At 34.3% G+C, this 144,179-nt stretch overlaps 1 protein-coding gene, 1 long non-coding RNA gene and 1 pseudogene across 2 annotated transcripts in view; 1 reads left to right on the top strand and 2 right to left on the bottom strand.

The window, feature by feature from the left end:
- LOC115416537 (uncharacterized) overlaps nt 1–10,897 on the bottom strand; it is a 64,779-nt gene extending 53,882 nt beyond the window's left edge. The window contains exon 1 of the long non-coding RNA XR_003934994.1: nt 10,437–10,897. This is a non-coding gene — a long non-coding RNA (uncharacterized LOC115416537). The remainder of the gene's footprint in view (nt 1–10,436) is intronic.
- A 30,438-nt stretch (nt 10,898–41,335) lies between these two features.
- Nucleotides 41,336–52,200, bottom strand: LOC115416539 (dynactin subunit 6). Its single transcript, XM_030130340.1, has 7 exons — nt 52,105–52,200; nt 51,842–51,906; nt 51,640–51,745; nt 47,734–47,822; nt 47,413–47,460; nt 44,593–44,735; nt 41,336–41,604 (listed from the first exon to the last, which is right to left on the bottom strand). The coding sequence occupies exons 1-7, from the start codon at nt 52,140–52,142 to the stop codon at nt 41,506–41,508; spliced, it is 588 nt and encodes a 195-aa protein (XP_029986200.1). The 5' UTR covers nt 52,143–52,200; the 3' UTR covers nt 41,336–41,505.
- A 9,884-nt stretch (nt 52,201–62,084) lies between these two features.
- Nucleotides 62,085–144,105, top strand: LOC115416538 (zeta-sarcoglycan-like; annotated as a pseudogene).
- The last annotated feature ends 74 nt before the right edge of the window (nt 144,106–144,179 follow it).

Here is a 144,179-nt window from a genome sequence, read left to right as displayed (position 1 = left end):
TCCCACAATACACACAAAAATACACTTCATTATGCTCAAAAATCCTACAATACACTCAAAAATACACTTAATTATGCTCAAAAATGCTTCAGTACACAAAAATACACTTAAATATGCTTAAATATCCTACAATACACACAAAAATACACTTAATTATGCTCAAAAATCCTACAACACACACAAAAATACACTTAAATACACTTAAATAGCCCACATTACATGCAAAAATACACTTAAATATGCTTAAATATCCTACATTACACGCAAAAATGCACTTAAATATGCTTAAATATCCTACAATACACACAAAAATACACTTAGATATGCTTAAATATCCAACAATTCACACAATAATACACTTAATTATGCTCAAAAATCCTACAATACACAGAAAAATACACTTAAATATGCTTAAATATCCTACATTACACGCAAAAATACACTTAGATATGCTTAAATATCCTACAATTCACACAAAAATACACTTAATTATGCTCAAAAATCCTACAATACACACAAAAATATACTTAAATATGCTTAAATATCCTACATTACACGCAAAAATACACTTAGATATGCTTAAATATCCTACAATTCACACAAAAATACACTTAATCATACTCAAAAATCCTACAATACACACAAAAATACACTTAAATATGCTTAAATATCCTACAATACACACAAAATAACACTTAAATATGCTTAAATATCCTACAATTCACACAAAAATTCACTTAATCATGCTCAAAAATCCTACAATACACACAAAAATACACTTAAATATACTTAAATATCCTACAATACACACAAAATAACACTTAAATATGCTTAAATATCCTACAATACACACAAAAATACACTTCATTATGCTCCAAAATCCTACTATACACTCAAAAATACACTTAATTATGCTCAAAAACGCTACAATACACAAAAATACACTTAAATATGCTTAAATATCCTACAATACACACAAAAATTCACTTAACTATGCTCAAAAATCCTACAATACACACAAAAATACACTTAAATATGTTCAAAAATCCTACAATACACACAAAAATACACTTAAATACGCTTAAATATCCTACATTACACGCAAAAATACACTTAAATATGCTCAAAAATCCTACAATACACTCAAAAATACAATTAAATACGCTTAAATATCTTACAATACACGCAAAAACACACTTAAAATTCCTTAATTAAAATGTTTACATCTACGAATTGTACTTGACCATAACATGAACAAATATGAACAACCTGAAAATTCTTTAGTAAAATAAGTGCAATGTTAACAATATTACGCCTTAGTTTATCATTTATTCATGTAAATCACAACTTAGACATCACAGTGGATCTACAAATACACCAAACATTAAATAACATGGAGAATATTATTAAAATTCCACATACTTCTCTTAAGACATTTCAGATATTCACTTTTTTGTTAAAGACTAGTCTGTAAATGTAAACATTTTTGTGTAATTTTACATTTTTTACACTAAAACAAAGAGACAAATTTGCAGTTTTCATTATTTATAGTTTTTTTTTATGATAGTATTTTACTGGTCTGATCCACTTTAGAATTAATTGACCCAAAATTATTTTAACATCCTTGATTGTTAATATTTTCAGTGTAATTTTTGTATTTCACAAATTCATCTCACGGGCCGGATTGAACCCTTTGGTGGGCTGGATTTGGCCCCCGGGTCGCATGTTTGACACCCCTGAGTTAGGTGATGAGGTCCAGCCTGCTTGGATACGGCGCTTTACTGGTGCAAATCAGTGATCCATTGAGTCTAAGAGTGCACTGTGGAAGTGGGGGGTGGTGTAGTTTAGCATGTGAGAGTCATACTAGTGGAGCTGTTAAACTTTGGCTTCATAGTTTATGGTTATTTAGGCGTGTTGAGAACAAAGCTGGGAGGCATTTTACAGTTCTGATGATAGGAATTCTGTGATTACGCATAAAACTTATATACAACCAGATATAACTGCAGAGGGAGCGCACAAAAACTGCAAGTCATGCCTTCGTATTGAGAAATTAAACACATTAACCCTTTAACAACTGCAATCTCACCGGCGCTACATTTTGCACTTCACAGTATTCAGACTACTATAACTCCTGAATAGGGCTGAGTATTGGCAAGAATCTAGCGATACGATACAAATCACAATACTAGGATCACGATACGATTAGGGGTGTAAGAAAATATCGGTTCTGCAATATATTGCGATATTTAATTTCACAATACTGTATCAATACTAAAAAGTACTGTATCGATATTTTTAGGTATTTATTCAAATGCCAATATTGTGGAGGTTCATTTTTGTTTTTTTGCTTTTCTTTTTTGTTTATATTTTATTTATTATTATTTAACTCTCTTTTATTAAATAATGTTAGTTCCTTTGTTGGGATTGAACTAAAATAATGTTCTGATGTTAGTTCTAAACTAATAGAATATGAACATTTGAACAGGACCTTAAACTGTAATGTCTGTAAAACATAATTTAAGTTTGAACACAGGAACATTTTGTGATATAGCATTAGATCCTGTTCTGATCAAATAAAAATGTGTTTAGTATTTGTGCATATTTCTGGTGTAATTCAATTATTCAAGGATATAATCATTTTTTAAAAAGAAACAAACAAAAAATTGCCTTTTTTAACAGTATCATGATATATTGTGACATATCGTATCGTGATCCTAGTATTGTGATTTGTATTGTATCGCCAGATTCTTGCCAATACACCACCCCTTAACAGTATTGCGATATACCATTATATATCACTTTTTTTTTTATGATTATTTCCTTGAAGAATTGAATTACAGCAGAAATATGCACAAATACTAAAGACATTTTTATTTGATCCCAACAGGATCTAATGCTATATCACAAAATGTTCCTGTGTTCAAACTGAAATGATGTTTTACAGACATTACAGTTTAAGATCCTGTTCAAATGTTCATATTCTATTAGCTCAGAACAAACATCAGAACATTATTTGAGTTCAATCCCAGCAAAGGAACTAACATTATTTAATAAGAGTGTTAAATAAGAATAAATAAAAAACAAAAACAAAAAAAACAAAACAAAAATGAACCTCCACAATACCTGCATTCGAATAAATACCTAAAAATATCGATAGAGTTCTTTTTAATATCGATACAGTATTGTGAAATGAAATATCGCAATATATTGCAGAACCGATATTTTCTTAAACCCCTACTCCTGAAATGTTTGCGCTCTTCATTAAATCTAAATGTCAACGGAAAGCTGAGATCGTGACCTTTCCGACACTATATAGCCCTAATCCAAACCCTAATCCTAACCACATTAACCCTTTAACAACTGCAATCTCACCACCACTACATTTTGCACTTCACAGCATTCAAATTACCATAACTCCAGAACCGTTTGCGCTAGCCACACAATTCAAATGTCATTGGAAACCTGAGATCCTGACCTTTCCAACACTACATAACACTTTACAGCAACAATGTGGGACTCTATTACAAGTAGAAAGTTTCTGAGATTTCTACAGTCGCCACAAAACTATTAGACCACCCTTGTTTTCTTCAGTTTCTTGTTCATTTTAATGTCTGGTACAACTAACGGTACATTTGTTTGGACAAATATAATGATAACAACAAAAATAGCTCATAAGAGTTTAATTCCAGAGCTGATATCTCGCCATTTTCCATGGTTTTCTTGATAATAACCAAAATTACTTAAGTTCTTATGTCAAAATCTATGGCATTGTACTGAAAAAAAACAAACAGTGCTTTTAGGCATTCCATGTTTTCTTTTGTCTGTTTTAGTTACATGATACACACAGGAGTTAGTACTTGATTGCATAACCATTGTTTTTGATGACTTTCGATGGTCTAATAATTTTTTCCACGACTGTACAGAGGCTAAAAAACGCCTGGACATGACAAAAATTACGTAGCCATAATATGGATACTTGACAGAAATTGACCTGTGATTGGCAATTGCTGCTGTCAGTCAAGCATTTAACCCTCCTATTTGTGTTAAAACACCTCTGATTTGACAAAATCTGGATGTCACAGGATAGATTTTCTACGGCTTCAAAACATAGATGAAGAGTAGATGCAGCAAGTCTTAATAATATGGATACTTAATGTTCAAGCATGTTTGAGCAGATGTAAAAGAGTTGAAAGTTTATTCCTGCAATCTCAGAAAGTCTTGTCATGAACATTTACAGTTGTTTCTGATAATAAATATGCTAAACACTCTTTTCATTCATAATAATGATAATTAATGGCCAAACATTGAAAGTTAAGTTCTTTCTGAAAACAAAGGTGCAAAAGAATTGGCAAAAAAAAGACATTTTCTGACACTTCTACTGCAAAGACAACATGAAGACACCAAGGCGGCCTGTCTTAAAGGGGTTAATCCCAGTCTAGTGTGCGTCTTCCTGTGATCAGACCCACACCTGCCTATAAACTGTGTCATTGAACGTATCCTTCCCCATGTCTGTGTGAAGAACAGCCTCCCCCTGCACATGTCACCCATTATTGCATAAAGAGATAAGTGGTGCTGTCTAACCTTAGTTACATTAATTCAGCCAAGTACATTTTAGTTCCTGCCAGTCTGGATGGCTTCCAAACTTCTGCAGAACCATTAGATTCCTCTGGCCATTACTCTCTCTCTCTGTCTGTCTGTCTCAACGTCTGCCTCGTAGACCATGCGAGAGACCACTCAGGTCTAGTCCTCGTTATGGACGCAGATTCAGGAAAAAGATTAATACTGGAAATACTAATGACAGAGAAATGTCCTCCTAAGACCCTGCAATGCGTCTATGTCCTCTGTAGGGGACAAGAGTTTACGATTTAATTCAAAAACACTGTCCATTGCAAAGGACACTTGAGAAAAAAATAGAAAATGTATCTGAAAAAATGCTGTGTCATGCTGTTTCCAATCAAGACAATTATTTAATGTAAAAAAAAACAAACATTTTTTTCCTTTCCTGAGTCTAAGGAGGGTATGTTATGATATATACATGCACGTCGGAATGTTTAAAATGAAAGAATATGTTGACTGTGTGTTTTGGGCCATGGGTCAGCTTTTAATCAGCAACATTAACAGGTCAAAGTAGTGCTCAAACAATGAATCGATTAAATCGATCCAAATCAATTCTTAAAAGAGTTCGCAACGAATTCGGCAGTCGATTCGTTGGGTCTTGAGTGTGTTAGTATTGAGGCATGTTGTATAGTGTAAGAGGAAAACACAGAGCAGCATGGCTGAGGCTTTGGACGCCAGGACAGATTTTTAAAGCTGGGTTTACATTATGTTCGTGGTGGCCATGGCAACACCGTTTATGTAACAAAACTTGAATATGGAGAAAAAAATGCACAAAATCCCACAGCACACTATGTTATGGGCAAACAGGGCTGCCATGTCCATTGTGAACATAATGTAAACCTAGCTTAAGATAGCCTACGTGTCATGATTACTTTAGCCTGCTAGCTAGTTAGACATTATAGTTGTAATTATAACGTTTTCATCCAATCTCTGTTTATCAGGCCAGCAGACTAACGTTACCTATCATTGACTGGAACTAATACATATAATGCTAGTTTGATAGCCTATAACTGGGGCTGGTTGAAGACTATAGCTAGCTAGTCTCTAGCCATAACAAGTCTAGGTAGTGTGCTAGTGCTTGCTAACTATACCCGAAGCCATTGCGAGAATGTAATCATTAGTAACTTGTCTGCAGCCTGTATTGCTTTGGGTTAAAACCGATTTTTGAGAATTGAGTCTTTTGTGTTTATCCAATGAATCGATTAGTTATCAAGATAATCTACAGATTAATCGATTGTTAAAATTATCGTTACTTGCAGCCCTAGGTGAAAGGGTTTAACAGATAATCACACATTTCACAGTTCATCAGCTCAGGCATTTATATAATCATGAAAGACTGTAATTTCGAGGTTTATGATTTAAGATGTTTGACTTTTTTAAAGGGATGTGCACATATAATTAGAGCTACAACCGATTAATCGACTAGTTGCTTGAAGCCAATACAAAAATTCCTGATTCGATTAATCGACTCGAATTGATTTAAGGGAGATATTCTATTGCAGTTTTCCTGAATTGAAGCTTTTTGTGCGTCACAATAAGCATCCGTGTGAAACACAACAGTGGAACCAATGTTTAACTGCAGAGAAATGAAGGAAACAAAGCTTTGATTCAGGAGAATTATGGTTGAGTGATTTTTTTTGGATCACTTTGAGTCGATTATTCGGTTGCAGCTCTACATATAATGTAGAAGTCATTTAGTCAAAGCATAGTTTACACATTTTTTTTCCAACTAACTAACATTTAAGGCACCATTTCTGCATCTTGAGAACATGTCGTCATGCTCTTTTGTTTGACTTTATCAGATTTAATGGAACTGGGTGCTAGATATTATATTTTCAGCCTTATCTGAAGTACTCAACTCCCTTTGGTTTTGTACATGAGGAAGTCAATACACTAAACATTTCCTTATTGTTCCTTTAAAAAACATATGGCATTGCTTTCCAAACCTTTTTTGCAGTGTGTGTAGAAATACAACATAGATCTTTGGACTTATTTGGTTTTTATTGAGACACTTTCCTTTACAGTCATTTGAAGTAAAGCCCGTATTACTAGTCATTATGTTGAATTCATTTTATTCATTATTTCTTTGCATGAAAAATGCCAAAAATGGAAAATTGAGATCATTCCTGTGAACCAGTTTTTCTCCATAAGCAAAAATTCCAAATGCAACCTTTTTTTTTGTTATGTAATAATGCTGAATGGGTTTCTCCAATTATATATTACATATAGTTTTAGTCAAGAATGAGTCTTGTTTTGTCTTCATGTCACAGTTACAGTTTTTAGTGTTTTATTAAAGAAAAATGTTAAACTGCTGGTCAACATTTATTATTATTATTGTTATTTTGGTTGTGATGGAGGACACGTGTTAACAATGACGTCATTAAACTGGTCTGATTAGTCGACTCATTAAATGCCCCAGTTTGTATGTTTGAGTTGGAGAGAAAACAAAGAGATCAGTTATGTATTTATTTTTCCTTAATAAACAAGCAAAAAGACTCATAGTATCGTCCACGGTTACAGATGCACATTTTATATCGGCTGAAATCAGTATCAGTAAATATATATCTGTCATGTTATATTAGTTTTTTTTTTTTTTTATAAATTTCTATGTTAGATTCTGTGTTCATTCATAGAGGAGCTGAAATAGTTTAAAATATGAACTATTTTTATATTTCTAATGATGATTTCTTTGTTAATGTTATTAAATAACGTTAAAAACAACATAAAGAAAGAGAAAGTAACAAATAAATCAGTATTAGCTATGAAATTTGCAGTCAGGGCATCCATATAATTACATATAATATCACTTTTTTATTATATACAGCCCTAAAAATCATTGAAACATAGAATTTGAGTTCAGCTATAATGACTCCAATTTATTGTTTATTTTCCCAATTAATTAGCTGTAAAATATCAATCATGTTTCCCATTTGTCCAAACATATTCAGCTAACGTCACAGAGGAAAAAGGGAAAAAAACAAAACAAATCAAAACAAAACAGAATATATTCAACTTTAAGTCAGAATCAGACGCTTATGACTCAAACCAATGAAGTGATTGTAAAAACAGTGAACGACTGTGCAGCTCTACTCCTACAGGTCAAAAGGTGAGCGTTTCTTCTCTTGACATCATCTATGTGGTGGTACATCAACCCCCCCCCCGTATCCATAGTAACCAGGACCACAGACCAAATATGGTCTTACATCAAGGCAGAGCATGTTTGACTGCTCAGTTCCAAAGCGACGGCCGGTGCACGGAGCCTTAATCAAATTGCTCCAAGAGAAATATCTGATATAATCTGATCTACCTTTCTTACATCACTTTGGCTGCGGACGGTGAAGCTCTGAAATAACAAGTCTGTCGCTTGGCTGGAGCTGCTTCCGCGCCAAAAAAAATCACCCCATGCGAAGAACTACACATGTATTTAGCAAGAAAGGAGATATTATGGAAGTGGATCCAGATTGAGCAATTTATCCTGATGTTTGAGGAAGAAACTGGGCTGTTTTCCATCAACACAGAGTACACAAACTTCCACCAGAAACTCAACCTCACACAAACATTATCATTCCAGGATGTTAAGGTGTAATTTAGTCACGGCGGTGCACACACACGGGCTTTACTCTCCTTCCACTGATCTGGCCAACAAAGACTTATTACCTACATGTTGCAGCAGCAGTTGTTAGAACTTCAATTGCTCCCTCAGCTTCAGTAGAAACTCATTGACTCTGGCTTAGATATTCCCTTTACTATTGCTTTCTAGTGTTGTGTGAAGTCTGGCTTTATGGTACAGTAAGTCTGAGCCGCTCTCAAACTAAATTATCAGCTACAGCACAGGTGTCAAACATACGGCCCGAGGACCAAAACCAGCCCGTGGGATGAATTTATGAGATTTTAGTTCAGGTTCCACATAATCTAAAGTGGATTAGACAAGTAAAATCCTATCATTATAAACTATGAATAATGACAATTCCAAATTTTGTCTTTGTTTCAGTATAAAAAAGTAAGATTATATGAAAATGTTTACATTTAGAATCTATCCTTTCACAAAAATGGCACTAATCTGAACAAATATATAGAGCTGCAACCGATTAATCGACTAGGTGCTTGAAGTCAATGCAAAAATTCTCGATTCGATTAATCGACTCGAATTGATTGAAGGGAAATATTCTATTGCAGTTTTCCTGAATTGAAGCTTCTTTGTGCGTCACAATAAGCATCCATGTGAAACACAACAGTGGAACCAATGTTTAACAGCAGAGAAATGAAGGAAACAAAGCTTTGATTCAGGAGAATTATGGTTGAATGATTTTTTTGGATCACTTTGAGTTGATTAATCAGTTGCGGCTCTACAAATATAAACAATATGAAATGTCTTAAGAAAAGTAAGAGCAATTTTATCAATATTCTGCCTGTTATTAAGTGTTTTGTGTATTTGTAAATCCACTTTGACCTGTAAGTTGTAATGTGCATAAACAGATGCATAGTATTGTTAAAATTGCACAGATATTTGAGGTTGTTCATGTTATTCACGTTTAATGAAACTTTGCAGATGAAAAAATTATTGTGTATTTATTTATTTAATAACTAAAATGACTTTGACACCCCTGCAGTGATCCAGAACCTTCTGATTAATCCTTCATCCATATTAACCCCTTTCATTATTAACTATCACCCTTGAAGTTTTACCCTGACTTCAGCAAGTTTTTCATTTACGCATACATCAGGTGCTGAATTCAGTGAAAAGACAGTATAAATCATGACAATTCCAAATTTCCTCTTTGTTTCAGTATAAAAAAGTAAGGTTACATGAAAATGTTTAGATTTTGAAACTATCCCTTCACAAAAATGGGAATAATTTGAACAAATATAAACAATATGAAATGTCTTAAGAGAAGTGTGAGCAATTTTATCAACATTCTGCCTGTTATTAAGAGTTTTGTGTATTAGATCCACTGTGATCTGTAAGTTGTAATGCACATAAACAGATGCATAATATTGTTAAAATTCCACTTACGATATGTGAGGTTATTCATGTTATTCACATGTTTAATGAAACTTTGCAGATGTAAAAATTATTATTACCTCCGCCAAGGAGGTTATGTTTTTGCCAGGGTGTGTTTGTTTGGGGGTTGGTTGGTTGGTTGGTTAGTTAGTAAGATAACTCAAAAAGTTATGGATGGATTTTCATGAAATTTTCAGGAAATGTTGATACTGGCACAAGGAACAAATGATTAAATTTTGGTGGTGATGGGGGGGACAGATCTGCCTTGGCGGAGGTGAGTGCTTTTGTAGTTATTATTATTATAATATATATATATATATATTTTTTTTTAAACTAAAATGACTTTGACGCCCCTGCAGTGACCCAGAACCATCTTATTAATCCTTCATCTATATTAACCCCTTTCATTATTAACTATGGCCCTTGAAGTTTTACCCTGACTTTAACATAAGTTTTTCATTTACGCACACATCAGGTGCAGAATTCAGTGATAAAACAGTTTCCTACTTATTGTACAGTACATTTGGTCTAATAATATCCCAGCTGGCGAAGCAAGTTTGACCAAATAAAACTAGGTTACAGCGTAAAAAAAAAAAAGAAATTAAAAAAAAAAAATGAGTGGGACACAGCGGCTCGCGCATTAAATCGATGACTCCAACAGGGGCTGGAAGGGTGAAACTGTGCGCGTGAAAGTAGGAAATGTTCGTCATGAGTCAGCTGTTAGCACTAGCCTGCTGTTTTATACGAACATGTCGTTATGGGGTCACACATCGTCTGAAAACAAGTGGGAACCAGGTGCGTATGTGCGGGTACGTACCTCTTCTTCGTGGTTGGTGAATTCACTCTGCTCGTTCTCCTTCTCGATTTTGTTGTTATTCATTCTGACTCTTGATCACTTTCACGCGGGGCTGTCTTCTGCTTTTTTTTTTTTTTTTTCCTTTTTCCTCCTGATGTGGTCTGTTCTTCTCCAGGACCGATTTAGATATTAAAATAAATAAATAATAATAATAATATAAAAATAAAAAGACGCTCCCACCGACAAGACACCAGTCCGCGCACGAGCCGCTGTCCTACTGACCCGAGCGCGCGCTAGTTTGTCCACATCAACCCGTTAAAAAACCGGCTTTATTTGGAAAAGGAAGGAAAAATACAGGTTGTGTGTGTATGTGTGTGCTGTCAGATATTCCCCGGTATTCCCCGTCAAGCTTCTCCGGAGGCTCTTGTTGCTGTTCCCCGCGTGAAATACAGTAAATGTTGAGTGGACTGCGCCGCAGGCAAACTTCACTCCACATCTCCGCGTGAAGGAGGAGGGAGGAGGGAGGGGGAGGGGTTTAGGGTGGGGTTGAGGGTGGGATGCACCCACCAGGTCTGCAGGATTTATCAAGTTTTATCAAGTGGCATGAGAGTGGCAGTGGAAAAACAGTGTCCATCACCATCACCTCCTGAAGCAGCTGAAGTTATTTTAATCACTGCAGCATTCCTCTAATATTCAGTCTGAGGAGGTTCAGGATGAACAATGTGCTCTGTACACTTATGGGCACGTTGAGTCCAGGTGTTTCTTTTCTAACAGGGGTCTGAGATACAAAATAATAATATCAAATGTTTATGTCTATGTTTATGCATTTGGCAGATGCTTTTTTTCCGAAGCGTCTTACAGGGGAAAACCAATTAAATCACTCAATCAATCAAATTTTATTTATATAGCGCCAGATCACAACAAAAAAGTTATCTCATGACACTTTATATATAGAGTTGGTCAAAACCAGACTCTAAGCCAGTGGTTCTCAATCTTTTTCTGTCGGGCCCCCCTTTGGAGCACAAAAAATCTCCAAGCCCCCCTCAACCCCAATAACATTGTACCTATGGTGCAATTATTACTGTTATTGAAAGAAACATCAATATCCAAAAAATACTTTTTGCTTTTCCTTGAATAATTTGTTGTGCAAATTAAAAATAACATAGATTTTTTATTGAACAATACAAATGAACTCAACAAGACTGCTCCCTGAGACATTATTTTTCAAAATAAAAATAGGAAATGTGTAATTATCTTAAAACTATGACAGTAAGGTAAATTTTTTTTTTTTAGAACGACAAACACATTTTGGTAACAAAGATGAACATTTTAACAATATCAGTGGCTGCAATGAGCCCGTTTACGCTGCACATCTCAGAATATCAAAGTGCAAACTGTACAAACTGTGCAAAAACAGAAACATTGCACATTTTTCTTTTCCAGTCCAATCCTTGTCCACTCTCCAAACCTAAACTCTTTGTCTAGTCTAGTGACAGATCACCATGGCAGTAGATTTGTTTGTTGTACGTCTCTAAAATGAGTCCAGAATGCTCCAACGCTAAAACATTAGTTCCACCTGCTACATGTTCTAACCTGAAGAAATGATAAACACCTAGGAATGATTCCATGCCCCCCTGGCAAGTCTTTGCACCCCCCTGGGGGGGTGCAAAGGGCCCACCCCACTTTTTGAGAAACACTGCTCTAAGCCAAGAGCAGAATCAAACAAATGTCATAATGTGATAAATATCATTGAACTTTAACCCTTTCATGTATGAACAGCGAGAACCTTAATCAAGATGTTTTTCTTGAATGATTTCATTCCTCTTCAGGCAAAAAAAAAAAACAATGCGATATACATACATATATATTTATATATATACATATATATATATATATATATATATATATATATATATATATATATATATATATATATAATTTATGTATTTATTTATTTATTTATTTAAATTAAGCTATTTTTACCTCCGCCAAGGAGGTTATGTTTTTGCCAGGGTTTGTTTGTTTGTTTGTCTGTTAGTGTGCAACATAACTCAAAAAGTTATGAACAGATTTTGATGAAATTTTCAGGGTTTGTTGGAAATGGGATAAGGAAGAAATGATTAAATTTTGGTGGTGATCAGGGGTGGGGGGGCCCACAGGGGGGGCGCAGACCAGAAAATTTCATCAAAATCTGTCCATAACTTTTTGAGTTATGTTGCACACTAACAGACAGACAAACAAACAAACAGACAGACAAACAAACCCTGGCAAAAACATAACCTCCTTGGCGTGGGGGGGCCCACGGGGGGGACCACTGATCAGCCTTGGCGGAGGTCTGCGCTCTCCGAGTGCTTCTAGTTTCATGAAGTTGCAAAAATGTCCACTTAGCTGGACACTATTCTTTTAATTTTTGGAACAAAGAAACATGTATTTACTGATATACTGTGTGAAAAGTATGAAATAAAAACATTTTAATGCTGCTAATCGGATGTTTTCTCACATTTTAACATACTCTAATACTAGTCATTATTCACTTCATGGAGATAAGAAGCAAAAAAAAAAAAAACTTTTCTGTTAATAACAGCCTAATAAAAACAACAAGGAATTGATTTATACTCAAACATGTTAGATCAGGTTTATCAAGAACAGCAAAGTTACAGTAATGTTATCAATTGTAATGTATGGGATGATGCATAAGCGTCCAATATGTTGGCTGATATGAAACGAAAACAACAAAATCCATGAAAATACAAGAGAACAGCTGGAGAATAGCTGTCCACTGTAGTGACCAGTATGCATGAAAGGATTAAAGAAATGTTGATGTTTACAAACTATATCAACCTGAGACCTAGTAATGCTTTTTTTGTCATCTGTAGGGGACAAAAGTTTGACAGTTTTACTTAAAAAATTTTTGTCCATTGCAAAAGACATTCCATTAAAAAATAAACAATTAAAAAAATTTAATCTGAAAAAAAAAAAAAAAAAAACTGCATTGTGCAGTTTCCAATCAAGACAACTGTTTAATGTAAAAAAGCTGAAAAAAAAAAACAAAAAAAACAAAGCCCCGTTCTTTGACTGTAAATAATAATTTTCTACCACAACTAACCATCTACTTTCTTCACATCTCATTTAGGAAGACAAACCTCCCATTAAACTTTAAGGAAGTATTGATGTTTTTATCTCAAATCAGCATGAACAGGGCATCTTACAGCTGTAGACGTGATGTGTCCCAATATTTCTGTCCATATACTTAATAAACATCAATATTTCTGTAAAGTTTAATGATATTTATCACAATATAAAAGTACATTATGACATTTGATATTACTGTTTTGTATCCCAGACCCCTGTTAGAAAAGCAAAACCTGAATTCAATGTGTCCCAATACTTTTGTCCATATAGTGTATGACTTAGAACTTTATACCTACATGCACCTGTTCCACATCTACAACACTATAAATATACTAATAAACCTTTATTTAACATAAATATTACAACTGAAGTGATATATACACACACACACACACACACACACACACACACACACACACACACACTGTATATATGTATTTATATATGTCTTTTTTTCTATTTTACTATTGGCTGCAGGCACAAAAATACATTTCACTGTACACTGTACCATGCATTTATTTATTTTGTACTATGCATTTATTCATTTTTCTTCATTAAAAATCTCTTTTGCATAGGAGACATGGCCAAGGTCAAAATGAACTCAAAGAAGGATCACAAATGAACAATAAAACTGAATAACAGCTATTCAAGCACAATGGCCACTCAGAAAAAAACAATGACACTCACGTCATTCGTTACCATTCTCTTGAAATCATTAACAGTTCTGAATGCTTTCAGGTCATAACTATAAACTCTAGAACTCTGTATATCATACCTTATTTTAATAGGTTTAGTCTCAGCTCATGTTTCAATACTTTCTTCATGTTCAGATTTTCATTAATTTAGCAAAAAAATAACTTAAATCACAGACTTTGGGTGTGTTATGTGCTATTTTTTTTTTTTTTTTTTTTTTAAATAATGTCTTTTGTACCTCAGCTCCAATATGAAGCCAATACACAATTATCTTAAAGTTGTAATACTGCTTTCAGCCACTAGAGGCTGTGTATGTTAATAGAGTAAAAACAAACATCAGTTTTCAAAATGAAGTCATTTATTAAGGACAATGACAGATATATCATAGTTCTGGGCCAAAGCTCAGCTGTATCTTAAAATTAGAATACCACAGATGACCACTAGATGCTGCTACAAAAAGCCCTGGTGCCTTATAGACTTACATTAAAATGGTTTCTAAAAATACTAATATATTTTTTCCCCCCTCAGGAATATGGTGTTCCATCTTTAAATTAACTTCTCTGTTGATGAGATCTGAGGGTAAATAGAAGCTTTTTATGTTATTAATAAAATGCACTTTTCCTGTATTAGATTCTATTGACAAAAAGTTCATTTTTTACTCAATGCTTAAAGAAGTTGGCTATTTTACTGCATCATTGAGTTAGCATTTAGCATTAGCTCATCTTTGAGTGCTTAGGTTAGACCCCTTTGTCCAGATGTGGTCACTTTTTTTTTTCTTTTCAATGTTCTTTTTGTTGGAATCGAGGTAAAAAAAAAAAAAAGTGACAGGCATACAAGAAAAAAAAACTATGATTTTGGTCAAGAGGCACATTGTTTTGTTTTTTGTTTTGTTTTGTTTTGTTTTTTAATACTTTTCAGTGATTCAGAGAGGTTTTATAGAAAATTTTGAAGCTGTAAATAGTGAATATGAGTGATTTTTGTCGGTTTATGACTGTAATTCCCAACCTTTATAGGCTTGTGACTAGGGCTGAAAGATATATCGTTATCGTATCGATATCTAGATATGAACATTCAAGATATTAATATCGGAAAAGCAACGATATAAACTATATGGATTTCACCCGCGCTTGCCCTGCATGTAAATCTCTGGAAGTCACAACAAATTTAATTTATTCGTACTTTATCTTAATGTTGATGACTGGCAGTGAGTTCTTATAAATAAAACTGCACTTTCCACATTTTTTGTATTATGATGTTTGTATTTTTCTGAAAAATGCTTGGTTTTCACCGAACCCATAGTCATATTGTATCGTATCGATATCGAGATATCTGGCATGAATATCGAGATATGAAATTTTGTCCATATCGTTCAGCCCTACTTGTGACCCCATTTTAACATCACATTTCTAGTGACCCCAGACATTCAAAACAGAGACTTTTTTTTTTTTGCTAAAATGTATTTGTTTTTGATCATGTAATAGTTTGCTATACTATGTTGCAAATAAACGTTAATTTTAGATGACATTTAGTCTATATAATGTATATTATTATGGACGGAGGCAGAAAAGCCAGGTGTAGATTACTGCACAAAGTGAGAATTTTATTTTCCTTGGTCAGGATATGTACAGTCAGTCCAGCTTGGATTTACAAGGCTGACAATTAATACTGAACAAACAAGAACTCAAACTATGAATTATGAAAGAGCTGCAGCATCTGAAACTGACCACAATGAACATTTGACAGATAAACAGAACCACAGTGCTTCAGTTTCAGCTTCAGAGTTTGTCATGTCTTTTATGGACTGTGATTGTCTCCCTCAACGCTATACATTTTTTATTAGTAATTTTTTAAAATTAGTATTATTATTTTTATCAATTACTAGAAATTTCAGGCAACCCCACGTGAGGTCCTGACCCTAAGGTTGAAAAACACTGGCTTATGACCTTATAACAGTTGTTTTATTGCATGTGTTTACTTTTTAACAAGTGCTACTCAGATGTTTTAAGGCAAGAGGAAGTAGATGACGATGTCCAATAGCACACTAAGGTTGAAATTTTGAATATACATAGTATTTCAGTGAGTGCCATATAAAGGGCTAAAAGAGGTAACCTGTCTTCAGACTTAGTGTGAAAAAAACTCACTTTGTTTTTTAGGATAGATAGATAGATAGATAGATAGATAGATAGATAGATAGATAGATAGATAGATAGATAGATAGATAGATAGATAGATAGATAGATAGATAGATAGATAGATAGATAGATAGATAGATAGATAGATAGATAGATAGATAGATAGATATTTTAACATCTGTAAATGTACATTGTCATTTTATGCAACCTTAAGTGTTCTTTCTTTCTTTCTTTCTTTCTTTCTTTCTTTCTTTCTTTCTTTCTTTCTTACTTCCTTTCTTTCTTTCTTTCTTTCTTTCTTTCTGTCTGTCTGTCTGTCTTTCTTTCTGCTAAAAGCCTGTCCAGGGACTGGAGGTGGACAGTACCAGTTGCTATAATCTCTTTATGTGAATCATCAGTTACTACAGCTTGTTTTTAACAGGTAGAAGTTATACTATGCCATTTGCATTGTCCCTATCACATAAACTTTATAAATTAATAAATTAGAGACCATGCTGATGATTAAACTGTTTTTTTCTTCTTGTATGGAGGGAAGAATAAATGGCAGATAGCCAGACAAGTGAGTAACCTGTCATCAGCTTTGCCAACCTAAAGTGGTTTCTGTATGGACGTATTTAAAGTGTTACTCATTTCTCAATACGTTAACTTGGTCTCTGTTTAAACTTTAACTAAGCTGCATGTCACACTCAGTTTCTGTCATCACTCTGGCATCTCAAGGTGTCTTGTTACCCAATGCTGCATGTACACTCAGGCACATTTTCTGTTTTTTTTTTTTTTTCTCTCTGCCTGAAAGCCTTAAAATGTAGCACTTAACATAATCCATCATCTGTAAAGATGTTCATGGAAGGAGGCACAGATAATTATCAACCCGACTGTTAATAAATTTCACGTGGTTCTGTTGGCGGCTTTTGAAGGGTTTGTGTTTTCAGGCGAATCGTCGTCCTCAGACATCACATGCACAGACTAATTCTACAGATTTACAATGACTACAGCAGCTTGTGCATGTAAACACCTGTATGTTACTCAAGGTTGGACCATGGTAAATAAACAAAAAAAAAAAAAAAACACAAATGCAGTGTGGGCTCACTCTGGATGTTGTAATTTACAGTGTTGTGCAAGTTACTTCCAAACTGTAATTCATTACAGATTACTTGTTACTGTTATTTAAAAGTAATCCCTTACCTTACAATATTACCATCTCAGAATTGTAATGCGTCACATGACTCCTATATTAGTTTGTAGTTACATACAGACTCTTTTCATAAATATTGCGTGTGCAGTAGATCCCCCCCCCATATCAGAAATAGTAGAGCCTTGGGACGAATACATTTGCGCCCTGAAGTACATGTGGACGGATAGCTCAGTAAGTAATGCTATAGTCTATGATATTCGAATCCCAACAGGAACGCTTGCATTTTTTTCAATATTTTACATGTTCAAATAGGGGGCGGGGCCGAGGATGCCAGTAAATAAATCCGCAGTTGATAAAGAATTCTAACTAGTCATAGAAACGTTAGCTTACCTTGTCATTGCTGATCACAGGGATCATGCTAACTAGCTTCTGTAAAGCAGGATTAGGGTTAGTAATGAGCAGGGCAGCATGTTCAAATAGCGGGTGTGGTGCCGAGGACACCGGTAGATAAATCCACAATTGATTAAGAATTCTCACTAGTCATAGGGCGCTTTCCCACTGCATACCTGAGTCTGTATCCGAGTACGTTTTACCCCAAAGTCCGCTTAATTTTATCAGTGTGAATGCAAACGTTCTGTGCTCAAGTACTGTATCCAAGTCCAGCTGAGAAGGTAGTCCTGGGTACGGACCGCATAGACTCCAGTACAGTACGTTGCAGTGTAAAAGCGATTCGTGCCCTAGAACAGATGTGACCTAATCACCATTCCGACAATGGAAGTGACTTAATCACCACGAGACCATAGATGGCGCACCTGTTGTCTCCCAAAAAAGCCTCAGATCCATGCGGCATGTGCTCGTTTTATCGTCCGAACCACTCAGTGATATATCAGGGACAACGAAGGTTGCTCTTCACTTTGCCTCAAACAGGCTAACAGATAGAAAAGCATTGCCACCGTTGTAGACAAATGAAGAGAACAGTCGCTCAGTTGATGACGTAAGGGTTTGTCTTCGTCTGACTTCCGTGTTTGTTAGATAGCGACAGATTTCCTTCCACATCGCCACCTACTGTTTCAGCCATGTAACACCCACTCGTACTCGGGCACGGGCTGTGGTATGAGCTTGTGAACGCAACATCTGCGGGAAAGGTGTGAACATACTCAGGTATGGTACGGACTTGGGTATGCAGTGTGAAGACTCCCATAGGAACGTTAGCTAACACCAACAGGAAATAGAACTTTCCTGATGCATTTCTGATTCTTTAAAGTCTCACAGTCTTGCTGTTTTTTTGGTTTTTTTTTGTTTTTTTTGTTTCATTTGAGCAACTAAATTATGGACGAAAAGTGTCTTCTAACGCAAGCGCTATTGAACATGTACCAAGTAAAATATTACTGAAAATTGATTTGTAATGCCTTACACTAATGCGTTACAGCAAAAAGTAATCTGTTACTGTTATGCATTACTTTTGTAACGCGTTACTCCCAACCACGGGCGCTGCCTCCAATTGTGGGCCTCATGAAAGCTAAACGTTGTGGGCCCTTTCGTAAAATTCAGTGTCTTGTAGATCTGTCGGACCGGGGGTGGTGTGGGGGGTGCGGGCCACACGTAAATTTACTTGTGCTAGTGTGAAAACGAAACTGAAACTTAACATGCTTTCAACGTCCGATTCCCGACTTCTACGTCTCTCTTATGCTGCATTTCCACTATGTGGTAACAGCTTGACCCGGCCTTTTTGCGTTTCCATTATGAAAAAGGACCTTGAATCTGGTATCCAGAACTAGTGTTTTGGTATCACCTCCACTGAGGTTCCACAACTGGAGAACAGATACTAAAACGTGATGTTTAAGCACTACAGACCTCTGATTGGTTAGAGAGTCGTCTCTGTGACCCGCCGTTTTACAAAAAACAGATGCGGAAGTTTACAGTAAATATAGCAGTAGGTTAATTCACATGATGACAGCCCGCAAAACTACACCATTCAGTCAGGAGATTCAGTCTTTGGTGGCTGATGTAAAAATTCAGCACGAGTTTGACGAGACAACACGCAACGAGTGAGTTTATGAGTGACTCTCTGAGCTTCGCAATGACGTCCAGGTCCTGTAAAGTCTGTAGTATCCTGTAATGGAAACGGTCTCCAGGAATAGGACCTGGTGCCCGAGTCAAGTCGAGGTGGTTCCACGTAGTATGATCCTACAGGACATTTTCACAACTTCTAGCCTGAATCCACTGGACCCCCTCCTCTGCTCTATGGGCCCCCCCACAAATGCTGGGCCCATTAATTTGTCATGTTTCCCCCCCGGTAAACACCTGTAAATTACTCAAGGCTGGATGATGGTAAAAAGAAAAAAGAAAACACACAAATGCAGTTTGGACTCACTCTGGATGTTGTGATTTATGCCCTTTGAGTGGTGAAACAGCCAAGCCCTTAAGCTATGGAAGTGATGTCTCAACAACAAAACGACATGTGCAAACACTAAAAAGTTTACTGGCACACCTATTATTGTCTACAGAACAGGGTGGAAAACAGCCTTAAAAGCTGCAATCAGGTGACAAGCCAGCCTTGAACGCTTCCCCCATTTCAAAACATTTATTTTGAGCCCGGCGCGGCGCTTTACTTTGTATTTGACGATGAAAAGTTTAAGAGCTGACAGCAGACTCACGACTGGAGACTTTGACTATATGTTACGTGACATTTATTGCGCGGGACAGAAGCTTGCATTTTATGACAGCTGGTGAAAACAGAGGGAGTCAGTTTTGCTGAACTTGCACCTCAAACGCAACTAAAGACGGAAAAAACAGTCATCGTGGATCGGTCATGGAGATTTGTGCTCTTTCCCCTCTGTGATCATGTCTATATCAATTAGAGTGCGTTTGAAGGGAAGACGACGGAGAAGGGACATGGCAGACTCTTTTATGCTGATGAGAAGCAGTTGGGGATGAGCAGGGAAGGAGGAGGAGCGTCTCGGAGCCTTCGAAGCAGATAAAAATGGAAATGTTCCCCTCGCTGCTCAACACCCCTGTATCAAAGCTTCCCGCTGGAGTCTGGGGAGAACGGACGGGGGGAGGAGAGGATAGAACAAGGAGGTGGGGGAGGAGGAGGAGGAGGTAGAGGAGGAGGAGGATAGGGGGGGAGATGTCCCAGCTGTGTTTGACAGGTCTCAGGGCTGAGCTGTGTGGTCTGATGCTCCGTCAAGGAAGGCCCCCACCCACCCACACACCCATACACCCATACTACGCCCCCCCCCCATCCCTCCACCCCACCACCCACCCCATAAAAACACACACACCGAGACACACAAGACGGACCGAAGAGCAGCGAGGAGCCTGGAGTCTGGTCACGGTGTCCTGGGTAACATGTCAGGAAGCTTTGACATGGTCCAGCCTTACATGAAGATATCTGTGCGTTATCACAGAGTGGACTAGTTTTGGGAAAACGTCTGTTAAACTCACAGAGGAGACACTGTATTTTTAGTCAGAGCTGCCAGAGATATTAATAAGAGCGTACATGATTGGAAAAACATGATATTTAAGCAGATCGGCAGAATAAAAGGTGCCTTTTTACAAATCACTGAATTGTAATCTCAGTGTTTTTAGAAGCAGAACCATGATTTATATGGACATTTGTACATAGTAACTTAACCCTTTATCTGGCAAGTGACTATTTTGGTCATTTCCACATACATTACAAGACAGTGACAGCAATAGTTATAGTGAAGACAGTGAGTATTTTTTTTTAATTTACACTTTATTTTTATATATACTTCTTGGATTTTTGTTTTGGGTTTTTTTGTCACTTACAGACAAGGAACCAAATATAGTAACTTCTCTGACCTTGATTTTCTAATGACGATAAAAAAAATTAGATCAGTGATTTTCAACCTTGGGGTCGGGACCCCACATGGGGTTGCCTGGAATTCAAATGTAGTTGCCTGAAATTTCTAGTAATTGATAAAAAACTAAAACTTGCTCATAAAAATGTTGGATTCTGTTGGGTTTCTGTAAATTGACTTAGAGTCTGGTTTTGACCAACTCTATATATAAAATGTCAAGAGATAACTTTCTTGTGATCTGGCGCTATATAAATAAAATTTGATTGATTGAGTGATTTAATTGGTTTTCCCCTGTAAGTCGCTTTGGAAAAAAGCGTCTGCCAAATGCGTAAACATAACATAAACATAAACATAAACATAAACAAAATGTACATTATATAGCTTAAATGTTGCCTAAAATTAACGTTTATTTGCAACATATGATAGCAAACTATTACACGATCAAAAACAAATTAATTTTAGCAAGTAAAATGTCTCCATTTTGAATGTCTGGGGTTGCCTGAAATTTCTAATAATTTATAAAAAGAAATTTAAAAAATTAAAACTTACTAATAAAAATATATATTATATAGTCTAACTGTTGTCTAAAATTAATGTTTATGTGCAACATAGTATAGCAAACTATTACATGATCAAAAACAAATTAATTTTAGCCAAAAAAAAAAAAAAAGTCTCTTTTGAATGTCTGGGGTCACCAGAAATTTGTGATGTTAAAATGGGGTCACAAGCCAAAAAAGGTTGGGAACCACTGAATTAGATATTCCTTTCACTTTACATGTTTTTCTTGTATTTTTTCTTTTTTAAATATATGTCTTGGACTTTTTTTTTGCCACTAATGGGCAAGGAACCAAATATGGTAACTTCATTGACCTTGATTTTTCTACATGACAATAAAAAATTTAGAAAAATTTTACATAAGCACTAAAGTCTTGTTAGGTCCTCCATTAACAGACCAAGTTTTAAATGTTGAATTTCACAATATTTCTATGAGTGAACTATAAAGGGTTAATGTTTTAATACAGGGGTGGCAAACATGCAGCTCGTGGGCCAAGACTAGTCCGCCAAAGGTTCTGATCTGGCCCACTGGATGAGTTTTTAGTTCAGGCGCCACATACAGACCAGTATGATCTCAAGTAAAACAATATGTTAATAACCCATAAATAATGACTCCAGATTTTTTCCTTGGTTTAATGTGAAATAAAAAAATACATTATGCCTATAAATAATTACAACTCCAAATTTATCTCTTGATTTTAGAGGAAAAAAAACATAAATTTATTAAAATATTTACATTAACAAGCTATCCTTTAATAATACAATGTGAATAACCTGAACAAATATGAACAACCTGAAATGTCTAAAGAAAATTAAGTGCAATTTTAACAATATTCCACCTGTTACTAGATATTTTGTGCCTTTGTTGATAATGCACATGTATAAAGGATAAGTTGAGGCATAATATTGTTCAATGGCACTTAATTTTTTTGTAAGAAATTTCTTTTTTTTTCAGGTTATTCACATCTTTTTTGTTTGGATTATTTGTAAATGTAAATATGTCCGTAATTTTATGTTATTTTTTGCACTAACACAAACAAAAAACTTTGCAGTTATTATTTATGGGCTATTGCGCTGTTATTTTACTGGTCCATCCCCCTTGAGCTCAAATTGGGCTGTCGATAAAGGATTCTAACTTGTCATAGAAACGTTAGCTTACCTTGTTGCTGATCACAGGGATCATGCTAATGCTAACTAGCTTCTGTAAAGTAGAGTTAGGGTTAGTAATGAACATACGTCCATGTGGACAATGGACTGTCTTCTGCTGTCTTCACCCATTGGCTGAACACCAACAGGAAATAGAACTGTACTGACGCATTTTTGATTCCTTAAGGTCTCACAGTCTTGCTTTTTTTTTTTTTTTTTTCCATTTGAAGAATTAAATTATGAGCAAAAAGTGTCTTCTAACGCAAGCACTATTGAACGTGTATCGAGTAAAATATTATTGAAAATTGATTAGTAATGCCTTACACTATTGTGTTATAGCAAATAGTAATCAGTTACTGTAATGCATTACTTTTGACTCCCAGCACTGTTTAGGACAGATGCTTCAAAAATGAGAAAACTTTAAATATCTGAATATTACAAATCCCAATCATAGTTCGGTGCGATACCAGTCATCCTTGTGGCAACACTGGTACAGTTGTCTTTTATAATATTGGTGATCTGTGTTTTTAATGTATTTTATTTGTTTCTTGCTTGTTTGTTTGTTTTTAAATGGACTCTGGAGTCTTGAAATCAAGATGATGATGATTACATTGATAACCAAGACAACCAACCAACCAAGGACATCTGAATACTGAGCCAATCCAAATGCAGTGTTTGATCAATAGAATACAACACCAAGCTATTCTACTATCCCCGCACTAAAGGCAAAAAATGAGCAAATCCTTCAGTAATAAATGACTTTGTGACCATCCGTGTCCAAGGCTGACACTTTTGCTGGTAACTCCTTGGTTTCACATCACCTCTCAAACATACAGTATGAACAGCTGCAAAGACAAAGGGAGGCCTGAAGATTGAGACACAAATCAGATTATCCGATATCGTCCTCTGGATCACTGACTCATAGCTAAAAGGCCAGCTTGATATGAGCTCTAAAACACAAATCTATGATGACACAATGCCGATGTATTGACCGGTGGTGGATCCCTGAGGGACGCCCCCTGCGGTTCCTGGCCCCAGTCTACTGTCTATTCACTCGTCCATTGCATTCCTAAAACTCAGTAGCAAAGCAAACTCCTCATCGCTACATGTCACGGTTGCTAACCTCCACCAAAACAGTACAAGGAAGAAAAAAAAAAAAAAAGAGAAGTCAGAACAATGTTGTAATGTGGAGGTCGTCTGTAAAAACAAGCAGACCTGCATGTAGACCTGACAGCTGCTCTGGTTTTGGCGAGGAAACACACTTCAGGCTTTTGAGTGATGTGGAGTAAGTGGTTCGTCATTGGGCCGAGGGCCAGGCCATTCCATTCCTTTGACTTACTGATACACAGCCTTCCTCCCCTCTGCTTAGTGCCCTTTGATCGTCGTCTAACATCACTAATGAGCAATTTGTGGTCAGATTGACCCGCTCTAATTGGCCATGAGAGGCCAGGCCCTTTGTTTTTTAGTTTACTCAGTCTTTTTCAGTGGGCTCTCCTCCACCAAACCTGTGTTTATTCAATCTCCAAGTGACTCTGGGATCACAGTAAATGACACTAACAGAGCTTTTACACTTTTGGCTTTAATTGTCCAAGTTGTTCTTTTTGCTTTCAAGTGGTGTCTCAACAATCTGGAGCATTTTCAGGCCTTTTGAGATGTCATTTGCAGCAATAAATTCTTCATTGTAAAACATCCTGAACTAAACAAACCATCTCCACAAGGCCTTAGTTTAGTTTAGCTAAAGTTTCCCTGTTCATCACCAGCTTAGTGGAGCTGAGTTTAGTGTTTTCATTGTGTCTACAGCATGAAAGGAAAGAGCCACCGAGAAAAAAACATGTCGCATTACCAGTGTTGGGAGTAACACGTTAAAAAAGTAATACATTGCAGTAACAAATTACTTTTTGCTGTAATGCAGTAGTGTAAGGCATTACTAATCAGTTTTCAGTGATATTTTACTCGGTACATGTTTAATAGTGCTTGCGTTACACAGTTTTCACCCAAAATCTAATTGTTCAAATGAACAAAAATAAAATAGCAAGACTGTGAGACCTTAAGAATCAAAAATGTGTCAGTAAAGTTCTATTTCCTGTTGGTGTTCAGCTAATGGGTGAAGACGGCAGAAGACAGTCCATTGTCCACATGGATGTATGTTCATTACTAACCCTAACCCTACTTTACAGAAGCTAGTTAGCATTAGTATGATCCCTGTGATCAGCAACAACAAGCTAACGTTTCTATGACTAGTCAGAATTCTTTATCAATTGCGGATTTATCTACTGCCATCCTCGGCACAGAGCAGAGCATGAACATGTAAAATGTTGAAAAAAATGTAAGCGTTTCTGCTGGGATTCAAACATCGTAGACCGTAGCGTTACTGACTGAGCTATCCGTCCACATGTACCTTGCGGCACAAATGTATGTGTCCCAAGGCTCTCCTATCTCTTGTATTTGGGGGGACATTTATGACGAGAGTCTGTATGTAACTCAAAAGTAATACAGGGGTTATGTAACACATTACAATTTTGAGACAGTAATATTGTAAGGTAAGGAATTACTTTTAAATAACAGTAACAAGTAATCTGTAACGTATTATAGTTTGGAAGTAACTTACACAACACTACGTCTTACAAACCAAAGCCTATTTGATCAAGGTGAATGTATTAGCTTGTACAGCTAATTTTAGCTTCACCAAAAAGGAGACAAATGAACACATTATCCAGCACATTTAGAAAAAAGACCAGAGAGTAGAACTCTTTGATATATTCCTGTAGTCTGCATGTATCTAATTGTATACATCAGGTTTTTCAAGAAAAAAAATACCACTGATCATATAGAGGGCTTCAAAACTTATGTATTAAATATGATATGTTGGGCATTATAGGGTTAAACACATGTGCATTACAACTAACAGACCACAGTGGATCTATAAATATGCAAAACATGTAGTAACAGGCTGAATATTAATAAATTACACAAAATTACATTAATAAATTGTTCATATTTGTTTAGGTTTTTCACATTTTTTCATGCAGTTTTACTTTTCTTTTTTTACACAAAAACAAGGAGAAAAATCTGTAGTTGTCATTATATATAGATTATTATGACAGTATTTACTGGTCGAGTCCACTTTAGATCATATTCTTCTGTATGTGGAACCTAAACTAAAATGATTTTAACATCCCTGATTGTTAATATCTTCAGTGTCAATTTTATCTCAGCATTTGACCTTTTTATTAAGTTTTTATTGCATGTATTTTACAGTACAACACTTTGGAAACCTTTTTGTTTGTTTAAATTTGGGCTTTATAAATAAAAATGGATTGGATTGGAATTTTGCACTTCACAGATTCATCCCCTGAAGTGCAAGTTCGTCCTCGGATTGTCCTCAGTTTTAGCCCAAAGGCCATATGTTTGACGCCCCTGGGTTAACTGAATGTTACCACAGTAACAAAGGCCTTGGTTGTAATTTTTCAGTCGGTACGTAAGGTGACGTACCGATCATACAACCTGTTCTGACATAAAAATCAATACGGAGGGCTTTTGACAATCAATACAGTGTCACCCAATGTAATATGGTGATGCTTCTGTTGGGGGGGGGGGGGGGGGGTCCAGGTAAATCTACAAGACACGAGGGGAGGCAGGTGTCCTAAAACTGTGGAATTGAATATGTCAGCTTGATCATGAGTTCTTCGTTGTATTTGTTCTGCAGGCCTGGCTCATAGAATGAAACCTCTACAGCGCTAAGTAGGTTGCATTACTGAGTAGTGAGGTAGAACGTACATTTATCCTCAAGGGCACAGATGGGGTCATCATGGGTTGAATCTGACAAAGCTACAGTGAACAAAAACAACAGCTCAAACCACCTCTGTGTCTTTACATATATCAGAATCAGAATTTATATTTGATATAATATAATGTTTTTATCTCAAATTAGTATGAACAGGACATGTTACAAACTGTAACCATGATGTGTCCCAATATTTTTGTCATCTTAGTTTATAAACATCAATATTTCCTTAAAGTTTAATGGAGGATGTGAAGAAAGTAGATGGTTAGTTGAGGTAGAAAATCAATGAAAAATATTTTAGAAATTTAGAGGTAGAACATTTAAAATAATAGTCATGGATAAAAAAAAAAAGAAAAGAAAAAACAAACAAACTAATATAAAAATAAAATCATTCTTGAGAGAAATTAAGTAAAAATCATATCTGAGGCATTTTGGAAGCAAAGATAATAATTTAAACCAAACTAACCAACGTCATGATATTTATCATAATATAAAATTATATCATGACATGACATCTCACTTAGGAAGAAAAATCTCCCATTAAACTTTAAGGGAATATTGATGTTTATATCTTAAATCAACATGAAAAGTATGTTACAAACTGTAACCATGGTGTGTCCCAATACTTTTGTCCATATAGTTTAGAAACATCAATATTTCCTAAATGTTTAATGGGAGATGTGAAGAAAGTTAGTTGTGGGAGAAAATTATAATTTACAGCCAGAGAATGAAAAATATTTTAGTGGTAGAACGTTTAAAATCATAGTCATAGATAAAAAAAAAAAAAAAAAAAGAAAAAAGCAAACAAAAACAAAATCAATGTTGAGAAAAATTAAGTAATAACCATCTCAGGCATTTTAGAAGCAAAGATAATTTAAACAAAACTAACCAATGCAAATTTATCACAATGTAAAACTACATCATAACATCTCACCTAGGAAGAAAAATCTCCCATTAAACTTTAAGGAAATATTGATGTTTATATCTTAAATCAACATGAACAGGACATGTTATGAACTGTAGACAGGATGTTGTCCCAATTTTTTGTCCATATAGTTTAGAAACATCAGTATTTCCTTAAAGTTTAATGGGAGATTTTTCTTCCTAAGTGAGAAGAAAGTAGATGGTTAGTTGTGGTAGAAAATTATTATTCACAGTCAAAGAATGAAAAATATATATTTTTTAAATTTAGTGGTAGAACATTTAAAATCATAATCATGGATTAAAAAAAAAAAAAAAAAAAAATCAATGTTGAGAGAAATCAAGTAAAAACCATTTCTGAGGCATTTATGGAAGCAAAGATAACAATTTAAACAAAACTAACCAATGTAATGATATTTATCACAATGTATAACTATATCGTGACATGACATCTCAGGAAGAAAAATCTCCCATTAAACTTTAAGGAAATATTGATGTTTATATCTCAAACGAACATGAACAGGACAATGTGTCCCAATATTTTTGTCCATATACTTTATAAAAATTAATATTTCCTTAAAGTTCAATGATATTTACTACAATATAAAACTATATTATGACATTTGTCATTATTGTTGTGTATTCCAGACCCGTTAGAAAAGAAACACCTGAATTCAACATGTCCCAATACTTTTGTCCATATAGTGTCACTCTCAATATATATGCACTAAATATACATATTAAAACTCTCAATTACATTAGAACTGCAATTTGTTGAATATGTACTAGACTGTTTATTATCAATATGATAATTCAAATAAATGTACATATATGGACAGAGCTGCAGTGGTATAGAAGAATAAAAACAGAGGAGGCACACGTCTGTCGTTAAGTGAACACTAATCCTTCACGGTTCACTGGACAGACGAGGCTTTAACGGAGACCACAGACCACGCTAAGTTTGTCTCCGAGGCATGAATTCCCAAACGTTGACACGAGTCTACGTAACGGACGATAACGTTCCCTCGACAGGTCCTAAAATGCCCCAGAGCAGGTCAGAGGGAAGGACGTGAACTTACATCATCTCTGTTGTTGGCGGTGGAACCAATAAAAGGTTAAACTTCAACCATTTTAAGTCTTTGTGTCGTCAATATTAAGCCTTTCATCTGCAGTTCTAAACCACTAGTCCTCTGTCATTTCTGCTGGATATGGTATTTACTCATTTCCAGTGTAAAATAGTGATTCAACTACTATTATCAAGATCCACAAAAAATATAAACAAGAAATCCATTGGACCAGGGGTAATTGTTTTAAATGGTGGAACTGCTAGAGGTTTGTTTTTTTACCTATGTATTTTACTTGGATTTTAATTTTATTGTAAAGCACATTGTGAAATCTTTCTGCAAAAAGCGCTATATAAAAAAACTGTATTATTATTATTATTATTATTATTATTATTATTATTATTATTATTATTATTATTATTATTATTATAACTGGATTAAAAAGGTGTAATGTATTCATTTGCTTGTAATTGAACCCAAAATCTCCAGTTTTTAATTGCTGATTTGTATTTCTGTGTAAATATGTCTTGCGGTAGCCCAGAGGTGCAACATCCCAAAAAATTATCCACTATAAGAAAAAAAAGAGAACAGCCCCAAAAATTATCCACTATAAGAAAAAGAGAACAGCCCAAAAAATTATCCACTACAAGAAAAAAAAAAGAACAACCAAAAAATGATCCACTATGAGAAAAAAAAGAGAACAGCCCAAAAAATGATCCACTATAAGAAAAAAAAGAGAACAGCCCAAAAAATTATCCACTACAAGAAAAAAAAAAAAACAACCAAAAAATTATCCACTATAAGAAAAAAAGAACCAAAAAATTATCCACTATAAGAAAAAAAAGAGAACAGCCCAAAAAATAATCCACTATAAGAAAAAAAAGAGAACAGCCCAAAAAATTATCCACTATAAGAAAAAAAAAAAACAACCAAAAAATAATCCACTATAAGAAAAAAAAGAGAACAACCAAAAAATTATCCACTATAACAAAAAAAAAAAAAAAAACCCACATCATCCACCTTTTCATTTAAGGGAGTGCTGTTTATCTGAAAGGTTAATTGATAATTTTTTGGGCTGTTTTCTGTTTTTTCTAACAGTGGATAATTTTTTAGGCTGTTGCACCTCTGGGCCACTGTAATGTCTCTACTTTTATATTTAATCACATTGTTTGTCTGGAACCGAAGATAATTCTTTAGTTTGTTTATGATAAAATTCAAATCAACTCAATAAGTCATTGCTTGTTTCTTGAAAACACAATATTAATAAACATCTGAATAGGTTAAAAACTACATTCAAAATGTTACAAGAATGAAGTTGTAATATTTCAAGAAAAAAGTGATAGTATTACAAGAATGAAGTTGTAAGTTTTTTCTGGAGTGGAATCATAAAATTAACTGAATAAAGCTGAAATTTTTCTGGAATAGATAAAAAAAAAAAAGAGAATATAATTCAAGAATGTAATTACAGTATATTGGGAATACAGACAGAATTTTTGTAAAATGAAGTCAATATATGTAAATAAACTTTTCAAAGTTTATATTACATGAACAAAGTTGGAATTTCTTGAAGAAAAATAAAAACATAATTTCTTGAAGAAAAATTTAAAAAATATTGCAAGAATTGCATTTTTTCAAGAAAAAAAGCCAGAATATTATAACAGTAAAGTTGCAATTCTATGGGTAAAAGAGTTGTATTAAAAAAAAAAAAAAAAAGACAAATAAAATCATCAGCGTAAATATCTTTACATAAATGTTTATGTTTAAATACATTTATTTTATTAATTCACATTTATGAAGTCCATAGAGATCTCAATTTTACCGAAATTCAACTGAATTCTATTCAATACTGTAGACAGACAATAAAAATAGGTGAAAAAATATGTGTTGGTAAAAATATATTTGATTTACTTTAGATATCTAACCTGTTTATTCATTTCTCAAAACAAAAAGAAGAAAAAAACAACTAAAATCAAACGTTTAATGTCAACGTATAATCTCTGTCAATTAATATAGAGCAATTGTTTTTTTTTTGTTTTTTTTTAAGTTAAACTAATGCATCATCACGTGCAAAATCCCTGACACCGCGGACTTAATATGATTAAAAATAAATCTATTTTCCTATGTTTTAATTTCTCATCTTATTTTTCTAACTTAGATTTGTCACAATTTCATCAGTTCATGACCAGTTGAATATTTGTTAAAACTCCCTTTATCCCTTTTCATTAAGAAAATGTTTTTGTCGAACACAACACGTGAGTTCACCCCAGTCTCTGTTTTTTTAGTGTTTTTTTTTTCTGTTTGTGCATATACTGAATTATTCCCGTTAACACTGTATATTCTGATGTGATAAAGAGCATTAAAGCGTCTATTCCACAGAGGGTAAATCTATCATCATGGACCACAGTGTTGTTGTTATTATTATTGTTTTTTTGTAACTTACATGACATTCAGTACTTGCGGAACCCGTTGTGATGAGATTAATTATTTCTGTGGGAATGCAACAGAAATCACTGTGTCCTATAGGTCACCTTGCACTTTTCAAAGGTGGACTGGACCTGGATGCAAAGGTCAGCTGTCACAAAGCCTTTATCCTCCTGGTCGGACTCCGGTCCCATGAATCCCAGACTGTATCTGCCGCTGAAAACACCACGAAACACCCATATAATATTATAGTATGGTGAGAAACAGTGGGTTTGCATCAGGGGTGTCAAACTCATTTTAGTTTGGGGACCACATTCAGCCCAATTTGATCTCAAGTGGGCCGGACCAGTAAAATAATAACAGTAAAAAAAAGCAAAATTCTATTATGATCAGGTTTACATCTACAAAGTTTCCTTAAAAATCTGAATAACATGAACAACTTGAATTGTCTTAAGAAAAACGCGTGCAATTTTAACAATATTCTTCCTCGGTTTATCAGTTTATCATTTACACATGTGCGTTACAATCGCGCAAAACATTTAGTAAGTATTGGTGAAATTGCATTTACTTTTTTAAAGACATTTCTGTTTGTTCATATTTGTTCAGGTTATTCACATTTTTTTGTCAAAGTATAGTTTGGAAATGAACATTTTCATGTAATTTTACTTTTTTACACCAAAAAAACAAAGAGAAAATTTGGGGTTGTCATTATTTATAGGTTATGATAATATTTAACAGGTCTGAGACCCACTTGAAATCCAACTAGACTGTATATGTGTGCATGTGGAACCTGAATTAAAAGGATTTTGACACCACTGATTGTTAATATCTTCAGTATAATTTTTGCATTTCGCAAATTCATCCCGCGGGCCAGATTGGATCCTTTGGCGGGCTGGATTTGGCCCCCGGGCCGCGTGTTTGACACCTGTGGTTTGAATACTTCACTGTTTTCTAAAAGTGGATGGAGTTGGTGTTACACTGTACAAAATGAGATTTAAATACCTTGTAATCAGACGGTTACGGTAATAATATTAATACATTAGTTAAAATGACTTAAAATGTTACTATTATTTAATGTGACATATACAAGGATTCACATATTTCCCGTAAAGATCTTATTTAACCTTAATTTAATATCTATCTATCTATCTATCTATCTATCTATCTATCTATCTATCTATCTATCTATCTATCTATCTATCTATCTATCTATCTATCTATCTATCTATCTATCTATTTTGTTTTATTTATTTATTTATTTATTTATTTTTATTTTTATTTGGTAAATATTTTGACTGTGATGCAATTTTCTGCATTAAATTTGACAAGAACTTTTCTTTTTTTTTTGCTATATTTTTTAAATCCAGTGTCTTTCACATGCACTTTATATTCCCATGATGCATTTTGCACCCTCAGGTTACCTTTGTGGAAAAAATGTATATGCACACTAAAAAAAAGTGCTATAAAATCGTAATTCATATTTTTTTTGTTTTTTTTTTTTTGTTTTCTAAATAAAAGAAAAGACAACCCTTAAACAACTTAAACTGTGCTCAAAACTAACAAATATTCAACAATTTTCAGGATTTTAACCCTTTAAATACCATTTTAATGAGATGAAATCTGACTGATTTATTAAAAAAACAAAACAAAAACAAAAAAAAAAAACCAAGTAATTCAATGTTTTCCATAAAATAAATCATAAGGGGATGGAAAGTGGTGGTGATTAGAGCCTTGGATATGTCAAAGATCAGCAACAAAACTGATGTGATTGCATTAGTAGCTTAGCCAGGGGGAAATTTATGAAAAAAAACCCAAAACATATGTATGATGATTTTTATATAAAATTTTTGTGCGTGTACATTTTTATCCTAAAGGTAACCAGAGGGCAGTAAATTTCAGGAGGGAATAAGGTTTAAAAGAAAGAAAGAAACAAGTATTTGCATCATGACAGACTATACTGTTGCAGAAAAAATTATTAGACCATCCAAAGTCATCCACAAAACGGTTATACAATCCAGTCCTAACTCCTGTGTGTATCATGTGACTAAAACAGACAGAAAAGAAAACATGGAATGCCTAAAAGCACTGTTTTTGTCAGTACAATGCCATAGATACTGATGTAAGAACTGAAGTGATTTTGGTTATTAATCATCTGAAAGGAAAAGTAAATACCACAGTGATGTCCAAAAGTCTGAGTGGAAGCTGAATAATACTGTTTCACTGCAGTACAGTAAGGCAGAGGCATAAAAATAACTGCCTCTAAATATAGAACCAACCATTGAACTTCCTTTTCAGACCTGATATCATCCAGTCCATTCAGTTTGTCTAATAAACCTCGGCCCCCCATGAGGTCCACATCACTCTTCACATTCGTGCAACTGTGCCCGACATATGTCTTCCTTGTCAGATTAAAGTAAACTCAGACACAGGCAACACCCCCCCCCCAAAATAATAATACAAAAAAAAAAAAAAAGTGAGAATGGAAAGGAGCCTAGACGTGGGCCCTGCTGCACCCCACTGTTGGAATAATTAGCCCCCGGTTGACGTGGACACCTGATGGGACGCCACCGTGACATGTTCAAATGAGTATTGGCAGTGTGTGACACCAGCTGTGGGCCTCCGACAGGGAGGGGGCAAAACACGACACGACACAAACTGAACCTCGAGTTTGTTTTTCAGCCGCAGACGACGATGAAAGGTGACGTCTTAACTTTTGATTTCAGGTGTTTTTTTTGGGGGGGTAATTATAAGCTCTTGATTCTCCAGTATCACTTATTCACCAAACATATACATGTGTGTCTGGGGTGCAGATGGGGGCACCACCCATGGGGGTTTAGTGGAGCAGACGGGTGGCGGCGGCGGTGGGATGGGGGGGCATTATTCAGACCCATCCTGCACTAGCGATGCAACCACACCCATGTCATGTTGCAGTAAAACCATACTCTGTGGAATTCCCTCTGTACCCATGACACCAATTTGGCAACCCCTGGTGGAAGAGAGAGAGGGGGGGGGTTATGCACAGGACTGGCAACCCAAAGTGAGGAACACCGCACCCACAGACGCCTTTCGGTTCAGTAAATACACCTTTTAAATCAGCGTACAGTCAACTCAAGGTCACACTAATAGGGAATAATATTCCAGTGGATTTAAGGCTCTATTTTTAGCTTTAAATCTATTTTTTTCCAGGTTAAAACACCACAATGTGACAATCTGCACAAGTGTTATTATTATCAGATACTGCTATAATTGGATCTATTCTACAACTTGGTGAAACAAAGGCATCAAAAGCAGCTGCTTCAGAGACAAACAGCTGCTCAATAGCCCCTCCTAGTGGTGATACTGAGCCAAACACATGAGTTAGACTGAATCTGTGCAGAATTCTATCAAATAAAGTGATCAGAGAACAATACATAATAATAATAATGATACACTGTAAAAAAAAAAAAAAAAAAAAAAAAAAAAAAAATATATATATATATATATATATATATATATATATATATATATATATCTGTAATTTAACAGAATTTTCACTTTTTTTTTTTTTTACAGATTTTTCCTGTATTTTTAAGATACAGGAAAATATCAATGAAATGACAAAAACAGACTGTGACTTTTACACGTCAAATGTAAAATAACATGAAAAAACTGTAACTGTGAATAACCATCAAATTTCAGTTTTTTAAAAGATTTTTTTTCTTTTTTTCACTTAAAAATACAGTTAAAATACATTTGCAAATGTATCATAATTTCACAAATATTTATTTTCTATTTATGAGATTAAACTGTTAATTTAAAGTTTAATACTGTAAAAATAAAAAACAATAAATAAAATTTAAAAAAAAATTAAAATAATAATAATAATAAAACGAGATAAAATTACTGACAATTAACTGTTAAAGAAGTATTGGTTCTGTGAGTTTAACAAGACTTGTTTGTTAATTGACAAATATCTTGTGTAATTACGGGAGGTTTCGCAACAAAAATGTTGAATAAATGTATTTTTGTGAATGTATAACATGTATAAGCACTGATAAACTGTCCAAATACAGTTTTTATCAGTGGATTGAACAACTGAGTCTCATTGAAAATTTTATATATACATATAAAATTATATATACATATATATATATATATATATATATATATATATATATATATATATATATATATATATATATATATATATATATATATATATATATAAGTAGGTAATTTGATTGTTTTGATACATGAAAATATTCTTTATTAAACATTAAAAAGTCCAAAAAAATATGCAAAATCTCATGTAAAGTTAGGGCAAAAAACTGTATTTTAATTAAGGAAAATTACCATATTTTTATGAGATGGTTATTTTCCGTTATTTTACAGTTTTTTTTTCTGCACCCCTGCTGCTGGAATAATACTGTTTTTGTTTTGTTTTTTTTGTTTTTTTTTACAGTTTTTTTTTTGTGTGTATGACAGTGTATGACATGTAATTTTTTTTTTGTACATTCTCAATTCCAAATAAACTCAGGTTTTATTTATAACAGAAGATGTTTGGGGTGTGAAAATGAACTGTTTTTAACCCATAAAGACCCACAGCTGCTTCAGTGTCAGTTCCCAAATTTATCACCATTTATTATAAAATTATCTGCTGTATTTTGCATTTTTCCAGTGAAAATCCTGTATTTTCCTATATTTAATTCACTGAACATGTACTGATCATCACTGACAGGTCCCATTGGAATAAAATAATCAACATTAACTATTTTTAATTTCTATTTTTAACCTTTAAACTTGTTTTTGTATGTTTGGATATTATATGTGCTGTCTCTGTATGATTGTACTGATGCTTCACTGTTCTTTTATCTTTATTGATTTGTCTCTTATCTGTCTTAACTCTCTCTTTTTAATTCCTGTGCTGTAATATATTGTTTTTTTAGGGTGTCTGTTGTCATCAGGCTGGGACTACAGCAGGATACTAGCCATGTTGGCTAAAGCTGCAACTTTTTACTGTTATTAATACAGTTAATTAATTGAGATTGCCCACGATACAATAAACTAATAAACTAAACTAACTGATTTATCAAGGTTTATTATAATATTATCCATTGTATTTTGCATTTTTTTCAGTAAAAATCCTGTATTTTCCTATATTTAATTCACTGATCATGTACTGATCATCACTGACAGGTCCCATTGGAATAAAATAATCAACATTAACCCATAAAGACCCAGTGCTTCTTTTATGTCAGTTCCCAAATGGATTTTTCTCTTTTTAACCTTGTTTTTGTTTGGATTATATGTGCTGTCTCTGTATGATTGTACTGATGCTTCACTGTTCTCTTATCTTTTTATCTTTATTGATTTATCTTGTCTGTTAGCTGTCTTAATTCTCTTTTTAATTCCTGTGCTGTAATATATTGGGTTTTTTTTTGGTTTTTTTTTTTATGGTGCCTATTGTCATCAGTCCCGCCCTTTTTTACTGTTATTGATACAGTTAATTAACTGGGATTGTCCAAGATACAATAAACTAATAAACTAAACTAAACTGATTTATCACCATTTATTATCATATTATCCGCTGTATTTTGCATTTTTTTCAGTGAAAATCCTGTATTTTCCTATATTTAATTCATTGATCACGTACTGATCATCACTGACAGGTCCCATTGGAATAAAATAAAACAATAATAAAATAATAAATAATAAAATAATCAACATTACACTTGTATCACATAATTCTAGGCCTGCTTTTCATAAATAAAGTTTATATATTACAAAAAAAACCCCAACAACAATAGAATAATAAAATAATAGAAACAATGAGGTTAAACTGAGTAAAATGAGCTTTTACTTATGTGCAGGATTGGGCAGATGCACATGAATGTTAATCCAACCATTTGTTTGTGACTTTTATGTTTATGTTCTATGTCTTGTTCTGCCTCGTCATTGTCATTTTGCACTTACAAACAAATAAAATGAGCTTCAACAGTCTTTATTCCGTTGTTTCTTTTCGCTTTACATCGGAATCAGCTATAAATATAGATAAATATTTTAAATAATCATAATAATGGAACATTTACTTCTTCAGGTCAAAGATACATCATGAGTAGTCACAGAAATGGGTGTGCAAACCCATATATGGTCACATACTGTGGCTTCCTTATATGGTATCAATTGCCTAAGTCATATTTTTGTCCAAATTGTGATATCTGCATAATACTATATCGCTTCATTTTATGCAGAAATCACAATTTGGACAAAAATATGACATACAGTCGTGGAAAAAAATTATTAGACCACCTTTGTTTTCTTCAATTTCTTGTTCATTTTAATGCCTGGTACAACTAAAGGTACATTTGTTTGGACAAATATAACAATAATAATAATAAAAATAGCTCATAGTAGTTTAATTTTAGAGCTGATATCTATCCATTTTCCATGTTTTCTTGATAAAAACCAAAACCACTTCAGTTCTTACATCAGTATCTATGGCACTGTACTGACAAAAACAGTGCTTTTAGGCATTCCATGTTTTCTTTTCTGTCTGTTTTAGTCACAGGATACACACAGGAGTTAGGACTGGATTGCATAACCATTGTTTTGGATGACTTTTGATGGTCTAATAACACTGGTCTACAATGAAAATGCTTCCAGAATAAAAGTAATGAAATTTTACCACATGAGAGTCACTGATAAAGAAAAATCAAGTCAAAAATGCTGGTTGGCTGAACTTTCCAAGATACAGCCTTGGGTCAAAATGTGAAATTCAAGAATTAACGAGAGAATGGGTTTGACTCAAAAGGAATATTTGTCTCAGAGCTACAAGATCTACTTCGAAACACTGTCTGCACATTAGAATACATTCACTTTACAGGTTCTATTTAGTGGAGGATTTATAAAACTATTATATAAATGTACATAAACCAATATATATGTGTAATAACACTTAATCATATACCTTGAAAACATCAGCAAACCGGCACTTTTGTCATTTATTTTCCAATTAATCTTATTCAAATACGTAACATTTAGCACATTTAATCTCTGAAGCAAATCATTTCTAAAAAATTGTAGACCAGTGTAATTAATAAAAAGACTATACTGCGACAGTATAGTCTGTCATGATGCAAATACTTGTTTCTTTCTTTCTTTTAACCCTTATTCCCTCCTGAAATTTACTACCCTCTGGCTACCTTTATGGTAAAAATGTACACGCACAAAAAATTTATATCAAAATCATCATACATATGTTTTTTTTTTTTCCATAAATTTCCCCCTGGCTAAACTACTAATGCAATCACATCAATTTTGTTGCTAATCTTTGACATATCCAAGGCTCTAATCACCACCAGTTTCCCCTTATGATTTATTTTATGGAAAATATTGAATTACTTGGTTTTTTTTTTTGTTTTTTTTGTTTTTTTTAATAAATCAGTCAGATTTCATCTAATTAAAATAGTATTTAAAGGGTTAAAATCCTGAAAATTGTTCAATATTTGTTAGTTTTGAGCACAGCTGAAGTTGTTTAAGAGTTGTTTTTTCTTTAAAAAAAAACAAACAAACAAACAAAAAATTATGAATTATGATTTTATAGCCCTTTTTTTTTTTTTTTTAGTGTGCATATACATTTTTTCCACAAAGGTAACCTGAGGGTGCAAAATGCATCATGGGAATATAAAATGCATGTAAAAGACACTGGTTTTTAAAAAATATAGCAAAAAACAAAAGTTCTTGCCAAATTTCATGCTGAAAATTGCATCACAGTCAAAATAATCACTAAATTTAAGTAAATAAATAAATAAATTAAATTAAATTACATTAAATTAAATTAAGGTTAAATAAGATCTTTATGTGAAATGTGTGAATACTTGTGTATATCACATTAAATAATAGTAACATTTTAACTAATGTATTGATTTTAAGACTGTAACTGCCTGATTACAAGGTATTTAAATCTCATTTTGTGTAGAATCCATTCATTTCAGTGTAACACCAACTCCATCCACTTTTAGAAAAACATGACTTTTGATGATCTAATAATGTTTTCCACGACTGTAGGCAATTATGCTGAGGTTAACGAAATGCAGGAAGAAGAAGTGCTGTTATTTTCAACCTTAGAGGTGACTAGAAAACAACTGTAACAGGAATCGACCAATTATCAGGTCAGATATTCAGCATTTTTACACTTACTGGGTGTATTTTAACACAATATGTGATAAATGCAAGTACTGTTTTGTGGTTGTTTACACATTAGGAGTAAGAACAGAAAAACTAGCTGACTACTTGAAATCAAACGCTGCCTTCACGTGCTATCGAGACGATCATCTTTACCATTTGTAAACTTGAATTTACAAGCGTGTTGTGTTCAAGTGCTTTGTTATTGTAGTGAAAAAAAATGGCTGACCTTATTTATCATGACCTGCTACTTGGGTAATACAGTTGTTAACCCCACAAACAAAATTAAAGTGCAAATGTAATAAAAAAAATTGCGGCTTTTAATGTAATAATCCCACAGATGTAATAACTTTTCCACAAACATAAAAAATATTATGTTTGTGGGACGGTAAAAATCTTCACTAGTACATCACATACATTTAAATAATGCATGCATGGATGTTCATTCATCTTTCTTTTTCTTCCCATTTATTCTTGTCTTTTGGATACTCTCCTTTTTAGAATGATCAAATGTTTCAGATACACCACATGGTACAAATTCCAGATTAATAGGTGATTAATTACAAGTACAAGTGGAGGAACAAAACAGAATGGGCAAAAATATTGTAAAGGGCTTATAATAAAAGCTTCAGTGTGAACTGGATATTATTTATTTCCATTAAGTACAATAGAAGCTTATGTTTGAACCATGTAAATAAAATGTCTGGATATGATTCTGATAACAATGGAGAGGGTAGGAGCACACTGTAGGAGAATGAGGTATGACATTTGTGGGATTATTACGTTAAAAGCTGCAAATTTTTATTACGTTTGTGGGGTTAACAAGGGTTATTATATCCAAAAAAGAGAAAAATTAAGAAAAATATGGAAGTAAACCTGTGTCATCAGATTTCAAATCATCCAAGACATTGAATTTGTAGCACTGAATTTTTTTTGCACTGAAATTAAATATCTGAATTTTTTTTTTGCACCGAAATTACGTATCTGAATTTTTTTTGCACGGAAATTAAGTATCTGAATTTTTTTTTTTCACCGAAATTACGTATCTCAACTTTTTTGCACTGAAATTAAGTATCTGAATTTTTTTTGCACTGAAATTAAGTCTATGTTAAATGTTCAAATTATATATGGACGTTTTCGTCTTAATTTTGGTCGCAATTTTAGAGTCCCCCCTACCTACTTCAAATGGTCATAACTTTGGAACTATTTACAACTAAGCCTTGGAATTTCGGATTTTCCCATCATATATAATGCTCTATGTGTATGTAAAAATTTTGAAAAATCTGAAAGGGTCAGGTGGGAAATTTTCTTAAAATCTGTTGATTTCATATGGAATGACCCCAAAAACTTTTTCTAGTTCTCCAAAAAAAAAATGTGCAAATTCCAAGTTCGTAACTAGTACAGGGTGACCCAAAAAAACGGGAATTTTTGAAGTGCGTATTGGCAGACATGAGCAAGTGGCAACACTGCGAGACAGTGACCTTGAGCAAGTAAACACATCTCCATTTTAGTAACCATTGGCGGCTGTGCGAGAATTGTTCGGTAACCGTGTGATCTCAAGATTCGGTAACGTTCCCTGGCCCCCTAGATCGCCAGATTTGTCCGTTTGTGATTTTTTTCTCGTGGGGCTATCTCAAGAGTAAAGTGTACACGACTCGACCAAGAATTCTGGATGAGTTAAAACAGAGAATTCAGGATGAAATTCACAGTATCCCAGCTGAGATGTCGCAGCGGTCAATGAGGAATCTCAACAGCAGATTTCAAGAATGCATTCGTACAGGAGGACGCCATCTACAGGAAGTCATTTTTAAAAAATGAAAATTCCATTATTATTTCTTAAATGGCATGTTTTAAGGTTTCAATTACTATAAATAAAATATTTTTCTTCCATCACTCTTGGTTTTATTGGATTGTTAAAAAGTTCCCATTTTTTTGTGTCACCCTGTATTTACCATAATTCCCATAGCATATGAAGGCAGGATAATAAACAGCATCTGACCTGGTAAAAAAAAAACAAAAAACAAACACATAAAAGTGACTATAATGTGTAACACACTGCATTTAGGGAAACATTAGTGTCTGTGTGCAGAAGGCCTCGTCCCTCTGGATCCAGATCCAGGTTAACTTCGGATCGGGGTGCCGCTTCCTTTAACCGTCTTCTTCAGGTGGTGATAGTTGGGCAGGATTTTCATGAGGAAGTCGAGCTGCAGAGTCTGAGGCTGCGAGAGAAAAAAAACAAAACAAAAATCACACACATTTGTCCACAGATTAACCCTTTATATTGGGGGTGTTAAACTCATTTTAGTTCCGGGGCCACATTCAACAAAATTTGATGTAAAGTGGGTAAAATCAGTGAAATAATAACATAATAATATATAAATAATGTCAACTCCAAACTTTTCTCTATGTTTTAGAGCGAAAAAGTAAATTTACATTATGAAAAGGTTTACATCTACAAACTATCCTTTCAAAAGATGTGAATAACATGAAAAAACTGAAAAACTAAGTGTAATTTTACCAATATTCTGCCTCAGTTTGTCATTTACACATGTACATTATAACTTACAGATCACAATGGATCTACAAACACACAAAACATTTAGTAACAAGCAGAATCTTGTTAAAATTGAACTTAGTTAAGACAGGGGTGTCAAACTCATTTTAGTTCAGTTCCACATACAGCCTAATATGATATAAAGTGGGCCGGACCAGTAAAATAATATAAATAATTGGTTAAGAATTGATAAATAATGTAAAACTCCAAAGAATTTTTCTCTGTTTTTGAGTGAAAAAAGTCAAATTCTGTAATGCAAATGTTTACATCTATGAATCATACTTGAACATAACATGAACAAATATGAACAACCTGAAAATTCTCAAGAAAAACAAGTGCCATTTTATCAATATTATGCTTTAATTTATCATTTATACATATGCATTACAACTTACAGATCACAGTGGATCGACAAATACACAAAACATTTAGTAACAGGCAGAATATTGGTACAATTCTGCATACTTGTCTTAAGAAATTTGAGGTTTTTCACATTTTTTTGTAAAAGGCTAGTCTGTAAATGTAAATATTTTTGTATAATTTTAGTTTTTTCACACTTCAACAACGAGAAAATTTTGTAGTTTTCATTATTTATAGGTTATTATGATAACACTGGTCAACAACAAATTTACTGTTTAAGTTTTTTGAGCTGATTTAGGATAATTTTGGTGTGCTGAATCCAAAAATCACATTCATTTTGCTCAATCAGGTCAACTTTCTGAACTATGCTACATATTGGCTTTTTAACATTTTTGCTTACATTTATGGGCATTTTCACATCATATGATACAAAATTCTCTCAAATTTCTTGCAATAAACGAGTTCTGAAGATTTTACTTTTGCCAATTTATGATTAATGTTTTTTTTTTAATATTACAGGTGAATGAAATGGCTTCGACTAGAAGATCTTGCAAAAATAGGCCTGACGTATTCTGCTACATCTGCGGTGAATACATAATAAATAATAAAAACATCCTGTTAGAAAATGATTTTTTTTCTCTTAAAACTTATTTTGGGTGAGAACTATATAAAAAATCAACTGATAAAGTCACAAAAATGTAATCAATTTTGTGAGACGATCAGATTTTTCAAAATCAATTAGCAAAAAAACCTGACCTGATTGAGAAAAACAGATGTCATTTTTGGATTTAGCGGTGCAAAATGGTCCTAATTCAGTTGAAAAAACCTAGACAACTTGCAAAAAATATTTTTTTGTAACCCAATGTAATATTTTACTGGTTCTGACCCACTTGAAATCGAATTGGACTGTATGTGTCTGTATGTGGAACCTGAATTAAAATGATTTTGACACCATTGATTGTTAATTTCTTCAGTGTAATTTTTGCATTTCACAAATTCATCCCAAGGGCCGGACTGGACCCTTTGGCGGGCCGGATTTGGCCCCCGGGCCGCATGTTTGACACCTGTGTCTTAAGACATTTCCGGTTGTTCATATTTATTCAGGTTATTCCCATTTTTTTTTGCAAAATTATAATTTGTTTTCATGTAAATACATAAAAATATTTACAATTACAAAGAGAAACATTTGGAGTTGTCATTATTTATCTGTTATTATGATCGTATTTGACTGAATCCTGCCCACTTGAGATTGAATTAGCCTGAATGTGGAACCTGAACTAAAAGGATTGTTAATATCTTGTTTTTGCATTTCATAAATTCATCCCAAGTGCCGGACTGGACCGTTTGGCGGGCTGGATTTGGCCCCCGGGCCGCATGTTTGACACCTGTGCTTTATAATAACCTCTATTAACCCTTTCATGCACGAAATATTAGAACCTTATTCAAAATTTTTTCCAGAATGTTTTTATTCCTCTTTAGGCACGAAAAACAACGCGACTGGAAAATTTTCTTCTGAAAAATAAATAAAAACTAGAAGCACTCGGAGAGCGCAGACCTCCGCCAAGGCTGATCAGTGGCCCCCCCGTGGGCCCCCCCACCCCCGATCACCACCAAAATTTAAGCATTTCTTCCTTATCCCATTTCCAACAAACCCTGAAAATTTCATCCAAATCTGTCCATAACTTTTTGAGTTATGTTGCACACTAACGGACAGACAAACAAACAAACAAACAAACAAACCCTGGCAAAAACATAACCTCCTTGGCGGAGGTAATAAATAAATCAAATAAAAATAATTTAAAAATTTTTTTAAAAATACATTAAAAAAAATAATAATGACAAAAAAAAATTCTTATGAACCTGTTTTTCATGAAGTTGCAAAAATGTCCACTCAGCTGGACACCATTAATTTTTGACGCACAGAAACATGTATTTACAGATAAATTGTGTGAAAACTATGGGGTGGGCTTGTGATTCTGGGGGTTTATGCTCAGGAGAAATCTACATAATGTTACCAATTCATGTCAGAAAGATATGTAGTGTCTTAAAACTTCAATAAAGATATGTGCAAAAAAAAAAAAACAACAACAAAAAGAACAACAAAACCTATGAATATACAAGAGAACCGCTGTAGAATAGCTGTCCACTGTAGTGACCAGTATGTACGAAAGGGTTAACAACACCTCATCTGTTTTAGTTCACTCATTGCACCTTCATTGTCTATTTAAACGTCTGAATTTTGGGCCAAATTTGACCAAAACACAACAGCCATGGTGGAAACCCAGCGACTGACCTGTGGTTTTTCATTCTGCACACGCCTGATGCAGTTGGACCCGTACACGACCGTGTTCTCCGGTACGACTTCACACGTGTTGATCTGACAACAGGCGCCGACGATGCAGCCGCTGGTTAGCATCACGTTCCTCCCCAGATCAGCTGTGATTTGACATAAACAAAGAGACGCTTTCAAAGTGCAAATCAAGTGATAGGAAAACCAAAAGAAGCCTCAGAGAACGTCTGAGTTCACCAGTGAGGGGGGAACTGAAACAGACATGTGCAAACTTATGAGCAGCTCAACTTCGCTTTCATTTCCTGTCGCTTTTATTTTTCATTCACTGTCTTTCTTAGGTTAGGTTTTATGGATTTAGTGTTTTATATGAGGATATTACCCACACTGACAACAAAAATGAACTGAAACCCTAATGTGGAACAAGTTAGGATTAACTCTGAAAGACCCAAACAGCCACCGCTGACCTAAACCATCTACTGGTCATCATGTTCATGCACTGATACTAGAAATACATGGAAACCAGTGGTGCCAGGCACAAGCCCCGCCCCTCGCACGTATTGTTGCTTATTTTGGCGTCGATCCAGCTGATGTCATCATGTCTATGTATGTGCTGATGTCAGAATATCAGTCGCCTCTGTATATGTGACAAGTTTGAAGTACATTGAAACAAAATAGATGTTTTTATAGACTGTGAAATTTCGCCCATTACGCTGGAAAAAAAAAAAAAAAAATCTTACCAAGTATATTTCTCTCATTTCTAGTCCAAATATCTCATCCCACTTAAAATAAGACAGAATCACCTAAAGAGGAACTTTTCAGTGAGATATAAGAACTGATTTTTAGACAATAGATCTGGAAAATCATACTTCAAGAAATCTTACCAAGATAATTTTCACTCGTTCCATTGGAATATTTTTTTTTTGCTTAATGAAAGATTTTTTTTTTGCTTAAATTAAGATTTTTTTTTTTTGCCTTAATTCAAGATTTTTTTTGTCTTGCTTAATTCAAGTCTTTTTTTTGCTTGAATTAAGCAATTTCATTTGTTCCATTGTTCTTTTTGTTTTGTTTTGTTTTTTGCTTAATTCAAGATTTTTTTTTTTTTTTTTTTTTTTTTTTTTTTTTTGCTTGAATTAAGCAGCTTTCACTTGCTCCATTGGTAGATTTTTTTTTTTTTTTTGACTTGAATTAAGCAGTTTTCATTTGTTGCATTGGTAGATTGTTTTTACTTAATTCAAGATTATTATTTTTTGCTTAATTCAAGAATTTTTTTTTTTTTTTTTTTTTTGCTTAATTCAACTTTTTTTTTTTTTTTGCTTAATTCAAGATTATAATTTTTTTGCTTGATTCAAGATTTTTTTTTTTTACTTGAATTAAGCAGTTTTCACTTGTTCCATTAGTAGATTTTATTTTTTGCTTAATTAAAAAAAATATTTTTTTTTTTTACTTGAATTAAGCAGTTTTCACATTGGTAGATTTTTTTTTTTCTTTGCTTAATTCAAGTTTTACTTATTTATTTTTTTTCTTAATTCAAGATTTTTTTTTTTTTTTTTTTTGCTTAATTCAAGCAAAAAATAAAAAATAAAAATAAAATAAAAAAATTTGCCAATGGAAAAGGTGAAAATTTTCTTGGTAAAATTTCTTGAAATAAGATTTCCCAGATCTATCGTCTAAAAAATAAGTTCCTATATCTCACTGAAAAGTTCCTCTTTAGGTGATTATGTCTTATTTTAAGTGTGATGAGATATTTTGACTAGAAATGAGAAAAATACATTTGGTAAGATTTGGATTTTTTCCAGTGTATAAATAAATGGGAGAAGAAAAAAAAATTATTGAAAAATTCATAAAAAATTACAACTATCAGAACTAGATCTATTCTGGGTCACTGGTAATCTATAAACCCAGTTTGGTATGAATTCCACCAATAGTTTTGCTGCAAAAGATGTTTAAAATTTCACCCACTGTAAGTAAATGGGAAAAAAAGATTTTAAAAATTCATTAAAAATTGAAACTTTGACCTACTTTTCCCAAAATGTAATGACATTTATTTGGGGTCACTAACAATCTATAAACCCAATTTGGTCTGAATTCAACCGATAATTTTGCTGCTAGAGTGTTAACAAACAAACTGAGTCAAAAACATACCCCTTGCGTCCTCCTTGAAATAATTGGTGTAAAATACAGTTTGTCATCTTTTCATGGTCATCAGATATGACCCATCTGGACGTTCAGAGGCTCTGTAGTTACCGTGGAAACACCGTCATCTTCTACAATGTTGATTCAAATGCTTTTATTAAGGTTTTACTGCTGTTATTAATGCTGTTGCACATTTATAGTATGCACAATTAGTGAAAAAAATGATAAGTGCTGTAGCAGATGAATAAACACATCCAAAACTGCTGTTAAGCTCACAAACGTAATAAAAATTTGCAGCTTTTAACATAATAATCCCACAAATGTAATAACAGTCGCCTACCACAAACTTAATACTTCTACCAAATCCCTCAACAAAAAATCATTCACTGATCGAAAATGTTTAATACCTGTTCATCCACTAATTCTATCAAAACGTTTAAATAATTGGTGTAAAATACAGTTTGTCATCTTTTCATGGTCATCAGATATGACCCATTTGGATGTTCAGAGGCTCCGTAGTTACCATGGAAACACCGTCATCTTCTACAACATTGATTCACCAGTAAAACCCATGGAGTTGGATCAATGACAGTGGACGGACATGGAGACGCTAGATTTTACCAAAAAAAAGTCACTTTTTCTTCAGTTTTCTCTGTTTTCAAAGGTTAAATGAGTTTTCCTTTTACGTACCTTTAGACTCGATCACATTGTTGTCTCCGATCTTCAAAGCTTGAGAGACTGTGGACGAATTATTAAGGATTTTATCACAGGTATTAGAGATTCAAAGCCAAACAATGGCTGCAAAATGAGATATTTCTGACAGTGACCCATTTTTTTCCCCATAGTCACATGTTCTGAGTTGGTATTTTAAGATACTAGTGCACTCTGGTGGACAAACGAAGCAACTGCACAGTTTATCAGAGACAAAATCCCAGTATGTCAGCCCAACTGTAGATCTGATTTGACAATCCAGTACTGGTGTATGTTTCTGTATGAGACTGTGAAGGATACCACATCCCACTTCGAACACATTGTTAGCACCGATGCTCATGGTCTTTGGTTCCACGTCCTCAGCGTCAGGCATGATGTTCTCTGGATAACTACAGAAAAAAAACAACAACAATGAGGTAGACACAGGGCTGACATGAGTGGATGGAACAGAACAAGCAAAAGTGAACATTAGTAATTATGGGAACCTTATATGAACATTATGGGATCTGGAAAATAGAAACATGTCAAACAAATTATCATTGTTCAATTTTATTTAATTTTTTTATTATGACTGCTGTATTTTAATATTTGTATAATTTATTATTATTATTTTTTGTTCATATATGTACACATGTTCATAAGAATATATGTATGTTATTTACTAGTGATAACCCTGTGTTATCACTAGTTTTATTTACTTATTTAATCCCTTGTTTTATGTTTGGTGTACGGCACTTTGGCCAGCTGTAAAGTTCTTAAAGTGCTTTATAAATAAAGTTGGTATGGTATGGTATTTATATATATTTATATATCATTTGGTGCAAGTCTACATGGTGTGAATGGGTGTGTGTACGAGGGCCGTTCAATAAGTTCATGGCCTCACCCAGAACAGAACAACACAGACTGATAATTTATATTTTATTTTTCAACATAATCTCCATTTACAGCAATGCACTTGGTCCATCGATGTTCAAGCATCACTATCCCATCACGAAAGAATGTAACATCCTGTATTATAACAACCGGTATTTCTGGGTGAAGCCATAAACTTATTGAACAGCCCTCGTATGAGTGTTTATGTTGTTTTGATTTATGTTTCTTATGTATATCATTTACTTTGTGTACCTTTCAATCTAAAACTTAAATACCAATAAAAATATAGTGAAAAAAAAAAAGTTAACATTAGTGTCAAAAATTAAAGTTTCACCTATTGTTTCTCAAATAGGCTCATTTTTTTTTCAATCAATCACACAAAGTTAATTTATATAGCACTTTACAACAACATAAAGAAGACCAAAGTGCTTTACATATAGAAGCATGATTAAATTATACGATAGCAACAGTTGTTTTTTATCTTAAGAACTCTATTTTACGGAACTGTTTATAATAATAATAATAATAATAATAATAATAATAATAATAATAATAATAATAATAATAACAATAATAATAATAATAATAATAATAATAATAATAATAATAACAACCTTCCGGTATCCCATCCAGAGAGGCCCTTACTAAGCACCAAGTGTGCCTTTTTTGCACACTTGTGGAATAATGTCAAAAACATTTCATACAGTTTGTTTTTAATTCTTTTACACTTTTTTCTATTTCATCAACTTGAGCTGTAAATAAAAATACCAAATACTCAATAATTGTCACATTTTTTAACCCTTTAAATGCTATGTTTGTAATGTAAACAAACCATTTTTTTTGGATTGAAAAAACAGAAAAAAAATATTTTTTTCAATATACTACATAAAAAGTGGATCAGACATTATTTGAATTTTTCATCCTGGCATATGTCAGTGATTAACTCCAACACTGGTTAATTTGCATTATTATTTTTGGCGTTAGGTCAAATGTTCAAAAATACTAGCATCTGTCACCAAGTGTGCGTAAAATGCACACCTACAAATCAAACTATTAAATATTATATATTGATTTATTTTTCTGCTCTAATTTGATTTTTATTTTTGTAAATCTAGTCATACATATCAAATGGAAGAAATAGTGCATTTTAGGCACACTTGTAATTTTCTTTTGTTGACAATGTGCACATTTTAGTTGGTGTCCAGAATTTTAAAGATCATGCTCAAATGAACAACTTTTGAATTCTAACCTTATTTAAATTGTGAAAAATAATATGAAGTTTTTCAACACAAAGTGCAAAGTGTGCCTAAAAGGCGCACCCGCATACCTGAGGGATAATAATACGTCACACTTATACAGAACTTTTTTGGACACTCAAAGACACTTCACAAACAAAAACAAAAAGAACAGGGTGAAAAAAAAAAGTTTACAAAATTTCAGTATCACCTGTACAAAAATAAAAAAAGATATAAAGAAATCAATATAAAATGAAACCTAAACAGGACTAAAATATGTAAATGCGTTATTAACTTTAATAATAACATTCTTTCTGGCTTGTATCAGTGATATTTGAAATCTGTGAATCTGTAGGAACTAATTATCCAACAGTATGTGAGTATAAAAAAGTTATGGACAATCCAATTATGTGTCAAATATGCTCCACTGTTAACAGTATATATCACTTCAGTTTGTTATATGTATGTTAAATAAAGGTTTATTAACATATTTGTAGTGTTTCAGCTCCAAAGTCTTTTATTCTGACTACTGTTCCTGTTTCACAACAGATCTGTGTTCATAAAAACCTACCATTTCAACATTTTTATCCAGTTTTGTTCACAGTTGTAGTTAAACACCAGAGCTAAAACCCTGTTTCATTCAGTATCAGTTTCTTCTGAGAACAGCATGTTGTGTACATTTGTGTAAAGTGAAAAGTCCCCGTGTCACACAGCACTCATTTAAGTATTTTTACCCTCAAATTGTATTTCTATAAATTGTAACATGTCATGTGAAAGTACTTACACAGACCTGTTCATAGACGCATTAAACATGGAGAGAAGTTATTTAGTTTAAACACAGAGACTACTGAACATGAAAAGTGTTCCCACTGTCCCAGTTTGATCTGTGAGGAATATATGATCCACACTGGAAAACATCTGAATCTGACCAAGTGTGTTTTTCTCATTTCTAGTCCAAATATGTCATCACACTTAAAATAAGACAGAATCACCTAAAGAGGAACGTTTCAGTGAAACATAAGAACTGATTTTTAGACAATAGATCTGGAAAATCTACCTCAAGGAATCTGACCAAGATCATTTTTACTTGTTCCATTGGTAGATTTTGTTGTTGTTGTTGTTGCTTAATTCAAGATTTTTTTTTCTTAATTCAAGATATATATATTTTTTTTGCTTAATGCAAGAAACTTTTTTGCTTAATTCAAGATTTATTTTGCTTGAATTAAGAAATTTTTACTTGTTCTATTGGAAGATTTTTTTTTGCTTAATTCAAGATTTATTTTGCATAATTCAAGTTTTTTTTTTTTTTCTCCCTTAATTCAAGGGTTTTTGTTGTTGTTGTTGTTTTTGCTTAATTCAGTATTTATTTTTTTTTTGCTTGTAGTACAATTTTTTTTACTTGTTCCATTAGTAGATTTGTTTTTTGCTTGATTCAAGATTTTTTTTTTCTTTTTTGCTTAATTCAATTCAAATTTTTTTTTTTTTTTTTGGCTTGAATTAAGAAATTTTTACACATTCCATTGGAAGATTTTTATTTTTTTTTTTTGCTTAATTCAAGATTTATTTTGCATAATTCAAGTTTTGTTTTTTTTTTTGCTGAAAGGGTTTTTGTTGTTGTTGTTGTTTTTGCTTAATTCAATTTTTTTTTTTTTTTTTTGCTGAAAGGGTTTTTGTTGTTGTTGTTGTTTTTGCTTAATTCAATTTTTTTTTTTTTTTTTGCTTGTATTAAGACATTTTTACTTGTTCCATTGGTAGATTTTTTTTTGTTTTTTTGCTTAATTCAAGATATATATATATATTTATTTATTTATTTATTTATTTATTTATTTATTTATTTTTGCTAATTCCAGTTTATTTATTTATACTTAAATCAAGCAAAAAAAATCTACCAGTGGAACAAGTGAAAATTATCTTGGTAAGATTTCTTGAAATATAAATAATTTCAAGATGTATTCATCAAAAAATAACTTGTTATATCTCACTAAAAACTTACCCTTTAGTTAATTAAAAGTCTTATTTTAAGTGTGATGACATATTTGGACTGGAAATGAGACAAACACACTTGGTAATATTTGTATTTTCCCAGTACAGCCTGTACCTGTTAATGATGAGGGCCTGTTCTTCTATCAGGTTTCCTTCTCCGATCACTATAGGTCCTGCTTCTGCGATGATCCTGGCTTTAGGATGGACCACTGTTCTAGCCCCTGCACATACACACATAAAAGCACACACATGATCAGACTGGAGCATGATGCTAGAATTTGTTGCTACATTAATGGTTATAGAAATAAAACCCTCACCAATTGTGACATCTCCTCTTATTTCACTCTCAACACAAACCACAGCTCCAGCAGCAATTTTAGCACTAGAGGAAAAGCACAGATAAAGTAAATAATAATAAAAAATAATAATGAATAACATCATAATCCAACATCAACACGTCCGTCATCAGGAATCCATCTGTATTTTATTAATGCAGATTAAAATACAGGTTTTATTTCCTAAAAAGATCAAATATGAGACTGGATTACAAATAAAATAGTCTGTATTTAGCTGTTTTTACCTTTTCTGTGCCATCATTTGCTTACTTGCGTCCGTCATCCTCAGATGTTGACTTCTATCTGCGGGTGATTCTTATTCCTGGTTCAGATCTGGATTCCATTGGATTTGTCTGATCACACACAGGCTCTGCTGCCCCCTGCTGGAAGCCAAGGGGAATTTACAGGACGGAACAGGAATGAATGTGTGTTTTTGTTCTGTTTTTTTTTTCAGCCTAATTCTATATAGAATTACCATTTAGTTATAGATTCTTCTTTTGCTTTAATTATGCTGATTTATTAGGTTATTCATGTAATTTTTCACTGTTTTTTTTTTTTTTTAAGCCTAATTCTATATAGAATTACCATTTAGTTATATATTCTTCTTTTGATTTAATTAAGTTGATTTATTAGGTTATTCGTGTAATTTTTCACTGTTTTTTTTTTTTTAAGCCTAATTCTATATAGAATTACCATTTAGTTATATATTCTTCTTTTGATTTAATTAAGTTGATTTATTAGGTTATTCGTGTAATTTTTCACTGTTTTTTTTTTTTTAAGCCTAATTCTATATAGAATTACCATTTAGTTATATATTCTTCTTTTGATTTAATTAAGTTGATTTATTAGGTTATTCGTGTAATTTTTCATTGTTTTTTTTTTAAGCCTAATTCTATATAGAATTACCATTTACTTATATATTCTTCTTTTGCTTTAATTATGTTGATTTATAAGGTTATTTACATAATTTTTTATTGTTTTTTTTTGTTTTGTTTTGTTTTATCCCTAATTCTATATAGAATTACCATTTAGTTATATATTCTTCTTTTGCTTTAACTATGTTGATTTATAAGGTTATTTACATAATTTTTTATTTTTTTTTTTATTTTTTTATTTTTTTTTAGCCCCAATTCTATATAGAATTACCATTTAGTTATATATTCTTCTTTTGCTTTAATTATGTTGATTTATTAGGTTTTTCACGTAAATTTTCATTGTTTTTTTTCTTTTTCTTTTTTTTTTTTTTTTTATCTTCAACTGTGTTTTATCTATTTTTATGCTGAGCTCTTGCAACTCGTTTTCCAATGCAATTTTTCTGCAAATGGCAAATAAACTGATTCTGATTTTAACCCTTTCATACACAGTGGTCACTATAGTGGACAGTTATTCTACAGCTGTTCTCTTGTATATTCATGGGTTTGGTTGTTTTAGCTCCATATCAGCCAACACACGCTTATGCATCATCCCACACACTGACATTCAGACCATTACTGTAACTTTGCTGTTCTTGATAAACTTTATCTGCAGTAACATGTTTGAGTGCAAATCACTTGCTTGTTATTGTTAGTAGACTGTAGTTAACATATTGTGTATTATCTTTATAAAGTGAGTAATGACTAGTATTAGAGTATGTTAAAATGTGAGAAAACATCAGATGAGCTGCATTAAAGATGTTTTTATTTCATAGTTTTCACACAATATATCATTAAATACATGTTTCTTTGCTTCAAAAATTAAATGCATGGTGTCCAGCTGAGTGGACATTTTTGGAACTCCATGAAAAATAGGTTAATACAAAAAATTTCAATCACATTGATTTTTAATGCCTAAAGAGGAATAAAAACACTTTGGGAAAAAAAAAAAAAAAAAAATCTTGATAAAGGCTCTTATAATTCATGCATGAAAGGATTAAATTTCACTCTCACGTTTTTTTTTTTTGTTTGTTTGTTTTTTCTTGCACTGGTGTGTTGTATGTTGTTGCTGTCAACTGTGAAATATCCCCACAGTGGGATCAATAAAATCTTATCTTATCACTTATTTTGATGTTAAATTTCCTCTTCCAGTTCTTCTTATGATCACTGTTTTCTGTTTTTTTCTGGGTAGAGAAATAGGCAGATTAACCCATAAAAAACAGTGCTACTTTTGTGTCAGTTTCCAAATTAAATTTTCTCTCTATTTAACCTTTCCTGAAGTGCTTTATCACCATTATTTATTTATTTATTTATGCAAAAATAAAAACAGCAATGGAAAAAAAACAACAACATTCAAACAAGTAACAAAATTGTGCAGGAGAGGTTAGAAGCCAAAAAAAGAAGGCTTATATGAATACCTTCCCCGAAATGAACAATACACAAAAAAAGGATTAAAAAAATACAATATAACCGAAATAATAAACTAAAGTAAAAACAATAAAAATGTAATCCACATTACAAATCATCAAATACAAATCAAGTGATATACAGCCTTACATTTTTTCATGAATTAAAGTCCTTTTCAGATGCTTTTTAAACAATGATAAAGTAGATGTTGATTAAAGTTCAGGTCTTCGATTATTCCACAGATTTGGTCCACCATATTTCAGAGAATACTGACAGACTGAAGTTCGGCAGTACGGAAGATAAAAATTTGCTTGAAAATCGTGTCGGAAAGTTGTGAATAACAGAAGACAACACAAAGAAATTGTGAAAAACTTTAGGAAGAATATGAGTGAAGTGAACATATTTGTACGTGAAGACACAGGTCTGGTAAACGTCCACATCAAAAACTGAGAGAAGATTGAATTTTTGGAAAAGAGGAGCAGATTATAATATTACCTTCCGTATTTTGCATTTTTTCAGTGAAAATCAGCTGTTTTCCTATATTTAATTCACTGAACATTTTGATGTTCGTTAAAACTCAGATTAAACTTGAGGGTTATTACATTAGAAACAGAGAAAACTCAAGAAAAAGCGACTTTTTCCAACAAATTTAACATTAACTAAACATAAACCCAGTGTTTCCATCCACTGTCATTGATCCAACTCCATGGGTTTTACTGGTGAATCAATGTTGTAGAAGATGACAGTGTTTCCATGGTAACTATGGAGCCTCTGAAGGTCCAAATGGGACCATAATAAAATGACAAACTGCATTTTACACCAATTAATATCATGGATTGATTGGATTAGTGGATTATTGAATAGTTTAGATCAGCAGATGGTCTTGGATGGTGGATGTTTGGGTCTTTATGGGTTAATAATATTTCACTGTCAGCATCAGAATATTATGTTTCGTCGTGTATAATCTAATTTTTGTGGTTTTAAATGACTGAAAATATAATTATTTACCCCTATTCCATTCAATTTTTGCAATTAAATCCTTTCAAAACTCTTAAATATCACAACTTGGAGCTTCAATTTTAATTTTAATTTTAATTTTCTGACCGTTCTTATTTTCCTGCAGTGTCATCATGTCTCCTCCAGAGTGCACACATTACCAAAGAAACACAGACAATGATTTAGACAGAAACCGTATTATAATGAATGTTCTTCTATAGTCTGTGTATGAATATGTATCAGTTTGTACTTAATCTTTTTAGCTGTTTTTCTTTTTTTCTTTTTTTTAAAATGGCATAATGATAATCAACACGAGCTGAACATCCACCATCTAATGTCAAATGTAGAGGGCGATATGAAGATTTTCCTTTAATGTGTTTAGAACTGCACCTACCCTGGGTTATGTGTCTGCATACATAAGGATTTAAAAGCTTCCTACTTTATATTCCACATAAATTATGACCTGATTGTGTCAAGTCTGCAAGAGTCTGAGGATAAAACAGGAAGTTGCACACTTTTAATGTCATAAAATAATGGCATTTCATCCCAAATTCTAATTCAGGGTCAAATTTTGAAGGTATTTTTATTAAATATTTAGACATGATTTTCTCAAATTTAAGGCCAACAACAAAAATAGTCCACAGAGGCTTTTTTTTGTTTGTTTGTTTTATTGGATTATGAAAGTAAAATACAGAAGAAAGCCATAATATCTAAGTTCATTTTTCCACATTCGAGTCGTGATGATAGAAATCTACAATCTGATACTGTTGTCATGGTAACAAATGATGTAAAGCTGACTCTACATTGAGTAACTACGACAATGTTTTGCTCATACGTGTGTTTATTTGTTAAAAGTAAAAGCTTTCATATGAATTTCTACATAAAATAATGCTTTGAAAAGATCTTAATCCTTTCAAGAGTGAAATAAATGAACTCTGTGGCCTCTGTTTTTTCATCTTTTTCTCTCAAATTTCATCTTATGTCTTGCACTTCAAAAATTCTATGAATAATCAAATATTTTAATGTGCGCTGTTTTTATTTTTATTTTTATTTTATTGTATTTCTCTCAAATTTCATTTTATTTCTTGATGTATAATCAAATCTTAATGTATTTTAATATTGTATTTTTTCAATCAGTGTGAAGCACTTTGGGCTACAATTTCTATATGAAAGGTGCTATACAAATAAAGTTTTATTATTATTATTATTATTATTATTATTATTATTATTATTATTATTATTATTATTATTATTATTATTATTATCTTTTATCACAAAAATACAATTTATTCTAACATGTGTTGCAACCTACGCTTGTATTTGGGGTGTTTGGATCAGAACGTCTATGCATACATGGGTGGAAGTTGTAGAAACATGTTTGTTTTTAGCTTCAAATGAAAATCGAGGTCTGATTCTGAAATAAAAACCCAATAATTGTTGTTGAATTGGCTGAATAAGAAATAAAACAGCCAGACATCTATACTGAGACTCAACCTGAAAGCTGTGAAAATTAGAAACTGATCATTTTATTGTGCATTTTAAAGTAATATAATCTTTGTCCTATCAGGTTTTACTGGACAGAATAAACCCTTAAAGACCTATAAGTATGTTTGTGGTTTTCGCTACATTTAACATGTCATTAGTAATTTCTTAATATTTCTTATGATATTATCCTTTAAAATTAGGTATTTTCATATATTTGATTCAGTGATCATATAAATGTTCATTAAAGTTCAGAGTAAATTCAAAAAGTAGTACATCAAATCAGGCATCTCTCAATTTTAATAAAACTTTAATTTATTGAACTGTTAAATATATAGAAAAAAAATAATAATTTGAAAGTTGCCACAAAAAAAGTAGGTCTTTAAGGTTTAACCATAATTATTAAAAGTCCTAAAATATGCGTTAGTTGAAATTAGTTTAGTTTAGTTTATTTCAGACACAATACAAAACATGTGGAAGATAATAATAATAATAATAATAATAATAATAATAATAATAATAATAATAATAATAATAATAAACACAAATAAAAAATCAAATAATAGGGAAAAAAATCCATAATAGAAAAAACAAAAAAGAACAACTGTTGTGCCTGAAAGGAAATTATGGAAGTGATCGTTTTGAGTAAAAACTGTTTCAGTCATATTTTGTCTGTTCCAAGTTTTTAGAATGTATCACATGCATCAGTGACTAAATGTATTAATACTGACGAAACACAATGAAATACAAAAATGCAAAGCATAATATTATAATGAATGGTAATCATTAACACAAAATAAATAATTGTAAATAACATTCAATTTTAATTCTATATTTATATAAATACCCAAGTTCTTATTTTACTCATATTTCATTTTTCACTCATTTGTGGTTATTCTCAACATCTTATCTTATCTTATCTTATCTTATCTTATCTTATCTTATCTTATCTTATCTTATCTTATCTTATCTTATCCACTAAAGAAAAGTGAAATGTAAATAAAAAATCAAATGGAAGCCACCACATACATAGCTCTAGGTTTCAGGAGGATTCACAGAGGTTTAATGTGACTTAAATAATAGTTAAACATCAAAACATAAGCTGCGTCATACTGGATTTTCACTTAACCCATAAAGACCCAAACCTAAACCAGCGACCAAAACCATCTACTGCTGTAAACTGTTTAATAACTTCTGATCCATTAATCCTATTAATACATGTAAATAATTGGTGTAAAATACAGTTTGTCGTCTTTTCATGGTCATCAGATATGACCCATTTGGATGTTCAGAGGCTCTGTAGTTACCATGGAAACACTGTTTTCTTGGATCAATTGTTCGATCAATGACAGTGGATGGACACACTTTGTTTTATGTTCAGTTATTGGGGTGGTTTTTGCTGAAAAAGTTACTTTTTTTAAAATTTTTTGTCTGTTTTTAAAGGGTTAAATTAGTTTTTCTTTCATGTACCTTTAGACTCGATCACATTGTTGTCTCCGATCTTCAAAGCCCGAGAGACTGTGGATGAATTATTGAGGATTTTATCACAGGAATTAGAGATTCAGTTTATCATCTTTTCATGGTCATCAGATATGACCCATTTGGACGTTCAGAGGCTCTGTAGTTAGCATGGAAACAGTCATCTTCTACAACACTGGTTCACCAGTAAAACCCATGGCGTTGGATCAGTGACAGTGGATGGACACACTTGTTATGTTCAGTTATTGGGGTTGTTTTTGCTGAAAAAGTTACTTTTTCCTATGTTTTCTCTGTTTTTAAAGGGTTAAATTAGTTTTTCTTTCATGTACCTTTAGACAAGATCACATTGTTGTCGCCGATCTTCAAAGCTTGAGAGACTGTGGATGAATTATTGAGGATTTTATCACAGGAATTAGAGATTCAAAGCAAAACAATGGCTGCAAAATGAGATATTTCTAACAGTGACCAGTTTTTTCCCCCATCATCACATGTTCTGAGTTGGATATTTTAAGATGCTAGTGCAGTAAAACCTATGGAGTTGGATCAGTGACAGTGGATGGACACACCTGATTTTATATTCAGTCTTTACCTCCGCCAGGAGGTATTCTGATCACCTTGCTTTGTGTGTTTGTTTGTTTGGTAGCAGCTTTACAGGAAAACTATTCCAACCATCTTTACCAGATTGTCCCCACAGATAGGCCTAGGCCCTGGGACCAACCCATTACATTCTGGGCCAAGTAGGCCAAAGTTCAAGGTCACAGCAAGGTCACAAAATCTACAATTTTCCTATCATCATTGAGCAATTTTCGGAAATTCATTAAAAATTCAAAATGACTCCAATTAGTGGGGATGGGAATTGATAAGACCTTAACGATTCCGATTCCATTATCGATATTGCTTATCGATCCGATTCTTTATCGATTCTCTTATTGATTGTCATTGGGTGAGGGAATTAAAGAGTACAAACAGGTGTGTTTGCATTAACTGTCTTTTATATTTCCATCTGCACAGAAAATAGAACATATACAGTATGTACAAATAATAAGAACAGATGACACATGGCCTGGTTTGGGGGGGGGGGGGGGGGGGGCAGCAGCAGTGTGCAGTGAAAGTGAAACTAAAGATGCTTTACTAGTCCCTCTATCGCCACATTTCCACTACATGGAACCAGTTCTACTCTGCCCATCTCCCGTTGTTGTGCACCTCATTTCCTTTCCCCTACCTTTGGAAACTTGTATTTGAGGGGGTGTGATGTTTGTTGCCCACACTGGAACCAGAACTGGGCCTGGATGACGGCTTGGCGTTCACTCTGCCGCTAGATTCACAAGCGTCGCTATGTAGCGTATCAAATACGTGACATTCCTGTAAATGAATCCCATGCTGTGGACAAATGTTTGAACATACTGGAGGGATTCCACCCTTTTGAAAACATGGAAGCTTTGACAGTGTTCCAGTGGACCTGGTGTCGTCTTTTTGGACCATTTCTGCCTCAACACCATGTTGGCTACGTTCTGACCAAAACAATGCAGCGTATGTGTGACGTCATCGCACATGCACAACGAAGGCGAAATCGATAAGCAGAATCGTTAAGCAGGCAGGCAAACGATTCCAAGGAATTGAGCTACTGGGATCTGGTCGGTTCCTGATTCCCATCCCTACTGATTAGCCTCCAGTTTGATCCACCTGTAGCTTATAACAATATCTTGTATCTGGCACAAAATTGTCCACATCCACTGTGGAATGTGGACTCTGTGGACATTTCAGTATAACACTGAAAATTCCTTTTCCCACACATTTTTCATCAGAACTCAACAAATATTGATTGGAATTGAATATAATTTGACATACACATGACTGGGACCAAGCTTCAACTTTTTCTGCTGTATGGAACAACCTGGAAACTGTTGACTTTAAAAAGAAACAGTCGATCCACACATGCACACCGTTCGGGGTGCTTGGAGGAGGTTTGTGTTCTCTGCGAGGTAATTATCGTTAACGAAAACTAACGAAATGACAAAAACTACAGCTGTAAAAACATTTTCGTTAACTGAAATAAATAAAAACTAGAATTTGAAGAAAAAAACGATAACTAACTGAAACTGTATTGTGTGTTTACAAAACTAACTAAAACAAATAAAAATTCTGGATAAAATTCCCTTCGTTTTCGTCTTTGTCAATGTCGGATTGATATAAAATGGATTTATTTCCCCCAAGCAATTTTAGCTAGCAACACCATACGACACTTAATGGTCCGTCACTTCTCGTCACTTGTGGTTTCCAGTCGTCTTCTGGTCCCCACTCTGCCTGGAAACATGAAGACTAAAGTTGGGAGAAAGCAGCAGAGTCCTGTCTGGGATTTATTTGAATACAACGGAGAAGAAGAGAAAAGAGACGACAAAACTAAAATTAATATTAAAACTAAACTAAAACTAAGCATTTAGAAAATAACAAAAACTAATCAAAACTATCAAACCTGCTCTAAAAACTAATTAAAACTAACTGACTTCGAGACAAAAAAAAAGTTAAAAATCAATAAAACTAAACTATAATGAAAAATCCAAAACTATTATAATCTTGGTTCTCTGAACACTTCTTGGATTTTTTTTTTTTTTTTTTTTAAGTTACTTTTCGTCAGTTTTCTCTATTTCTGAAATAATTACCTTCAGCTTTAATCTGAGGTTAATGGACATCTACCTGATCAGAAAATTCCCTATTAGAAAATACATGATTTACACTGAAAATATGCAAAATAAGGAAGATAATATAACAATCAGTGGTGATAAATAGGGGTGTAAGAAAATATTGGTTCTGGAATATATCGCGATATTTCATTTCACAATACTGTATCGATATTAAAAAGTACTGTATTGATATTTTTAGGTATTTATTCAAATGCAAATATTGTGGAAGTTCATTTTAGTTTTTTTGTTTTTCTTTTCTTTTTTATATTTTATTTATAATTATTTAACACTATTTTATGAAATAATCTTAGTTTCTTTGTTGGGATTTAACTAAAATAATGTTCCGATGATAATTATAAACTAATAGAATACGAACATTTGAGAAGGATCTTAAACTGTAATGTCTGTGAAATTATTTAAGTTTGAACACAGGAACATTTTTTGATAGAGCATTAGATCCTGTTGTGATCAAATAAAAATGTGTTTAGTATTTGTGCATATTTCTGGTGGAATTCAATTCTTCAAGGAAATCACCATTTTAAAAAAAGAAATAAAGGAAAAATTGCCTTTTTAACAGTATCGTGATATATCATATCATGATCTTAGTGTTGTGATTAGTATTGTATCGCCAGATTCTTGCCAATACACACTCAAAAAAATAATTAAGCCAAAAATGTTGACTTTATGTATTTTAATTACATGTAAATTTTCCATGTAATTTTATTACATAAGTTTAATGTAAAGAGTTGCATTTAATACAATGTTTTTTCTATCATATTGAGTCAGTATGAATAAATTAAATACCTTCAGTCAGATTTGATTTAGTGAATGCAAACTTTTACATAAACTGTGTTTGACTGTGACGCTCAGCCTTTTTATGTGATCTAGTAAATTAAGTTTACTTTATTTGTTTAGATTCACTTCATACTAAGCATATTCACATTATGTTTGACTTTTTCGGATAAATAAACTTTAAATTTCATATATTTCAGTTACATTTTACTTTAAAATATTACTTCATGTTTATTAGAGCCAAGAATCCTTTTTTTGAGTGCACAGTCCTGGTGATAAATCACTTAAGAAAGGTTAAATATAGAGAAAAATTCATTTAGGAACTGACACAGAAGTAGTACTGGGTCTTTATGGGTTAAGATTCTCCGGAGAAAAATTGCGTAAAACTCGTTCATATCCACGACTTTTATTTTGAAACCGGATGTACCCGTTCCTAATCTTTCCCCCTTGACAGCCGCTGACTTCTGCGGTGGATCGGTGCGTTTCATCGGCGTCTTGAAGCCAAAGTGATCCGCAGGAGGAGCACCTGATCCCGCACAGTCTGTCCGCGTCTGACGCACCACCAAACACAACCATGACCAAAATGAAGCTCTGACCGCAGTGAACACGCATGGTTTGGTCTTTTATTTATTTATTTATTTTTTATTCCTGAATGAGTGAAAAGAAAAAGAGGAGGAAGAAAAAAAAGAAGAAGCGTCTGTGTCGGAGCGGAGCTGAATTTGGTGCGTTCCATCTGTGGGAACTTTGTGGAAATATGTAACACAGTGACAGATGAGACTGAAACATGGAACAGTCTGCTACTCTGGACATAGAGACACTTAAGGTAAGAAAATAGTCCGAAAAACTGTGCGTAAAGCATGGGAAGTTTAGTTTAAAGCGCATTTTCTTATGGAAAGTGAGTTTTGATTTTTACGCACGAACTGCGTAAAGGAAGATTTGGAGTGAGGTGGATTTTTCTGGTGCCAATGTTGGCTTCAAAGACCATTTAACCTGCAGAAATCACATTTGTACTTCTAGAAACTGAGAATAAACGCGTTTCAATGCTTATGTGAACCATGTTATATGTATGGACTAAAAATGGAAATTAGTTTTGGCTATTATCTTGCGTATTGGCACATATTGCGTTTATTATTACGCACTGTCCCTTTGAAAACAACAACAACAACAAAAAACAAAAAACAAACTTAAAACTACAGCAGAAACATATATTTAACAAATATACTGGGTTTTGTGGAATTTCAGTTGTATGGGGGGGTTGTAGATGATTTGTTTTTTTTATGGATATATTTATTATTTATTTAACACAAAATATCTAAAAATGATAAGTAAAATCCATATGATGTCCTCAAAAGTTAAAAAAAAAAAAAAACAAAAAAAAAATTAAATAAAAAATCAGTTTATAATGAGAAAACAAAGCATTCTCAATTAAGAAGCTGGAACTGATTTTGACTCTGATCATAAAAATAGTTATTGATTAATTTATAGCTTCATTATTGCAGGTCTGGTTGTTTTATTAAACAGCAACAGGTGGGTCCACTGCTCATATAATTAAATTCAAATTACCATTTAAATTGTTTGTGAAATGTTGAAGATTAATTTTTTGATTGATATATTAAGTATTTAATGCATAAAATATTTAAAAATGGTGGAAAAAACCAAAATGATGTCCTCAAAAGTAAAGAAATAAAATTTAAAAAATCTGGTTACTATGTTACAACAAAATATTCCTCTTTAAGAAGCTGGAATTGTTCATGACTTTGATCATAAAAATAGTTCTTGCATCGTTATCGCAGGTCTGGTTGTTTTATTAAACAGCAACAGGTGGATCCACTGCTCATATTGTTCAGTTCAAATTCCCATTTAAGTCATTTGTGAAGCGTTGGAGATGATTTTTTTGATTGATATATTAAGTATTTTATGCATAAAATATCTAAAAATGGTGGGAAAAACCAAGATGATGTCCTCAAAAGTACAAAAATAAAATAAAAAAAAAAGTTTACAATGAGAAAACAAAATATTCCCATTTAAGAAACTGGAATTGATCATGACTGATCATAAAAATAGTTGGTGATTAATTTATAGCTTCGTTATTGCAGGTCTGGTTGTTTTAATAAACAGCAACAGGTGGATCCACTGCTCATATTGTTCAATTCAAATTCCCATTTAAATCATTTGTGAAGTGTTGGAGATGATTTTTTTGATTGATATATTAAGTATTTTACACAGAAAATATCTAAAAATGGTGGAAAAAAACAAGATGATGTCCTTAAAAGTAAAAAAAATAAAATAAAAAAAACAGTTTACTCTGAGAAAACAAAATATTTCCATTTACGAAGCTGGAATTGATTATGACTTCGATCATGAAAATAGTTTGCGATGAATTTATTGCTCTGTTATTGCAGGTTTGGTGGTTTTATTAAACAGCAACAGGAGGATCCACTGCTCATGTTGTTCAGTTCAAATTCCTGTTTAAATTGTTTGTGAAGTGTTGGAGATGATTTTTTAAAACTGATATATTAAGTATTTTACGCAGAAAATATCTAAAATGGTAGGAAAAATCAAGATGATGTCCTCAAAAGTAAAAAAAATAAAATAAAAAAATCAGTTTACTCTGAGAAAACAAAATATTTCCATTTACGAAGCTGGAATTGAACATGACTGATCATAAAAATAGTTGGTGATTAATTTATCGCAGGTCTGGTTGTTTTACTGAAGCGTTGGAGATGATTTTTTTTTTTTAAATATTGATATATTAAATATTTTACGCATAAAATATCTAAAAATGGTAGGAAAAACCAAGATGATGTCCTCAAAGGTACAAAAACAAAATAAAAAAAAAAACAATTTACAATGAGAAAACAAAATATTCCCATTTAAGAAGCTGGAATTGATTATGACTTTGATCATAAAAATAGTTTGCGATTAATTTATTGCTCCGTTATTGCAGGTCTGGTTGTTTTATTAAACAGCAACAGGACAATCCACTGCTCATGTTGTTCAGTTCAAATTCCCGTTTAAATTGTTTGTGAAGTGTTGGAGATGATTTTTAAAAATTGTTATATTAAGTATTTTACGCAGAAAATATCTAAAATGGTAGGAAAAATCAAGGTGATGTCCTCAAAAGTAAAAAAAAAAATAAAATAAAAAAATCAGTTTACTCTGAGAAAACAAAATATTTCCATTTACGAAGCTGGAATTGAACATGACTGATCATAAAAATAGTTGGTGATTAATTTATCGCAGGTCTGGTTGTTTTATTGAAGCGTTGGAGATGATTTTTTTAAAAAAAATATTGATATATTAAATATTTTACGCATAAAATATCTAAAAATGGTAGGAAAAACCAAGATGATGTCCTCAAAGGTACAAAAACAAAATAAAAAAAAAACAATTTACAATGAGAAATCAAAATATTCCCATTTAAGAAGCTGGAATTGATTATGACTTTGATCATAAAAATAGTTTGCGATTAATTTATTGCTCCGTTATTGCAGGTCTGGTTGTTTTATTAAACAGCAACAGGACAATCCACTGCTCATGTTGTTCAGTTCAAATTCCTGTTTAAATTGTTTGTGAAGTGTTGGAGATGATTTTTTAAAACTGATATATTAAGTATTTTACGCAGAAAATATCTAAAATGGTAGGAAAAATCAAGATGATGTCCTCAAAAGTAAAAAAAATAAAATAAAAAAATCAGTTTACTCTGAGAAAACAAAATATTTCCATTTACGAAGCTGGAATTGATCATGACTGATCATAAAAATAGTTGGTGATTAATTTATCGCAGGTCTGGTTGTTTTATTGAAGCGTTGGAGATGATTTTTTAAAAAAAAATATTGATATATTAAATATTTTACGCATAAAATATCTAAAAATGGTAGGAAAAACCAAGATGATGTCCTCAAAGGTACAAAAACAAAATTAAAAAAAAAACAATTTACAATGAGAAAACAAAATATTCCCATTTAAGAAGCTGGAATTGATTATGACTTTGATCATAAAAATAGTTTGCGATGAATTTATTGCTCTGTTATTGCAGGTCTGGTTGTTTTATTAAACAGCAACAGGACAATCCACTGCTCATGTTGTTCAGTTCAAATTCCTGTTTAAATTGTTTGTGAAGTGTTGGAGATGATTTTTTAAAACTGATATATTAAGTATTTTACGCAGAAAATATCTAAAATGGTAGGAAAAATCAAGATGATGTCCTCAAAAGTAAAAAAAATAAAATAAAAAAATCAGTTTACTCTGAGAAAACAAAATATTTCCATTTACGAAGCTGGAATTGATCATGACTGATCATAAAAATAGTTGGTGATTAATTTATCGCAGGTCTGGTTGTTTTACTGAAGCGTTGGAGATGATTTTTTTTTTTTTAAATATTGATATATTAAATATTTTACGCATAAAATATCTAAAAATGGTAGGAAAAACCAAGATGATGTCCTCAAAGGTACAAAAACAAAATTAAAAAAAAAACAATTTACAATGAGAAAACAAAATATTCCCATTTAAGAAGCTGGAATTGATTATGACTTTGATCATAAAAATAGTTTGCGATTAATTTATTGCTCCGTTATTGCAGGTCTGGTTGTTTTATTAAACAGCAACAGGACAATCCACTGCTCATGTTGTTCAGTTCAAATTCCTGTTTAAATTGTTTGTGAAGTGTTGGAGATGATTTTTTAAAACTGATATATTAAGTATTTTACGCAGAAAATATCTAAAATGGTAGGAAAAATCAAGATGATGTCCTCAAAAGTAAAAAAAATAAAATAAAAAAATCAGTTTACTCTAAGAAAACAAAATATTTCCATTTACGAAGCTGGAATTGATCATGACTGATCATAAAAATAGTTGGTGATTAATTTATCGCAGGTCTGGTTGTTTTATTGAAGCGTTGGAGATGATTTTTTTTTTTTAAATATTGATATATTAAATATTTTACGCATAAAATATCTAAAAATGGTAGGAAAAATCAAGATGATGTCCTCAAAGGTACAAAAACAAAATAAAAAAAAAAAACAATTTACAATGAGAAAACAAAATATTCCCATTTAAGAAGCTGGAATTGATTATGACTTTGATCATAAAAATAGTTTGCGATTAATTTATTGCTCCGTTATTGCAGGTCTGGTTGTTTTATTAAACAGCAACAGGACAATCCACTGCTCATGTTGTTCAGTTCAAATTCCTGTTTAAATTGTTTGTGAAGTGTTGGAGATGATTTTTTAAAACTGATATATTAAGTATTTTACGCAGAAAATATCTAAAATGGTAGGAAAAATCAAGATGATGTCCTCAAAAGTAAAAAAAATAAAATAAAAAAATCAGTTTACTCTAAGAAAACAAAATATTTCCATTTACGAAGCTGGAATTGATCATGACTGATCATAAAAATAGTTGGTGATTAATTTATCGCAGGTCTGGTTGTTTTATTGAAGCGTTGGAGATGATTTTTTTTTTTAAATATTGATATATTAAATATTTTACGCATAAAATATCTAAAAATGGTAGGAAAAATCAAGATGATGTCCTCAAAAGTAAAAAAAAATAAAATAAAAAAATCAGTTTACTCTAAGAAAACAAAATATTTCCATTTACGAAGCTGGAATTGATCATGACTGATCATAAAAATAGTTGGTGATTAATTTATCGCAGGTCTGGTTGTTTTACTGAAGCGTTGGAGATGATTTTTTTTTTTTTAAATATTGATATATTAAATATTTTACGCATAAAATATCTAAAAATGGTAGGAAAAACCAAGATGATGTCCTCAAAGGTACAAAAACAAAATAAAAAAAAAAACAATTTACAATGAGAAAACAAAATATTCCCATTTAAGAAGCTGGAATTGATTATGACTTTGATCATAAAAATAGTTTGCGATTAATTTATTGCTCCGTTATTGCAGGTCTGGTTGTTTTATTAAACAGCAACAGGACAATCCACTGCTCATGTTGTTCAGTTCAAATTCCTGTTTAAATTGTTTGTGAAGTGTTGGAGATGATTTTTTAAAACTGATATATTAAGTATTTTACGCAGAAAATATCTAAAATGGTAGGAAAAATCAAGATGATGTCCTCAAAAGTAAAAAAAATAAAATAAAAAAATCAGTTTACTCTGAGAAAACAAAATATTTCCATTTACGAAGCTGGAATTGATCATGACTGATCATAAAAATAGTTGGTGATTAATTTATCGCAGGTCTGGTTGTTTTACTGAAGCGTTGGAGATGATTTTTTTTTTTAAAATATTGATATATTAAATATTTTACGCATAAAATATCTAAAAATGGTAGGAAAAACCAAGATGATGTCCTCAAAGGTACAAAAACAAAATTAAAAAAAAAAACAATTTACAATGAGAAAACAAAATATTCCCATTTAAGAAGCTGGAATTGATTATGACTTTGATCATAAAAATAGTTTGCGATTAATTTATTGCTCTGTTATTGCAGGTCTGGTTGTTTTATTAAACAGCAACAGGACAATCCACTGCTCATGTTGTTCAGTTCAAATTTCCATGTAAGTCGTTTGTGAAGCGTTAACTGTCAGTTGACTTCGTGGAGGCGTGTCGGAATGGCATCATTAATAACGGCTGACCAGTACGTGAATGCCTCAGGGAGCCGTCCTGGAGCCCTTTGCATATCTCCCTCTTGCACTATATCTCATCCTCTATGCATCCTCCTCTTCAAGAATCCCAGTAAAGTGACAGCTTATGAATATTCTGCCTGCATGGGTTCTCATTATCATTCCGGTCTAGCACGGGGGAGCCGGTAACCTCTGGGTACAGTATGTGCATCTCAGCTCTCTGTGCTGCAGTAAAAAAAAAAGAAAAAAAAAAAAAAGAAAATGAACAGAAAATCAGCTGGTGTCAGGAAAGCACACAGTTACAGAGTGGGTCACTTCTTATCGGTCAAGAAATCACTAGTGCTCACCAGCTCGGAGCTGATCCTGCACTTCCTACTGAGTGACAAGTCTGCAAGTTTGTCTCCAGCTAATGTGTCCCATTTAACCCATAAAGACCCAAACATCCACCACCGAACTAAAACATACAGATATAAACTAGAGCTGAAACAATTAATCGATTAGGTGCTTGAAGCCAACGCAAAAACTCCATTAATCGACTCGAATTGATTGAAGGGAAATATTCTATTGCAGTTTTCCTGATTTTGAAGCTTCTTTGTGCGTCACAATAAGCGTCCGTGTGAAACGCAACAGTGGAACCAATGTTTAACAGCAGAGAAATGAAGGAAATAAAGCTTTGATTCAGGAGAATTGTGGTTGAATGATGTTTTTTTTTTTTTGGATCACTTTGAGTCGATTAACCCTTTCATGCATGAATTATAAGAACCTTAATCAAGATTTTTTTTACCTGAGTATTTTTATTCCTCTTTAGGCATGAAAAAAAAACAATGTGACTGACCATTTTTTATGAACCTATTTTTCATGGAGTTTCAAAAATATCCACTCAGCTGGATATCACGCATTTAATTTTTGAAGTTAAAAAAACATGCATTTACTGGCATACGGTGTGAAAACTATGACATAAAAATAGGGATGCCCGATATTGGCATAAAAATTTAATATCGGTGAATATCGTTATCAGTTTTTTTGCCTATCATTAAAACCGATAAAATAATGCCTTGATTTCGCCAGCATTTACCGACGCGTAAATGAAGCATTGTTTGTAGCTGAAAGAAATGTGCAGTTTTCAAAATTGTACAGTAGAGTTGCCACAGTGTAATAGACTCATGGAGGGAGGGAGAGAAAATAAATAAATATGGCATTTTTTCCACAACTTAAGCTGAAGTATGTATTCTTTGCACAGACAGTGTTTACATTTTGAAAGCTTTGTTGCATTTGAGAATGCATCCAATGGGGCGTCACAATAAAATTAGGCATGATGTGTTAATTCCATGACAGGAGATATGCGATGTTACCTAAAATTAGTTTAATATCCCACATATATCGGCAGCGGTATCGGTAGATATCGGAATCGGAAATTAAGTGTTGGACAATATCGGCATGTCGGTTTTTGGCAAAAAACCCAATATCGGACATCCCTACAGGGTGGGGAAGCAAAATTTACAATATTTTGAGGCAGGTATTGAAAGACAGTGTATGACCAATTAGTTTATTGAAAGTCATGAGAATTTAAATCTTCAAATCATATTTTACTGCATTTCTAACGCTCTTGTTGTCTACCTCAAGTTCAATTGCCATTTTTCTCATGGATTTGGTTGGATCCTTTAGGATTTTGGATTTGAGAGCTTTAATAAAAGCTTTGGTACGTTTTTTGTTGCTTCCTCCACTTCCAGACTTTCTTGTAATAGTTTTGCTCATAGTCATTCTCTTCTTTCCATTATAAACAGTCTTTATGGACACTCCAACTATTTTTGAAATCTCCTTTGGTGTGACGAGTGCATTCAGCAAATCACACACTCTTTGACGTTTGCTTTCCTGATTACTCATATGGGCAAAAGTTTCTGAAAAGGTATGGATAATAGTGTTAGGTATGATTATGACATCAATATATGTTTGGTTTCAAAACAATGGACGTAGTGCCTGCTGAGAAAAAACAACTAAATGTTCATTGTAAATTTTGCTTCCCCACCCTGTACATAAAAACATTTTTAATGTGTTTTCTCACATTTTAACATACTATAACACTAGTTATTAGTCAGATAGTATGAAAAAAATGTTCTTGTAAAAAAAAAAAAAAAAACCTTGTTAATTACAGTCTAATAACAATTAGCATTTGATTTACACTCAGACATGTTAGTGCAGATCAGATTTATCAAGAACAGCAAAGTTACAGTAATGGTATGAATGTCAGTGTAGGAATGATGCACCTCATTGCAAAAATCTAAATCTTACCAAGTGTGTTTTTTCTCATTTCTAGTCTAAATATCTCATCACACTTAAAATAAGACATAATTACCTAAAGAGGAACTTTTCAGCGAGATATAAAAACTGATTTTTAGACAGTAGATCTGGAAAATGTTATTTCAAGAAATCTTACCAAGATCATTTTCACTTGTTCCACTGGCAGATTTTTTTTGTTTGAATTAAGCAAAAAAATCTTGAATTAAGTTAAAAAAAAAAAAAAATCTGCCAATGGAACAAGTGAAACAGATTTGAATAGCTGTCCACTGTAGTGACCACTGTGCATGAAAGGGTTAATTGTTTCAGCTCTAATATAAACTGTTCAATACCTGCTGGTCCATCAATCCATGTAAATAATTGGTGTAAAATGCAGTTTGTCGTCTTTTCATGGTCATCAGGTATGACGTCAAGGGGAAAATAACAAAAAGTAATGCAGTTTGTTCAGGGTCAAACCAAGGTTATTATCGTTGAGGAAAACTAACGAAATGACGAAAACTAGAATTGAAAAAAACATTTTCAATAAAAACTCTAATTAAAAGAAAAAAACGATAACTAACTGAAACTGTATTGTGTGCTTACAAAACTAACTACAACATATAAAAATTATGGATAAAATTCCCTTCGTTTTCATCTTTGTCAATGTCGGATTGATACAAAATCGATTTATTTCGCTCGAGCAATTTTAGCTAGCGGCACCATATGACACTTCACGGTCCGTCACTTCTCGTCACTTGTCGTTTAGTCGTCTTTTTGTCCCCACTCTACCTGGAAACATGGAGACTAAAGTTGGGAGAAAGCAGCAGAGTCCTGTCTGGGATTTATTGGAATACGACAGCGAAGAAGATAAAAGATACGGCAAAACTAAAATTAATACTAAAACTAAACTAAAACTAAACATTTAGAAAACACGAAAACTAATAAAAACTAGCAAACCTGCTCTAAAAACTGATTAAAACTAACTGAATTAGAGAAAAAAAAAGTCAAAACTAAATAAAACTAAACTAGAATGAAAAATCAAAACTATTATAACCTTGGATCAAACCCACAATTGTTTAATACTGAAGTAGTCCTCAGGGTTAACTAACGTAATGACCTTGAACGTCCTCGTCTACACTATTTTGTAATTTATAAACTTTATTTATGAAAAACAGGCTAGAATTATGTAATACAAGTGTGCAGGTTCTTTTATTTTTACATTTGAACATAGAACATACAAGTTTAAAGGTTTTTCAGAGTTAAAGAAGTCCAGTTTTCTTATATAAAACTGAAATAATCATCTTTAAGTTGATTCAACGTCCACATAAAGTCTGTCTTTTTTTAGATACTGTTGTTACAGACTGATTTTATGTGTTTTTGTTTTGTTTTTTTTATTATTGTTATATAAGATTTGACTCCGATCGCCTCCAAAAACCTTCAGATTCTTCTTAAAAAATATCAAATTGTCAAGTCAGCGGTTGCAATGACAGCAGCAAATTTAATATCTGATCAGAGAAAAAACGTAAACAAATACATCAGTTCAGATGCGGTTTACTGATATTCCTATTGCTGTAAAATACCAAATCCTCTTTTTCTAGGATTGAGATAAAATCCATGTAACTGTATGTAAGTGGGTGAGAGGACTAGAGCACAGGTATGATGTCAAAGGGAAAAATCAGATAAAGTAATGCAGTTTGTTCAGGATCAAACCCACAATTGTTTCATACTGAAATAATCCTCAGGGTTAACTAACGTAATGACCTTGAACGTTCTCATCTACACTCTTTTGTAGATGATTATTTTATTATTCTGTTGGTTTTTTTTTGTCATTTATAAACTTTATTTATGAAAACCAGGCTAGAATTATGTAATACAAGTGTGCAGGTTCTTTTATTTTTACATTTGAACATAAAACATACAAGTTTACAGGTTTTTCAGAGTTAAAGAAGTCCATTTGTCTTATATAAAACTGAAATAATCATCTTTAAGTTGATTCAACGTCCACATAAAGTCTGTCTTTTTTTAGATACTGTTGTTACAGATTGATTTTATGTGTTTTTTTATTGTTATATAAGATTTGACTCCGATCGCCTCCAAAAACCTTCAGATTCTTCTTAAAAAATATCAAATTGTCAAGTTATGGGTTGCAAAGAAAGCAGCAAATTTCACATGTGATCAGAGAAAGGACATAAATAAATACAGAATTTCCAGTGCAGTTTAGTGATATTCCTGCAGCTGTAAAATACCAAATCCTTTTTTTCTGAGAACGAGATAAAATCCAAGTAATTGTAAGTGATTGAGAGGACTAGAGCACAGGTATGATGTCAAAGGGAAAAATGCACAGAAAAATAAAATAAAGTAATGCAGTTTGTTCAGGATCAAAACCACAATTGTTAAAGCAGAGTAATGTAATGACCTTGAACGTCCTCATCTACACAGTTCCAACTTCGTAGAGGCATTTTGCTTCCATCAAATCCAAAATTCCCTCATTTTTTATCTTAACCCTTAAAGACCCAAACCACCACCAGCGACCAAAAGCATCCACTGATCTAAACTGAACCACTAATCCTATCAATTTTTGCTGATTTGAGAGTCTAATTGCAGAAATGGAATGTAATGGGATAAATAATTATGTTTTCAGTCATTTAAAATCACATAAATTAGATTATATGTGATCAAACATAATATTCTGACACCTACAGTGAAATGTTATTGACCCATAAAGACCCAAACATCTACTGATCTAAACTGTTTAACACCTGTTGATCCATTTATCCTGTCAATTCATGTAAATAATTGGTGTAAAATACAGTTTTTCATCTCTTCATGGTCATCAGATATGACCCATTTGGACGTTCAGAGGCTCCGTAGTCACCATGGAAACACCGTCATCTTCTACAACACTGATTCACCAGTAAAACCCATGGAGTTGGATCAATGACAGTGGATGGACACACTGGGTTTATGTTCAATTAATGATAGATTTTACTGAAAAAGTTGCTTTTTCTGCAGTTTTCTCTATTTTTGATAAAATAACCCTCAACTTTAATCTGAGCTTTTATGAACATCTTTATGATCAGTAAATTAAACACAGGAAAACACATGATTCATAGTGATAACGTGCAAAATACAGAGGATAATATTCTAATAAATGGTGATAAATCACTTAAGAAAGGTTAAATACAGAGAAAATGTCATATGGGAACTGACATAAAAGTAGAGCTGAGTCTTTATGGGTTAAGATAATGTTAGTATTGTGGTAATGAAGCCAAAATGCAAAGATTTGAGTTGGATAATGAAATGTGAAAAGCCACAGATCTTGATGACAGAGGATGGAAAAACTGAGTTTATGTTCAGTTAATGATAGATTTTACTGAAAAAGTAACTTTTTCTTCGGTGTTCTCCGTTTTGATATAACTTTTGAATTTACTGTGGGATTTTACAAATAATCTACAGGATCAGTGGATTAAATACAGGAAAATACCTGATTTTCACTGAAAAATGTAGAGGATAATATTATAATAAATGATGATGCTGAAGTAATCCTTAAAGCAGACTAATGTAATGACCTTGAACGTCCTCATCTACACAGTTCCAACTTCGTAGAGGCATTTTGCTTCCATCAAATCCAAAATTCCCTCATTTTTTATCTTAACCCTTAAAGACCCAAACCACCACCAGCGACCAAAAGCATCCACTGATCTAAACTGAACCACTAATCCTATCAATTTTTGCTGATTTGAGAGTCTAATTGCAGAAATGGAATGTAATGGGATAAATAATTATGTTTTCAGTCATTTAAAATCACATAAATTAGATTATATGTGATCAAACATAATATTCTGACACCTACAGTGAAATGTTATTGACCCATAAAGACCCAAACATCTACTGATCTAAACTGTTTAACACCTGTTGATCCATTTATCCTGTCAATTCATGTAAATAATTGGTGTAAAATACAGTTTTTCATCTTTTCATGGTAATCAGATATGACCCATTTGGACGTTCAGAGGCTCCGTAGTCACCATGGAAACACCGTCATCTTCTACAACACTGATTCACCAGTAAAACCCATGGAGTTGGATCAATGACAGTGGATGGACACACTGGGTTTATGTTCAATTAATGATAGATTTTACTGAAAAAGTTGCTTTTTCTGCAGTTTTCTCTATTTTTGATAAAATAACCCTCAACTTTAATCTGAGCTTTTATGAACATCTTTATGATCAGTAAATTAAACACAGGAAAACACATGATTCATAGTGATAACGTGCAAAATACAGAGGATAATATTCTAATAAATGGTGATAAATCACTTAAGAAAGGTTAAATACAGAGAAAATGTCATATGGGAACTGACATAAAAGTAGAGCTGAGTCTTTATGGGTTAAGATAATGTTAGTATTGTGGTAATGAAGCCAAAATGCAAAGATTTGAGTTGGATAATGAAATGTGAAAAGCCACAGATCTTGATGACAGAGGATGGAAAAACTGAGTTTATGTTCAATTAATGATAGATTTTACTGAAAAAGTAACTTTTTCTTCGGTGTTCTCCGTTTTGATATAACTTTTGAATTTACTGTGGGATTTTACAAATAATCTACAGGATCAGTGGATTAAATACAGGAAAATACCTGATTTTCACTGAAAAATGTAGAGGATAATATTATAATAAATGGAAATATTCTATTGCAGTTTTCCTGAATTGAAGCTTCTTTGTGCGTCACAATAAGCGTCCGTGTGAAACACAACAGTGGAACCGATGTTTAACAGCAGAGAAATGAAAGAAACAAAGCTTCTATTCAGGAGAATTGTGGTTGAATTATTATTTTTTTTGATCACTTTGAGTTGATTAACCCTTTCATGCATGAATTATAAGAACCTTAATCAAGATTTTCTACTTGAGTATTTTTTATTCCTCTTTAGGCATGAAAAAAACATGAGAAAATGTGATTGACAATTTTTTATTAACCTATTTTTCATGGAGTTTCAAAAATATCCACTCAGCCGGATATCACGCATTTAATTTTTGAAGCAAAAAAAACATGCATTTACTGGCATACGGTGTGAAAACTATGACATAAAAACATTTTGAATGTGTTTTCTCACATTTTAACATACTATAATACTAGTTATTAGTCAGAGAGTATGAAAAAAATGTTCTTGTAAAAAAAGAAAACACCCTGTTAATTACAGTCTAATAACAATTAGTATTTGATTTACACTCAAATATGTTAGTGCAGATCAGATTTAACAAGAACAGCAAAGTTACAGTAATGGTATGAGTTGGATAATGAAATGCGAAAAACCACAGATCTCAATGACAGAGAATGGAAAAACTGGGTTTATGTTCAATTAATGATAGATTTTACTGAAAAAGTAACTTTTTCTTCGGTGTTCTCCGTTTTGATATAACTTTTGAATTTGCTGTGGGATTTTACAAATAATCTACAGGATCAGTAGATTAAATACAGGAAAATACCTGATTTTCACTGAAAAATGTAGAGGATAATATTATAATAAATGATGATACTGAAGTAATCCTTAAAGCAGAGTAATGTAATGACCTTGAACGTCCTCATCTACACAGTTCCAACTTCGTAGAGACATTTTGCTTCCATCAAATCCAAAATTCCCTCTTTTTTTTTTTTTTTTATCTTAACCCTTAAAGATCCAAACAACCACCAGCGACCAAAAGCATCCACTGATCTAAACTGAACCACTAATCCTATCGATACATGTCAGTAATTGGTGTAAAATCCAGTTTGTCGTCTTTTCATGGTCATCAGATATGACAGTCAAGAAATCACTAGTGCTCACCAGGAGCTGATCCTGCACTTCCCACTGAGTGACAAGTCTGCAAGTTTGTCTCCAGCTAATTTTCCCATTTAACCCATAAAGACCCAAACATCCACCATCGAACTAAAACATATAAACTGCTTAATGCAGTGGTTTCCAACCTTTTTTGCCTCGTGACCCCATTTTAACATCAGAAATTTCTGCCGACCCCAGACATTTAAAACGGAGACATTTTTGTTTTTGCTAAAATTCATTTGTTTTTGATCATGTAATATAACTTTAGAGGATATTTAGTCTATATAATGTATATTATTATGGACGGAGGCAGAAAATTCTGGTGTAGATGACTGCACAAAGTGAGAATTTGATTTTCCTTGGTTAGGATATGTACAGTCAGTCCAGCTTGGATTTACAAGGCTGACAATTAATACTGAACAAACAAGAACTCAAACTATGAATTATGAAAGAGCTGCCGCATCTGAATCCGACCACAATGAACATTTGACAGATAAACAGAACCACCATGTAGTTTTTATTAGTAAGTTTTTAATTTTATCAGTTACTAGAAATTTCAGGCAACCCCATTAGAATTCCAGGCGACTCCAAGGTTGAAAAACAGTGTTTTAGAGTTAAAAAAGTAAAATTACATTATGAAAATGTTCACATCTCCAAGCTATCCAGTAAAAAATGTGAACCTGAAATTTATTAAGAAGTAAGTGTTCATTTTAAGTGTCTCAGCTTCTCATTTGCATTAAAACTTACAGGTTACAGTGGATCTATAAATGCAAAAAACGTTTATTAACAGGCAGAATATTACAACAATTGCTGTTAGATTTCCCCCAAAACAAAAGCCAACAAAACATGGACCGGGGTCACAAGTTGGGAAACTGACAAACTGCACAAAAAACAAGAAAAAAGGGGTAAAACCAAAGTAGGGTCCTTTTTAAGGGGTTCTACGGGGGGTTTAAGGGGTTTACAAGGCTGACAATTAATACTGAACAAACAAGAACTCAAACTATGAATTATGAAAGAGCTGCAGCATCTGAAACTGACCACAATGAACATTTGACAGATAAACAGAACCACAGTGCTTCAGTTTCAGACTCACAGTTTGTCTGTTATGGATTGAAATTGTCTCTGTCAGCTCAACAGAGATTTTTATTTGTAGGTTTTGTTTTGTTTTGGTTTTTTTTTTATCAGTTTTTTTTTTTATCAACAGTGCTTCAGTTTCAGCTTCAGAGTATGTTGTGTTTTTTATGTATTGTGATTGTCTCTCTCAACTCACCATATATATATTTTTTATTAGTAAGTTTTATTTTTATTCTTATCAATTACTAGAAATTTCAGGCGACCTCATTTGAATTCCAGGTGACCCCATGTGGGGTCCCGCCCCCCAGGTTGAAAAACACTGGTTTAATACCTGCTGATCCACTAATTCTGTCAATCCATGTAAATAATTCGTGTAAATAATGCAGTGTTTCATTAAAAACTTACTTTTTCTTCAGTTTTCTCTGTTTCTGATATAATAACCATCAACTTTAATCTGAGCTTTGAAGAACATCTACATCAGGGGTGTCAAACTCATTTTAGTTCAGGGGCCGCATTAAGCCAAATTTGAACTGCAGTGGGCCAAGCCAGTAAAATAATAACATAATAATATATAAATAATGTCATCTCCAAACTTTCCTCTATGTTTTAGAGCGAAAAAAGTAAAATTATGCGATGAAAATGTTTACATCTACCAACTATCCTTTAAAACAATGTGAATAACATGAACAAACTGAAATTTCTTTAAAAAACTAAGTGCAATTTTAACAATATTATGTCTCACATTATCATTTAAACATGTAAATTACAATTTACAGATCACAGTGGATCAACAAATACACAAAAGATTCAATAACAGGCAGAATAGTTAAAATTACACTTCAGACATTTTAAAATGTTCATATTTGTTCAGGTTATTCGTGTTTTTGTGAAATGTTAGTTTGTTTTAGTGTAAATACAGTAAAATGACATGAAAATGTTTACATTTACAAGGACAAAAATTTGGAGTTGTGATCATTTATAGGTTATTATGTTTTTACTTATTTTACTGATCCCACCCACTTGAGATTAAATTGGTCTGTATGTGGAACCTGAACTAAAATGATTAATGTTTTCAGTGTAATTTTTGCATTTCACAAATTCATTCCAGGGGCCAGATTGGACCCTTTGGCGGGCTGGATTTGACCCCCGGGCCGCATGTTTGACACCTGTGATCTACATGATCAATAAATTCAATACTAGAAAATACATGATTTTCACTTAAAAATGCAAAATATAGAGGATAATATTAGAATAAATGGTGATAAATCCCTTAAGGAAGGTTTAAAAATAGAGGAATAATTAATTTGGGAACTGCCACAAAAGTAACACTAGGTCTTTATGAGTTAATGCGGTAAATCCTAAAGTTTACCCGAGTATTAATCCACTTCACTTTGAATAGAGGCTTTGTTTAGGGCGCTGTAGTTATTTATTTATTTATTTTTTTTAGTGCTAACGCAGTGTGTAGTCTGGTGCTTCCTGTGTGCTTTCGACTGATGAATGCAAATGACGCCGTTGGGGTTCTGTCCAAAATGGCCCCTTCGGCTCTCTTAGGATTTGCGAGGGGATTAGCAAGGAAAACTAGTGTACTGTGAAGTGTCTGTCTGTTTACATCAGCACTTTGTCTTCGCCTCTCCTGCCGCGGTCTTCGTCGTCACTGAGGAAGGGAATGATCGAACTGCAAACACGAACCAAACTCTGCTGTAGGAGAACAGATGCACTGGAGAAGACTGATTTAATCTGTTTTTGATACCGTCAAATTGTCTCCCATTTCATGCAGGGATGTGAGGCAGACTGGGATATATTTTGTCTTGCAGGAACCGTGATAAATACAAGTGAAGATCATAATATTCTGCATTACATAAGTATGTTTTTCTGATGTTTATGCCAATAATGGTGTGTTCTTAACACTTATTTTTCCTAAAATACATCATGTCTTTCAATGAGCCTGTTTACATGCTCATACACAATACTGCGATCATTATCCGATTTCTGGAGTTATCAGATTATTCAAGTGACCTTTGGATTAACACACCTAGATTTCTCCCTAATACTCCAATGTCTTCTCGCATGTATACAGGTTAATCTGATTTCTTGAGTTTTGTTTTGTTTTTTTTTTAAATCTGACCGTGTAAAAAAAAAAAAAAGGCTATATAAATCAGTGTCGTCTGCTCGTCTTTAGGCAGGGGAAGCTCATTGTCGGCTTACATAAAAAAAAATGGTCAAGTTATTTAAACATAAAGACGGTCCTCCGTTCTTTTTAAGAAAATGGTCAGTGACCTTATCGTACCAACTAAACAAGAAAACGTTGAAATTATGTTAAATTGAAACAAGGAAGTTCAATGAGTGTGTTTTATTTACAGTGCAAGACATGAACAAGTAATTTCATAGTGGTTTCTCTGATTTCACAGCAGAATGTGCGATGGTATTAAACTGAACTGTGTCAGTGAAGGAGGAGATCTGAAAATAACTGTCAGTCAAACAGGATTCAGCCTTTCAACTGATCCTCCAATCAGCATGTGGAAGCCCGGCGTCCAGCCCAGTTGAGCTCCGCCCACAGCTCCATTCACCCCCAGAGACGCCGAGTGTCTGGGGGCGGGACAACATGGTGGCATTTATCCAATTACCGTCCAGTTTTGAGGCAATGAAAAAAACTGTTCCACTCAGTCCCATTGAAGTGCATGGACGCTGAGCGTCTACGGACAAATGCACTGAGCAGAGATCGAATGAGAAAACAGCGACACGGGAATGTATGAGAAGTGAACAACATCGAGTCTGTGGATTTGTGATAAAACTGATTCTGAACGAACTCGTCTGTGAGATGAACGTGTTCTAACACATTTGTAGTCAATGAAATGTCAACACAGCTGTACATATTTAACCATTTAATTTGAGTAATTTTAGGGAAAGCTGAGCTTCCCTTGCAGTCTGTGAGAAATCACCTCTGCTTCATGTATGTATACAGGTTAATCTGATTTCTTTCTTTTCTTTTCTTTTTTTTTTTTTTTTTTTTACATCTGCACGTGTAAAAAAAAAAAAAGAAAACAAATCTCCATAAACAGAAGTTACGCACTGACATCGTGAGCCTAAAGAAAAAGGTAAACAAACAATGAAATAAAGAATAGCGGCAACATATGACTTATTTTGTAGTCTTTTCAGCTCCTCCCACATTAGGACAGCTAACGCTGACACCATAGGCGTTGCCACGGTCACCAAGACAACACCAGATGTTTTGAAAATGACAGGAAGTGTACGTCTTACTTCATAACATATGTGCGTACTCTGAAAGAAATCAAGTAGTGGACTGAATCATGTAAACCAGGGTTTTTTGATGATCACATTTCTGTAGTGCATAGAAACATGTTGCATCTGATTATCGGGTTACTCCCAGTTATCGGATTTTTAAGGTCATGTAAACGGGGTCAGTGTTGTAGCTACAGGATGTGAAGTTTGGACGATCTGGACAAAAGATCATACAACAATCTATCGGTAGAATCAGTCATCATTTTCTTACTTCTTTTAGTCAGTTTCAACCAAACTCCACATTTTCTGGTTTTCTCTCTTTTTTCAGAGATTTGTGGCTTTTTGCGTTTCATTATCCAACTCAAATCTTTGAGTTTTTGCTTCATTATCACAATACTAACATTATCTTAACCCATAAAGACTCAGCGCTACTTTTATGTCCGTTCCCAAATGAAATTTTCTCTATATCTAACCTTTCTTTAGTGATTCATCACCATTTATTATAATATTATCCTCTGTATTTTGCACTTCTCACTGTAAATCAGGTATTTTCCCATATTTAATTTACGGATCATAAAGATGTTCATAAAACCTCAGATTAAAGTTAAGGGTTATTTTATCAAAAATAGAGAAAACTGCAGAAAAAGCAATTTTTTTTGTAAAATCTATCATTAATTGAGCATAAACCAAGCATTTCCATCATCTGTCATGAATCAAACTCCATGGGTTTTACTGATGAATCAATGTTGCAGAAGATGATGGTGTTTCCATGGTAACTATAGACCCTCTGAACATCCAAATGGGTCATATCTAATGACCATGAAACAATGATAAACTGTATTTTACACCAATTATTTACATGTATGGATAGGATTAGTGGATCAACAGGTATTAAACAGTTTAGATCAGTAGATGGTTTTGGTCAGTGGTGGATGTTTGGGTTTTTAAGGGTTAATAAAGTAAACACCAGTCCACATTTTCCTGTATGTACAACTGCAGTGTTTCCATTAACACCTACCCTCAGACTAATTCGTCCCACTGGAGTTTTATAATGAGTTAAACATGTTTCTACATTCTAAAGTATCTAAAACATAAATCACACTCAGTGGAGGTCAGAGGTCAGACCAACTGTAATTCTTACAGTAATTCTTCCTCATTATTTCTTCCTCAGCAGTTCAATAACGTGTTCTGTTAAAGTTGAACACTTTAGTTCAGACAGATGATAAAGAACTGAGTGGAATAAACTCACTAGCCTAGCATCCTCTGCTAGTGATGCTAACGCTAAAAGGCCATAGGTTTGTCTGAAGTCCCACTGATAAACTGATGGAAGCTAACACAAGATGAAAAAGAACATTTTAACAGCACCGTTCTTGTTTTTTTAATGAGATGATCTATATGAAATTAGATCATAGAAGAAATTAAGCTCAACCGCCATTTATGATCGATGTCAACAATAACTACACATGTCTGAATCTTTAACATCAACTCAATTTCCTGCTTTTTTTTAGCTTCTGTCATCACATGTAAAGTGATAGAACCAAAACTAAACGTGTTTTATGGACTCAGGGACAGGATTCTATTCATTCTAATGAACAGAAGTGGATCCAGAAACAGGAAATGACATCACGGCTTAACAATTGTATAGTTCATATTCACATGTATAGTTCATGAGGGGGGGCGGGTCTGCAGGGGATGTTAATGGGTCGGCTGGGACTGGGAACTGGGACCGGGCCACAGCGAACTTGTTAATGTGTGTGATGTCCGGATTTGGATCTGCTGAAGTCAGGTCTGATCGGAGTCGCTGCAGAAAGGTCTGTCACCATGTTACAGTGGGGTCCGGAGGGGGACAGTAATGGCCCGGGTCTGACCGGTAAAGTGGAACCGGGCCAAAGTTAGAACCAGACCGACCTTGTTAGTGAGTGATCAGCCGATTTCCTGTTTGACCCGGTGTTTTCGTTGATATGTGTCCAAATACAACAGGACTCTTTTCTTTTGGAGTCTGTACATGAAATTGCAAAGGCTGTCAACACGGTGCAGATTTTTGCTTTATTACCTCTGCCAAGTGTAACGGCAGAGGTAATGTTTTCATCCGGGTTTGTCGGTCTGTTTGTTAGTAAGATAACTCAAAAAATGGATTGGATGGATTTGGATGAAATTTTCAGGAAATGTTGATACTGGCACAAGGAACAAATGATTCGATTTTGGTGGTGGTGGTGGTGGTGGTGGTGGTGGTGGTGGCGGTGGCGGTGGTGGTGGCGGTGGTGGGGGCTGATCTGCCTTGGCGGAGGTCTGCGCTCTCCGAGTGCTTTTCTAGTCTTCTTATGGTTCCCAGTTTCCAAGGACCAGGATGAAATAGTGTCCAAATGCGGCTGCTGACTGTTGGCTGTTGTGTACGTTCACTTGTACACAGTGTTGGGAATAACGGCGTTAAAAATAGCGGCATTAGTTACTAACTAATGCCGTTATTGTTTTCCAGTAATGGGTAATCTAATGAATTACTTTTGAAATGATACAACACTGTTACTGGCAGTGAAATGTGGCACGTTACTATGCACTGATATCAGCTGTTATCTGTCCTGGCTCAGTCAGGTACGAGAGGTATGACGTTCGCAGACGAGTCGAGTCTTTTGAACGGCTCTTTTCAGTGAACGATAAGAACTGATTCGCTGCGAGCGGTTCGTTTATGAGCCGCTCTTATATTCAAATCACCCACACTGCCTTCATGCTTCACCTGTGTGCCCCATGAGTCTGAGTTGTCCACGCTGCCTTCACCTGAACAACTGATGACATCTCCGAGTTTGAGTTGTCCCAGCACACCACATTCACTTGAACGCAGCTACATGCGAAGCTAATTTAGGGGAGGAGTTATCAGTGAGTCTGACTGACTGGACTGAAGACATTTACCGCTGGATCAGGAGGAGCGACTGAAAAAAGTGGAGATGTGGGATTAACTGGAGGAGCATCTTCTTCCTATAAATGCAGAACCTCTTATGTGGTGGATCCCAGCCAGGCCCTGGTGGACCCCAGCCTCACCACAGTCCTGGTCTTCAGTACCTGTCTGCTGTTCTACTCTGTACAACTGGCCTGTGAAACATGCTCAAAAATCAGTTTCCTTTTACAGATTTGAAGGTTTTTCAAAAAAGTAACGCAATAATTACTTTCCCTGGTAACTAATTACATATATGAGGGAGTAATTCCGTTACTAATTCAATTACATTTTTTGGGAAAGTAACTAGTAACTATAACTAATTACTTTTTTAAAGTAATTTGCCCAACACTGCTTGTACAATGTGTGCAGTGAAGTCGCACAGGATCATAGACCTCACAGTGTATGCACCTCTGCTGGGGCGCTGTAAAGGGGGGGTAAACATGACAAATTCATGGGGCCCAGCATTTGTGGGGGGCCCATAGAGGGGGTCCAGTGGTCATGCCAGCGTAAGTTACATTAGTTATAGACCATACCCCCACGTATATACCCCCCACCACCACCACCACCCAATCCGACACACTGACAAGACACTGAACTTTATGAAGGGTCCCCAACGTTTATCCTTTCATGGGGCCCATAATTGGTCACAGCGCCCCTGCACCTCACCCACAAGTTTTGGCTCGTGTCGTGTGCGAGTCAGTCACACAGCGTGGGCAGGGGTTAAATTAGAAACAACCTAAAATCTCACAGTGTGTGCGTGGCTTTACTTTCGGAGTTCTGGCTGGTAAAAAGTCTAAAATCCAACCATCCAAGTTTGGTCTTAGGTTAAAATGCTCCATAAGTCTGATAGAGAAAATGTGAGGTTGGATTGAATTAAAAGCAGAAGAAAAGTCAATAAAAGAAAGTCTTGCTCTCCTCTAAATGTTTAAACAGAAGATTTCAAAAGGGTAATAATATCATCCTCAACTCCTCTGTGTGACCTGGGTCTAGAAGGTGCTCTGTTTCTGTCAAAACCTCAGACTTAAACAACTTCTCAAACGATTTCATAATAAAGGAAGTGAGTGCAACTGTCTATTTCCTTTAGAGACAGGAACAATCAGTGCTTGCTTCTACACCCTAGGTACCCCCTGTAGGGTCAAGGACATATTAAAAATGTAGTCCTGATAGTTGTCTATGTTGCTACTTCTGTCATGTGTGATATTCACTGGGTAGGGCATGCAATATCATCTTTTAACACTAAAGCCAGGGGAGTGGCCATCTTGATAAATAAGAACACTCCTGTACACTGTAAGTCCGGATAAGTAGAGTTTACGCAAAAAATTTGACTCAAGTGATTGCACTTAAATGATTTGAGTAATGATCGACGAATCAATTGGTTTAAGTAGGTTCAACTTTAATGCTAAAAGTATTGAACTTAAACTATTAAGTAGAAAACACTAAAAGACAATTCATTTGTACTTTAAATCTGTTGTAAAATCAACCCCACTGTCCAACCATTCAACTCAGCATTTTAGGTTACACTGACTAATTTTCTCAATTGCAGCCAGATTAATTTATCATTGATTAAACAACTTTTTTTAAGATAATCAAACTCAAAATCCTATTCCTGACCAACATAGTTATGACATAATTCAACTTAATATATTGTAGCATGAATGGAAGTTAGCTCAATATCATTTGCCAGTACAGGAAGTGCCTTTGCTTTGATAAGATGTTAAGAATCCATTGTACATTAACAGTCTTAGATGAACAGTAAAGCCATTGTTCTTCCTCTGGCTCTGACTCATGGTGCAGCTCTACAAAAATACAAAAACAAACACAAAAAGGCCAATAAACACTGCCATACACACATTAAATCCAAATTAACACTAACACCACAACCCCGCTGAACCCCTGCACAGAAAAAGAACACATTTTCAACAACATGCCCAATACCCACAATGCAATGCGAAGATAAAAAGGTGTGGTCATGACTAAAACTTAGTGATTTAATTCCATTCAACTTAAACTTTTTTGTACTTTCAGCTATGTCTACAAATTAGTAGAATATACTGAACATTTTATAGTAACGTCATAAAACTTCAATCATTTAAGTTCATTGTAATTAAAGCATTTTAGTAAATACAAATTCCGGGCTTACAGTGTAACAACTGGAGAAACCATTGTTGATACATTGGGAAGGTATGTTTTACGGCTAAAATTTACTTAGGGGGTCAAATGAGTGGCCATTTTTGTCAGAAAAAAAAAGTTATAAGAAATGCATAGAACTGTGTTGAAATAATGCTAATCCATTTGTGCACAGACTACTGATATTATTTGACAGTGGAAGCTCTATTTTCAGAAATATTGGATTTGGAATAGCACGTGTATGTGAAAACTTTTGCTGGTGGACGGACGTGACATTACCCATGATGCTCTGGTCAGTACCAGTACTTTATTAGTAATAAACTTATATACTTACTATTGCTAATTCTCCTCTTATTCATAAATGTTAGTATTGTGGATCTAAAACAATAACAGCTGACACAAAAACACAAAATGTGGCAGTGGACGGATGTGACATGGTTGTTCCAGATCCCATCATACTGATGCTCGGCAGCCATGTCACCGTTTACACTAATGATCCCTGTGCAAAAACTAGGATCAGAATTATTTATTGTATAGTTTATCATCATACTAGAGAGTAAATAACAATATAGAATTGTTGTTTCTTTATAAAAATGCTTCTTATTAGAAAACTGTTGATTTAAAAAGTGACGTGTGACATTCTTAATGTATGTATTGGCGTAACACAGGGGTGTCAAACTCATTTTAGTTCAGTTCCACATTCAGCCCAATATGATCTGCAGTGGGCCGGACCAGTAAAATAATAACAGTGAAAAAAGTAAAATTAAATTATGATAATGTTAACATCTCCAAAAATCGGAACAACATGAACATCTACTGGAAACGTCTTAAGAAAAACAACTGCAATTTTAACAATATTCTGCCTCAGATTATCAGTTTATCATTTACACATGTGCATTACAACTTACATTACAATTACAAATGCACAAAACATTTAATAATGGGCAGAATATTGGTAAAATTGCATTTACTTATCTTAAGACATTTCAGGTTATTCAAATTTTTTGTAAAATAACAGTTTTTAATACAAACATTTTCATGTAATTTTACTTTTTTTACACTAAAACAAAGATAAAATTTACTGTTTTCATTATTTATAAGTTCAATATGATAGTATTTAACTGGTTCTGACCCACTTGATATCTAATTGGTCTGTATGTGGAATCTGAATTAAAATGATTTTGACATCCTCGATAGTAAATATCTTGAGTGTAATTTTTGTATTTCACAAATCCATCCTATGGGCCAGATTGGATCCTTTGGCGGGCCAGATTTGGCCCTCGGGCCACATGTTTGACACCTGTGGTGTAACATAAGCAGGATGGATCAGCACCATACTCCATATTGAACCTGTAAAAATAAAACGTGATATGTACAGGGTGGAGAAGCAAAATTTACAATGAACATTTAGTTGTTTTTTCTCAGCAGGCACTACGTCAATTGTTTTGAAACCAAACATATATTGATGTCATAATCATACCTAACACTATTATCCATACCTTTTCAGAAACTTTTGCCCATATGAGTAATCAGGAAAGCAAACGTCAAAGAGTGTGTGATTTGCTGAATGCACTCGTCACACCAAAGGAGATTTCAAAAATAGTTGGAGTGTCCATAAAGACTGTTTATAATGGAAAGAAGAGAATGACTATGAGCAGAACTATTACGAGAAAGTCTGGAAGATACTATTAAAGAAGAATGGAAGAAGTTGTCACCCCAGTATTTGAGGAACACTTGCACAAGTTTCAGGAAGCGTGTGAAGGCAGTTATTGAGAAAGAAGGAGGACACTTAGAATAAAAACATTTTCTATTATGTACATTTTCTTGTGGCAAATAAATTCTCATGACTTTCAATAAACTAGTTGGTCATACACTGTCTTTCAATCCCTGCCTCAAAATATTGTACATTTTGCTTCCCCACCCTGTAGGATATAATCTTGTTAGAAAAACTGGAGAATCTAAAAGAAAAGGATATTTGTTTTTCAGGTAAATTCAGTTCAAATAGAACTTGGCCATTTGTGACATGAAAATATAGCATTAATTGTGATGCAACTGGACATTTTTGACCTGAAAACATAGTTCATATGACCATCAACATGTTGCAACAGAACTGAAATCCTGTAAATTTGCAGAACTTGCATTTAAGCTCCTTTGGGGATTCTCTTAGATTGATTTCTTTTGCACAAAGACATAAATAAGACCTCTTAGCACATTTTAGCCGTTTAGTGAATTGTCAAATTTACTCAGAATCCTGGACTCTGTTAAATATCTACGCACCCAATTATGATGATGAGTCATTTGTTTATGACATATTCTTGAAGGTGTCAGGAGGACAGCAAAACATTCATATAAGGGGCGACTTTAATTTCTACCTGTATGGAAGTAAATCTGTGTCATTAGATTTTGAATTATAAAAGACATTGAATTTGTAGCTCTGATTTTTTTTTTATTTTTTTTGCACTGAAATTAAGTATCTGAATTTTGTGCATCTGAATTTTTTAAATTCAGATACCCAATTTCAGCGCAAAAAAATTCTGATACTTAATTTCAGTGCAAAAAAAAATTCTGATACTTAATTTCAGTCCAAAAAAAATGCAGGTACCTAATTTCAGTGCAAAAAAATTCAGATACTTAATTTCAGTGCAAAAAAAAATTCAGATACTTAATTTCAGTGCAAAAAATTTTTTTCAGATACTTAATTTCAGTGCAAAAAAAATTTCAGATACTTCATTTCAGTGCAAAAAAAAAAAATGCAGATACCCAATTTCAGTGCAAAAAAATTCCGATACTTAATTTCAGTGCAAAAAAAAAAAAAAAATTCAGATACTTCATTTTAGTGAAAAAAAAAAATTTCAGATACTTAATTTCAGTGCAAAAAAAATATTTCAGATACTTGATTTCAGTGCAAAAAAAAATGCAGATACCCAATTTCAGTGCAAAAAAAATTCTGATACTTAATTTCAGTGCAAAAAAAATTCTGATACTTAATTTCAGTGCAAAAAAATGCAGGTACCCAATTTCAGTGCAAAAAAATTCAGATACTTAATTTCAGTGCAAAAAAAAATTCAGATACTTAATTTCAGTGCAAAAATTTTTTTTCAGATACTTAATTTCAGTGCAAAAAAATTTTCAGATACTTAATTTCAGTGCAAAAAAAAAAAAAATGCAGATACCCAATTTCAGTGCAAAAAAATTCAGATACTTAATTTCAGTGCAAAAAAATTCAGATACTTAATTTCAGTGCAAAAAAAAATTCAGATACTTATTTTCAGTGCTAAAAAAAAATTCAGATACTTAATTTCAGTGCAAAAAAAAATTCAGATACTTAATTTCAGTGCAAAAAAAATTCAGTGCTCCAAATTCAATGTCTTTTATAATTCAAAATCTGATGAGACAGATTTACTTCCATATTCCTGGATCCTCTTCTGGATAAGTCAGCTCTATCAGTATCCAAAGCTAAAGCAGCCAAAACCACCATAGAATACATGAAGGAATTCAATTGAACTGAAGCGTGCAATCAACCCTGTTTATAAAGCAGAACTAGATCTACCACTCGGACAGGCAGAAATTCTAAATACGAAATGCAAAGGTAGGGCATGAAGACCTGGTTTGGTTCTCACTTTGATGAGGCATACAAATAGCCTGTATTTCATGAACCTGTATTAAAAAGCAGAGCCTCATGCTAGAGCTATAGGAAATTCTCTGTGAAAAGCATCTTCAAACAGACTGTGATGTTGGGGCTCGGGCTCTGATTGAGCAGCTGCGACCTTTGCTTGTGTCGGACGTATTGGAGGCGTTTGATCCCCGCCGGTGCAGACTTACAGTAGGACTACCTTGTTGTGCAGCCATGGGCATAAAGACGAACGCATCGACGGGCTGAAGGCGATAGCGTTGTTCTGACGGAAATTACAGAGCTATAAACATTCAGATACTGACAGAAACGCATCAACAAAATGTGAATCAGTGCAGTTCATTGCATGTATTTGTCTTTGTCAGTGAACAGGTTTGACTCCAGGCCTCTGAGTACGAGCTGTGAGACAAAACAGCCTCAAAAATCAACACGCTTTAATACTGCATAATATAACATCACAATGTGCATGTTCACGTAAAAGGCAAATTAACTCCAACTTTTCTACTCTGGAAAAACTCAAGAGGAAGAAATCTGACAGGAGATGATTTGATTTGTAAGATGTACGGGGATTTAAGAGCAGAAATGCAGCGTAATATCACGGTTTTACTTGGGTTTTGTCACCGCATAGACTCCAGAATGTTCCCTAAGCTTGTGGAAGACTTGAGTCCTGTTCACACTAATACCATTATTTTTCTAATCTAATAATAGAATCGAATAATAGATATCGAATAATCGAATAATAGAAATAATAGAATAATAATAATCTATAATCTTTGTTTTCTTTGTCCACAAGAAAACTAGATATGTTCTCTGAAAAGCTTAAAGTCTATGTTTTTGCATCAGAAAAACACTATTTACAAGACGACAAAAGGCACAAATGAAGAGGGAAATATTCATTTTGCACAATAATTGGATTAGGCATACATGTCTGTCTCCAACACATTTGTATCTAACTAACCTAACAAATTAAGATGGAACAGCATACAAGTTTGTGTTGATCCTGCCGTCATGCGCGTCACAGTAAGGGTCCGTGTGAAACTTGGCATCAAAATTAAGGAAACAAAGCTTTGATTCAGGAAAATTGTAATTGAATATTTTTTTAATCAATTCAACACGATTAATCATTCATTCATTCATTTTCTGAACCCGCTTTATCCTCACTAGGGTCACGGGGGTCACTTGAAGCCTATCCCAGCTACATAGGGGCAAAGGCGGGGTACACCCTGGACAAGTCGCCAGTTCATCGCAGGGCTGAACATATAGAGACAAACAATCACTCTCACATTCACACCTATGGGCAATTCAGATTAACCAATTAACCTATGAGTGCATGTGTTTGGATGGTGGGAGGAAGCCGGAGAACCCGGAGAGAACCCACACAGACACGGGGAGAACATGCAAACTCCACACAGAAAGGTCCCACCCCCCGTCGACTGGTGTTGGAATCGAACCCAGGACCTTCTTGCTGTGAGGCACGAGTGCTAACCACTGCACCACCGTGATTAATCATTTCAGCTCTATTATTTCACACACTGGAGGACATCTTAAGATCACAACAGATTAGGACACTTAAATCAGAATACTTTATTAATCCCAGGGGGAATTAATGAGGTTTACAGTTGCTCCATTCAAGTATAATCAAAAGTAGCAGGCAAGAAATTATCTATATAACAGAAAAAGAAAAAAATATTCAAATATACAAACACACACATATATATATATATATATATATATATATATATATATACACTGTATATTAGAGCCCAGCCAATTGATCGACCCGCTGAGTTATCAGGCCGGTATAGTGTATCACCGATTAATCAACATTGGTCAGTATCTCCATCCATCCATCCATTTTCTTCTGCTTATCCGGGGCCGGGTCTCGGAGGTAACAGTCTAAGCAGCGATGCCCAGACTTCCCTCTCCCCAGACTCCTCTTCCAGCTCCTCCGGGGGGACCCCGAGGCGTTCCCAGGTCAGCCCAGAGACATAGTCTCTCCAGTGTGTCCTAGGTCTTCCCCGAGGTCTCCTCCCAGTGGGACATGCCCAGAACACCTCCCCAGGGAGGCGTCCAGGAGGCATCTGAAACAGATGCCCCAGCCCCCTCAGCTGGCCCCTCTGGATGTGGAGGAGCAGCGGCTCTACTCCGAGCTCCTCCCTGGTGACTGAGCTCCTCCCCCTATCCCTAAGGGTGCACCCAGCCACCCTACGGAGGAAACTCATTTCGACCGCTTGTATCCGGGATCTTGTCTTTTCGGTCATGACCCAAAGCTCATGACCACAGGTGAGGGTAGGAACGTAGACTGACGGTCAATATCAAACTGATGGATTAAATTTTGGTGCTCTGAGATTCTTCCCCTCTCCCCCAAACAAGTTTTATGTCACTACTTATAAAATATAGACTTACATGTTTTACCAAAAATCTTCTCTGCCGAGCATAAAAACTACCACATCTACAACCACGTGTCACACACTCATCTAATGTCAGACTATTATACAGTGTTTTAAAGTTGTGTTAATTATCTTTGTGAGATAAACAAAGATGCAACTGTTAATTCACATGTCCACCAGTATCAAATATAAGTAAGACACAAAATTAGAACAGCAAACTGTACAATATGTATGTACATGACAAAATATTATCGATATTATAATTAAAGGAATATACATAAGCGTGCATAAATGTTGTTGTATGTAATTATAGTTAGTTAAACAGTCTGATGGCCACAGGCAGGAATGATTTCCTCTGTTGTTCAGTGGTGCTCATGTCAGACTAATCAGTGATAAGAATTCCTCTGTAATATTCTTTAACCTCCTGAGACCCATGAAATGTCAGCAAAGTACAAGCTTTTTTGTTTTTTATTTAATAAGTGCCTATATCGGAAACATCATGATGCAACAGTTTTTTCAGATGCAGGTTTTAAAATTTTTATGGAATGTCCTTTGTGGTGGACAGTTTTCTTTTCTTTTGTTTTTTTTTGTATAAAGTTGTGAAGCTCTTGTCCTCAAATGTGGACAGAAAACCCCTAGCTGGGTCCTGAGGATGTTAACCAAACATAACTTGTGTATTCATCGTGTCCACTGCTGCCTCAGCGATCTGTCCATATTTAATAGAAGGACATGGACGTAGAGTACGAGCCTCGGTAACGTCTCTGGTGTGTTTTACCTCCAGCTGAGGCCCCGACTCCTCTGGCACCAGGCATCTGCTGATTAACACGATCAAGAATTAACAACTTCTCATTTTCTTTCATTAGGGGCTTCTCAGTGACAGGGTGCAGAGGCAGCAAAATGCAGCTGTTTGATCAAAACAGCATGGAGAATATCACCCTCCACGCTAATTGGTGAAGATGATTGGTGCACTGGCAGTGGGAATGGACTGCTGGGTAATTGTCGGCTTTGGTCGGATCCAACCCTCAAGTAAAAACAAAAAAAGAAAGAAAATGACACATGCACATCCCGCATAAACCTAAAACAGAGGTCTCAAACTCATTTTCCTTCAGGGGCCACATTCAGCCCGATTTGATCTGAAGTGGGCCGGACCAGTAAAATAATAACATAATAACATATAAATAATGACAACTCCAAATGTTTGTCATTGTTTTAGTGTAAAGAAAAAAAACATAATAAATGATGAAAATACTTACTTTTATAAACTATTCAAACAAAAAAGATGTGAATAACCTGAAAAAAATGAAATTTCTTCAGAAAAATAAGTGCAATTTTAACAATATTATGCCTCAACTTATCATTTGTCCATGTGCATTATGGATCAGATCTACAAAGACACTAAACACTGAGGAACAGGCAGAAAAGAGTTCAAATTGTGCTGAATTTTCTTTAGACATTTCAGGTTATCACATTTTACTGTTGCAGGATAGTTTGTAAATGTAAATATTTTCATAATTTGATGTTATTTTTTGCACTAAAACAGAGAAAAAAAATGAAATTGTTAATTCAAGATTTTTTTTTGCTAAATTTAAGATTTTTTGCTAAATATAAGATTTCTTTTCTTAATTCAAGATTTTTTTTTTGGCTTACTTAAAGATTTTTTTTACTTAACTGAAGATTTTTTTTTTTTTTTTTTTGCTTAATTCAACATTTTTTCCTTAATTCAAGCTATTTTTTTTTTTTTTTTTTTGCTTAATTCAATTCAAGACTGTGGAATTTTTGACTTTGCAAAAACATCCCACACGCCAGATTGGACTTTGTTCAGGTTACTCACATTTTATTGATACAGGATAGTTTGTAAATGTAAATATTTTCATAATTTAATGTTATTTTTTTTACACCGAAACAAAGAAAAAAATTGGAAGTCAAGATTTTTTTTGCTAAATTTAAGATTTTTTTTTGCTTAATTCAAGATTTTTTTTTATTTTTTTTTACTTAATACAAGATTTTTTTGGTTAATTCAACATTTTCTCCTTAATTCAAGCTATTTTTTTTTTTTTTTGCTTAATTCAATTCAAGACTGTGGAATTTTTGACTTTGCAAAAACATCCCACACGCCAGATTGGACTTTGTTCAGGTTATTCACATTTTATTGATACAGGATAGTTTGTAAATGTAAATATTTTCATAATTTAATGTTATTTTTTTTACACCGAAACAAAGAAAAAAATTGGAAGTCAAGATTTTTTTTGCTAAATTTAAGATTTTTTTTTGCTTAATTCAAGATTTTTTTATTTTTTTTTACTTAATACAAGATTTTTTTGGTTAATTCAACATTTTCTCCTTAATTCAAGCTATTTTTTTTTTTTTTTTGCTTAATTCAATTCAAGACTGTGGAATTTTTGACTTTGCAAAAACATCCCACATGCCAGATTAGACTTTGTTCAGGTTATTCACATTTTATTGATACAGGATAGTTCGTAAATGTAAATATTTTCATAATTTAATGTTATTTTTTGCACTAAAACAAAGAAAATTTTGAAGTTGTTAATTCAAGATTTTTTGCTAAATTTAAGTTTGTTTGTTTTTTTTTTGCTTAATTCAAGATTTTTTTTTGGCTTAATTCAAGATTTTTTTTTTACTTAAAGTTTTTTTTTTTTTTTTTTGCTTAATTCAACATTTTTTCCTTAATTCAAGCTAAATTATTATTTTTTGCTTAATTCAATTCAAGACTGTGGAATTTTTGACTTTGCAAAAACATCCCATAGGCCAGATTGGACTTTGTTCAGGTTATTCACATTTTATTGTTACAGGATAGTTTGTAAATGTAAATATTTTCATAATTTAATGTTATTTTTTGCACTAAAACAAAGAAAATTTTGAAGTTGTTAATTCAAGATTTTTTGCTAAATTTAAGTTTGTTTGTTTTTTTTTTTGCTTAATTCAAGATTTTTTTTTGGCTTAATTCAAGATTTTTTTTTTACTTAAAGTTTTTTTTTTTTTGCTTAATTCAACATTTTTTCCTTAATTCAAGCTAAATTATTATTTTTTGCTTAATTCAATTCAAGACTGTGGAATTTTTGACTTTGCAAAAACATCCCACACGCCAGATTGGACTTTGTTCAGGTTATTCACATTTTATTGATACAGGATAGTTTGTAAATGTAAATATTTTCATAATTTAATGTTATTTTTTTTACACCAAAACAAAGAAAAAAATTGGAAGTCAAGATTTTTTTTGCTAAATTTAAGATTTTTTTTTTGCTTAATTCAAGATTTTTTTTTTTTTGCTTAATTCAAGATTTTTTTTTTTTTTTTACTTAATACAAGTTTTTTTGGTTAATTCAACATTTTTTCCTTAATTCAAGCTATTTTTTTTTTTTTTGCTTAATTCAATTCAAGACTGTGGAATTTTTGACTTTGCAAAAACATCCCATAGGCCAGATTGGACTTTGTTCAGGTTATTCACATTTTATTGTTACAGGATAGTTTGTAAATGTAAATATTTTCATAATTTAATGTTATTTTTTGTACTAAAACAAAGAAAATTTTGAAGTTGTTAATTCAAGATTTTTTGCAAAATTTAAGTTTGTTTGGTTTTTTTTGCTTAATTCAAGATTTTTTTTTTGGCTTAATTCAATTTTTTTTTTTTTTACTTAATTAAAGTTTTGTGTTTTTTTTTTTTTTTTTGCTTAATTCAACATTTTTTCCTTAATTCAAGCTAAATTATCATTTTTTGCTTAATTCAATTCAAGACTGTGGAATTTTTGACTTTGCAAAAACATCCCACAGGCCAGATTGGAACCATTGGCGGGCCGCATTTGGCCCCCGGACCGCATATTTGAGACCCCTGGCCTAAAAGGACTGGGGTGGTATATCCAGAACAAATAGAACCACGGTCGTACAGTGCATGTATGAGGATGTTCAGACAAAGCTTTAAACCTTATTGTTCCTTAGAAGCAAATGACTGTGTAGGCGTCGAATTTCTATAATTAGCAAGTGCATGTAATCACGACTTGGTTGTACAGTAGGTGGTAAACCCATACTGAGCAGATCTCAGACCCATGTGTTCCCGGTAATGACATTTGCCTTTTGCCCACCAGAACATACCGGGATAATTTAATCAGACAGACCCGACGCCGAGCCCAAACCCACCCAATCTGGATGAGAATTAAAAGGAATGACATGCAGAAGATTGGGCTTTTTCTGAGTTATGTCCTGTTTCACAAATGACAGGAAGGAATCTAGAGGATTGAAGCTTGTGCCTCTTTAATACTGGGAAGAAAATTATACTTCTGACAAAGTTACTGTGAGAAATCTGAACACCAAGTGTGTAATTTACGCCGAGCCTACTTAATATAAGGATATTTGATCCTAGTCTACACTTTAAAAAAAAAAAAAACTTAAAAAAAATGGTATTATTCCGGCAGCTGGGGTGCCAAAAAAATACTGTGAAATAACGGAAAATACCCATCTCATAAAAATACTGTAATTTTCCATAATTAAAATATAGTTTTTTGCCCTAACTTTACAACATACTACTTTACTAAAATACATTTGCAAATGTATTGTAATTTCACAAATATTTATTTTCTATTTATGAGATTAAACTGTTAATTTAAAGTTTAATACTGTAAAAAAAATATTAAAACCAGATAAAATTACAGACAATTAACCGTAAAAGAAGTATTTGTTCTGTAAGTTTAACAAGACTTGTTTGTTAATTGACAAATATCTTGTGTAATTGTGTTAGGTTTCACAACAAAAATGTTGAATAAATGTGTTTTTGTGAATGTATAACATGTATAAGCACTGATAAACTGTCCAAATACAGTTTTTATCAGTGGATTGTACAACTTAGTCTCATTGGAAATTATTTATATATATATTTATAGGTAATTTGATTGTTTCAATACATGAAAATATTCTTTATAAACATTCAAAAGTTTTAAAAAAAAATGCAAAATCTCATGTAAAGATGTAAAGCAAAAAACTGTATTTTAATTAGGGAAAATTACCGTATTTTTAATGAGATGGTTATTTTCCGTTATTTAACAGTGTTTTTGGCAACCCTGCTGCTGGAATATTACCGTTTTTTTCGAGTTTTTTTTTTTTTTTTTTTTTTTTTTTTTTTTTTTTTTACAGTGCATGCTAAAATTCCCAACGGTTAGTTTTACTGTTTAAATTCTAGTTATCATGACAACTGTGTTTGATTATCTATCTATCTATCTATCTATCTATCTATCTATCTATCTATCTATCTATCTATCTATCTATCTATCTATCTATCAGAAGCAGTATTATTACAGTGCATCATTTCAAAAACAACTGTAAAAATGTAAAAAGGTTCATTTGTCAGTAGTAATAAACACGAACAACATTGTAGTTTTAAGTGGAATTAAATGTATTTAAATCATTTATTGGTTAAAACTGAAACCTTTTCAGAGCAGAAAATGATATAACTGTTAAAAAAGGATGTCGGGTGATGGTGAAAAGGATGATGTAGGGATGTAACGATTACTGGTATAATGATAAGCCACGATAAAATTCCCGACAGTTAGTTTTACTGTTTAAATTCTAATTATCATGATAACCGTGTTTGATTATCTATCTATCTATCTGAAAAAGAAACTAAAACGACTCAAACATGATATGGAAAATGGTCAAACAATGGCCATAAGGTGCCATCTTTAATGCACATTTGTATGTTTGATGTTTACATGTTAATATTTGAATATTTCTGCTAACAAAAAGTACACTGGGCCTATTATTTTACTTGTTTTTTGGTATTTTTTTCCTTCAAAATACAACTTGGTTAAATTATTTCAGTGTGTGTATTAGTATTTTTTGAACATTTTGAGCACAATTTCAACAATACCGCGATAATAATTAGAGCTGCAACCAATTAATCGACTCAAGTGATCAAAAAAAAAAAAAAAAATCAGAAATGGTGCCTTAAATGTTAGTTAGTTGGGAAAAAAATGTGTAAACTATGCTTTGACTAAATGACTTCTACATTATATGTAGAGCTGCAACCGATTAATTGGCTCAAAGTGATGCAAAAAAAATCATTCAACCATAATTCTCCTGAATCAAAGCTTTGTTTCCTTCATTTCTCTGCAGTTAAACATTGGTTCCACTGTTGTGTTTCACACGGACACTTACTGTGACGCACAAAGAAGCTTCAATTCAGGAAAACTGCAATAGAATATTTCCCTTCAATCAATTCGAGTCGATTAATCGAATTTTGAATTTTTGCATTCGCTTCAAGCACCTAATCGATTCATCGGTTGCAGCTCTAATTATGATACCCGTGATAATTTTGGTCACAATAACTGCACTGGGTTACAAAAAAAATGTTTTTTGCAAGTTGTCTAGGTTTTTTCAACTGAATTAGGACCATTTTGCACCGCTAAATCCAAAAATGACATCTGTTTTTCTCAATCAGGTCAGGTTTTTTTGCTAATTTGATTTTGAAAAATTTGATCTTCTCGCAAAATATAATAATTAATACCAAAATAAGATTGGTAAGCACACTTCATGAAACTTGTGACTTGATTCCTGTTAGGTACAATGGTGTATTCAGCGCAGATGTAGCAGAATACATCAGGCTTATTTTTGCCAGATCTTCTAGTCGAAGCCATTTCATTCACCTGTAATATTAAAAAAAACATTAATCATAAATTGGCAAAAGTAAAATCTTCAGAACTCATTTATTGCAAGAAATATGAAAGAGTTTTGTATCATATGATGTGAAAATGCCCATAAATGTAAGCAAAAATGTTAAAAAGCCAATATGTAGCATAGTTCAGAAAGTTGACCTGATTGAGCAAAATGAATGTGATTTTTGGATCGGGCACACCAAAATGATCCTAAATCAGCTCAAAAAACTGAAACAATACATTTGTTGTTGACCAGTGTTATGGGATGGTGCATAAGTGTCCACTGTGTTGGCTGATATGGAACTAAAAACCAAACCCATGAATATACAAGAGAACATCTGGAGAAGAACTGTCCACTGGAGTGACCACTATGCATGAAAGGGTTAAAAAAAATGGTCTTGATTGGAAACTGCATAATGCAACAGTTTTTTCACATACATTTTTAAAATCATTTTTATTAATTGATTGATTTTTTAACAGAATGTCCTTTGCAATACACAATATTTTTAAAGTAAAACTGTCAAACTGTTGTCCCTTACAGAGGACAACATGCATTTGCTGGGTTTCAGGAGGATATGCACACAAAAACAAACAAAAAAATTTTGTTCCAGAAAACTGTTAATTACAGTTTAATAACAATTAGCAATTGATTTACACTAAAACATGTTACTGCAGATCAGGTTTATCAAGAACAGCAAAGTGACAGTAATGGTATGAATGTCAGTGTATTATTACACTGGGTTACAAAAAAATGTTTTTTGCAAGTTGTCTAGGTTTTTTCAGCTGAATTAGGACCATTTTGCACCGCTAAATCCAAAAATGACATCTGTTTTTCTCAATCAGGTCAGGTTTTTTTGCTAATTTGATTTTGAAAAATGATCTTCTCACAAAATTGATTACGTTTTTGTGACTTTATCAGTTGATTTTTTATATAGTTCTCACCAAAATAGGTTTTAAGAGAAAAAAAATCATTTTCTAACAGGATTCCTGTTAGGTACAATGGTGTATTCACTGTAGATATAGCAGAATACGTCAGGCTTATTTTTGCAAGATCTTCTAGTCGAAGCCATTTCCTTCACCTGTAATATTAAAAAAAACATTAATCATAAATTGGCAAAAGTAAAATCTTCAGAACTCATTTATTGCAAGAAATATGAAAGAATTTTGTATCATATGATGTGAAAATGCCCATAAATGTAAGCAAAAATGTTAAAAAGCCAATATGTAGCATAGTTCAGAAAGTTGACCTCCATCCATCCATCCATTCTCTTCCGCTTATCCGGGGCCGGGTCGCGGGGGTAACAGTCTAAGCAGGGATGCCCAGACTTCCCTCTCCCCAGACACCTCCTCCAGCTCTTCCGGGGGGATCCCGAGGCGTTCCCAGGCCAGCCGAGAGACATAGTCTCTCCAACGTGTCCTGGGTCTTCCCCGAGGTCTCCTCCCGGTGGGACATGCCCGGAACACCTCCCCAGGGAGGCGTCCAGGAGGCATCCGAAACACATGCCCGAGCCACCTCAGCTGGCCCCTCTCAACGCGGAGGAGCAGCGGCTCTACTCCGAGCTCCTCCCTGGTGACTGAGCTCCTCACCCTATCCCTAAGGGTGCGCCCAGCCACCCGACGGAGGAAACTCATTTCGACCGCTTGTATCCGGGATCTGGTCCTTTCGGTCATGACCCAAAGCTCATGACCATAGGTGAGGGTAGGAACGTAGATTGACCGGTAAATTGAGAGCTTCGCCTCTCGGCTCAGCTCCTTCTTTACCACAACCGACCGGTACAGCGACTGCATCACTGCAGACGCTGCACCGATCCGTCTGTCAATCTCACGCTCCATCCTTCCCTCACTTGTGAACAAGACCCCGAGATACTTAAACTCCTCCACTTGGGGCAAAGACTCCCCACCGACCCGGAGAGGGCAAACCACCTTTTTCCGGTCGAGAACCATGGCCTCGGATTTGGAGGTGCTGATCCTCATCCCGCTCGCTTCACACTCGGCTGCAAACCGCCCCAGTGCACGCTGAAGGTCCAGGTTCGATGAGGCCAACAGGACAACATCATCTGCAAAAAGCAGAGATGAAATCCTTTGGTCCCCAAACCGGACCCCCTTCGGCCCTTGGCTGCGCCTAGAAATTCTGTCCATAAAAATTATGAACAGAACCGGTGACAAAGGGCAGCCCTGCCGGAGACCAACATGCACCTGGAAACAGGTCTGACTTACTGCCGGCAATGCGAACCAGGCTCCTGCTTCGGTCATACAGGGACCGGACTGCCCTTAGCAAAGGGCCCCGGACCCCATACTCCCGAAGCACCTCCCACAAGATACCACGAGGGACACGGTCGAACGCCTTCTCCAGATCCACAAAACACATGTGGACTGGTTGGGCGAACTCCCATGAACCCTCGAGCACCCGATGGAGAGTATAGAGCTGGTCCAGCGTTCCACGACCAGGATGAAAACGGCCTTGTTCCTCCTGGATCCGAGGTTCGACTATCGGTCGGATCCTCCTCTCCAGTACCCTGGAATAGACTTTCCCCGGGAGGCTGAGGAGTGTGATCCCCCTATAGTTGGAGCACATCCTCCGGTCCCCTTTCTTAAAAAGGGGAACCACCACCCCGGTCTGCCAATCCAGAGGTACTGTCCCCGACCGCCACGCGATGTTACAGAGACGTGTCAACCAAGACAGTCCCTGCACATCCAGAGACTTAAGGTACTCAGGGCGAATCTCATCCACCCCCGGTGCCCTGCCACCGAGGAGCTTGCCAACCACCTCGGTGACTTCAGCTTGGGTGATGGATGAGTCCACCTCTGAGACCTCAGCCTCTGCTTCTTCTATGGAAGACGTGGCAGTGGGATTGAGGAGATCCTCGAAGTATTCCTTCCACCGCCCGACAACATCCCCAGTCGAGGTCAGCAGCTCCCCACTTCCACTGTAAACAGTGTTGGTGGCCCACTGCTTTCCCCTCCTGAGGCGCCGGATGGTTTGCCAGAATTTCCTCGAGGCCGACCGATAGTCCTCCTCCATGGCCTCCCCAAACTCCACCCAGACCCGAGTTTTTTGCCTCCACAACCGCCTGGGCTGCAGCACGCTTGGCCTTCCGGTACCCATCAGCTGCCTCGGGAGTCCCACGGGCCAACAAGGCCCGATAAGACTCCTTCTTCAGCTTGACGGCATCCCTTACTTCCGGGGTCCACCACCGGGTTCGGGGATTGCCGCCACGACAGGCACCAGAGACCTTGCGACCACAGCTCCGAGCAGCCGCTTCGACAATGGAGGTGGAGAACATGGTCCACTCGGACTCAATGTCCCCAGCCTCCCCCGGGATCTGGGAGAAGCTCTCCCGGAGGTGGGAGTTGAAGACCACACTGACATCGGGTTCTGCCAGACGTTCCCAACAGACCCTCACAACACGTTTGGGCCTGCCGAGTCGGTCCGGCTTCCTCCTTCTCCAGCGGATCCAACTCACCACCAGGTGGTGATCGGTTGACAGCTCTGCCCCTCTCTTCACCCGAGTGTCCAAAACACGTGGCCGGAGGTCTGATGATACGACAATGAAGTCGATCATCGACCTCCGGCCTAGGGTGTCCTGGTGCCAAGTGCACTTATGGACATCCCTGTGTTGGAACATGGTGTTTGTTATGGACAAACTGTGACTAGCACAGAAGTCCAGTAACAGAACACCACTCGGGTTCAGATCAGGGAGGCCGTTCCTCCCCATCACCCCCCTCCAAAGTTGACCTGATTGAGCAAAATTAATGTGATTTTTGGATTCAGCACACCAAAATTATCCTAAATCAGCTCAAAAAACTGAAACAATAAATTTGTTGTTGACCAGTGCTGTGATATGAAATTTTCATATCGTTACATCCTCATACTCATAAATCAGAAAATGTTCTTTCCGGTAGAAAAACACTTCTAGCCGCCTATAATTTGGCACATATGTAACTGTGGATCTCGTTGCACAGAGGTTAAAGACATCTTGTACCTTAGAAAAGCCTCCTGAAATTTTCATGCATCGATCATGAATAGTTAAAAAGTGATGATTTATTGAACTGACCGTCTTTTTCTGCATCATTTGTTTTACAGTAAAATAAGCGTCACACTCCAGTATCTAAAAAACTAAAGATTACATATGCCTGAGATTTAGTTTGTTGTTAACTTGGATTAATAATGATATTTTCTAATCAATCTGAAACACTTTTTTTTTTTTTTTACCCCATAGTATGAATACAATTATCTGCAACTATTAAAGCAAATGTAACTGATATCAGAAATATGGAAAACACCGATAATCGAGCATTTGTTTTTCGCTCAAATACAGTTAATTCACGTTTTAAAGTAAAATTTTACTACTTTAGAGTTCAATTAAATCTACTCAATATAATTAGATGTCAATGTGTTGATAGAATTTTTTTTTTTTTAATTAACCAGCAATTGTATTTTTTTACAGTGTAGTAGTTTTTGTCAAGTAGTGAAGGATTATGGGAAATTTATTTATTATGGACATTAACCACATAAATCTTTCTGATGTGGCTCAGGTTTGCATTTCAATTTTATTCATGTTACATTTAGTCACATTATGTCATTTCATTATAATAAAATACTAAATGTTAACCCTGGAAGAGCTAAAAAATGACCTGTTTTGACATAAAAACCTGTGAATTTACTCTTTTTTACGCTTTTATGAACATGTACATGATCAGTGATTTAAATATAGGAAAACACATGATTTTCACACTAAAAAAAAAAAAAAAAATGAATACAGAGGATATTATATATAATAAATGCTGATAAATTCAATAGGAATGGTTAAGAGTACGTAGATAAAAATGAATTTGGAAGCGGCCAGAAAAATAGGTATAGGTCTTTAATGGTTAAAGGAGATGAACCAGACTTTATGTAAGATCATATTTTTATATTTTGACGTTACATATGGTAGCTTTAACCCAGTAAATTCTAGTCAATAGTTTTACAGTTTCACAGAGGCAAACTGTTCGACAGAAGCGAGTTAATTAGATGTAATTTCCTAGTTTTGTTTTTCCTCCTCTCCTGCTTCTGTAATCACTTTATAATCCTTTAGATTTATGTTCTTACTCCTTCGTTAGGGTCCCACCTCTGCAAAATTACAGTGCTAATTGTCTCCACTCTGTTTAATTAATCACATGGTTCTGTAAATGGATTGTAAATAGTGAGATGAGCTGGGTGTGATTTGTCAGAGGGGATTTTTCCTTTTGTTGTTTATTTATCCATGCCTTTTTTTATCCACAGTGAAGTCGATACGCCTCTGTAGCGACCAATAACGTCATCAGTTTAGCAATTTTAAATGTAATAAAGCCAATAACAGAATCATTTTTGGCCATTTTAAATGTAATAAAGCCAATAACAATCATTTTTGGCCATTTTAAACATAATAAAGTCAATAACAATCATTTTGGCCATTTTAAATGTAATAAAGCCAATAACAGAATCATTTTTGGCCATTTTAAATGTAATAAAGCCAATAACAGAATCATTTTGGCCATTTTAAATGTAATAAAGCCAATAACATAATCATTTTGGCCATTTTAAATGTAATAAAGCCAATAACAGAATCATTTTTGGCCATTTTAAACATAATAAAGTCAATAACAATCATTTTGGCCATTTTAAATGTAATAAAGCCAATAACAGAATCATTTTTGGCCATTTTAAATGTAATAAAGCCAATAACAGAATCCTTTTTGGCCATTTTAAATGTAATAAAGCCAATAACAGAATCATTTTGGCCATTTTAAATGTAATAAAGCCAATAACAGAATCATTTTGGCCATTTTAAACATAATAAAGTCAATAACAATCATTTTGGCCATTTTAAATGTAATAAAGCCAATAACAGAATCATTTTTGGCCATTTTAAATGTAATAAAGCCAATAACAGAATCATTTTGGCCATTTTAAATGTAATAAAGCCAATAACATAATCATTTTGGCCATTTTAAATGTAATAAAGCCAATAACAGAATCATTTTTGGCCATTTTAAACATAATAAAGTCAATAACAATCATTTTGGCCATTTTAAATGTAATAAAGCCAATAACAGAATCATTTTTGGCCATTTTAAATGTAATAAAGCCAATAACAGAATCCTTTTTGGCCATTTTAAATGTAATAAAGCCAATAACAGAATCATTTTTGGCCATTTTAAATATAATAAAGCCAATAACAATCATTTTGGCCATTTTAAATGTAATAAAGCCAATAACATAATCATTTTGGCCATTTTAAATGTAATAAAGCCAATAACAGAATCATTTTTGGCCGTTTTAAACATAATAAAGCCAATAACAATCATTTTGGCCATTTTAAATGTAATAAAGCCAATAACATAATCATTTTGGCCATTTTAAATGTAATAAAGCCAATAACAGAATCATTTTGGCCATTTTAAACATAATAAAGCCAATAACAGAATCATTTATGGCCATTTTAAATGTAATAAAGCCAATAACATAATCATTTTGGCCATTTTAAATGTAATAAAGCCAATAACAGAATCATTTTGGCCATTTTAAATGTAATAAAGCCAATAACATAATCATTTTGGCCATTTTAAATGTAATAAAGCCAATAACAATCATTTTGGCCATTTTAAATGTAATAAAGCCAATAACAGAATCATTTTTGGCCGTTTTAAACATAATAAAGCCAATAACAATCATTTTGGCCATTTTAAATGTAATAAAGCCAATAACATAATCATTTTGGCCATTTTAAACATAATAAAACCAATAACAGAATCATTTTGGCCATTTTAAATATAATAAAGCCAATAACATAATCATTTTGGCCATTTTAAATGTAATAAAGCCAATAACAGAATCATTTTGGCCATTTTAAATGTAATACAAGCCAATAACATAATCATTTTGGCCATTTTAAATGTAATAAAGCCAATAACAGAATCATTTTTGGCCGTTTTAAACATAATAAAGCCAATAACAATCATTTTGGCCATTTTAAATGTAATAAAGCCAATAACATAATCATTTTGGCCATTTTAAACATAATAAAACCAATAACAGAATCATTTTGGCCATTTTAAATGTATAAAGCCAATAACAGAATCATTTTTGGCCATTTTAAATGTAATAAAGCCAATAACATAATCATTTTGGCCATTTTAAACATAATAAAGCCAATAACAGAATCATTTTGGCCATTTTAAATGTAATAAAGCCAATAACATAATCATTTTTGGCCATTTTAAATATAATAAAGCCAATAACAATCATTTTATTGGCAATATGTAACTTTATTGGCAAAATATTATCATATTATTAGCTCAAAGACATCACTCATAAATATTACGTCCCATGTAGCTCTGACTCTCCTTAATTGTTGTACAAAATTTTTATTTAATATATTGTTTAAATATGTAAATAGCTTGTAAGTAGTGAGATGAGCTGGGTGTGATTTGTCTGAGGGGATTTTTTCCTTTTGTTGTTTATTTATCCATGCCTTTTTTATCCACAGTGAGGACAATACACCTCTGTAGCGACCAATAACGTCATCACTTTGGCCATTTTAAATGTAATAATCCAATAACATAATCATTTTGGTCATTTTAAATATAATAAAGCCAATAACATCATCATTTTGGCCATTTTACATGTGATAAAGCCAATAATGTTATCATTTTGGACATTTTAAATACAGTAAAGCCAATAACATAACAATAACAATAACACAATAACATTTATTGGCAAAATATTATCATATTATTGGCTCAAACACATCATTCATATATGATACGTCCCATGTAGCTCTCACTCTCCTTAATTGTTGTACAAAATCTTTATTTGGTATACCGTTTAAATGTTAAAATACATTGTAAATAGTGAGATGAGCTGGGTGTGATTTGTCTGAGGGGATTCTTCTTTCTGTTTTATTCATGTCTTTTTTTATCCACGGTGAAGACAATACGCCTCCGTAGCAACCAGCAACGTGATGATTTTGGCCATTTTAAATGTAATAAAGCCAATAACATAAAGATTTTATTGTCAACATTTGATATTATTGGCAAAATATTATCATATTACTGGCTCAAACACATCCTTCATCAGTGATACTAATGAAATATTTTCTAAATTCTCATATGCTGTCAAAACATGTCAGTTAAAAACAGAACAACTTTGTGCACATAAATGCTGCTTCACCCTATCACTTCTACAGACTCATCACACTGGAGAGAAACCCAAAGGCAACTGTTTAGGTTCTTGGTGGATTTAGTGAACATGGACTGTTTTTGGAGTGTAGTTTTCAGCTCTTTTACCCTTACGGGGCTCTTTACAGAGGCTGATTCCTGCTGGAAAATCTCATGGAAAGTTGCTCTGAACTTTGGTGAACATCCACTCCACATTGCATCTTTTACTGATTCCAGGTTCACAGCACAGATCAGACACACACACTCGTTTTTCATGTTTGTCAAAGAGAAGTCCGCGTCCCATTGTTCGGGAAACTAATACGTTTTTTCCTCCTACTGGCGTGACTGGACTCTACTGACATTACTGCGAGGCTAATCCCACTACCTGCCTGGCACCTGGCTCACCATCTTAGCCCCGGAGCCCGCCCCTCTACCAATGACAGACAGCAAACCAGCGCAATAGTTTGATTGACAGCTAGTTGACCGTTTCATCTTGGGCGGGGGGGAACACTTGTAATGCCCTGTTCTACCAAGTGACAAATCAACTTTGTGTTGGTATATTTCACTGGGTTACAAAAAAAATGTTTTTTGCAAGTTGTCGAGGTTTTTTCAACTGAATTAGGATTATTTTGCACCGCTAAATCCAAAAATGACATCTGTTTTTCTCAATCAGGTCAGGTTTTTTTGCTAATTTGATTTTGAAAAATCTGATCTTCTCACAAAATTGATTACATTTTTGTGACTTTATCAGTTGATTTTTTTATATACAGGGTGGGGAAGCAAAATTTACAATATTTTGAGGCAGGGACTGAAAGACAGTGTATGACCAATTAGTTTATTGAAAGTCATGAGAATTTATTTGCCACAAGAAAATTTCCATAATAGAAAATGTTTTTATTCTATGTGTCCTCCTTCTTTCTCAATAACTGCCTTCACACTGCTTCCTGAAACTTGCGCAAGTGTTCCTCAAATATTGGGGTGACAACTTCTCCCATTCTTCTTTAATAGTATCTTCCAGACTTTCTCGTAATAGTTTTGCTCATAGTCATTCTCTTCTTTCCATTATAAACAGTCTTTATGGACACTCCAACTATTTTTGAAATCTCCTTGGTGTGACGAGTGCATTCAGCAAATCACACACTCTTTGACGTTTGCTTTCCTGATTACTCATATGGGCAAAAGTTTCTGAAAGGTATGGATAATAGTGTTAGGTATGATTATGACATCAGTATATGTTTGGTTTCAAAACAATTGACGTAGTGCCTGCTGAGAAAAAACAACTAAATGTTCATTGTATATTTTGCTTCCCCACCCTGTAGTTCTCACCCAAAATAGGTTTTAAGAGAAAAAAAAATCATTTTCTAACAGGATTCCTGTTAGGTACAATGGTGTATTCACCGCAGATGTAGCAGAATACGTCAGGCTTATTTTTGCAACATCTTCTAGTCGAAGCCATTTCATTCACCTGTAATATTAAAAAAAACATTAATCATAAATTGGCAAAAGTAAAATCTTCAGAACTCGTTTATTGCAAGAAATATGAAAGAATTTTGTATCATATGATGTGAAAATGCCCATAAATGTAAGCAAAAATGTTAAAAAGCCAATAAGTAGCATAGTTCAGAAAGTTGACCTGATTGAGCAAAATTAATGTGATTTTTGGATTCGGCACACCAAAATGATCCTAAATCAGCTCAAAAAACTGAAACAATAAATTTGTTGTTGACCAGTGTTAATTGACCCCTTGGTAAGCTACTGGACAGGACCTTGTAGGTGACCAGTAGTTCACAAGTGACGTGTTGGAGACACCCGTTTTAATGGCTGTTCAGCTATTTATTTACTATTTGTAGGTAGAGGGGCCACCTACTGAATAGCCCTGGTCTAGGCATGGGCAACAGCAATTTCATTTTTTCCTATCATTAGCCACACCAGCCCACTGACCAACCCCCCCAACTGGAAAACTCCCGGTACTTCTGAGGGCCAGTCCGCCCCTGGTGAAGTGCATTGTGGGAGCGCCGACCAAGTGAAGAGGTTTCTCACAGATTCAGCAAAAAAAAAAAAAAAAAAAAAAAAAAAAGCTAGATCGCTACAACGTGAAATTATACAGTCCACCAGGGTTGTTTTTAACCCTTTCATGCATGAATTATGACAATGTTAATCAAGATTTTTTTTCCCTTTATTCCTCTTTAGGCATTTAAAAAACAATGAGATGTTCTTTTTTTGTTGTTTTTTTTTTTTTATGAAGCTATTTTTCATGGAGTTGCAAAAATGTGCGTTTAATTTTTAAAGCAACGAAACGTGTATTTACTGATATACTGTGTGAAAACTATGAAATAAAAAACATTAAATGCTACGAATTTGATGTTTTCTCACATTTTATTTTATTTTATTTTTTATTTTTTTGAACTTTTTTAGATTTTTGCATAATATAAAACAGAACAAAACATCTGAGACAAGACATAAAATAAATAAATAAATTACACCTCATAGTATTATTATTGTTACAAGATTATACTGCATCTATAGATACATTGCCAAATACTGAAATATTCATATATTTGTATACATATGTACACATCTATATAAATGCAAAACCCTCATGTCAGGGCTTCTAAGAGCAATTCTTGTCAACAACCCAAAAAGTTTAATTATACAAATAGTCTTCGACCATGTGCCATCTCCGCTTACAAAGATCCATTTTCATTTGTAATGATGCGGTCATTCTTTCCATAGTGTACACCTGTTTCAGTCTTTGTTTCCATTCTGTTACTGTTGGTGACCTGACACTCTTCCAATTTACTGTTATTATTTTTTTAGCAATCAATAGTAAAATACATAAAATATATCTCTGCTCTGCATTAAAATCATTGACCGGTATGACTCCAAGTAAATAGAACAAAACGTTTGAAGGGACTTCTCTTTTTACACGTTTTTCTCACATTTTAACATACACTACAAACAAAAAGTTATGGACATTTAAAATTTTTGGAGTTACTTTTTTTCAGTTGGGATTTTTGCACAACGCTTTTTTCTTTTTTTTGTGTGTGAATTGAATTGAAATACATTTTTTAATGACCAGACATAGTTTTATTTACAAATGGTAAAAATGACAAAAAAAAAAAGACAAAAACCAAAAAGAAATATCTGTAACTTTTTGTTTGTAGTGAACTCCAATACTAGTCACTTTATCGAGATAATATGCCAAAAAAAAAACAAAAAACAAAAACCTTTTGTTGTTAATTACAGTCTAATAACGATAACAAGGAACTGATCTACACTCAAACATGTTAGATTGGGTTATCAAGAACAGCCAAGTTACAGTAATGTTATCAACTGTAGTGTTTTGTGTTTGCTGATATGAAACTAAAATAACAAAATCCATGAATATACAAGAGAACAGCTGTAGAATAACTGTCCACTGGAGTGACCACTGTGCATGAAAGGGTTAAAGAATGAGTATATTCGGTGGATGGACGTAAAAGCAACATTTGGGATCAGTACTAATGAAGAAAAAGTGAAATTGCTTCTCATTCCCACAATGCACTTCGCGACAACATTTCCACAAACGCCTGAGTAATATTTCGATTTCACTATTTCGAGTCGATATGATGGAGTTATCTTCGAAGTTGTTCACCTTGAGGGAAGTGATTCAGGAAAGACTAATGGATTAGTGATAATTAGGCCATCACTCGGCTTTTACAAATTTGAAAAAAAAAAAAAAAAACTATGATGAAAGTCATACGCCGCTTTAAAATTGAGGTTTATTACTATATATCTGCAACACAGAAAACTGAAGAAAAACTGACTATGAGTGAAGATATCATTAACTGAACATAAACCCAGTGTCTCCATCCACTGTCATTGATCCAACTCCTGGGTTTTACTGGTGAATCAATGTTGTAGAAGATGACGGTGTTTCTATGGTAACTACAAAACCTCTGAACGTCCAAACGGGTCATATCTGATGACCATGAAAAGACGAATAACTGTATTAAATGTGACATACTTGATTTTAACCCATAAAGACTCTGTGTTACTTTATATCAGTTCCCAATTCTTTCTATTTAACCTTTCTTAAGTGATTTGTAACCATTTATTATTCTATTATTCTCTGTATTTGCATTTTTCACTGTAAATCATGTATTTTCCTCTATTTAATATACTATACTTTATTTAGATATTCATGAAAACTCAGTAAATTCAATATTATATCAAAACACAGAAAACATAAGAAAAAGTGACTTTTCATCAAATATATCAATAACTGAATGAAAAAACAAGTGTCTCCGTCCAGTGTCATTGATCCAACTCCATGGGTTTTTACTGGTGGAGGTCAATGTTGTAGAAGATGACAGTGTTTCCATGGTAACTACAAAACCTCTGAACGTCTAAACGGGTCATATCTGATGACCATGAACAGATGAATAACTGTATGAAATGTGCCATACTTAATTTAAAACCCATAAAGACCCAGTGTTACTTTTATGTCAGTTCCCAATTCTTTCTATTTAACCTTTGTCAAGTGATTTGTAACTATTTCTTATTCTATTATTCTCTGTATTTTGCATTTTTCACTGTAAATCATGTATTTTCCTCTATTTAATATACTATACTTTATTTAGATATTCATGAAAACTCAGTAAATTCAATATTATATCAAAACACAGAAAACATAAGAAAAAGTGACTTTTTCATCAAATATATCAATAACTGAATGAAAAAACAAGTGTCTCCGTCCAGTGTCATTGATTCAACTCCATGGGTTGTACTGGCGAATCAATGTTGTAGAAGATGACGGTGTTTCTACGGTAACTACAAAACCTCTGAACGTCCAAACGGGTCATATCTGATGACCATGAACAGATGAAAAACTGTATGAAATGGGCCATACTTGATTTAACCCATAAAGACTCAGTGTTACTTTTATGTCAGTTCCCATTTCTTTCTATTTAACCTTTCTCAAGTTATTTGTAACCATTTATTATTCTTTTATTCTCTGTATTTTGGATTTGTCACTGTAAATCATGTATTGTTTCCAAATGGGTCATGTCTGATGACCATGAAAAGATGAAAAACTGTATTTTACACCAATTATTTACATGGATTGATAGGATTAGTGGATCAAAAGTTATTAAACAGTTCAGATCAGTTGATGGTTTGGTCGACGGTGGATTTTTGGGTCTTTCTGTTTACATGTAGTCAAATATTTATGCAAATGCTGTGATTTACTTGAAGTTCTACGGCTCCGGATTGCCTTTCATGAATAGAAGTGTTTCTTTGTTTCTCCTCCTTCAACAACCGACACATTCCAGATTGTTAAACCACAGCTGCGACATAGCACAGCGTGACGTTCCATTGTAAAATCCCAGTTGTAATCAATTGTTTGCGTCCTCAAGCTACACTTGGTTGCGTCGGTCCACCTGCTACACCTCCATCCTGCATGTTTGTCAGCTGTGACCGGCATGCAGACATGACACATTGACAAAACGTCAGCCACTATGCAGTCCTCCATTTGCTCTGTGAATAACCAAGCTTTAGGAAGCATGACTTGACCAGGGTAATGTATGCATTAAAACTCTGCAAAGAAATCACAGGATCCACTGGCATTGGAAACAGTAGGTTGCCATAGAAATTACAAATGAAGTTTCCCCTAGCAACAGAGGATTGAAAATAGACTGAATCTGTCCAGCAGGGGCATAGCTTGAGGCTAAAAGATTGGTTTGAAGACATGCTCTTAGTGTTATGTTAATGTTTTTATGAGTCTGTCTGACTTTAGGGAAGCGGAATCATGGAAGGAAGTATTGCAAGGAGGGTGTTGTTTAGTGTCGAGTGGAAGTGTGATACGGGTCATATTAAATGGGAGAAGAATGTTGACTTTGACTTGCTCGAAGATGTCAGATGACCATCATATGTCATACATCATGAACCAAAATGGAAAAGAAGAATTGAAACATTATAAGTTGTTTTGCAAGCCTAAGTTGTTACATTCTGATTTATATTTTGTGTCTGTATTTTGTAATTTTATTTTATGTGTACTGAACAGTGAAAGGTCCGATTCTATGTAAAAGTGTAATTTTTTGCAGATTCGGTATAGTGGTTAGGGCAAGTTGAGTTAATCTAGGTTATGAACTTAGAAGGGATTCTCTGTGTCAAGAAATGCTACCCTAATAGCACAGGTGTTAAACCAGACGTACTTCTGAAAGTCTTTGTGGTTAAACTAGGCAGTGGAAGATGGATTGCTGGAGCAAATGTCAAACCAAGGTTTGATTGACAGACATCCAACACGCTTTTTAAACTCAGGTGAAACTTTCGAATGTGTAAAATGCATCAGTTCCCACGCGGGGGAATTGACGTGTTTTACCAGCAACAACTGTGGCACAGTCACTAAGATCATGTTCCAAATATGGACGTCTTCAGAGAGTCCACTGAAGACTGTAAAATGTAATGAAGATGATTTCCAAATGGGAGAGACGAATAGTGTGTTTGATGCGAGACTAGTTGATAACTGACTTCTTTCTTTTTTGTAACTTTTCTATTTTGCTGAAGCAATAAATCAGCTTTGTTGTAACTTTTTTAAACCTCGATCCTTCTTTTTGGTGAAATTCTTCATTCTCCTGGGTTGGTCCTTCCATCCGAAACTTAACCGGTGAGTTCATTTAAATTACACGACCCCCCCCCCCGTGGTAGCAGCCTAGATGGAGTAGTCCAGAGCCACTGTTGGTCAAAAATCTCTAGAACACGCAGCTTTTGTCCAGATAACCGAAGATTTCTAGTATGCGGTGCTTTAAAGAGAAACAAAACTGGGGCAGGTAGTTGTTAACAGAAATTAATTGTGGTTTTTAGCTTACCGGCTGACAGGCTGTAAGCTATTGTCGACATGTGGCGTCCGTCGTCAATCATGTCGTCGTCTGTCATTTGTTACAAAAATTCTCATATTTCATATTTCAATTTCATATTCAATCATATCTTCTCTGAAACTACAATTTCACTTGAGTTCAAACTGGAATACAGCTCTTTATTATCATGTCACCAAAAATTTGTGAAATTATTTGGATCTGGATCTGATTCTGGATTTGGTGCGACTTTGAAAAATTTCCCCATTATAAGAGATAAATCAGTAAATATAAACTGAATCCAGTGTAAATTTCTACAGTCCAGCCCTGATGGGGATGATGACCAAAACATCATGTCCACATGCTGATTCAGGATCTTCTTCTGGATCTGGGAACTTACGGAAAATTTAACATGGGCTCTTACGGGGAAAATATTCAGTCGTCTTTTTCTCCGAAACTACAGTTGTGATTGACTTCAAACCTGGTATACAGCTTCTGTATGATGATGTCAACACAAGGTATGAAATTATTTCCAACTGGATCTGATCTGGATTTAGTGCGACTTTGAATAATTTTCCCCTTTGTAACAGATAGGAAGTGGATTGATCCAATAAATCAGTAAGTATCAATGATATCAAGTTGGAATTTGAATTTTTTTACAGATCTGATTGGAATATGACCAAAACATGGGCTATTCTGTAATAGAATAAATTACACAGACTGGGTGATAATAAATGGCATCTGGATACATTTCCCAAAGCTTTTCATTTGGCCGCTCAGCTACAGGGCCATTGGTCCTATTTTTGAGATTTACTGTTTGCTACGTGTTACATAAGAAATCAGGTCTAGAACTTGATCAAATGGAAGGCATCATCAATATAAGATCCAGGCCATCCATACAACAGATGGATTCCAGCGTGGGCAAACTGACACAGGTTTGTTTTCATTGTTATGGAAAGTTACCGTGGAGAAAAGACTTCCGTGACCCCACATTGACGCTGTATATTCAGTCTTCGTGTAAGCCCCTCTCATAATGCTGTCGTCACGTCAGCCGTACCGCTGGTTAAATGGAATTGCTGACATTTCTAGGGCAGCTATATGGGGCATTTGTTATTTGCTGCAAAGTCACAACATCCATTTGTGAGACATCTGCCACTTCTGGCAGATGTGACCCAAAGTACTCATCCAAGGAAACAGTCATTTAAAGCGTAGATGAAGTTGTGCAGCAGTGGTAAAGCTTGTGGAAGGGCGATGATGAGAACTGCATGATGGATTTGGTAATGGAGACTTTAAGACCCACTAAAAGTGTAATGTTTGGTTTGGCTGTCGTCTAAAGTTATTAAATCCAACAGTGCATGATCGGCTTTGTTTGTGTTGTAGCTTAAATTCTCCATTTTCTTGAGTGTAATGACTATAAAACTGCCAGAATGAAATATTGTTTAGGTATTTTGTCCAAAGAAAAGTTGAGGTATTGAAAAGCTTGGAACTAGTAAAAGGTTGAAGTTTGTTGGAGAAAAAAAAAAGATTTATAAAAATGATAAACTACTCTGTTCCATCTGTGTTACCATGGTAATGCTCAGTGTTGCAATGTACACATTCTATACATTCATGTAGCAGATGAACGTCAGCTAATTTGGCCATTTTAAATGTAATAAAGCCAATAACGTTCTAATTATGGCCATTTTAAATGTAAAAAAGCCAATAATCTTTTTGGCCATTTTAAATGTAATAAAGCCAATAACAATCATTTTTTGGCCCATTTAAATGTATTAAAGCCAATAACATTCTAATTGTGGCCATTTAAATGTAATAAAGCCAGTAACATAATCATTTAGCCATTTTAAATGCATTAAAGCCAATAACACTTTTTTTTGTGGCCATTTTAAATATAATAAAGCCAATAACATAATCATTTTGGCCATTTTGAATATAATAAAGCCAATAACATAATCATTTTAGCCATTTTAAATGCATTAAAGCCAATAACACTTTTTTTGTGGCCATTTTAAATATAATAAAGCCAATAACATAATCATTTTGGCCATTTAATATAATAAAGCCAATAACATAATCATTTTGGCCATTTTAAATATAATAAAGCCAATAACATAATCATTTAGCCATTTTAAATTTAATAAAGCCAATAACAATCATTTTGGCCATTTTAAATGTAATAAATCCAATAACATAATCATTTTATTTGCAAATTCTGTAACTTTATTGGCAAAATATTATCATATTAGTGACTCAAAACACATCATTCATAAATGATTTGTCCCATGTAGCTCTCACTCTCCTTAATTGTTGTACAAAATCTTTATTTAGTATATTGTTTAAATGTGTTAGATTATAAATAGTGAGATGAGCTGGGTGTGACTTTGTCTGAGGGGATTTTTCCTGTTGTTGTATTATTTATCCATGCCTTTTTTTTTGTTAATCCACTGTGAGGACAATACGCCTCTGTAGCAACCAATAACGTCATCGTTTTGGCCATTTAAATGTAATAAAGCCAATAACGTCATCATTTTGGCCATTTTTAAATGTAATAAAGCCAATACCATTATCATTTTATTGTCAATATTTAACTTTATTGGCAAAATATTACCATATTATTGGCTCAAACACATCATTCATAAATATTACGTCCCATGTAGGTCTCACTCTCCTTAATTGTTGTACAAATCTTTATTAGTATTTTGTTATGCATAAATAACTTACAAATAGTGAGATACTGAGAATATAGAGAAGAACTGCATGATGGATTTGGTAATGAAGACTTTAAGACCCACTAAATGTGTAATGTTTGGTTTGGCTGTCGTCTAAAGTTATTAAATCCAACAGTGCATGATCGGCTTTGTTTGGGTTGTAGTTTAATTCTCCATTTTCTTGAGTGTATGACTATAAAACTGCCAGAATGAAATATTGTTTAGGTATTTGTCCAAAGAAAAGTTGATGGTATTGAAAAGCTTGGAACTAGTAGAAAAAGGTTGAAGTTTGTTGGAGAAAAAAAAAAAAGATTTTTATAAAAATGATAAACTACTCTGTTCCATCTGTGTTACCATGGTAATGCTCAGTGTTGCAATGTACACATTCTATACATTCATGTAACAGATGAACGTCAGCTAACTTTGGCCATTTTAAATGTAATAAAGCCAATAACGTTCTAATTATGGCCATTTTAATGTAATAAAGCCAATAACAATCTTTTTGGCCATTTTAAACTGTATTAAAGCCAATAACATTCTAATTGTGGCCATTTTAAATGTAAAAAAGCCAATAAACAATCATTTTTTGGCCATTTTAAATGTATTAAAGCCAATAACATTCTAATGTGGCCATTTTAAATGTAATAAAGCCAATAACATAATCATTTGGCCATTTTTAAATTGTAATAAAGCCAATAAACATCTAATGTGGCCAGTTTAAATGTAACAAAGCCAATAACAATCATTTTTTGGCCATTTAAAATGTATAAAGCAATAACATTCTAATTGTGGCCATTTTAAATGTAATAAAGCCACAGTACATAATCATTTTAGCCATTTTAAATGCATTAAAGCCAATAACACTTTTTTTTGTGGCCATTTTAAATATAATAAAGCCAATAACATAATCATTTTGGCCATTTTAAATATAATATAAGCCAATAACATAATCATTTTTGGCCATTTTAAATATAATAAAGCCAATAACATAATCATTTTATGCCATTTTAATTAATAAAGCCAAATAACAATCATTTTGGTCATTTTAACTATAATACAGCCATAACATAATTTTGGCCATTTAAATGTAATAAATCCAATAACAATCATTTTATTTGCAATATTTAAACTTTATTGCAAAATATTATCATATTATTGACTCAAACACATCATTCATAAATGATTTGTCCCATGTAGCTCTCACTCTCATTAATTGTTGTACAAAATCTTTATTTAGTATATTGTTTAAATGTGTTAGATTATAAATAGTGCGATGAGCTGGGTGTGATTTGTCTGAGGGGATTTTTCCTGTTGTTTGTTTATTTATCATGCCTTTTTTTTTTTAATCCACTGTGAGGACAATACGCCTCTGTAGCAACCAATAACGTCACGTTTGGCCATTTAAAGTAATAAGCCATAACGTCATCATTTTGGCCATTTTTAAATGTAATAAAGCAATACCATTATCATTTTATTGTCAATATTTAACTTTATGGCAAAATATTACCATATTATTGGCTCAAACACATCATTCATAAATATTACGTCCCATGTAGGTCTCACTCTCCTTAATTGTTGTACAAAATCTTTATTTAGTATTTTGTTTAAATGCATAAATAAACTTAAATAAGTTATTAAATCCAACAGTGCATGATCGGGTTTGTTTGTGTTGTAGTTTAACTTCTCCATTTCTTGAGTGTAATGACTATAAAAACTGCCAGAATGAAATATTGTTTAGGTATTTGTCCAAAGAAAAGTTGAGGTATTGAAAGCTTGGAACTAGTAAAATGTTAAGGTTGTTGGGGGAAAAAAAAAACAAAGATTTTTATAAAATGATTATCTATTCGGTTCCGTCTGTGTTGCCATGGTAATGCTCAGTGATGCTCATAGCAAACTACACGTTCTATACATCCATGTAACAGAAGAACATCAGCTAAAAGTTCAACACAACCAAACGTATGACAACAGAACGACAACCACTTAAATCGACAAATCTGTAAACCAGTCTAACTGTCTGAGACCAAATATGTCAGGAATAATTTAATAAAACAACAGAACAATGAGAAAGTTCGCAGCGCTAAGCTAACACTAAATAGATCCAACAGTACAAGGATTATTTCTGTTCCAATAAAAGTCATTGAACGAGATCAAGAAGAGCAAAAATAAGGGTCACATTATGAAGAGACGATGATGAATTTTCTGATCATAACATGGTTTGTATCTCCTATTGGCTAATCCGTTGATTTGAGTTACATTGAAATGATTCTGGCTAGAAATAAACAACTTGAGGGTCCACTCTTTATAGGGCCCTCATAGAAATACTCTGAAATTCAACATTTCAGCCTTAGTGTGTTATTGGAGGACATAACAAGACTTTATTACTTTTGTGAAATTTTTCAAAATGTTTTATTGTCATGTAGAAAATCAAGGTCAGTGAAGTTACCATATTTGGTTCCTTGCCCATAAGTGGCAAAAAAGTAAAGTATTGTAGTGACTCACCACACAGGAGGAATATATATGCCTTTCTTAATTTTTAATGAACGCACTATTGTCGGCCATAACTCACACCTTACAGAGTGATACCACCACAACACGGCTCATTAGCCTCAGAACTGGAACAACAGCGAAAGTTTACTTTCATTAACCAACGTGTTAAAAACACAGACGGGCAGACGAGGTGCTGTTCTGAACACCTCAGGTACGAGCTGAGCTGTAGGGCTACTACTACTGCTACTACTACTACCACTACTACTACCACCACCACGACTTCTACTACCACCACCACTACCACTACTATACTACTACTACTACCACTACTACTACTACCACTACTACCACCACCACTACCACTACTACTACTACCACTACTACCACCACCACTACCACTACTATTACTACTACTACCACCACTACTACCACTACTGCAACTACCACCACCACTACTACTACTACTACTACCACTACTACTACTACAACCACCACTACTACTACTACCACTACTACTACTACTTCTACTACCACTATACTACTATACTACTACTACTACTACCTACTACTACCACCCCTACTACTACCACTATACTACTACCTCTACTACCACTACTACTACCACCACCACTACTACTACTACCACTACTACTACTACTTCTACTACCATACTACTACCACCACCACTATACTACTACTACTACTACTACTACTACTACTACTACACTACTACTACTACTACCACCACTACTACCGCCACCATTACCACTACTACATCTACTACCACCACTACTCCAACTACCACCACCACCACTACTACCACCACCACTACTACCACTACCACTACTGCTACTACCACCACTACTACTACTACCACTACTACTACTACCACCACCACCACCACCACCACCACTACTACCACTACCACCACTACTACCACCGCTACTACCACCACCACTACTACTACCACCGCCACCACCACTACTCCAACTACCACCACCACCACTACTGCCACCACCACTACTACCACCACTACTACTACCACCACTACTGCTACTACTACCACTACTACTACTACTACCACCACTACTACTACTGCTACCACCACTACTACCACTACCACCACCACTACTACCACCACTACTGCAACTACTACCACCACTACTACTACTACTACTACTACTGCTACTACAACCACCACTACTACTACTACCACTACTGCTACTACTACCACCACCACTTTTACCACTACTACTACTACCGCTACTGCTACCACTACCACCACCACTACTACCACCACTACTACTACTACCACCACTACTACTACTGGTACCACCACTACTACCACCACCACTACCACCACTACCACCACTACTACCACCACTACTGCTACTACTACCACCACTACTACCACTACTGCAACTACTAACACCACTACTACTACTACTACTACTACTACTACTACTACCACTACTGCTACTACAACCACCACTACTACTACCACCACTTTTACCACTACTACTGCTACTGCTACCACTACCACCACCGCTACTACTACTACCACCACTACTACTACTACCACTACCACCACCACTTTTACCACTACTACTACCACTACCACTACTACTATTTATTCAGAGCTGTAATGTAAAGTGGTACAGACGTTGCCAAAGTCTGACCTCACATATGAACAGAAGCCTACATTATGATCCAATTACCAGCTGCTGTCATTCTACTCAACCCTAGTACTAATAGGAGCTGAATTATGGCACAGGCTTGGTTTGATGCCAGAAAAACGTCCTCCACTCTGCTTGAGAAGCACCTGCCAGCTCTGAGAACATATCACACAACATAAGCTCTGATCTGAGATCAGACAGAATGATATCTGTCAAGTGCGGCGGTCCAGGCGTGAGTGAGCGGTTGCTGTTCTCCAGCCGATCGTAACCGCGAGCTGACGGTGTGAAACTCGCCATCACAGGATGCGAGGATGGCTGAGCTCTGAACCGTTCTGTTCATGACCCCTGCCATCCTACTCTGTCGAATAGATAATAAAGAAACCAAAGCAGCCCCCATCATAAAATCCACGATAGAATGTTCAGCAGCCAATTATGTCAAAGCCCACTGAAAAGTTTCTCCCATTTCCTCTGGAGCTAATGCTAATTCACCGTGCTTATTTAAAATGCTTTAATTGCGTGAAACATGGATCTATAATTGACACACCTGTGCATGATTTTTCCCTCAAGAGCCACTGAAGGTATAATAAATGCATTTCTCAAGTCAGAATTCATGCCCCGTATGCGTTATTCATATCCAGCATGTCATTAGCATATAACACTGATGGCACTCATCATTAGATGGTTGTTTCTTGACAGGCTCTCATTATCTGTAGCAGAGCAAGCAAAGGCTTTTTTAGCCCCGAAAGCTAATTACTTTTCCAGAAAGGGTCTAAATTACTTGACCGATGTTTAAATAATGGCAAAAACCTCATCCTGTACTACTCTTTAACTCATTAGTCCAGATGAATCTACGGACAGAGGCATGAATGCCACAAAAAATAGATCTTTACTCATGTGTTTTAGCAGCCGGATGCTAAACCCTTTACAGACACTGAATCCATTTGTGTAAAAGTGCATCAGGATGTAGTGCTTCAGCCGGTAATGGTGCCAGACTGGGCATACATTAAAGTGAGACTGCCCAGGAATGCACTGGAACACCTGCATTTTAAGATATTTATGCAACACCCAAGCCCTTATTTTACATCAGGGGTCATCAAGTACATTTGCCTAAGGGCCTGAATTTTAGATCAGGGGCAAGACCTTTGTTATCTTTATGAGCTTGTATCACAAAAAAAGAGAATCAATATGGAGATTAAATGCTTGAATATAACCAGGAGGTATTTCACTGAGGAACTATGCAGAATTTTAGTGATTTTTTACAAAAACTTGATAATGGAGGAAAAAAGGGGGTGCTTCTGTGAAACTGGTCCCTTAAAACAGGACATGGGGGCTAAAAATTCAAACCAGATGTAGACTAATGTTATGAAGCAAGTTTGGAAGCACTTTGGGTCTTTTAAAAATAATATTTTCTAAGGTAAAAGAGAAACTGTTTTTCAGAAAACATTTTTACATTATCATACATTTAATACAAAATCCACATGTAACACGGTCAAAAGGACACGAAAATTACGCGCTACTATTTTTTAAATTATCTTTGTATTCTCTCACAGGTACATTTTGGGATTTGAACTAATTATGCAAGGCAGAGTGTTTCACAAAAATGACCGCTGTTGCAAAATAATTCACAATTTATATGCGTTTAATTGGCCAGGTTCTGCATGTAACACAAGTGGACACGATGGGTTACACACAAATTCTGGAATGAGACTGAGATTCATGAAAAACCCACATGTCTGGATTAAAAAAACACTAGGATGATCAAATTTAACACAGTGTCTTTATTTATAGCAGTATATAAGACCATTCACAGCCATGTTTTCAGAACTAATGCGCTGACACCTAGCATAGCTTTAATATCCCAATTTTGGTCCTATTTTTACCCCAATTTTGATTAAAAATTCATTAATTTTGGGATGGCTCAGAGCAAGAGTATAATTTTTTTTGCATTTATCTAAGGTCGTCATTAGGTACATCCTGGGGGGAAATATGTCTAAATTTGTCTTTTATTATTGGGTCTAAAAAGCTGGAAAAGTGCCAGATACCAAAATGAACCCAGTTTCATAGAATCTATCAACTACCATCATGAAATGTATTTTAACCCTTTATCAGGCAAGTGACTATTTCTGGTCATTTATGTCATTATAGGGTTGTTATAGGTTTAACAGTCAAGGGTGTTCTGAGTCCACATACAACTCAATGTGATGTCAAGTAGAATAATCACATTATAAACTATAAATATTGACAACTCCAACTTCTTGGTCTAATGTGAAAAAAAGTAAAATTACATTATGACAATGTTTACATTTACAAATCCTGTCACAATAAAACGTGACTAATCTGAACAAATATGAGAAAGTTGAATTTTTCTTAAAAAAAATATATGCAGTTCTAAAAATATAATGTCTGTTAGTGGATCTACAAATGCAGAACACATTTACTGATCCGCTGTTAGCTGTAAATTGGGTTCATAATAAGCTGTGACATAACATTGGTGAAATTACAGTTATATTTTTGATAGATTTCAGGGTGTACGTGGTTGTTCAGTTATTCACATTTTGATAAAGTAATTAAATATTCATTCATTCATTCATTTGTTAATTTTGAGCATTCACACAATACATGCAAATTCAAAAAAAATTCCAAAATTGTTCATTTACACTCGAAAAGGAGTGGGAAGAAGAAAAACTTATTTAATCCCACCCCCCATTCTCATCATCAAATAACTTAACATAATTAAATTAAACTGAAATGAAATCTTTATTTTGAACATGTACAGGGTAGGGAAGCAAAATTTACAATGAACATTTAGTTGTTTTTTCTCAGCAGGCACTACATCAATTGTTTTGAAACCAAACATAATGATGTCATAATCATACCTAACACTATTATCCATACCTTTTCAGAAACTTTTGCCCATATGAGTAATCAGGAAAGCAAACGTCAAAGAGTGTGTGATTTGCTGAATGCACTCGTCACACCAAAGGAGATTTCAAAATAGTTGGAGTGTCCATAAAGACTGTTTATAATGGAAAGAAGAGAATGACTATGAGCAAAACTATTACGAGAAAGTCTGGAAGATACTATTAAAGAAGAATGGGAGAAGTTGTCACCCCAATATTTGAGGAACACTTGCGCAAGTTTCAGGAAGCGTGTGAAGGCAGTTATTGAGAAAGAAGGAGGACACTTAGAATAAAAACATTTTCTATTATGTCAATTTTCTTGTGGCAAATAAATTCTCATTCATTTTCTGAACCCGCTTTATCCTCACTAGGGTCACGGGGGTCGCTTGGAGCCTATCCCAGCTACATAGGGGCGAAGGCGGGGTACACCCTGGACGAGTCGCCAGTTCATCACAGGGCTAAATAAATTCTCATGACTTTCAATAAACTAATTGGTCATACACTGTCTTTCAATCCCTGCCTCAAATATTGTAAATTTTGCTTCCCCACCCTGTAGACAGTGAAATCAAAACAAAAATCAACCAACAAAATATAAGTACTGATACATAAATGGTTGATAAGCAAACAAACAACAATAAAAAAATAATAAAATAAATAATAATAAATAATAAGATGCATAAAACAAATGAAATGAAATTATACATGCTCAAAATAAATTAAACATTCACACTAAAGCAAAGCCAAAAAAAAAAGGATTATTATTTATAGGTTCTTATGCCTATTACTTTACTGGTCTGACCCATTTGAGATCATATTTGGGATGTGTTCCCTCAACTAAAATGACTTTGACACCACTGGGTTAAACTGTTACCGCACTGTGATATAAAATCACTACCAAAACGTCGTTCCACCAAACCGAGGCTGCATAAAGCCTGCTCGGTGCACGTTCCACATAAAATATTCTCCTCTGAAAGCCTGATGGGCAGTAACATTATAAAGAGCTCAGCCCGGGGGGAGCAGTAAACACATCGGCTGCAGGAAGCTGTCACTCACGTCTCCAGCAAACACAAAATGTCAACAAGCATTTCAATTAGCACTGAAAACAAAGCGGTGCCAGGTGATTAAATCTGGACAAATAATTTCTGTGTAAAGTACATAAATACAGACAGACATGTCAAGAACCCTGCGTGCTTAGTTACACTAATAATTCTGAATAATTACAGCTGTGGATTTGACATAAATTAGCATTAAAGAGCCCACAGCTCCACCTCAGTCATGATTGCGGGTTTATTTTAACATTGTCAGATGTGTTAAAACCAGAGTCTAGGGTCTAGCTAATCTTCTCGACTTCATTTCTTGCACTCTGGTTAATTTTTATACTAAATTTGAGGTTTTTGCTGCATTGGCTTATGGCAAAACTGTCTGTTTATGTAAAGGAAAACAAAAATTATTCCGATAAACTGGAATACAGTCTGTTTTAAGGCGTTTTGTGTTTCAAATATTACTTTATTCCCCTGTAGATCAACTACAGATCAGATTTAATCAACAAATATTATTCCTCTCCTCAGATCTCTGATTTTAAGGCTAAATGCCTTTAATTAGTCCTGGCTCATTGCCTGAATGGCTGAGTGATCTGACTCAAACATCATATAATTAAGTTTTGAGGTAGAATCACAATGCAAGATCACATTGTTTTCACCTTTTAACAATCAATAAGTCGTTTTTCACTAGTTCCTCTGATTTCTAGAGGTTTAGTGTTTGTGTCATGACTTTTACTGTTGTCCAACTAAACATTGTATTTTTTCATAATTGACACCTATAATAGACACCTTCATAATTGACATAACTGACACCTGTACAGTATTAATAATCTCTTATACATTTCCTACATACTACTGCTGTACTTCCACTAATGGCTTAGGCTCTGGTAGACCAATCTGTCCTGAAGGGGTTTTAAAATTAATCAAAAATACTCATACACTCTAATGTAACTAAGTCATCTGTGTAAATCACATTCATGACACATCAGAGTTCGGAAGTTGGGCTCACAGCTGACAGACTTCTTATTCTTAGTCATAATTTCCAAGGTTATAATAGTTTTGGATTTGTCATTATAGTTTAGTTTTATTTAGTTTTGACTTTTTTTTCTCTAATTCAGTTCGTTTTAATTCACTTTTAGAGCTTTGCATTTTTTTTTTCTAAATGCTTAGTTTTAGTTTAGTTTTAGTTTTTTTCATATCTTTTCTTTCTTCTCTGTCGTATTCAAATAAATCCCAGACAGGACTCTTCTGCTTTCTCCCACCTTTAGTCTCCATGTTTCCAGGTAGAGTGGGGACCAGAAGATGACTGTAAACGACAAGTGACGAGAAGTGACGGACCGTGAAGTACCGTATGGTGGCGCTAGCTAAAATTGCTAGAGCGAAATAAATCGCTTTCGTATCAATCCAATGTTGACAAGACGAAAACTAAGGGAATTCTATCTGTAATTTTTATCCATTTTAGTTAGTTTTGTAAGGACACAATACAGTTTGAGTAGTTATCGTTTTTCTTTTAATTATAGTTTTGATTTATTTCAGTTACCGAAAATGTTTTTCAATTCTAGTTTTCGTCATTTCGTTAGTTTTTGTTAACGATAATAACCTTGATAATTTCTTAGCAGGTTGCAAAAAAAAACAAAAAACCCCCTCAAAAAAACATTTTACACAAACTCTACAAGTTAGTGTGACCTAGAACTTGCCACTTAGTGACAGACACTTAAGTCACTTGTTAAGTCGTGCTGCAACAACGACTCGATTAAATCAATCCAAATCAATTCTTAAAAGAGCTGGCAACAAATTTGGCAGTCGATTCATTGAGTCTTGAACACATTAGTATTGAGGCATGCCTGCACGCTGTGTAGTGTAACAGAGGAAAACACAGAGCAGCATGGCTGAGGCTTCGGGTGCCAGGACAGATTTTTAAAGCTAGGTTTACATTATGTTCGCATTGGCCACGGCAGCCCCGTTTCTCACAACGTAGTGCGCCGCTTATGTAACAAAACTTGAATATGGAGAAAAAAATTTTCAAAATCCCATGGCGCACTACGTTTTGGGCAAACAGGGCTGCCGTGGCCACCGCAAACATATAAACCTAGCTTAAGATAGCCTACATGTCATGATTACTTTAGCCCACTAGTTAGTTAGACACTATCATTGTAATTATAACGTTTTCATCCATCTCTGTTTATCAGGACACCAGAATAACATTTCCTATCATTGACTGAAACTAATACTACAAGGCTAGTTTGATAGCTTATAACCAAACCTGGTTGAAGACTATAGCTAGCTAGTCTCTAGCCATAACAAGTCTAGGTAGCAGGCTAGCGCTTGCTAACTATACCTAAGCGATTGCAGTAATGTAATCATTAGTAACTTGTCTGCAGCCTATTTTTCTTTGGGTAAAATACTGATCTTTGAGAATTGAGTCTTTTGTGTTTATCCTATGAACTGATTAGTTGTTAAAATAATCTACAGATTAATCGATTGTTAAAATTATTGTTAGTTGCAGCCCTATTATCAAGTGACTTTTACTCCAAAATTCACATCACAAAATACTGTAATTACACCAATAAAACACTGTGCTGCTGCAGTAAAAAAAAAAACTGTGGCTAATATTTCTTAGCGCTAAAGGAGACATGAATGACCTCTGAACCCTGTGTGAGGACCTGCAACCTTTGGCCAAAAGTTCTAACAGTAACCGAAATTACTCTTTGGATAAATGCTTGAAATTGTTCTTCAGTGTACCTTCCAAACATGTAGAAAAACCTGAAGAAGCAAAACTTGTGGAAACAAACCAACGCTTTTAGCTGCGACTGTTCATCACACAGGTTACCCATAATGCAACAGGTTCCAAATGTAAAAGTCAAAGCTGTAAACCTACTGATAAACATATTTTAAGGATGAATTACTTTTCTGTCCTCATGTGACTTGTTTGATGCAGGAATGCACATTTTCACATGAGTTAGATTCATGTATAAACTAGAGATCGGTATTTTAGTTACTTCTTAAAGTCGCATATTCCTCACAGTTTAGGTCGATAAGTCAAGTCCTTCACTTCAGCCTAGAAAAAATTAACACGACAACCATGGAATGTGTAACCCAAAAAACACTGCTTTTTAGACTTTTTACAGCACTCAGAAACAGACATAAAAATATTTCAAAATTATAGTCTCCAAATCAGTCAACTCCAAAAACAGAGGTCATCATTTTGCACCGTTTTGACAAATGGACTTATTCGCACACATCCCTTGCATCAACAATTACAGACTTAAACATTTCATACCTTTTTTACAGTATATTAGGTTAAAAGATTAAAACTAAGAATAAATTGCAATATTGTCCCCATAGGGAAAGTAGTCTATTCATTGTACCCACTGTAATACACATAGTACCTAGCATTAGCATTAGCATTACCACTAAATGAGCAGTGAGCTGCCATCGAAGGCCCTCAAGGACCAACTTCAGATCATCATAATCATTATCGGTAAACTGTTTGAGGGCACTGACAGGAGAATTAACCTGTTTTTGATGGTGTGAAACTGAGAATTGAACCTGGAACCTTTTAGCTGCAACTTAGCGAGGTTTTATTTCATGCACATTCAGGACATCATGCATGTAGTTTGTGTTGATATATAATATTAAAAGTTAACAAAACTAGAGAAGTCCTATATTTTGGACAAAACTGATTAAAAATACTGATATTATTTATTAGAGATCTTCCAAAGTTTCTAGTGGGCATAATTACATTTTCTAAAAACAAAAGTTTCTGTAGTTATAAGCTCATAATTCATGCTTTACAGTACTTTTTCCTCTGGAAGGATTTTTTAAAAAAAACTGTTATTCTTGCATTAATGGATCTATCAGTGATGTATTTTACATTTAAAACTCCTTTGCTTCCTTCATATTTAATTTTTTTATTCGTTCATTCATTCCTGTTCCCCCCTAAGATCTGATCTCAACACTTCCGTTATTCCCACGACTGATCACTACCTCCTTACAGATCAATCTTGACTGATGATCCCTGCTTTCTACAGCGCGAAACGAAAACCACAACCTTTTGTTTTGCGGGCTAACTCTGATTTGGTATCTCTCTTAATAAAATAACGTCACCTCAGCAACCTTGTCTTTTAGGCACAGAGTTTGATGGATTACTCTGCTGCAGGTTCAATTTAAAAGTATGTAGCGCTGGTGTACCAAGGTATGTAATCATAATTTGTAAACGATGGAAAAACAGAAGATCACCCCCCACTCCAAAAAAAAAAAAAATTATTACAAATTGAGAAATCGCTTGTTCCTGATGCGTTACAGATCACATTTTTCAACCCATTTAATTACCAAACATGGAAGTACCAGCTCGTTGTGGTAATAGATTCTCTCAAATTTGCATTGATGTTGTAATGTGGTTTATCCAGGAGCACCACTTCTCAAAAATGGTACAAAAAACAAAACAAAACACTGTTGTGCTTCTGCCCAGAGTCATTTCCAGAGACTCACAAGCTAATAGCCACTTACAATATGTGATTGGTTCCACAGAGTGAATACGTACCTGACAGAGGGCTAATGCAGGTTGCTGTGCTTCTGTTTGTAGATTACCCAGGAGCAGTTCATCCTCGCCTCCCAGTCCTTGCACCTGCAGCGAGGGCTGCGACGCCGTCTACCCGGTGGGTCTGTACGGCTGGAGGAAGCGATGCCTCTACTTCTTCCTCCTGCTGCTGCTGGTCACCATGATTGTCAACCTGGCCCTCACTGTCTGGATAATAAAGGTTATGAATTTCTCAGTGGTGAGTACAGCATGATGTTATGTATTTATAGGCCGTTTAACCCTTAAAGGTGTGGGAGACTTTGGTGACCAATTTTTCATCTAATCTGTAAAACCTCAGTCATAGCCTAACCTCCGAAGACCCAGCTATGGGTTTTCTTTCCACATTTGTGGACAAGAGTTTCACAACTTTATAAAAAAAAAAAAAAAGAAAAATTTCCACCACAAAGGACATTCCATGAAAATTTTAAAAACTGCATCTGAAAAAACTGTTGCATCATGATGTTTCCAATATAGGTACTTATTTAATAAAAAACAAAAAAGCTTGTACTTTGCTGACATTTCCTGGGTCTCAGGAGGTTAAGTATCATGAATCTGTAAGTCTTTCTGTGATTACTCACCTGAATCTCTTGCATTACGGTGAACATTTTCCAAGTGCCATCCACCATAAACAAACCATGGTTTACAAACAGCCGGGAGGTAACTTGGGCATCTTCAGAATTTTGTGGCGACATGCATTGTGGGAAGCGGAGGTTCGTGCAGCCGCCTAGCAGCAGCAGCAGCGCCATATGATATTATATTGCTGCAAAAAACATGATGCGGAAACAGCTGAAATGCAGAAACGGCTGGAGGAATATGCATAAAGGGAAGGGAGCTCCTGCCGTTTCCACGTCGTGTCTGTAGCAGCTGCCGATGCCAGGTGGCTGCGCGAACCTCCGCTACCCACAATGCACGTCGCGACAAAATGCTGACGATACCCCAGTTCCCTCCTGGCTCTGTTTGTGAACACATGGTTTGTTTACGGTGGATGGCACTAAGAAATTGTTCACTGTGATGCAAGAGATTCAGGTGAGTAATCACAGACAGACTTACAGATTCGTGATACTGAGGATATGACTGAGGTTTTACAGATTTGATGAAAAATTGGTCACGAAAGTCTCCTGCAGCTTTCAGCCTAAGTGTCTTCATGTTTACTTTGCAATAAAAGTGTCAGAAAATGTCTTTTTTGCCAGTTCTTTTGCACCTTTGTTTCCAGGAAGAGCTTTACTTTCAATATCTGGCCATTAATTATCATTATTATAAAGCTGAAGTTTTTTATATTTACATTTTATTATCAGAAACAACTGTAAATGTCCATAACAAAACTTTTTGAGACTGCAGACATAATTTTCACCTATTTACTACTACCTGTTCCCTGTGTTTCCACATTAGTCCTAGAATGTGGGACTGTTTCACTTTAGCCGGGCCATTTCACACAACACTTTCACATCCTCCACAAATGTTCGACTGAGTCCAAACATAAATACACCGACAGTAAAGTTCCATGAGGCAAAGCCACGACAATGGCATCTCCATTATGTCGCCCATCAACGCCTCCTTGTCACAAGAGTTTGTAACAGCAGGTAAAAACCTGAAATGGACCGTAGATTACATGCACCTCTATACCCCAAACTGGGAAAAGATATTAGAAAGTGACCACCCAGCCGTGGTGGTAATTTGTTTTTTTCCAAATGTAATCAGCTATTTCTCAGGATTTTAATGGGTGTTAAGTGGGCAGCAAGAAAACTGCATGAATTAAATAAACAAGAAATTAAGTCCACATTTTCTCCACTGGCATTGGAGGCACAGCATCCAACTTTTAGAAGAAACATTACACATCACTACTACTACTACTACTACACCATCCATGTACACAAGTCCTCTACTACTACTACTACTACTACTACTACCACCATCATGCCCATGGACACAAGTCCTACTTTACTACTACTACTACTACCACCATCACCATCCATGGACACAAGTCCTACTATTACTACTACTACTACTACTACTACCACCACCACCACACATGGACACAAGTCCTACTACTACTACTACTACCACCACCACCGCCCAAGGACACAAGTCCTACTACTACTACTACTACTAATACTACTACTACCACCATCCATGGACACAAATCCTACTACTACTACTACTACCACCATCCATGGACACAAATCCTACTACTACTACTACTACTACTACTACTACTACCACCATCCATGGACACAAATCCTACTATACTACTACTACTACTACTACTACCACCACCATCCATGGACACAAATCCTACTACTACTACTACTACTACTACCACCATCCATGGACACAAATCCTACTACTACTACTACTACTACTACCACCATCCATGGACACAAATCCTACTACTACTACTACTACTACTACTACTACCACCATCCATGGACACAAATCCTACTACTACTACTACTACTACTACTACCACCATCCATGGACACAAATCCTACTACTACTACTCTACTACTACTACCACCATCACCACCACTGCCTAAGGACACAAGTCCTACTGCTACTACTACTACTACCATCCATGGACACAAGTCCTACTACTACTATTACTACTACTACAACAACCACCACCGCCCAAGGACACAAGTCCTACTGCTACTACTAATCCTACTACTACTACTACTACTACTACCATCACCAACGCACAAGGACACAAGTCCTACTACTCCTACTTCTACTACTACTCCTACTACTACTACCACCACTGCCCATGGAAACAAGTCCTACTATTACTACTACTACTACTACCACCACCACCATCATCACCGCCCATAGATATAGTCCTACAACTACTACCTCTTCTACTACAACTACTACCTCTTCTACTACTACTACTACTACTGGACACAAGTCCTACTATTACTACTACTATACTATTACTACTACCAACACCGCTCATGGACACAAGTCCTACTACTACTACTACTACTACTACTACTACTACTACTACTACCAACATCAGTCATGGACACAAATCCTACTACTACTCCTCCTACTACTACTACTACTACTACTACTCCTACTACGACTACTACTACTACTACTACTCCTACTACGACTACTACTACTACTTCTACTCCTACTACGAAGTTCCATGTGGCATTTCGAAGGATTTTAATGGGTGTTAAGTGGGCAGCAGGAACCTGCATAAATTAAATAAAGGTAAACAAGAATATTACATCTAGATTTTCTCCACTGGCATTGTAGGCACAGCATCCAACTTTTAGAAGAAACATGACAAGACATGAAAATATCGAACATATGCAGATAAATAAACACTAAATGTAGACTAGACTTTAGTGAGGACCATCTCTGTCTGAGCCGCTGTAGAGTTGAGAATCTAACAGTTGTTTTGTGTGAGTTTGTCAGAAAACATTTTGTGTATATAGGTCAAGTTTACCCTGATCTTCTGCTTCGTTTCTTCCAACTAATCGTTTAACCCTAATATAAACCTCTTGCATCTGATGTCTCGTCTGGATCTGATAAAGAATTGGAAGACTCTTGGATGTGTTCATCTCTGAGCCAAAGCCAAACAGGCAGATGTCGTGAGTCTCTGACATTTTCAGGGACAATACAGACAATTTCCCAGTTTGTCAACACAGTCCTGATGGCAGCTTCCCCCCTCGGTAACGGATGCGTCCCCTGACTATTGCTATCGCTCCTCTGCTCCTTCGCCTCCCATCAATCTATGTCAGGAGTAAAAGACCTTATCAGTGCTGTTGGTGTTGTTCCAGAAAATGTACTTCGCTGCTCCTCGTCTCATTGGACTCAACCCAGACAGGAAATGTAGTGAGATGTGAGCATTTCCTGTACTGTACAAATGAAATCAGATGAAGTTAGGCTTTTTACTTGTGTACTTTTGCACAGTTTACTCTACATATACTGTATAATCATTTTTATCCTGATCTCAGGTCTGTGTAAATTCAGATATTTTGGTCAGATTTATTAAATCAGTCAAATTAGCATGAAGCTGCAATGCAAAAAACACACAAGATCAGTAATTATGGTGCAGGCTCTCTACTAAAAACACAAAATTTGTTGCAAAAACATGGAATTTAAAAGTTCAAATTCAAGTGGATCTTATTGTAGAATTGAACTGAAAGGTTTTTTTTTAATGCAAATTTAAGTTTGTATATTTGAGATGGAAAAAAATACACATTTCAATGACCACTCCATGTTTTTTCCTTAATCCTTAAAGACCTAGAGCTATTTTTTTAGTGACTTCAAATGAATGTCTTTATAAGTGATTTCTAATTAGCACTATTTATTATCATATTATTCTCTGCATTTTGTGTTTTGAAGTGAAAAGCATGTGTTTAATATTTAATTACAGATCACGTGGATGTTCATTAAAGCTCAAAGCAAACTCAAAGGTTATTACCAGAGCCCTATAAAGAGAGTTACGACACGCTTTGATGTCGCCACTCCGGTGCTCACAAATGAACTGAGCGCTCCCATGTTATTTAATGGGAGAAACAGCAGTGAGCATGGTAAATCTAAAATAAAAACACACAATGTTTCGTCACTGTCACTGTTACTGTATGTACTGTTGTGTGTGTTATATTTTTGAGTAGTGGAGCTGACCACCGAAATGACTGACTTCATTACTGTGAAGACTTACATTTTGGGGGGTAAGGTTCATGTTATTTTGGGTAGGTTACTTACGTGAGTGGTGCTAACTTTACAAGTTTGTTCATTCTGCAGTTGTACTGTACTCATAAGGAGATGGACAATTTACCATTTTTAAGTTTTACTACTATAGGACTGTGGTACAAGCAGGAACAGTGGTAAGCTGTGAACACTGTGTGTCTGCCAAGCTCTGCTCTGATAGCGCACACAATAGACATTAACCAGTGGATAGCATAGCAGCTAACTTAGCATGTTAATGTTAGCACAGATGCTAAACTCATTAAAACTCCACATTAGCAAACTCAAAACTCAACAGAATTCTTGTTGGATGAGTCGGATCTTATAAATGCCAAGTTACAGAAGTTTCTCCTCCTTTAACTCATGAATAATAACTTTAATTAACTTTTATTGGCTCTCCTCCTAACTAGCACATTGCCTCAGCTGACAAACTTAAAACCACCAGGTTCAACAAAACACTAAAATAAAATCCACCGATAACATTTATACTAACGTTACCTTATCTTAAAAACTCCATAATTTGTGGTTAAAGTGCATAAATTCAATAGCTGGCCAAGTCAAGCTAGCTAACATAGGGCTACAGCTAAAAATCCAACATAACAGTTGTTTAAGAGATAAATTTAAACACATATATAACACATACCATAGAAAACAGAATTTACAACATAAATGTCCGTTAATGCAGGAAATACACTCGATAATTTGAAAGATAATATCTTATTAACTTAGCACTGGAATTGTTAGATCAGCTTCAATAGAAATGAATGGGAAATGAAATGAATGCATTACACTCAGTGTAGGAACTACCGGCCCCTCCAGAACCTGGAAGTAGGTGCATATGTCGTCCACCATTTTTTACAGCAGGAGTCTATGGAAGTGTCGCTACTCTGATATTATCGAAGACGCTGGTTATTACATGAAAACTGAAGAAAAAACAATAAAATATATAATTAACTCTACAAACAGTGTTGTTTGTCAGACTACATGAGTTAGTTTCTGAATATCCAAAGATATCTGATGCTGCTGGAAAGAGAAACTGCATTTTACGCAAATTATTCAAATGTACTGATAGAATTATCTAATTAACATTTTTTATTAGTAGATTCTTTGATTTAAAGTGATTTACACAGTGGTTTATTCATCTACAGCACTACATCTGAAAGGAAAACACTGAAAGTTTTACAGAAGAGAACTTTGTCTTATAATTGAAATATCTTTCATTTACTATTAATACATTTAACAGACAATTTTGTTCTGTTTGAACACTGGTGTGGTTCCTGTTGTGCATTAAAAAATATTTTGGTTGTGTATTGATAGGAGGTCTTGTAACAATAAATGGTTTCAAAGTCTTCTGTGAAGCTTTTGTAGATACAGTATATATAGATTCACGTGTACTGTCCTCCCATATCACCTTAAGATCTGCTGCCAGCCCATGCATAATTATCCAGATCCATCACTGATTTGTGCCAAATCATATATTCACACATTAAAAACAAAAAAAAAAAAATCACAGGTTTATGCACATGGCACAGGAAAAGAACACAGAGTACAGAGAACATAAGGGACATCAATATGGGTAAGGTAAATACAGCAAAACCCATTCCACTGATATGTTTCCATGTTGTTAATATTTAAGCTTTATTTCTTAATGTTTAAAGGATCGGTCTTTGGTCCTGAGTGGAAGTTGGAGAAACCAGGCGGTTATTTGTGGTTTTAAATTATTTGTAAAAGATGTAACGAGTCAAAAATAGTGTGAAAGACACAAAAATATTGGATAAGATACAAGACAGAAACGTCAAGATACAACAAGAAATGGCATCACAAGATATGTAGATATGCGAAAGAAGCAACTTGATGATAATAGGGTTTATTTATATAGAACTTTTTGCCAAAAGATTTCACAAATTACTGTACTAAAGTCAGAAGTAAAATACATAGGCATTAAAAACACAGCTAAATACACAGACACAGGCATGAAAATATAAAACCAAATAGTCATAAAATCCACCCTTAACTAAAAGCCTGTCTAAAGAAGAAGGTGGTTCAGTTGCTTTTTAACTTAGTAAAAATTATTTTTAAACTAGTTACTTTTTAAAAATGATGGTAAAGAAGCAATTTAAAAAACATATCAAAGTTTTGTTCAAAATTGAAAATGAAGTTTCAGTTCTTTAAAGTGTCAAGACAAAAACGATAGAAAAAGATGCAAGCAACCAAAAATATTGTATAAGATACAAGATGGAAATTTCAAAAGATGCAAAAAGACACAAAACTGTGCCACAAGATACAAAATAAAACAAACATTAAGATGACATTAACCTGTTGAGACGCCCCTTCAGGCTACTAAATGACACAGTACATTTGATAATGAATCTGACACTTCTACATCAATCACACAGATGTTACCTTTCCACTGAATCCAAATTTATTGAGAAATTCATTGTTAGAATGTTATTTCAGATGGTAGGCAACTTGTCAAAAATGGGGTGTATGACTGGATGAAAATGTTACAAAAGATGCAACAAGACATGATGTAAAAGCCCCAACAAGATAAAAAAAAAAACACAGCGTGGAAGATATAACTAGCCAAAAATAGACAGTTATTTCTGATTTTACAGTCATTATGGTCAGAACATGACACTTTCTAATCGGTAGAACACTGCACAAATCTAAGACGTAGAATATTCAACAATTACAATGACAGAACAAGTATTTTAACTGAGAATGTGAACAAAATACACCCTAAACATAGAGGAAAAATGTATATCATAACAAATATACTCATTTTATCACCAAACCCTGTTTTTAGGTTGCTATTATGTTTTTGTTTTGTTTTTTTGTTGTCATTTTTTTTTTTTTTTTAAAACAGTATCATGGAGTGCTGAATATTGGGCTCTGTCCATGGTGCTGAACTGTGAAAAACAGGACTGTAATCTTTAAGTGAAAGCAATAGTTTAGCTACTACTGCTCTTAAGATACTGAGGTTTTTAACACTAAAAAGGGCCTGTGCTGAAGATAAACATTATAAAGTTTCTAATGTTTCTGATTATGCATTAATAAAAACATGATATGACTATTATATTCCATTTCTACAATTAGCATCCAATTTCCTGCATTGTGAATTTTAATGCTTGATTGCTTTGTTGAATGCTTCAATTGATATGTTTCTGCTCAAGTTACTGATATTCAAGACATAACAGTAAATTTAGAATTTGGTGTTGGTTTATAAACAAATTTACTGTCAATCACACCCGAGTTACAGTATCACAAACAGTTGGAATATTATGGCTGCATGATTTCAGTTAATTATCTTCATTTTTTCAAGTTTAAAGGCTCGTGTTTTATTCCTGAGTGAAAGTTGGAAAAAAAAAAACTTTTATTGTGGTTTTGCATTATTTGCAAAAGATATACAAAAAAAAAAAAAAAAAAAAAAAAAAAAGCTACAATAAGATTATAAGATGCGAAAAAGATGCAACAAGATGCAAATTACAAACCAGATGCAAATGATGTATATGGTGCAACAACATGAAAATATTGTAAAAGATCCAACATGACAGCAACAATGTAGGAGATGAAACAAAGCAAAAATGATGCATGAAGTGCAATAGGACGCAATGTAAAAGATGCAACATGAGGAAAATGACGTGATCGATGCAACAGAACAAAACTACTAGCAATTCACATTAAGCAATAAAATAAAATACTAGTTAAATACCTAGTATAACTGTCAGTCTAGGTTTACATTTTATGATTCTTAGTTTAGTTTTATTTTGAGCACATAAAATAATCAGATAAAGAACAATACGACATGGACAATCAAAATTTTCGGCACTCAAAAAGGAGTGGGAAGAAGTATAACTTATAGACTTCACCCCCTTTTACAAACTAATAACTAAATTGATTCTGCTTCCTTTGCTTTTTTTTCTTTACATTTTTGCAACATAAAACATCCAAGCAAACCATTAACCAAACACTTTTTCGTCAACTTACACACAATTAGATTTGCGTAATCAACCTTTTTTAATAAAACTATAATATTTATCTGCATTTTAATTATTTACTACAAACAAAGTTCTAATAGTTTTGGATTTTTCATTATAGTTTTGTTTTATTTAGTTTTGACTTTTTTCTCTCTAACTGAATTAGTTTTAATTAGTTTTTAGAGCAGGTTTGCTAGTTTTTTTTAGTTTTCATTTGTTCCTAAATGCTTAGTTTTAGTTCAGTTTTAGTTTTGTCGTATCTTTTATCTTCTTTGCCGTCGTATTCAAATAAATCCCAGACAGGACTCTGCTGTTTTCTCCCAACTTTAATCTCCATGTTCCCAGGTAGAGTTCGGACAAGAAGATGACTCTAAATGACAAGTGACGAGAAGTGACAGACCGTGAAGCACTGTATGGTGCCGCTAGCTAAAATTGCTACAGCGAAATAAATCAATTTTGTATCAATCTGACATTGACAAAGACGAAAACAAAGAGCATTTTATCCATAATTTTATGTTTTAGTTAGTTTTGCGAGCACACAATACAGTTTCAGTTTTTTTTCTTTTATAGTTTTTATTTATTTCAGTGAACGAAAATGTTTTCTCAATTCTAGTTTTCGTCATTTTGTTAGTTTTCGTTAACAATAATAACCTTGACTACAAATACAGTTGTAAATAAATGTGATACTATCACGATAGTCTGTGTCCTATTCATTGATGTCATCGCTACGTATAATACTATGAATATCAAATGTCGTCTTGCTCAAAAACAGCTCAAACATCTTCCATTTGTGGATATAAGACATTCTGCATGAAGTGGGTTCAGTCCTTAACCCATAAAGACCCAAACATCCACCGCCGACCAAAAGCATCTACTAATGTAAACGGTTTCATCTGTTGCACCACTTTTGCACAAAATGTACTGTCAGTAGTACAACGTAAACTGCCCCTCCCAATAAGAGTGTCCAACATACAACACTTAAAACTCACTTAAAACAGTGGCTTCTAGAAAACCAGAGATGCACTCATTTTTAATTAACATACATTTTATCACCCGTACACTTTCTTTGTTTAGTCGTACGCAAGTAGTATAGATGATGTATAGGCTAATGCCCCTGTGATCATACTATGTCTATTTGTTTTTTATTTGTTCGTATTTTTAATTTTTTCTAATTTATAGTGAATGAGTGATGTATTAATGTTGGCTGTTTTGTTTTTTTCTGTCACCTGCCTATGAACCTGCAGATGAAAAGTAGTTATTTTACTAATTCTGGCATATTTTTTATACAGCAATGTTCATAAATGTGCATGGTCCCTATTAAATAAACCAATAAAATACTAAATACTAATCCTGTCAATCCATGTAAATAATTGGTGTAAAATACAGTTTGTCGTCTTTTCATGGTCATCAGATATGACCCATTCGGACATTCAGAGGCTCTGTAGTTACCATGGCAACACCGTCATCTTCTTCAACGTTAACTCACCAGTAAAACCCATGGAGTTGGATCAATGACAGTGGATGGAGACACTTTTTTGTGTTCAGTTATTGATATCTTTGCTGAAAAAGCCACTTTTTCTTGAGTTTTGTCTGTTTTTCATATAAGAAAACTCAACTTTAATCTGAGCTTTAAAGAACATCTACAAGATCAGGAAATTAAATATAGGAAAATACATGATTTACACTGAAAAATGCAAAACAAGGAAGATAAGAGTACAATCAATGGTGATAAATCACTTAAATATAGAGGTATTTATTTGGGAACTACCACAAAAGTAAAACTGGGTCTTTATAGGTTAAGATTTAAGGGGGTCATATTTTGCTAAACCCACATTTATTAGTCTTTGGTTCATTTATTTGTATATTGGACCCTAATAGTTCATAAAGTTTGAATTTGAACTTCTACAACATTTATTCACCAGTAAAACCTATGGAGTTGGATCAATGACAGTGGATGGAGACACTTGTTTTATGTTCAGTTAATGATAGATTTTGCTGTTTCTGATATAATAACCCTCAGATATAATCTCAGCTTTATGAACATCCACATGATTAGCGAATTAATATGAGAAAATACATGATTTACACTGAAAAAATAAAATAATAATAATAATAATACATCTGTTTTTATAGCGATTTTTTAAGCACTCAAAGACACTTTACAATAAACAGCCAAGGGACAAACACACAACAAACGGGTAAAAACAGATACAGCGTTAATACAAAAGGACAAACAAAGAACAAATACTCAAGCAAAAAGGTAGAGACGGATATGGAAAAGAAAACACATGAGAGAAGGTGGATGAGGGTGGATGAGGTAGAACAGGCGGTTAGTTTTTGTATGATGATCTGAAGAGGTGAGATTTGGTGAAAATGCAAAGCACAGAGGATAATATTGTAATAAATGGCGATAAATTGCTGTTGAAAGGTTAAATAGAGCAAAAAAAATTCATTTAGGAACTGTCAGAAAAGTAGCGCTGGGTCTTTATTGGTTAATCTGTTTCTATATTAGCTGCTTTCCCCTCTACCATATGTGGAACATAATCCTTTATAATGGATCAAACTGTAAAACAAAGTCACTTTCAGAGTTCAGAGTCATGAAGCATATCCACATCTTTCACTAGTTTATGCCTGTTCACCGACAACTATAACCTTGGTTGTCCTTTTTTTTTGTTTTTTTTTTTTTGCTCAGACTCTTTTAAACCTTCAGAATCTGCCCGGTGTCATTTTCCACCTCAGAAACACTGCCTGTGTCAGTCCATTTGTCTTTTTTTTTTTTTTTTTTTTTTAAACTGACGTTGAGGGGTTTATCCAAGCCTTCAGCGTGTCATGAGTGGACTGTTACAACCCCCGTCCACCCCCCCCATCCCCACCCGACTGCAGCGAGTACTGAACTGTACTGCCTGACGCCCACATCGCCATCACCTAGACTTCAGCTGACATTCACAGATACCGTGGCCCCGCCCACTCTCCGCGCTCTTACAAAGTCCTGTCACTGACGCATGTAAACCAGTGGCCTGATGAAAGACACGAAGCCACAAAGGACAGATCTGTTGAAAGAATTTTACACTAGCGCATCACTATTATTAAGTTCACAGTCGGGTGCCATTCTCCGAGAACTAGGAGTGCTTCGGGAACTTGAAATGTCAGAGTTTAAAATATATGAGGGGGAAAAAGGTGAGTCAGACCTGTGACAACTACAGTTTCAAACTGAAGCCGATGCAGAAGTTTCTTCCAGTGCATCAGGACTGAGGAACTCTGGACACAGACTCCGATTCTAGACTGGATTAATCAGTGGACTGAGGCGGAGCTGCTGTTCTATTGGGATTTAGCCATGACCGTTCCTCCTCTTCCTTTGCTATTTATTCAGTCATACATCCCATCATGCACTGAGGTTTTAACCCATAAAGACCCAAACAACCACCGGCAACCGACACCTCTACTGATCTAAACCGTTTAATACCAGCTGATCCATTAATCCTATCAATCCATGTAAATAACTGGTGTAAAATACAGTTTGTCATCTTTTCATGGTCATCAGATATGACCCATTTGGATGTTCAGAGGCTCTGTCGTTACCATGGAAACACCATCACCTTCTACAACATTGATTCACCAGTAGACTATTGTCTCTGGGCAGTTAAACCTGGTGTTTTATTTTATCACAAACCACATAAAACCTTTAGGAAAACTGCACGGATCTATTCAAACCCACAGTACAAGGTGAATTTTGAGAGAAATTATGCTAATGCTTTAACCTTTAACATGATTGTTTGTTATTCTTTTTGCCTCTTCATAATATGAATCAACTTTGAGGCGGAAAGTTTAACCCATGAAAACCCAAACCTCTGATCTAAACCGTTTAATACCAGTTGATCCATTAATCCTATCAATCCATGTAAATAATTGGTGTAAAATACAGTTTGTCATCTTTTCATGGTCATCAGATATGACCCATTTGGATGTTCAGAGGGTCTGTAGTTACCATGGAAACACCATCACCTTCTACAACACTGATTCACCAGTAAAACCCATGGAGTTGGATCAATGACAGTGGATGGAGATGCTTGTTTTTTCATTCCGTTACTGATATATTTAATGAAAAATTCACTTTTTCTTCTGCTTCCTCTGCTTTGATAACATTGAATATAATAACATTGAATTTACTCAGTTTTCATGAATACCTAACTAAAATATAGGAAATTAAATAGCAGAAAATATATGATTTACAGTGAAAAATGCTAAATTCTTTGGCAAGATAAGCTAAGCTAAGAAGAAAGCTAGCACAAGATAAGCATAAATAAAGTAAAGGTAAACTAAGACACAAGTCAAGTCACACACTAAGATACACAAGCTAAGATATTTAGTCACACGCTACGACATGAGCTAAGATATGAGCTAAGATACAAACTAAGATATTTAGTTACAAGCTAAGATATTTAGTCTCATGCTAAGAAATGAGCTAAGATATGTAGTTAGAAGCTAAGATATGAGCTAAGATTTTTAGTCACACGCTAAGACACGAGCTAAGACATGAGCTAAGATATGAGCTAAGATATTTAGTTACAAGCTAAGATATGAGCTAAGATATTTAGGTACAAGCTAAGATATGAGCTAAGATATTTAGTCACACGCTAAGACACCAGCTAAGATACGAGCTAAGATATTTAGTTACAAGCTAAGATATGAGCTAAGATATTTAGTCACATGCTAAGATACGAGCTAAGATATGAGCTAAGATATTTAGTTACAAGCTAAGATATGAGCTAAGATATGAGCTAAGACATTTAGTTACAAGCTAAGATATGAGCTAAGATATTTAGTCACACGCTAAGACCAGCTAAGATACGAGCTAAGATAGAGCTAAGCTATATTTAGTTACAAGCTAAGATATGAGCTAAGATATTTAGTTACAAGCTAAGATATGAGCTAAGATATTAGTCACACGCTAAGACACCAGCTAAAATATGAGCTAAGATACTTAGTTACAAGCTATGATATGAGCTAAGATACGAGCTAAGTATTTAGTCACACGCCAAGATACGAGCTAAGATATTTAGTTACAAGCTAAGATACGAGTTAAGATAGAGCTAAGACACGAGCTAAGATATTTAGTCACACGCCAAGATATGAGCTAAGATATTTAGTTACAAACTAAAATACGAGTTAAGATAGAGCTAAGATACGAGCTAAGATATTTAGTCACACGCTAAGACACCAGCTAAGATACGAGCTAAGATACTTAGTTACAAGCTATGATATGAGCTAAGATACGAGCTAAGATATTTAGTTCAAGCTAAGATATGAGCTAAGATATTTAGTCACATGCTAAGATACGAGCTAAGATATGAGCTAAGATTTAGTTACAAGCTAAGATATGAGCTAAGATATTTAGTCATACGCTAAGACACCAGCTAAAATACGAGCTAAGATATTTAGTCACACGCCAAGATACGAGCTAAGATATTTAGTTACAAGCTAAGATACGAGTTAAGATAGAGCTAAGATATGAGTTAAGATAACTCACATACTCAGATACAAGCTAAGATAGGTTTTATTTGTCCCATGCATGGTTATCATAGTACAGTGGTGATTGCGCACATAAAATACAAGAAAAAAAAAAAAAAAATTATAAATGTATATCTAAAAAAAAAAAAAAAAAAAAAAGTAAAAACTTGCAGTTTTGCAGCTGTGTCCGTAGGCTACTGCATTTTATGGTTCATTAGCTTTGTTTATGCATTACGAGAAGGCATTAATGTCAGAGAGATACATGTTAACATTGTGAAAGCAGCAGCGTTATTATATTATTTGATGGTGTAGTTGTTTACAGTAGTTTATCGTGTGCGTAGTTCGCTTAACGTCAGCTCTTCATGCACGTTTCCAGCTCCATAAAAACACTACAGCAGTCGCCAAAATGAATCCAAGGTTTGATGTCACAGTTACTATGACTCCTACCTTCATCCAGCCTGTGGAGTTGAGCCACGAACTGGACTTAAGATGTAAAAAAATAAAGTCTAGTGAGTCTTAATTGGCTCCACTTTGACTTCATTATGAGTAATGAGAAAGTGAAGTGTTCTTGGTTTTCCTGCAGCAAATTTAGTATAAATAAAATAAATAAAAAGCAAAGCTAATCTGCATGCTTTAAATATCTTCTTTGTTATAATATTTTCACCCTGTGCACCCACACTCCACCTACAGAAGGGATTTTAACGTACAGATTTCAGAGTGTGCATTTTCCTTTTGTCACCTCCATGAGTCCTCTTCCACACTCAGCTGCCACATTATCTGTGCTTTTCCTCACTCTGCCTCCACTGCATGCAGGCTGTCACCCTGACATCGCCGAGTGTCTGTGGCATTGTCACCTCCATGTCATGTCCTACTTCTTTGCTGTCAGTCAGCGCTGCCTGTCCACCGGCCGTCTACCGTGGCAGCTCCAGCTCTGCCTAATGCACTTCAACCGTTCAATCTTCTGCTCTGGAGGGGGAGGGGGGGGGAGCTCTGAATCCAATCAGAAGTTGTTTTGACGATCATTAGCCTCCTGTACTTGGACACTGAGCGCTTCCTTCCTCTGTGTTTGGCTTTTCAGGACGGAATGGGGAACCTTCAGCTGAACCAGGATGGGATTCGCCTGGAGGGGATTTCAGAGTTCCGTTCCCCTCTCTATGTGAACGAGATCCAGTCCAGAGGGGTAAGTTGAACCTGCTGCTCTCATCATCATCATCAAAATCCCTTGCATGATGACTGATATTCACTAGAACGAAA

Source organism: Sphaeramia orbicularis, unplaced genomic scaffold (assembly GCF_902148855.1).
Source record: "Sphaeramia orbicularis unplaced genomic scaffold, fSphaOr1.1, whole genome shotgun sequence".
NCBI lineage: Eukaryota > Metazoa > Chordata > Actinopteri > Kurtiformes > Apogonidae > Sphaeramia > Sphaeramia orbicularis.
Note: the sequence above shows the minus strand (reverse complement) of the source record. Positions and strands in the feature narration are given on the sequence as shown.

What these genes read in the sequence shown, in the direction of transcription:
- LOC115416539 (XM_030130340.1), bottom strand. Translation starts at nt 52,142, where the DNA reads ATGACGGACGCAAGTAAGCAAATGATGGCACAGAAAAG. An exon ending in AAGAGGAGATGTCACAATTG is followed by an intron (nt 51,746 to 51,841) that starts GTGAGGGTTTTA and finishes GTGTATGTGCAG; the next exon opens with GGGCTAGAACAGTGGTCCAT. An exon ending in TGTGTTCGAAGTGGGATGTG is followed by an intron (nt 47,461 to 47,733) that starts GTATCCTTCACA and finishes ATTCGTCCACAG; the next exon opens with TCTCTCAAGCTTTGAAGATC.